The sequence below is a fragment of the Artemia sp. Qi Xiang Cuo genome, chromosome 18 (assembly GCF_049724085.1).
Source record: "Artemia sp. Qi Xiang Cuo chromosome 18, ASM4972408v1, whole genome shotgun sequence".
In the NCBI taxonomy this organism is placed as follows: Eukaryota; Metazoa; Arthropoda; class Branchiopoda; order Anostraca; family Artemiidae; genus Artemia; species Artemia sp. Qi Xiang Cuo.
In genome coordinates, this window is record NC_142811.1 from 24,927,725 (window position 1) to 25,046,230 (window position 118,506).

The 118,506-nt window shown below is 35.9% G+C and overlaps 3 protein-coding genes across 5 annotated transcripts; all 3 read right to left on the reverse strand.

Moving 5' to 3' along the window:
* Positions 1-39,983: 39,983 nt before the first annotated feature.
* LOC148941358 (tribbles homolog 3-like) lies at positions 39,984-101,912 on the reverse strand. 3 transcript variants are annotated; one of them, XM_089103789.1, is made up of 6 exons: positions 101,817-101,912; positions 100,462-100,743; positions 97,329-97,492; positions 78,255-78,383; positions 58,296-58,496; positions 39,984-40,910 (listed from the first exon to the last, which is right to left on the reverse strand). In XM_089103789.1, exons 2-6 carry the CDS (start codon positions 100,669-100,671, stop codon positions 40,874-40,876), a joined length of 741 nt encoding a protein of 246 aa, XP_088959915.1. In that variant the 5' UTR covers positions 100,672-100,743; positions 101,817-101,912; the 3' UTR covers positions 39,984-40,873. The 3 variants fall into 3 exon arrangements, with proteins under 3 accessions (XP_088959915.1, XP_088959916.1, XP_088959917.1); XM_089103790.1 differs by having other exon boundaries at positions 100,462-100,729; positions 101,817-101,903; XM_089103791.1 differs by lacking the exon at positions 39,984-40,910 and adding an exon at positions 42,012-42,659.
* Positions 101,913-115,540: 13,628 nt separating this feature from the next.
* LOC148941359 (uncharacterized) lies at positions 115,541-115,999 on the reverse strand. The gene has a single exon (XM_089104154.1). The coding sequence runs from the start codon at positions 115,997-115,999 to the stop codon at positions 115,541-115,543; it is 459 nt and encodes a 152-aa protein (XP_088960280.1).
* Positions 116,000-117,542: 1,543 nt separating this feature from the next.
* LOC148941360 (protein CFDP2-like) lies at positions 117,543-118,262 on the reverse strand. Its single transcript, XM_089104155.1, has one exon. The coding sequence runs from the start codon at positions 118,260-118,262 to the stop codon at positions 117,543-117,545; it is 720 nt and encodes a 239-aa protein (XP_088960281.1).
* Positions 118,263-118,506: the final 244 nt, after the last annotated feature.

Here is a 118,506-nt window from a genome sequence, read left to right on the forward strand (position 1 = left end):
GTTGGAGAAATTAGCAGTTAATGGGATGGAGGGTTCAAAGTTCCCCGTAGTAGATTTTAATTGTTCAAATGGTCAATTTCCCGTGACATTAAAAGGAATAGATATTTTTGAGCGGGCTAATGCACATTTAAAGATTGGTGTCACGGTGTTGCAGTATGAAATAGAATTTGAGGAGGGTCAGCGTTCTGATAAGAAGGGTGTATTATTTTCAGTGAGGGCTCCGTCAATTGAATCAGCGGAGCATTGGGTTTGGCTACTATACACGCCACCCACAGAGCCTGATTCAATTGGACATTTTAATCCAATTACAGATATTAGTAGGGTTTTAAGTGAGGGTAAAAATCATGAGGTACGCTATTACTGTCCAACATATCTGTCCCGATTTTGAACGGATTTAAAGTTAAAGGATCACATGAAACACTAAACGTCATGGATACCAGGCTGTGGAAACGGTAAGCGGAGATAGAGTGATCTTATGTTTTAAGAATCTCCAGAACACGCTCCTACAGAGCAATAAGATCGCTTTAGACTGTGAAGTGAAACTCACAAACGTGTACGATTCCCCAAATCCAAATCGTGTTAAAATACATGAAGCCATAGGGGTCCCTTACGCTCATGCGCAACGAGATTCCAGTAATACCATGCAAGTGCTGGATGTAGTTGAGTCTTTGGGCGGTGAACACTACATGCGCTCGGCATTGGCCAGTCTAATCAAAACAGCGAACGGTGCAATTTCGCGCCTTCGTAACACAAGCTATCCTATGCTCCTAGATGACAGATTGGCCATTAAAAATCGTAAAATATGTTGGGTTTTCAAGGGAGAATGTGATGATGGTGATGGGAATAGGGGGAAGAGAAAGGTGATCAACCATGATCATTTGTGGCAGTAAATTACATCGGGGGGTAGTAACTTTAAAGGGGTTGCACATCAGTCGTGCAATTTAAACGTTAGTCAGAAATATTTCGTACCGGTTTTTATACACAATTCCAATTACGACTTAAAGTTTGTTTTACCGGCGTTGGCCCACATTGCCAAGGTGGGAGTTGTAGATAAAGCATGGATAGGTGGTTATTTTTCATATAACATCATACCAAAATCATCGGAGAAGCTACTGCTGCTAGAATTCATGTGGAAAACAGTTGACAAGGGGAACATGTGCCTGAATAAAATCTGTTTTTTAGACTCTTTCAGCTTCTTCCCCAGATCCTTATGTCAATTGATTCAGGTACAAAAAAGCGACAATTTTGATAGTTTTCCCCTCCTTAAACAGCGCCTCCCCGATGATGAAATGTATGATTTATTAACGTGTAACGGCATATATGCATATGATTACTACAACTCTACCTCGAGGCTAGATGAATTGTCATTACCGCCCATTGAAGCATTTTACAATTCTCTTACTAAGACTGAGTGCACCACTAGCGAATATGAATTTGCTAAGAGGTTTTGGGCAAAGGGCGGGTGTAAAAATGGGTGGGATTATTGTAAACTCATCTTTGCCAGTGACGTACTCACTCTTCTGGACATTGTGTGCAAAAATACGAATAAAATCTATGGGGAATTTGGGTTGGATTTAGGGTATTATTTTTCCACTCCTCATCTGGTGATGGACTTGATACTTAAAATCAGCAAAGAAGTAATAGGTCTGATCGCCAATGTTGATCAGCATCTGTTTGTAGAGAGATCAATGAGGGTTGGGTATGTTTTTCACGGGGACCATATCATGAAAACTGATCCGACCGGACAGCACACCGATGAAAAGTCAGACGCAGTTTTTTTGGATATGAGTTCCCTTTACCCATCGGCAATGTCTCACTACTGTTTGCCGTGTGGCAATTTTAAATGGCTTAGCAATCCATGTGCTTCGAATTTTCCCAACATTGCTAGCGTTGAGAAGAATGGGGTACAGGGATGGTTTTTTTAAATTGACGGTGAAATACCCATGGAAATCCATGACTCGGTAAAAGACTTTGTTTTTCCGTGCATAAATAGACCGGTTCGAAGGGACTCTCTGAGCCCCTACAATTTATCTTTAGTAGAGGATTGGAGTAAGCACTGGGTACCTTCAAAACAAAAACTAACTGCCGATCTCAACCCGAAACAGAATATCGTTGTTCATCACGTGCTATTGAGATGGATGGTGTCCAATGGTTTCAAAGTCACAAAGGGTCATATAGCCCTCCAATTTGATCAAAAGCCATACATGAAAACGTTCATTGACACTTTTTTTAGTAAGCGTTCACAAGTGAAAACGAAGGTTGAGAATGAAATCTATAAATTATGTTAAACTCAACATTCGGTAAAATGACCGAAAGCGTACGAAACAAAAGTCGATGTGACATAATCAATCCCAAAGATTGTGCTCGAATCATTGCGGATCGAAACTTCACATCGTTGACAATCATAGACTCTGATATGGTGCTCCTACATCGCAAGAAAAGAAACATTGTTTTAAATAAAAATATTGCAGGCGAAGTGCAATAACGGAAATACCTAAGAAACTCATGTTGTCATTTTATTATAATGTATGCAAGGTACAATGGCCGATTGAGGGACAAGTTCAAGTGTATTACGGGGACACTGATTCACTCCAGTTAAAAGTTAAAACAGAAAATTTATTGAATGATTTGGAAAATGGCGAGTAAATTAGCTCACGAATAGACTACACCAACTGGAATGAATCCCTCTACCCAGAGCTAGTGAAACGCCAGGCCCCAAATAAATTGTTAATCTTAAAATCTGAAACGGGAAGCGATCTGATATCCAGTGGTGTGTTTTCTGGGCCGAAGGTTTACTTTGTGGAAATGCAAAACAAGGATATCAAACAAGTTTGCAAGGGGGTACCTACACAATTCGTAAAAAATAATTTCGACATGAGTGTGTATAAAAACTGTGTGGAACGTAGTTTAGTCCCAATGGCAAAACTCATGGAGATTCTATCTTTACAATTTAAAAACTACACAGTTAGAGTTGAGAAAAACACCTTGTCGGCCATATTAGACGAAGTTTATATACTTAAGGATGGTGTGAAGGTACTAACACACGGTCACTACCTAATCTCAGACCAAGTTGAATGTATAGAGTATAGAAAACAACTCGGTCTGAAAAACTTAACTTAAATTCTTTAATAGTACAAGGTTTTGGTGATGGCTGTTTTAAATTCTTTGTTTTCTTTTTATCAAACAATTTTCAATGTGTGCAAGGCAGAGCAATTTATTCTTCATAATTTCCACTATTTAAAACGATTTAATGCCCCCCTCCGGCCCCGGCCCGCCGCATCGACCCTCAGGACGCTTTTCGGCCGCTGCAGCGGCCCTCCTCGGCCTTCGGCTGCCGTAGCAGCCACCTTCCCGGGGGGACCCCATTTCAAATAAAAAAATGTGTTATTATTTTAAGTGTGTATATTTTAATAAATGTTGTATTTTTTATAAATAAATAAAAAAATGTGTATTTATTAAAGTGTTTTTTTTTCTAGTGCTTATGTAAAAAAAAAATTTTATTTTTGTTATAAATAAATAAAAAAAGTGTATTTTTCTTTTTAATGTGCTTTTTTCATGTTCAATTTATTATTTATAAAGTGCTGTTTTTATGCATATAATAAAGGAAAATATGATTCTATATTGATTTTGTTCTCATTATTCTTGAATGGAGTAGTACTAATAGGGAAATTATTTAGTCATTAGACATCTATAGTCTAAAATTAGTTGTAGGTTAACTGTTGAAGGGAACATTTATCAATTTAAAACACCCTTCAGATCGTTTCTGTGTGGGCCATCGATGTCAGGCAAAACGACACTCTTAACTAAAATCATTAAAAATTGCGATAAAATGTTTGTGGAAAAGCCGAAAAAAATCGACTATTATTACAGTATTTGGCAGGAGTCATACGATAAAATAAAAACAATTGCCATGTCGGGGATGGTGCAGATACAGTTCGTACAGGGACTTGATGTTTTCAACATTATTGAACCAAAATCTTGGCTGATTATTGACGATTTAGCTGAATCCATTGCACAGTGGTCCCAGGAAATGCTACAATTGTTCACTGTTTGCTCTCATCATGAACAGATTTCTGTTACTCTAGTTCTACACACCCTCTTTCATCAGAGCAAATGTATGCGGACAGTTGCACTGAACTGCACCTACTATATCATCTACAGAGTTGTTCATGATTCTAGCTCGCTAATAACTCTCAATAAGTAAATATACCCCGGTGCCCCTAAATTTCTGCTCTCAGCATACAATCAGGCAACTAATAAACCCTACGGCTACATCCTATTGGATCTTAATCAAAATACACCCGAGGATCTGCGTGTAGTCACAGATATTTTCGACAATGAAATTACAGTATAGTTTCCCGTGAACAGTAAAAAAGGCTATTAGTTGACATCATGACACTAAAGAAACTACATATAAATAGAAACTTATTTTCCATCCTAACCACTTCAAAACTACCACTTAGAAAAACCATTCTGAAACTCGGCATTGACAAAGAATTCATTAATCTAATACCTGAACTTTGTTTAAATTTAACCGAGGGCAATGTTCAATTGCAAGAAGTTGTTAAGCAAAAGCCAAAGCAACATCGTTCCATTGTACGTACATTGGCCTGTAAAAAGAAAGGAAAAAAATTTAAAAGGAAACGTCTTCTTCAGGCGGGCGGTGGCTTCTTCACACTTTTACTGCCGATAATTGCAGGACTTGTAAACAGTTTGCTCTAGATGGCTAAACCCTATAAATTTACTCCAATAGAACTCGCTCTCTCACCCGTGGAACACTTTGAGAACAATCTGAGTAAATTAACTGACAACGAGAATATTGAGGATAATAAAAAATGCTTTTACTTCAAGATTCATTTCGCCGAGTGGACAAAAATAAGCCCTATCGTGCGAAGGCCAATGGCATTGATCGCAAAAAAGATCCGTCCCCTCAGGATTCTTCTGCTATCACTGGTGGAATACAATTAAAGGAAGAGGTGGAATTGGATTCAATAGTGTCGAGCATTGGAAATCTAATGCCGCACTCTTATATTGAAAAAATTAAAGGACTCATAATATATATCATGGAAAGTTTTCAAGATCATATTCAAGTTAACACCAACGGGAAAGAGATTATAAATCAAGGTAAAATGTACATTCTACTTGATCTAATATACTATATCGAACAAAATCACGAAGGATTATTATCATCCAACACTCATCCATGCAATTTTCTAAAAACACTAAACTTCCCCAAAAGCCCTAATAGCAGTGACCCAGTTCTAAAAAAAAATTAAATGAACAAGCGACCTCAACACCATTAAAATATGAACATGAAGAAGAAGAAGATTTTAAGTCAATTTTGGAAAATACTAGCACACCTATTGGAAACATTGATTTGAAAATGAGGAGGAGGAGCACACGACTGATAGCTAGACAAAAGCGTAGACGTATCAAGTCAACGTCACCACCACCATCATCAACCACTAGTATACAAAAGGGTAGCGAACGTTACACTACGTGTTTACGTACAAAATGATTGAAGTTCTGAAACGTGTTTATGAAAATATTGGTGAAGCGGGAAATTTAAGATCCCCCACCACTCTTTCCAAAGTCACTGTTGTTCACACTAAAAATGTACAAGACTATCGAAAAAATGAAACAAGTTACACTCTGCATAGAAATCATAGGCTTCGCGTTAATCATTATCGAAAACTAAAGCCTTTGCCCCCCCAGAATATAATGCAAGCAGATTTCTTAACTCTAGATGAGATTCAAAGACGTCAAAATACACTCAGAAAGTACATTATACTTGTAATCAGTGTCTTGAGTCGCTATGTATGTGCAATTCCATTGCTGACAAAAAGAGGTGTTAAAATTACCCAGGCTATTGAATGTATAATCGAAGAGGATTCGTATAGAAAAATTCAAACGGAACGCATTAGCAAAATTAGCAACCCCCATGCTAAAAAAGTACTAGGAAAATGTAATACACCGTTCTGTTACAGTCCTAGTCCTTTAAAGGCTGCATTGGCCGAACGATTGATAAAAACTATTCGACTTTTAATTTCAAGATATTGTACATTGAAAATTACATCTGCTTTTATTCATGATTTAGATAAAATCATGTTGATTTATAATCAACGACCTCATCGATCATTGTCCAACTCAACCCCAACGGAAGTTCATCATTCTGATCATGATACAATTTATACTTTTCTTAAACAATATTCCAAAGAGAAGATGATCAAGAAGAAGAAAAAATTTAATGATGGTGATACTGTTCGAATTAATAAAACAACTAATGTTTTTGAAAAGGGTAATTACTTGTGGTCCACTGAACTTTTTAAAGTGGCAAAAATCCTAGACACCAGACCAATAACTTATCATCTGCGAAATACCAAAGATGAAGAGATTCTCTGCGGCTTTTATGACTATGAACTACAAAAAGTTAAAAATAATAGTGAAATCTATCAAATTGAAAAGACATTAAAGACTCGTACTCGCAGGGGTAAGAAACCGTTACTTGTTTGGTGGCTAGGATAAAACTCTGATTTTGATTGTTGGATCAGTGTTGAAGATATAGACAATGCCCAATGATGTTTATGTAACATTTATGTCCAACGTTTCCGATCCTCTCTACAATGACTTTAATAAAACAAGTGATTTTTGGACGAAAATCTCCCCCTCCATTAAATTCGAAGACGGGAAGTATGACGTGGCTCTTGTCGACTGTATTCTCAAAAATACCCACGATATACTGAGAAAGGATCGGGTGTATGAAATAACAGTTATACCACTCGATTGGTCACTCTTTGTTGAGTATGAATGGGCTGAAGCACTTAAATCTAGTGAATATCCCCATGTCAAACTGAAATACAAAGAATATGGTACTATGGCAGATTTGTGTCGTAAAATCAATAGGAAAGTCTCATATCGTAGGAATGGTACATTCGATTTTAATTATTCGATGGAACACGATAGGATTTACTTTACCTCACCTGTTGACACTGAAACGATTCATCTCAATGATAATCTGAGAGATGTTCTTGGCTTTAAACAGAATATGATCATTGGGAAAAACGCAGGTACTGTTAACGGGATGGATCAAGTTATTTTTGCTGATTATCCGCCTGGCTTCACCTTGGACTCTTGTATATTTCTTTATGCATCCTTTGTGGAAACATCGAGATTTGTTAATTCAAATGTCCCGCTCCTACGTGTTCTTGAACGAAAAACATCTCGTGAACTTGTTCATCACTATAATATAAAGCATCTTCAGTATGTTCCTGTAAACAATTCATATTTGGAACTCTGTCAGTTAACACTAAGAAGTGAATTGGGTGATCCTCTAGCGAAAGCAAAATGTTTAGCTGTAATTACATATCATTTTCGACCAATCGTCGTCGACACCACCTAAAATGAACAATAGAAGAATTCCATTTGTCTGTCCTGATATCAATTGCTATGTTGGTGCTCTGAGTCCACGTCAAATAGGTCATGAATTGGACTACTACAAGGGTCGTACTATAATGTCTGGCTATGGTCTTGGTAGCTGGTTTGCTAGGCTATTTCGTTCTGCACTACCACTTGTCAGAAAATATCTTGTACCTGCTGCATCGAATTTTGCTACCTCAACACTACAGGACTGGGGGTCGGGTAAAAATTTCAAAGAGCGTTAAAGAAAATATTAGATCTTCAGCAAGAGCCGTTGGTGAGCAATTAAAATTTCAGCGAAATGGAAAGGGATTAAAAAGGATGCGTGGGAGTCATTCACTCATCTCTCCCAGGCGGGAAGCGAAGGATATCAACAAGGACTTTGAGGAATAAAACGAAAAAGACCAATAAGCAGAAAAAGAAAAATATTTTTAGATCAAAGAAGGATTTCTTCTCTTAAGATGACTTATCTCCCTCACAAGGAATCACATCCATCAATCAGCTCCTCGTTGAATCTGTTCAATACTAAAAATATTGATGTCAGAGTCAAGTATGGTTACTAAGAACCATTTCACCCCAGCAACCCCTCTCGGAAAATATACACTTTCAGGTATTTTCCAATGAAGACTATTTCATTGATTTTTCATCAACATTTATTGATTTAAATGTTGCGGTTTGGAAAAAACTCAGATAATACCATTCCAACTGCTGCCGATGGTCTATCCTATGAAAACTGTATTCTACACAACCTGTTCAAACAAATTAATGTGTTTATTAATGGAACACTGGTGAGCACTAGCAATAATTTATCCAACTGTGCAAGCTACAAACAATTTATGATGATGATACCAAAGGCATATAAGGTGTTGAGAGGACAGTCATTGAGAGGACTATGAATATCGATCAGGTGTTGATACTGACGGTGAGTTGACTACTACAGTGACCCAGGAGTACCATTTAGTTGTAAAATTAAATAATGAGATATTCAATATATCCCAATGGTTACCATCCAATGTCAAGATTGTCATAAAGTTGCAATTAGTCCCATCGAATTTCATTTTGAGAAAAACACTTCCTGCAGCACCCGATGCAAATGTCATTATCACATCGGCAATTCTTCATTTCCGAAAACGACAGGTTATGAGCTCTGTTGCATTGGCAGTGGAAAAGCTAAGAGCCAATGGCAAAAACATTAAAGTTCTTGTCCCCCATATGGTCACCAATAAACGTCACATTGCCTCTGATTCTCGTAGTTATACCGATTCATCATTTATCAATGGAGAAATACCATCAAAACTTGCTTTGTCCTTGTGAAGAGTGGGAGTGCCGTTGGATCCTGGACTGCATCCCCCAATTAATTTTTTCGGTATATCTAGCCTTGTGTGCAAAGTGAATGGTATTCCACTGTACACTCTATCATTTGACAAAAAATCCTATAGAACTCCGTATGAGTTGACCATACAGTTCCTAGATCATGACTCCCAACTATTTGAAAATGGAATAACCGATTCAATGTTTTCAAAAAATCCTGGTGTAATTGTTTTGGACCTGTCGGGGACCCAGAATATGAGTATAGTAATAACAGAGAATGTACGTTTGAAGTGCACATTTTCTGTTGCTTTGACTTAGAGTATCATACTAATAGCTCTGAGTCGAATTGAACCTATTAGGAAATTACACCCAATGGCAGTGTTTTACTAGACCTAGCACTGTGAACAGAAACCAAATAATCAGCGTATTTAATATGGATCCATACATGTCCCAGTTTATGTCCTATTTCATACCATCGGACTTCATTAAAAAAATTCCAAGTGTTAACAATACCCTAATCATTGTTAATAGCAGCCCATCGACTTTGAAGACATGCCATTGGCTATGCATCTTTCAAACAGTGAAGAATATTGAGTTTTTTGATCCTCTTGGCCTATCATATAAATTCTACACTCCACACATCAACAACTTTATTGAGAGCAGTGGGAAAACTATTACTCAAAATCAAAGGAGAGTACAGGATTTAACGACTAAGACATGCGGCTTTCATGCACTATTCTTGTTCATGTTCAGATGCCGTGGTTATACCTACAAGCAGTTTCTCAACATTTACGTTGACTTTCCACTATTGAACGAATTTCTAGTGGAAAATGTATCTTAAAGCGTTTTTGATATTTATTTTAGTACCTTATGAATAAAATGTTCTATAATTGTATGAAACTTTGTTTATTAATAAAGATAATTTATATACATGATAAAAAACAACTATTTTATTCTTTAGTTTTCCTCTTCTAGTAGGTATAGGTACTTGTCGAGAACAACAAATGCAGGTAGATTATCTGAATTCACGGTATACTGATCCTGATGTGCTGCAATGTCAGGGTCACATTTTCTACAGTAGAGTGTAAATTCACTCTTATCATATCTCTTTGTGTAGTCAATGATACTATTCTCATTCATTTTGTAGAATTCCTATATATCAATTTGCTTATTTGAAGCAGTGTCACAAACAGTGTCCTCAAGTGGCGAATCACATTCCGTCACAGCCAAACAAAAATCAGTGGGCTTATAATCATAGTAGCCATTATCTTCACAACGATGACGTAGAAACCAAATTCTTTTGTTGCACCAACAGTTGAATCGCTGACCTGGCTCTCCTCCCAGAACAATTTGAAGCCACTACGACACCGATTTTTTAGCAATAAACTAAAATTACGCAAACGATTCTTTCCAATCATACCAGGATATGAATTCTCCCACTGAATTCATTTGTAATAATTACAATTCGAGCACATGTGCCCTCTAGGATGAGAGTCACACGTCCCTTCAAGACAGGAATTACAACCTTTAATTTGTATAGCATATACTCTATGCAATTTACACGGGTTGCATAATCTACACTTTTCATCATACTCATCAATCATTGAGAAATTCTCAGATGATGACCAGCTGCCCAGTGTGTACATGCATAGTGGACATTTATGAAACATTTTTTTCATGTGTTGACACTCTCACCGCCAAAATGAAACTGAGTTACTATCAACAAATTGAGTGGGATAGAGAGAGAGAGAGAGAGAGAGAGAGAGAGAGAGAGAGAGAGAGTAGATCATCCTTGAACAGCATTTTACTCAGGAAAAAAGTCTTAAATTTCTAAGCTAGTGTTTTAAAGCATATCCACAATATTATTTTGCTGTGTCGTGATTAAAATGTCAATAAATTGTGTAAATGCCTTTGGACAACAACGTAAAAGCCTCATGCAATAGTCTAATGATGGAGAATCGGTTTTCATTATATAACAAGTATTCTCTGAGAAAATATCTTTCTTTAAAGAGATAGCTGCAGAGAATTATTCGTTAGAATCCTACGTTTTTCAATTAACACAAGATTGTGTCTGATTCTTTGCTTCTCATATCGATCTATTTTTTAGAGTCCTTACCCTCTCACAACTAACTTCAGACTGACCAGGATTCTTTTTTTACTCTAAAAAATATACGCTAGCCTACTATGGAAATAAAAATATCTTCGATTTAGAAACAGTTTTATTGAGCATGATTACAACAATAATAATCACTGATTCAATTTGGTTTCATCAATATATTTCACTAGTGCATCTAATGCTGTCTGAAGTCTATTTATATGCACAATGTTCAGTTTCGCAGCAAAGCATAATTGCTCCTCCATTTTAAGTTTGCTCAATGATATCACATATCTAGCATACATATCATCCCATTCAAGGCTTAGTCTACATCCTCGTGTTATTTCAACAGCCATGTTTGGTAATCTTGTATCATTTCTGCTGATACTTGCTCCACCATCAAGCTCCAATAGTGCAAATGTTCCACTCATTTTCTTTACTAATATCGTCTCAAATAAACTATTCTCTGAATTCAATTCTCTTACTAATATGAACTACAATAAAAATCACTCCTTTTGTTTGGGTCCAATTACTAATCAAGTTATCGCATATGGAGTAGCCACCGCTCTCTCTGATTGGTCGTAAAAATAGGTGTTGCCTCAGAAACCCGTCTGGTAAGCCATATACCGTCTGTAGTAATAGCCCGTGGTAAGGCATATTACGCAATCACTTGTCAAATATATAGATGCATGCCCGTGGTAAGACATATTACACAATCACTCGTGAAACCAGTATATAAGTTACTACTAATTTTATCGTAGAAACTTCAAAAAACACTCATTCGATTGGAAATTGAGAGGGCTATTGCTCTTTTTAATAGTCAAAAGTAATCGGAGGGAGAATCACCCCCCCGCCCACGCCCATTTTCCCCTAAACATTTCCGATCAACATTTTGATATGGCCATTTTGTTCAACGTATTTGAAAGGTCTTGAAATTATGTCGTTGAAGATGACAACCCTCCCACCATAGCCCTCAGAACAAGGCTCGTAAGTTATGCCCTTGTGGCATACAAAGTTTTTATAGAAAGTTTTGTCGTAAAAGCTTCAAAAAGGGCTCATTCGATTCGAAATTGAGAGGACTAGTGCCTTTTTGGTTAGTCGAAAGTGATCAGAGGGCAAATGCCCCCACGCCCATCATTTCCCCAAATGCTTCCTATCAAAATTTTGAGATAGCCATTTTGTTCAACGTATTTTAAAGGTCCGGAAATTATGTCTTTGAGGATAACAAATCCCCCCGGCCCTCAGGGTAAGGGCTCTAAGTTATGCCCTGGGGGTATATAAGGTTTTCATAGAAAGCATGGTCATATAACTTCGTAGGGGGCTCATTGGATTGGTAATCAGACGCTCTAGTACTCTTTTTAAGAGTCAAAGTTATTGGAGGGCATCTAAACCCTCTCCCCACATACACGCACGTCGTATTGTCCCAAAATGCATCTAATAGAAATTTTAGATAGCCATTCTGTTGAAGATAATCTAAATATCATATGACAAGGCTTTTGGGCTCAAACAAACCCCTGAGATTAGGGACAAGGGTTGTAAGTTATGCCCAGGGGGTATTTAAGGTTTTTACGGAAGGGATGGTTGTTTAAATTTAGAAGAGGCTCAGTCTTTTTCCCTGAACAAGACTATGTCAATATAAAACGAAAAGAAATTAATTTAAAAACTTTTTCCACAAAATAAGTTTTTCAAAACAAGTAAAGAACTCCATTAAACTAAAAATGAAAAAAAAAGTAGAATCAAATAATCGACCAAGCATACAACTACCACAAATCAGTACCAATAAATAGCTAAAACCCAAAACAAGCAGAAGTTAAAAATAAATAACAGAGTCAAACTCAAAACGAGAAGAAATTAATATGGTAGAGTTCTAAGCCCCTATGCTTTCTAAAAGAAAGCATAGTAAGCAAAGATCATTCGATCATTCGCGGATTGTGCTTAGATGTGTCTTTTTTATTTTTAATTTTTTTTGTGCATGTATATTTTATGATTTAATGCCATATCTAAAATCTATTACCTTTTTTTTTATTGGCAATTTAGAAACGCCCCCAGTTGTAGGACGACTTTTTGAGCTTGAAAATAACCCGTTAGATGTTTTATGCATAATCAATAATTCTATCAGACATTTCAATAGTGATTTGACCACAATGAACCACGCTGTAATGAGTAAATATGTTTTTAGCCCTAGGAAGGCTATCAAGTGGGATGGATATTTTTCAGTGTTCCAGTTGAATATTAAGGGTCTTTGATATTTAATTAGCCATCTGAAAAAGATTGTTACTGATAAACTACCTGACATTGTTGGCTTATGTGTGACTTTTTTAGATTCTAAGAATGATATGCTTTTGGATTTGCAAGGTTAGAGAATGGAACGACTGAATCGACAAAAGATGGCCAAGGGTGGTCTTGCTTTGTATATTTCTAATAATCTCCCATAGTCTCTTAGAATGGATTTATCCAGAAATATCGAAGGTGTTTTTAGGTCACCGTTTGTCAATACTAAATGTGGAGGAAAGGATTTAATTGTTGATATTATTTATCAATATCCTAGTGGCTCTATTCCGCTGTTTCTACACACCCTTAATGATATATTGGATACCATCCTAAAACAGTCGACTGACTTAATTATTATGGGAGATTTTAATATAAACTTGATCTTCTGTATCTTTGGATTTTCTGTCTTCCATGCTTGCCGCAGGTGCTTTACCTTCTGTATGTATCCCATCTCGCATAACAGAGAGTACGTCATCTCTGATTGACAATATTTTTTGTACGGCCACCTTGATCCAAAATTATGTTTTAATGAGCGACATTTCCGATCATTTCCCTGTTTACTCTAGATACTGTTTTGATAAACTGACTATTGAGAGGACTAGTGAGTCTGGTAACAGGCCTTTTTGGTTTGGTGAAGTGGAATTGATGCTTCTTAGGTCAAGATTGGCAGAAATTTCTTGGGGGGGTTTTGAGAGTGATTCTGATTTTTGTAATTTATTTGATACTTTTTATGAGTCTATTAAAGACGCTGTTCTTGATATTTGTTCTGTTTCACCTTCTTATCGCAAGCCTAAGAATGCTTTTCCTCTAAATCCTTGGATGGCCCCCGGTCTCCTTAGGAGTTGTAGGAGAAAAAATAATCTCTGGAGGGCCTTTAAGTCTGCTAGCCCTTCAATGAAAGCTATTTGCTTCCAGCGATTTAAAATTTACAGTAATATTTATAATTCTGTGTATCGAAAGGCCAAGTCCCAGTATTATTTTAATTGTTTTTCAGATTGTGGTAAAGATATACGAAAAACTTGGCAGGTTATAAATTCTGTGCTTAGGCCCTCTTTTCAGTCTCCATCAGCCCCTTCTTTTTTGGATCTCGATGGCAAAATCATCGAAGGTGAACTGAATGTTCAAGATGCATTTACTTCATATTTAGCGAATATTGGTAAAAAGGACCGCTTCGGCTGTTGGTTCTTCTCCTTCAGGATCCAACTTCAGGTCTTATCTTGGGCCACCCTGTATGAAGTCAATGTTTTTGGAACCAGCGACGGAGAAAGAACTTGCTAAAATTGCTATAGGATTGAAAAATTGTTCGTCGTCTGGCCCTGATAACATTCCTACTAAAGTAATTAAGTTCATACTTCCTTCCATTATTTATCCCTTAACAATACTTATTAACCTCTCCTTTCAGCATGGTATTTTCCCGAGTAGTCTCAAGCTTGCTCGAGTCATCATATTATATAAGGGGGGGGGGGGGCACGAAATGATCCAGCCAACAATCGGCCAATTTCTTTGTTGTCTGTGTTTATCAAAAAATTTGAGAAGGTGAAACTTTCTCGTCTTAATAATTTTCTTATTTCTAAAGATGTTTTTTCACGATTTCCAATTTGGTTTTAGAGCAAATCATTCTACTGAGCATGCTTGTGAAGTTTTACTGAATTATCTTCACTCTGCCATAGACTCCCTTTTGATTCCTGTTGCTTTGTTTCTGGATATTCGTAGAGCCTTTGATTCTATAACCCAGATTGTTCTTCTATTTAAACTTTCTCATTTTGGCGTAAGAGGTAGTGCGTTTTATTGGTTCAAGTCTTTCTTGTCTGGTAGAATAATTTCTGTTGATTCACTTTTTCGCTCACCATCAAGTGTTGACCAGGGGTCAGTCAGTTTTAGGGCCGGCACTGTTTTTAATTTATATAAATGGCCTAATTTTTGCAGTTAGAAATAAAAATCCTCTTTATTGCTGTCGTCTATGTCATCCAACAGTCTCCCTTACCCATAACTATAGTTTGCATACCTCGGATTCTCTTGTTGCTTTTGCCGATGATACCACCCTTATTACTTCTGGGAGAACAGAGGATGAGGTTCGTACAAAGTTAGTGGACCTCTTTGAGAGAGTTTCAATTTGGTTTGATGCTAACTCTCTTGCCTTAAATGTTTCCAAAACTAGTTTTTTTAGTTTTTCCTCGTATATCCCATGCTTGTCCTCAATTATCTGAAATTCATATATCCAAAGGCTTTATTGGTAGACCAAAGGATGGCCATGTCCGTTTCCTAGGTATCCTCCTAGATAAAAATTTATCTTTTAAATACCATATTGATTTGATTAAAATGAAGGTATGCAGAAACCTCGGTATTCTAAGAAAACTAAAACATATCTTTCCAGGACCAATTCTAAGAATCCTATTTCATAGCTTAATTCATTCTTATTTTTCCTATTGTTCAGTCATATGGATGTCTACTTTCCCTTCTTTTCTCAAACCGCTTTCGAATACTTATGATAAAGCTATAAATCTTATCCAGGATGTAAATCGTTCGGCAACTAAACCGTTACTTGGTATTAAAAAACTATTGGGACCTTTGGCCCCTTTTGTTTCAGAAAAATGTCCTTTTTATCAATTTAACTTCATTTATATTAAATATCTAAATCCCGGGAAAGCTTTTATTACGATGTTTGAAGAATCCACTAATTAGTGAGCGTCTGAAAAAGCCAGTTGAGCGATGACTCATACAGCTTAAATTTACAGCTTGAAAAGCTTCAAAGGATGCTGGGAGTCTAATTTGATTCGGCCATTCATTGCCTTTGATCAGAGGTGCGCGCGCAAGCGCACGTCTTAAAGTGTATTCGTTAATTGTAAGATTTTTGTCTTTAGTTCCATTTAAGTTCCATTTGAGTTCCGTTTAGAGTTCCTTTTGTAGCGTGTCTTGAATACAGTAAGATTTCTTATACTTTATACTCATTTAACTTTTCAGCCGAGGTCGGGTCTAAAGAGATAGTTAGAAATATTACCAGTAACCCTTGGCCTTAAAATTGGCCCCTGAGACCATTCGATCACGCAAGTAGACACGGAACCGTTAGATTAAGCGCGGGAATCCCACTACTTTGGGACGACAAGGGGTTCTCCTTCTCGAGTAAGTGGCATAGCAACCTTTTTGCGCCATTTTTGCATCAATAAGTGGTGACCCCCGTACGTTACACATCCAATAAGTAGCTAGAAAAGGAGCTATCAACAGCACTGATAGCAAAAGAATTTTGCGTTTTCGAAGAGACGGGTTAATTTGGCCTAGAAAGTAGCCTATTGTGGTAACATATAAAAAGACAAAAATACGCAATCAATTAATAGAATTATGAAGGTCTATAATGGGCTGTGTGCCTTGTTAGACAAACATAAAAAAAAACAATGTGAAATTAATGAGTTGGGTTTACAGTGGGAAAATATCCGTATTTAAAAGTATTACAGGGTTTAAGGACAGATAAGAAAACGTTGAAAGTTGGGTTATTATTTGAGTGAATTGGCGGACTTAGATATAATCTTCAGTGACGAAGGTTATAAAAGTATTGAGGACGGCAAATTAGGAGAATTTATCAGTTTGTGCACACATTGGACAAGGAAGGTGGGAGGCACCTGTCCTATTGAGTAATCTGCCCAGGAGGAGATTATATTTGGAATACGAGTATCCAGGGAGGATACGTAATTTCTTTTACAGGGTAGTTCCTCTGTTTGAGTTTAGTCCAGCTAACTCACTAGTGGAATATTCGCGCGGTTTTTCAGTTTATTCTCTCATCCAACCCCTGTTAATTTGTTTTTCGGAGATATATTTCACTCGCGTAAAACTGCTTGTTGTGAAAGAAATCGTTATTCCCTAATTAAATCTAGACATTCTGGTTATCTAAAAAATTGTTGAATCTCATTACACGGAGCTGATAATTCACAATAGTAATTGCGTATCATAATTTTTGCGTGTGCAAATTGTTGAACTTGCCAAGATTGACTAATTGAATAAGAGATAATATAATCGAAAAAAAAAGTATACGCGGTAAAATGAGGGGTTACAAAGTAAAAAAGGAAGAAATAATATGCGAAAAAACAAGACGAACTCATCTCTCAGAGGCTGTGCCAAATGAAGGGGGGTTGCGGGATAGAGATAGTACAGATATGGAACAAATTAATTCAGAAAAGGAATTAAGAAGAAATAATGACACATGGGATTTTGAAATAATGTCGGACAGAGATAAGATTAACTCAAGACCGAGAAGGGCGAGTGAAGCCCATAGAAAAAGTAGGAAAATAGAAAGAAAGGCAAATATGGAAACCTTTGAGAGAGAGCACCGAGAATACAAGGAAAAAATGCAGGCTGAGAAAGATGAAATTAGAAAGAATAGAAAAGAGGACGGAAAGGCTAGGGTAGCCTATAAAGAAAGAGACAATACGGATATAGAACGAACAGATTCAGAAAATGAATTAAGAAGAAATAATGATAGATGAAATCAAAGTAGTCCGAGTAGAAGGAGCAGGATTGAATCGAGATCCTGCATTTGCTCGCAAAAAGTACCCAAATAGAGATGACACAACGTATATTATATTTCATGGAGAAACACAGGATAGCCAGAGAGCTTCATCAGGCCCGTATGGACAAAATTGAAAAAGATAGCCAAGCCAATGAAATACTTCATCAGGCCCGTAAGTAGAAAGGGGGGTACCAGTCCCACGATGACACCACTGCTGCCATCTACAATTTAGTCTAACGCTGACGGGGCACCATATATGGGCATAGAATACTGATATGACACCACTGCTGCCATCTACAATTTAGTCTAACGCTGACTGGCTATAATTTACTCAAGGATTATTGATCGAGTCTAATGGATGGAGTTCAAGGTCGATTTATTTGTTGTTATTCGTCCAGGTGTATGGTCTCCGGGACAAAGTTTGCACATGCGCACTAAGGGGAAGAGATATATTGATCTAGGAATAGAAGGGGAGCGAATTTCTGAGAACTTGATTTACATAATCGAAGGGAATGTATTGATTGACTCGAGGGGAATTTATTTTTTGTTTCTAAGGGGAAGTATTGATTCAAGAAAGGGGAATTTATTTGTTGTTTCTAAGGGGAATTATTGATTCAAGAAACGAGAATTTATTTGTTGTTTCTAAGGGGAATTATTGATTCACGAAAGGGAATTAGAAATGACATCACTTGTTTCCTTGGAATTATGCGGGACTCTAAAGAGATAGAAATTCTATTTTCAAATAGGGCTTCTTTGATCTTTAAGTCAGAGGGATAAATTGATATTCTATCGAAACCTTAATAGTGTAGCTAGGAACATCTATGAGATGAAGAGATTAACGCGGGGAAGGGTTTCCTAGGAATTTCAAATGTGACAGCTCAGGGATGCCAAAACAAAAGTAACACGCAGAAATTTTTTTTAGGGGATTATTTGGGCGAAACAGTTCTAGACATTTTAGAAGATGATTTGGGCGAAACAGTTTGAGGTATTTCAGAAGATGATTTAGAAGAGGATTGGAGGGTGAAACTCCGTAGTCATTATAATACGCAAGTTCCATTTCAACAGTGTTGTGAGGTCCCCATACCCCAACAACCCCCCTACCCCAACCCCAAAGGGCCCCGACCCCGCTACACCAACCCCGAAGGAACCCCCCGGCCCCAAAATACCCCCGGTCCCCCAATGGCCCCCCTAGGCCCCCAAAGGGTCCCCCGGGCTCCCAAAGGTCTCCCGGTGCCCCAAAGGCCCCCCCCCATTTTTTAATACTTTTTTATGTGCACTTGAGACATAGAAGGGCCCCACCACATTTCAACGCCGACGGGACATGATTTATTCAAGGATTATCGATCGAGTCTAATGGAAGGTGTCAAGGTTGATTTATTTATTGTTCTTCCAGGTGTATTGTCTCCGGGGCGAAGTTTGCACATGCGCCTTAACGGTGGGGATGAGTTATATTGATCTAGGACAAGAGGGGCAAGGGATTTCCGAGAAATTGATTGCGTAATCGACTAGGACAAGTGGATTTCTGAGAACTTGATTACATAATCGATGGGGGAATTTTATTGATCCGATAACGGGAAACAGGATCACGTGTCTCCTTCTAAGCCAATCAGAGGGCCGGAAATATTAGCGGGAGAGGATTGCAGAGAATATACGGAAAGGATTTTTGCTATAGTTTTTATTAGTCTGTGAATAGAATTCACTAAGGTTATAGTTAGCAGTGTGATAACATGAGTGAACAAGTTGAGTTAGAAATATCCTTTTACTGCAACTGTTCTATTTGTAAAGGACATTTTCATGATTTTGAACATTCTCATGAACATACTGCACGTTTAGACAGCATAGATGTAGAGATAGATGAGAAGAATCTAGAGAAAATGAGAAAAAAAATTATATGTGATATGGAGAGAAATTTATATCGATTGCAAGTAAACTCACATAAAACAAGATTCGATATGACAGAAAAGGAAGATCTAAAGAAGAGACTGGGAAAAGAGGGCTTTCTCTATAGAGATATCTCAAAATACAGTGTAAAAGACAGCAGTGAAAACCCAATGAAAAATGTGCATAAAGCAAGATAAAACTCTGAATATTATAATGAATATGTTTTAAGAGAAGAGAAAAAGTGGCCCTTTAAGAGACAGCATAAGAGTTCATTCTACGGAAAGGATTTTAAACAACAAAAACCGTGGTGGAAGAGTTCTCCTTTATCATTTAACGATAAATCTAATTATCGATACGTATAATGAGTTTTATATTGTAATCATACAATAATTTTGTTTGTACTATTTTAATTTTCTCATATTAGATATGCATAGAGTAAGTATATCAGCAGAGACTTCTGCATATGAATAGTTCAGTTTAATTTGATCACCCAATAGAGCACTATCAGTTCACAGCCAAGTTTTCTATCAAAGATAAAAAATAATTCATTCTTCTAATCTTTACTCATTACTTACCTCAATATTTACAATGCTTTTCAAATAAACTGTCCGGTTCTATATGAAATACATACGTATCCTCATCTAATATCACTATATCGCGTAGAGGGGGTGGGAAAAATTCAATTTCATCATCATTTATTGATATATCGATCAAAGGGATGGGTATGTCCTCAAATTAATCACCGCGTACTCTTATTGACGATAAACCTGGTGCCAACCGCTCGTCATCCTCTATGCAAAGTCGGCCCGAAGGTCCCCGCCGTACCAGATCCTCTGACGTATATGACAGACCATCCTCCGTATAATGTACTTCTAGCACATTGTCAGTAGCATCAATGGCTGTAGTAGTACAGAGAAGAACCTGAGAGCTCCCGTCAACTGAGAGCTCCCGCCCGAGCCATACATCCTAAAAAGATTGAGAACACTATGATCAAAAATTTCTCTTAGAAATAATATTTTTCGTCAGTGATAACACTTTTTCTGTTCGAACTAGCAAGTTTAGTTAGGTTAAAAATACCAAATTTTCCACTTCAGTTCAGATTTTTCTCAAAGAGATGAAAAATTTTAAATAATGTTCCAAATTTTTCATTGAAGATAGAAAAGTTCAAGTTCTCTTCTGAATTTAAACCAATTTGGAAATCACGATGAAAATTTTTAGATTTTAAGAAAGTAAGGAGACGAGAAAGCATAGCCGTTTCAATTTTTTCATAAAAGAAAGAAAAGTTCAAGTTCTCTTCGGAATTTAAACCAAATTGAAAATCATGAAGAAAATTTTTAGATTTTAAGAAAGCAAGGAGACGAGAAAGCATAGCCTTTTCAAATATTTTACTAAATACTAATAAAATTGATAGTGATCGATAATTGGCTGGTTCCTTTCCTGTGCTTTAGAAATATTTAAAAAAGATTTTAAAGTAGAATTTTAGAAAATTTGAGTTTGGGGGGAAGGGAGGGGGGATTTCAAACACATCTTCCCACGACATAACGTGTCCTCTGAAGTCAATTCTGATGTTTTTAGCGCTCTATCTATTAACGGTTTTGAAATATTTAAAAAAGCTTCTAAAGTAGAATTTTGGAAAATTTTGAGTTTGGGGGGAAGAGAGATTTCAAACACATCTTCCCACGACATAACGTGTCCTCTAAAGTTGATTCTGATGTTTTTGGCACTCTATTTATTAACGCTTTAGAAATATTTAAAAAAAGCTTCTAAAGTAGAATTTTGGAAAATTTGAGTTTGGGGGGAAGGGGGATTTCAAACACATCTTCCCACGACATAACGTGTCCTCTGAAGTCGATTCTGATGTTTTTAGCACTCTATCTATTAACGGTTTTGAAATATTTAAAAAAGCTTCTAAAGTAGAATTTTGGAAAATTTTGAGTTTGGGGGGAAGAGAGATTTCAAACACATCTTCCCACGACATAACGTGTCCTCTAAAGTTGATTCTGATGTTTGTAGCACTCTATCTATTAACGCTTTAGAAATATTTAAAAAAGCTTCTAAAGTAAAATTTTGGGATTTTTTTTTTATTTTCCGGAAATCTAAACACACTGAAATTTTCCCTGAAGATTTCCTCTGAAACATCTCCACATAAAAATCGACGGACTGCTATTAACAATAATTAAGGTATTGTTGGCACTTTGAATTTTTCCAAGAAAGTCCGAGGGTAGACAATAGGATTGGAAGTGCTGGGCAAAATGATAGATATGGAGGGGGTGGGCTTGTTGCTCTCAAATCACTTTTGACTCTTAAAAAAGGCACTATAACTTCCAATCTCAAATCAGACGAGCCCCAGATGAAGTTTATACGACCAGTCATTCCATAAAGACATTATATGCCCCCAGGGCATAACTTAAAACCTTTACCCCGGGGCTCTGGGGGTTGTGCCAACCCTCAACTCTTTAGTTAATTTTGATTGAATGCCTTTTAAATCTGGGCTGCAGTTTTAGTTTTACTTTTTATCTACAGTTGAGCCGTTTTAGTTTGATTTAGTTTACTGTCGCTTGACAATCTGACGTATTATTTTAACTTGTTAAAATAATTTTGTTGTTAAAATATTGTTTTTACTGTTTTTATTTTTTTTTTCGGTATTATAAGCGATGCATATTACCGCTCGGATTTTAGGATCTATATCGGAAATCAATGATTCCTGGAAGACAGTGCCCTTTAGTTTTGAACTGGAAACATACATAAGCACATATGTTTTAAAAATATTCGGAAAAAATTGGAATTCAGTTTTTAGTGAAAAGTACCTCCACATGTAGATGGAGATTTTTGGTCGTAAAGATCACCAAATTAAAAAAGTGAGAGACAAACAAGGTTAAAATAAGTGGCCCCAAACAACTTTAGACGATATAGCCTTCTTTGAAGGTGCAATTCTTTTTAAGAATCGAAAGATTGTTAGTGTTAAAATTTTTACGTATGACAAGAGAGAGAAATAGAGAGAGAGAGGGAGAGAGAGAGAGAGAGAGAGACAGAGAGAGACAGAGAGAGAGAGAGAGAGAGACAGAGAGAGAGGGGTATTTATCAACATGTATTATAATCTTTCCCAATGACTTGATGCTGTTGGTTGGCTAAGAATAGAAATACCCACTTAAAGCGATGAAAAACAAACGATAAACGGAGATTTTTGGTCGTAAAGAACGCCAAATTAAACAAGTGAGAGACAAACAAGGTTAAAATAATTGGCCCCGAGCGACCTTAGAAGATATAGCCTCCTTTGAAGGTGCAATTGTCTTTAAGAATAGACACAATTGTTAATGTTTAAACTTTTACGTACGACAAGAGAAAGAGAAAGAGAGAGAGAGAGATAGAGAGAGAGAGAGAGTGAGAGAGAGAGAGAGATAGAGAGAAAGAGTGTTTTTTAAATTTTGGTTACTATGGGCTGCTGTTCACTATTTACTACATTGCAGCTACTGCTGCAACCATGATAACTAGCTGATCAATTCTAATTTTAACAATTCCTTGCATAAATCTTTCAAACATAATAAACTCAGCCTTGGAGAGATTTGGGATTGAACAATTGCAAGAAAACCACTGAATAACTGAATTTATTTTCGTCATTAGACTTCTCACAAACAACGAAGGGGATTTTAACTTCAACAGATACCAATGTGTCATCTGCAAACATAAATATAATGCAGTTCATATCGAATAAACAATTATGGCGATGAGTCATATTATTAATTTGAAAAACTTTTTCCATAAAATAAGTTTTTCAAAGAAAAGTAAAGAACTTCATTAACCGAAAATGAGCAAGAATAAAAGCAAATAATCTACGAAGCGTGGAACTACCCCGAATTAGCATCGATAAATAAATGAAACCCAAAACAAACAGAAATTACAATAATTAACCGAGTCAAACTCAAAACGAGCAAAAATTAACATAAGTTGCGCGCAAAACCCCGATGCCTACCCAAGTTCGGAACAAAATAATACACGTACGCCATTTTGATTTGGTTAAGTTTTAAGAGCAGAAATGGGAGGGTTGGCGTCGGAGGGTGGGAGTGGAAGGTGGATTAATTGCCAGCCCGGGGGGCCATTAGGGGACCGGGGGCCTTTGGGGGCCGGGGGGTTCCTTCGGGGTTGGGGTAGGGGGGTCGGGTCCCTTTGGGGTTGGGGTAGGGGGTTGTTGGGGTATGGGGACCTCACAACACTGTTCAAATGGAACTTCCGTATTATAATGACCACGGAGTTTCACCGTCAAATCCTCTTCTAAATCATCTTCTAAAATCATCTTCTAAAATGCATCAAACTGTTTCGCCCAAAATAATCTTCTAAAATTTCTCGAACTGCTTCGCCCAAATAATCCCCTAAAGGTAATTTCTGCGTGTTACTTTTGTTTTGGCATCCCTGAGCTGTCACATTTGAAATTCCTAGGAAACCCTTCCCCGCGTTAATCTCTTCATCTCCTAGATGTTCCTAGCTACACTATTAAGGTTTTGATAGAATATCAATTTATCCCTCTGACTTAAAGATCAAAGAAGCCCTATTTGAAAATAGAATTTCTATCTCTTTAGAGTCCCGCATAATTCCAAGGAAACAAGTGATGTCATTTCTAATTCCCTTTCGTGAATCAATAATTCCCCTTAGAAACAACAAATAAATTCCCCCTTTCTTGAATCAATAACTCCCCTTAGAAACAACAAATAAATTCCCCTCGGGTCGATCAATACATTACCCTAGATTATGCAAATCAAGTTCTCAGAAATTCACTTCCCCTTCTTGTCCTAGATCAATACATCTCTTCCCCTCAATGCGCATGTGCAAACTTTGTACCGAAGACAATACACTTAGAAACCACAAATCAATTGACCTTGACCTCATTAGACTCGATCGATAATCCCTGAATAGATTATAGCCCGTCGGCGTTAGACTAAATTGTAGATGGCAGCAGTGGTGTCATGTCAGTATTCTATGCCCATATATGGTGCCCCGTCAGCGTTGGACTAAATTGTAGATTGCAGCAGTGGTGTCATCGTGGGACTGGTACCCCCCTTTCTACTCCCGTATGGACAAAATTGGGAAAGTTGGACAAGAAAGAGAGAAAGAGAGGATAGCTAGAAAGCAGAGAGAAGAGAATATTAGAATAGATAGAGAACAAAAGGAAGAGGCTTATAGAATAGCCAGAGAACGAAAGGAAGAGGCTGATAGAATAGCCAGAGAACGAAAAAAGGAGAATGATAAAATAGCTAGAGAGAAAGAAGAAAGATATCACGAAGAGTTTAAAAGAACCATGATAGGTCTAATAGAAGCCCGCTGGGGAATTCCAGAAAGTGAGATTTTATCACAACTAACTTCTAGGCTGTCAGATAGCCATAATAATTTGTCTAAGAATCAATCATGAGAAAATGAAAATTACCAAACTTTAAACACTTTTACGAGAAAATATACAACTTCGCTGACTATGGGGGAAGGTGGACCGGCCCATAAAACAAATTGGGAGGCTACGCCGTCCTGTCGGAAAGAAATGCTTGATATTCAAAATATTGATAATCTAGTAAAAATTTATTCCTCAGGGACTGTTCCTTAAAATTGTCATAATAAAGATGAGAAAGTAATTTACACTAGATCAAATTGAGCAGTATCCCCATACGAATGGGATATTGACGAGTTTCTGAAATCAAAAGATATAGCTGGAAAATTAAACAGAAAATTAACTGAAATATTAATTGACCTAGGAAGTGAAAAGTGTATTGTGCGAATGGACCTAATTAAAAGAACGGAGATAGGCCATAAAAATAAGATTACAACATTATTTTGGAGATAAGCACCCATGCCCGTCTGCTTGGGTAAGAATAGAAATTGCAAAGAAGGACGGTACAGTCCAGAGGACAACAATGAAAGTAGGCTAAGTACCTACTCTAGCAGTGGCTGCTTTAGTAGGAGGAAACTTTGTAGATATCGGAAATCTCCTATTGTTAAAAGCGACTTCTTTAAAAGTTGGAAAATTACAAAATTTCACTACGACGGAAAAATATAATACTCCGTCAACTGCGAAGGGAGGTGGACCGGTCCATAAAACAAATTGGGAGGCTGTGCCACTCTGTCGGAAAAGCGAAATACTTGATACGAGTGTTCGAAATATGGATAATCCACTTAAATGGGATGCAGAAGTAAACAGACAACATAATATTGAAAATAAGATGCGCGAAAATGATTTTTCAGGAAAATTTGCAGATATTAGAAAACTTGAGGACACTTTTAATGAATATGAGACGCTAACAAGTGCAGGCCAAAATGAAACACTGGTTGTGCCAAAGGAAAATGAGCCAAAATTTATTGTACGCGGTTTTCCTTGTAAAGTTCGGGAAATTTTAGTACAATACGAAAAACCAAATGTCGAAGTTCAGTTCCCATTTGATAACGAAATATTTGTTTGTGGTAAAAGTAAAGAAGAGTAAAAGAGAGAAAAAAGATGCAAGACGGAACTGCAATAAAGAAAAACAGTCAAAGATAGTGGACACTGGAGTCCAATTCAGATTTTGTGACGATTTATTTAATGCTACTACTAAAGAAAAGAAAATTAAGAGAGATAGGAGAGATATTCAACAGAGCTACAATGAAGGAATGCAGTCATAGATGGTGGACACTGGAGTCCAATTCAAATTTAATAATGATTTATTTTGCGCGATTGAAAATGTTGAGAAAATTGAAATAGAACAAATAAATGCAAAAAAGAGACAAAATTTTGAGCTTCAGCCTGCAGTGGAGAAAAATAAAAATTATCTGGGCTGTGTCTAGCTAAAATAAATAATAGGGGAGGGGGGGACAAAGAGGTCCAAGACCCACTGGGAAAATTACAAAATTACAGTAAAACAGAAAAACTTAGGAGAGAGGAGAAGACCCATGACAAATTAAGAGAAACTACAGATAATCCTGACACAGAATTGACTTGTCAACAACGGGTTACGGAAAGATTGAAAGGTACTGAATTTTGGGTTGGATCAAAGAAATTTGGGAAGGAATTTGATATTGGTCTGATAAACTCAAAAGAGGGTTTGTCCCTTTATGAGGGGGAGGAATCCCTTGGGGAAGATCCCCTGCTGGAAGACGTGAAAGATAGCCCTTTTCCTCAATGCACAACTGGCGGACAAGTAGTGATCCCTTTACTGAAGTCTTGTCATCCCAGTCTTCAATATTATCTTCATCCCTCATCGCCGAGCATTATTCATTCAATTATTTTAGGGGACAAGACCCAGAAAAAAGCGATTCAAGGTTCGCTCAGATTTTGACTTCATTTTCCTGAACTCCTATCGTTTTCACAGGTCTGTGTATTTTCGGCCTTGGATTGTTTGAAATTATGCCAAGGGGCAATTTACTTTTTATTAGATGTGGGGTTGGTTCCACAGATGGAAATTAAGAGGCTAGTGCAGCCAAATTTTTCATGATGGCTGGCATCATCGAAAGTGCCAGGAACTGATTCTTTGCCCCTCTCAAATGTAAATTCGTGAGAGCAAGAAAATATTTGTTTCTGATTGTGCTATGCACAATGAATTTTTACGAATCTTGGGGACTTCAATTTTCAAAACCAAATGCGGATGCTATACGATCTAGACCATGGTGGTTCTACGGTAGAGACGTGGGGATGACGATGAATCCTGAGCCAAGCGATGGAAGTACAGGCATTGGTGGAAGAAAGAAGAAAAGATAAGCAAGTTTGGTGATTTTGAAGTTGGTGTTATTTATTTTATGTTTCTGTTTGGTGCTCTGGCCCGTGGCGTGATGGCGGTCATTTTTCTTAGGAGGGAGGTGTTGGGACCTTTGGCCCCTTTTGTTTCAGAAAAATGTCGTTTCTATAAATTTAACTTCATCTATATTAAATACCTAAATCCCGGGAAAGCTTTTATTACGATGTTTGAAGAATCCACTAATTAGTGAGTATCTGAAAAAGCCAGTTGAGCGATGACTCATACAGCTTAAATTTACAGCTTGAAAAGCTTCAAAGGATGCTGGGAGTCTAATTTGATTCGGCCATTCATCGCCTTTGGTCAGAGGTGCGCGCGCAAGCGCGCAAATTGTAAGATTTTTGTCTTTAGTTCCATTTGAGTTCCGTTTAGAGTTCCTTTTGTAGCGTGTCTTGAATACAGTAAGATTTCTTATACTTTATAATCATTGACTTTTCAGCCGAGGTCGAGTCTAGAGAGATAGTTAGAAATATTACCGGTAACCCTTGGCCTTAAAATTGGCCCCTGGGACCATTCGATCACGCAAGTAGACACGGAACCGTTGGAGTAACCGCGGGAATCCCACTACTTTGGGCCGACAAGGGATTCTCCCTCTCCATTAAGTGGCTTAGCAACTCTTTGTACCATTTTTGCATCAATAAGTGGTGACCCCCGTACGTTACACATCCAATAAAAACTTTATATTCTTTCCTGTGCGTCTTTCGCCTTTCTTCAGCTCCATGGTGATATTCCTAGGTCCCTTAGATTTACGTCTTTTTTTGTATCTGATCGGTCAAATTATCAACTCCGTAGTTCTCTAAATATCCAAATTCCCCATACACCAACAATAAGATTCGATTTCAATCCTCTTGTTGCGTGTCATTTGACATGAAACACCCTTCCCGATTCGGCTCGAGAATGCCACTCATTTGGCACCTTCAAAAGACTAGCAAAAAAATATTTGTTTTCATGTGATTAATTTTCTTTACTTTTGCCTGCTGCCAATAGTTTTTTTTTCATTAAATTGTTTCTTTTTTTGTTCTTTTTTATAGATGTTGTGATTCACTGTAGTTTGATAAAACTTATTTAGTGAACTCTCCTTTCTTTTCGTTTTACGAAGCAAATGTTTTACATGTTAAAAGTTCAAATGCTTATGTTTATATGTTTAAATATTAATGTTATGTTTATATTGTTTAAATCTTAAGCGTTTAAATGTTTGATGTTTATTTGATCTTTTCATAATCCCCCTCCTACAGGCCATGGAGCCTTTGCGGGGATTTGTAAATTGTTATGTAATTATTTTACTGATATATGGAAAATAAATTTATCTATCTATCTATCTAAAGAAAGTACAATATAATTTGTACTTTACAGAAATTTTTTTTCATGTTTTCATTTTTATAGCCTTAATAAATCTAAAATTAATTAAGATTTTAAGCAATAAATATCTGCATATGTGTATTAAACACTTTTTCAGCAAATTCATTTGAATTTTTTTCAGTAAAGTACAAATCATATTCTGGCTTTCAGAAGATTTCATTTATTTATTGATTCTGATTAGTGGTAGTTGTATGCTTGGTAGATTATTTGATTCTATTTTTGCTCTGTTTTGGTTTAATGGGGTTCTTTACTTTTTTTGAAAAACTTATTTTGTGGAAAAGGTTTTTTTTATTAATAACTGTTACGAGACCAAATAGGAACACGAAGAAAATACTTACAAAATTTGGAAAAAACAGACCGTTTTTTGACGTTCTGATGTGGTAAAAAACTTGCATAATGGCACAAAAAAAAACACATGGGGAGTAAAAACGAGTTATAGAGCCGACCAAGCGTTTTGTTGTCAAATTGGCCTTTAACTCTAGGAAAACGTCCATAGGAATTTCTTAACTTTTCTCTCAACGCATTTATTGTTAGTGACCTTATTGCTCGAATCAAGGTCCCAAATGCAAGTCCAAGGTACTTGAGAGACGCAGTGGCAAAAACAAAACCAGGGCCAACCTGTGTTTTTGAATCGGGAGTGTGATTACAACCAAAAACGAGAACCAAAAACTGAGTCTTGTTTTGCTCTGCGATGCACAGAAATTCGGCTGGTATAAAGATTTTCGACGCGGGCACGTATAGAAGAATTTTGATACCATTGCCACAGAGAGGCACAAATGAATGGGTTTACCCCACTCCTCAAAAGTGGTAAAATAGCTTTGGAGTGCAGGATCAAATCAAATGCTTTAGAAACATATATTGCACAAACATATAAAGGTCTCTTCATTTGCTCATATCTCTCCAAAATAGACACGAAAACTGCATGTGCATTCCCAACACCAAGACCCGCAGGAAAACCAAACTGAAGATGTCCATGATCACACCTATTTGAGATTTTAAAAAGAGGAATCTTTTCAAATAATTTTGAAATAACTGAACAAACTGTAATTGGACGATAAGAGTCACAAGATTGAGGGTCCTTGTTCTTTTTTGGGACACACTTCACAATGCCCTCGCATAGTGCAGTCAGTACGAATTGCTACGCAATACGAGCTTGGAAAAGTAACGCCATATGCTCAACTAGTTTCCAGGTACCGTAAATCAAATGTTCAGGTTGGAGTTCGTCAGAACCAGGAGCTTTACTTTTTTTAAGGAGACGAATTAACGTAAGAACTGACGATGGCATGATAGAAACAAGATTTCGGCTATGATCTAGTAGAGAAAAAGGGGAAAAGAGAATCTGCCGGAAAGTTGTTTCCAGTGGTGGGAGACTGTCAGAGAATAGCGAGGAGAAGTGTTTTTCCCAGGAAGTCACATCAATAGGGTTAGAACGTGAACAAGACGATGAGTTTACTTTGATACTTTGCTCCATTGTAGCTGCGGATGATTTCAGATATCACGATACAGAATTTCCTGGTTTAGTTACTAAATTTCCTATTTGTAGTTCCAGTCTTCCCCCGTCCCTGCATTAAAAAAACTCGTACGGAATTGCACAATTGGATGCGTTTTTCACCTCTCATTTACTGTTGAGTACCTCAACTAGAAATCCGGTAGAGTATCAACAAAGGCCAATTATTAGTTATGAAACGAAAAACAATAGTCTGAAAAATGACCCCCCCCCCGTTAATTTAGATCCTTTATTTGTTCACTTATAAATTAATCAAATAAATTAAAGGTGACATGGATACTCAGTGGCAATTCAGCAAAATAACTGAAGAGTTGACAGATGATGCTATGACCCCAATATGCAACGGATGTTAAGAAAAACGTGGCTAATTTTTTGCTTGGGAAGTATCCTTTGACAAAGACGGCGCTTTTGGGTCCGCACTTTTAAAGAAGAGATTGTTTTATTAAAGCTGGATTGTTTGGAGGATATTTTTTTTTTTTTTTAAATATTGATTTTCATTCATCTTTTCATTTTTTCTTCGGTTTACTTTGACTAGATTATTAAAATCTAATTTTATTTCAAAATCCGTCTAAGGTTGCGGTCATACTCATAATTACTTAACGGCTGTTTTAACCTAACTGCATTGACAAATGATATCAAATCGTCAGCTGGTAGGTGTATGCAGTCCTTTCATATCCTAGTGGCAGCAAATGCTCTCCTAAAATATGTTCAAATATCGCTTCCCCTTGAATATTGCGAGAAGCCCTGAAAGTGCAAAGTGTTATTGCCCAAATATAAAAATATATATTGTTTAAGGTTTTACGTATTTTCTCCCTATTCCAAGAAAGAAGTCCCACCAGCATTTGTCTTTGTATGGATGTGTGTACGGAGGAAATACGAGGTTAGTAGTTCCTATGGGAAAATATTTATTCTATCTACGCTAGAAACTACTTACTTGTGTCTCATTGTTCACTAAGAGCTTTGTCTTATGAGGGCTTCGAAACTTAAAAGATACAAAATTTTGATTCTGTCATTTCATAGCTGCTGTGTCTGGGTCCACTGACCACTTATCTGTTATCTGACAGCAAATTTTACTGGTTCTTCCCCAAGAGAATTTTCTATACGTTGAAATCCTGAAGAAGAGCTTCATAGCTATCCCAACATTTCATTGTGAGCTGATGTTACCGTTAGGCATGCAAGTTTTGTACTCTGATGAAATGGGTCATACTGCTTATAATCCAAGTTGAATCGGCCCAAACTCCTACTCCGTATGACAATATCGGTATTATTACAGACTTGTACATTGTTAATTAACTGAGAATGTCAATCACCATTTCTTTTCGCGTTTTTACACTTTTATTTAGAATTGAAGAAAAACCAAAACAACAATACGATAACAGCATTGGTTATCTTCGTGGATTCAAGGACAGGAGCAGGACTTATGCAGCAAGGATGAATTCTCAATTTACTCTAATTGCTCTAAGCCATTTATTTTCTGGTATAATTATAGTTGGGTCTTTGGTGCCCGGGTCAGTTTTGTTTTATCTTAAGTTGGGGCCGTATTTTGCTAATATCGGTACCTAAGAAATTTACAAGTTTCTCAACTCGGGGATGCGGATCACTAAATTCGGTGCTTTGGGATATCCATAAGGTAGTGTATGTGGTATCATATTACCCAGTGTCAGATACAGGCGCCAGCTGGAAAATTCCTTGTCAATATCGGTGCTCACAAAGATCAATACTCTAATTTAGATGGCTTGATATATATTTTTTGTTTAGATTGCAGAGGAATATATACACACTACCTTTAATCCTCCACCCAATATTCAAAACATAAAGTCACATGAAGTGAAATAGATTGGGGGGGGGAGGGGGGAAGATGAACATAAATCTTTAGTTTGTCATTATACTATAATTATTTAAAAATAAAACGCTCTATAATCAGCACAGACGATGAACACAAAAGGTACCTTGATGACTATACGTATGGAGGAAAAACAGACTATCATCTGATTTGACACGAGCTTACAAAAATATACATTTAATAATCTGACCACAAACTATTATGCAGGAATATGGAACCGAAGCAACTATCTCTTTTCTGGGATATCGGTGTTAGCAAACTGCTCAGGGTCCCTTCCACACACCCTTCCTTCACCCTTCATCATTTATTTGTCTCGGAGTCGGAGTTAAGGATTCAAAGGAACATACTCACTTAAATTATCGTTAAAAACCATGCATTTGAAAACGAATTTTTATTTACAATCAAAAGTAAGGTAAACTAAATAGAATTGAGCAAACAAATAACTCAGAAACTGATTTCAAGAAAACGAACAAGAAGATGATAAACAATAAGCTGACTGAAATACGCCACCAAACAAGGTGTAAATACTAAATTTGCAACAAAATTCCTGTAACATATTGAATTACTCTTTCATGATTATGAAGGCCTATACTGAATGATTGTCCATTGTAGCACAAAATAAAGGTTTTTGTTTTGTTTGTCGTTTTTTCCCTTTTGGGGCGAGGGGGATCTGTCAAGAAATGTTATGACATTTTTTCGAGTGATTTGTACAAATGTAGTGTAAGGAGGCCTTAATTTTGTGTAATTTGGTAACTCAATTTTAGTAAAACTTGAGATTCCGTTTTGCTTCAATAGATCAGAAATAAAGCGGCAATTTCAAATTAGTTTGAATTTGAAAATAACTTCACTTTGCGTAACTAGTCATAAATCTTGTAATGACCCTTCTTTGTTCAAAAATCGAACGACTTTTGAACCCGTGATAAATATTTGAAGACCTAATTTAGACCAGTTTTGGGTATAAAACAAAGAGAACGAAAGGCCTTGAAATACTGGAAAAATACTTTTTAACAAAAAGTTGTTGATTGGCTAAAAGAGCAGGACGAGGAACTAAAACGGATCAAGTAAAAAAATGAATATAATTTTCGGATGAGAGACAAATCGGGGTAGTTTGCCTCGGAACCAAGGAGTATGAGTAAGTGTTTTCTTTATAAATTACGATAATAAGCTACCACTGTGTGTCTAGATTTTCCGTTGAGAATAAAATTGAAATAAGAAGTAAACTTCTGAAAGATTTCTGTCACCTGGATAGACCACAGGCCAAGTAATAAATTTAATACTTATATAGGAGGTATAAACTAGTGCTGGAGTCAAAGCACGACCTTTAATTATATTTTAGTTATTTGGGTTCAGTCAGAAAGACTTGGGGACTCTAGATGAAATGCAGCATTTTCTAAGGATTGAAATAGAAATAAGTCTAAGTCTTATAAAGTGGAACTTGTGAATAACCTAAGGTTTAAGTACAAGATAAACCCCTTAACCTTAAAGAATAAATTAAAGAGCATTTGCCCCCTCCTTCCGGCTTAGTGACCTTTGGAACTTACCTAGCGTTTATTAAAATCTTTGAATATATATATAAATATAAATATATATATATATATATATATATATATATATATATATATATATATATATATATATATATATATATATATATATATATATATATATATATATATATATATATATATATATATATATATATATATATATATATATATATATATATATATATATATATATATATATATATATATATATATATATATATATATATATATATATTATATATATATATATATATATAAAAGAAGATAAATAAGAAGATTGGAACTAGAGCACAATACAATATTCCTCCCCTAGGGAATTATCTGACGTTATACGAAAGAGGGACTCTTTTTCCTGTTTTTAGCCACTTTTGAATTTTTCAACCTGTGCTAGTATTACATAGAGGCGACCCTGATGTTCTACAGATTGGCTAGGGAAGAAAAAGGAATTGAATTGCTAGATTAAGATTTTCAATCTCTTCCGTCCCAAGATCCAATTTTCTCTTGAAAAATTGAAGTTTATCAAAGTTCCAAAGAACATTAACTTCCTTTTCAGGAAATAAACCTGAAACTTGGTTTAATTTATACAACTAATGTGAGATCTGATAAAAAGGTTATTCCTACATTACGAGAAACAATAATTTGGTGCAAAGAATTTTAATTACACTGGCACCCAAGTCTTGTCTGATTATTCAAGTGTAGCTTTTTCAATTAGAAGTATTCGATAGCCTAGAATTAACTTAATCCTTTTTTTCGGTAAACAATCGTGGATTGAACAACAGACCTAGAAGAAGTTTGGAAGTATTCAAAATAATTAGAATTAGAAAAATTTTTCCTTTTATTTCCTTTTATAATAAATATCAGTTGCCACTGGATTCTGAGTACCGATTCGTATCCAGGCCTCAGTTAAAACACGCTACCAAATTTTTAGCCCTGATAAGCAGGGGCAACTTTACAACTGGTGTCAGCGGTACTCAAGTTCGGTGCAACTTTCGTTTAAGGGGGGAGGATTAATAAAAAAAATTATAAATGTTTGTGAAATTTCGAACTCAGATCCTCCAAAAAAGATGTGTGTTTAGTTTCTGAAGATTATCGTCAAGCCTAGCAGCGACAGAAAAGTTCGAAAAAGTGTTCATTAAAGGAGAATTTTCTTTTTAAATAACTTGACTTAAAAGGAAGTTTAGACAGCTTTTTATCTTCCTGGAACTCTTTCTTTCTTCTCCTTTTCCTTCTCTTTGTTACAAGTTCCAGGGTCCGTATCGTCTTTAGTTTGCTTAAATCTTTTTTAATATTAGTGTCTTAAGTTAATCAACTTAAAAAGCGTAATCATACTATAAGCCTTGAGGGTTAATTTAAATCGAGATATTGAGCTAATTCTTATGCGATTTATAAACTAACTTATATTAGTACTTTAGAAAAATTTAAAGTTCAAAACGTTTCCCAAGTTAAGAGTTTATAAGGATAGAATCATCATGAGTTCAAATGAAAACAAAATCAAAGAGTTAGAAATTGCACTACAACAAGCACACAGTCTAGAATAAACGCTCTAGAAGGGCAATATAGAGATGCCACCGTCACAAGTAGGCTTCAAAATCTGTTAGTAGAACAGGCCCATCTCGTTATTAACATATCCAAATGAAATCCACTCGTGGATTACGACCCTTAAACAAATACAAAGGAGTTTAGAAAAAAATGACATTGCTATGATTAATCAAGCTATTTGCTATACACGGGGAGAAATCCAAAGATTTGCGACAAGCTTAGACATTTCTAAAATCAGAGATTTAAACTATTTAGAAAGACTTCTAAAAGAAGCCTTTTTACATGAAAAACCAGCCACACAAAAACTGCAAGAACTCCTCTCCGAGAAACAAAGGCCATCTGAGTTGGTACATCAATTTTACTCCCGAATTAGTAGAAACGCACTAGAGTATGCAAAATAATCTCCTGGTATAGAGGCAGATGACATAACTATTAGTATTTTTAAAAGTGGTATGCTCCCTTCAATTGGAAGGAAAGTTCATGAACAAACTAAAGCAACAGACGACAAAGATGAATTATTAGCGCTGGCAAAGAGATTTGAATCGGTTGACTTAATGTATAGGGACTTCTCAGACATGGTTTTGGGAGCAGCGGTGGTTGACTCAAGAGACAAGACTTCCCCTGGAGAACAAAGAGATAACTCCAGAGTAGAATTTCAAAACGTAGCAAATTATAAAAACAACTCAAAGAAATGTTTGAACTGTAGAGAGTCTAGCTATTTTAGAATAGATATGTCAAGACGAACTAGGGGTTATTATTCCAGGAATAATTTTAGTGGAAGAAAAAAGGGTCGCAAAAAATGCTGGAGTTGCGGGGGTCCACATCAGAATGTGAAAAACCTCCAACCTGTATCCGGTGTGGTGAAACAGGACACAAAGCAAAATATTGTTTAGCTCCAGCACCTTTAAACCAACCCCAAGAAAATTTTTAGGGCAATTTTTGACGAAAGTACTGTGGCTTCCTAGCAATAGTTAGGGATCGACTGGAAGGCACAGGCCCAGATTCCGTAGTTTTGTAGATATAGGTTAACCGTTAGGAGTAGACCTAGTGTGACTAGGAGTCACGGACATGTCATGACAGGGAGTCATGTACTTCAGAGAGAGGTTGAGAGGACACCTCTTAAGAATGCGAAAAAGGGTTGCATATACCTGTTAAGGATGCAAAAAAGGGTTGCGTCCACCTCTTTAGGAAGCAAAAAAGGTTTGCATCCATAGGGATACGAAAAAGAGTTGTATCCCAGCGTACAAAGGCTGCATATACATATACTCAGAGTATTCATGATCATGAACCTGGATTGGAGTCTCCCAGGCTAAAAATTGAGACAAAAAAAGCTACCCAGTACTGAAATGGCTTCTAAAGTAAGCAGGATACCAGAAAATTTCCAAGATTTGACATTTTGAGTAGAGCTCAGAACCAGAAATTTCGAATTTAGGAAAGAAAGGAAATCCCATTTTTTTAAGGATTTTTTTTTAAGGAATCCATTTGGTTCCCGTGAATGGCTTATTATATACACTAGATGATTCTGACCAGAAAAAAAGACGTCAATTTAAGATCATTTTATAAAAAAAAACTTGTCAATGGATTCATCCGTCTCCTGCATTCAAGTCGTTTTTTTTTTTTTGGGGGGGGGGCCCAGATGGGAGTTGTCAAAAACTTAAATAAATTAAGACAATATGATGTCTTTGTATATATGTACTGCCAGGTTGAAGAGGCAGTAAAAAATTATGAACCATGCTTGAGAAAAGATAAAGTTAGCGTTAATTACCCCACTCTTAGAGATAATATTAGATAATATTTTCCCTTATGAACTCTTTCATATTCGGTCAAGTGATACCACAGAAAAATTGCGAACTACCGCAAATGGTGACCAATACACATTTGTAAAAATACAGTAGTAGCACCATCTAAGAAAAACTGATGAGAGTAAACGCATTTCCTGGAAGATTTAGAATAATGTTTAGATTAAAACACAATACTCATAGGAGAATATCCGTAACATATAGGATCAGAATTATAGGAATTATGTAAGAGACTCCTTGTAATTTAGATCAACACTAACTTAAACTAGTAACAATTTGTGATTTTTCTGTCTCCAACAAAGGAGATGAGTTCAGAATCCTCAAAAGCTTCAGAATTTCGTAAGTCGTTTTTTTTTAGAGAACGGGTACAGATTTTTTTTTTCTTTCATCGTAGAATGTATTTGCCTTTGATTTTTCAAGTCTTCCATTGTTACTGGACCTTTTGACACCTTTAAATAATCTTTCGAGTATTCAATTATAACTTGAAAAAAATAGTGAACAAAGTTTGAAAAGACCCAAATAAGAAAATAAAATTCAGTTGTCCGTAAATTTCAATTAATATATCTTCCTTTTATTAAAGATGTGCTCAATTTTAAACTTAAAGTAATCAAATTGACGATTTATCTATGCTTAGCAGCACAAGAGCAGGGGTTTGATTTCGAATGCCGCGAAACGACATAAAATATATGCGTAAACTCATAAGGATTCTGGCTGAGAACTTCGCATAAGCTCGATAACGTTAGGAAAACAAATTTGAACTATTACTTTTTATGCACTTTCAGAATAGGTTTAGTTCAACCATTGGCCGGGATGAAGTGAGGCAAATACGATTTTTCTTGCAAGAAGAAAAGGGGAAAGATGTAACAACATATTGAACATCGACGTAGAACATTTTTACACCCTTAAGTAACTCAATTTCTCCTTATACTACTTCTAAATGGAAACCCTGAGACTTTCGTTCTCGATAACCTGTATATAAGTTTCTTAATTTTCTGAATATCAGTCCTACTGAAAGAAATCCTATTATTTATATATATATATATATATATATATATATATATATATATATATATATATATATATATATATATATATATATATATATATATATATATATATATATATATATATATATATATATATATATATATATATATATATATATATATATATATATATATATATATATATACATATATATATATATAACAGGATTTCTTTCAGTAGGATTGATATTCCGAAAATTAAAAAAATTATATACAGGTTATCGAGACCAAAGGTCTCAGGGGTTCCATTTAGAAGTAGTATAAGGAGAAATTGAGTTACAATGGATCTTAGTAAATTTGTATTTCTTTTCTTTTATCCCTTTTAAAACAAAAATTATACTAAGATTTTAAGTGGGGGAGATTGTAAGGAGGCCTTAATTTTCTGAAATTTGGTAACTCAATTTTAGTAAAACTTCGAATTCCCTTTTGCTTCAATAGATCAGAAATAAAGCGACAATTTAAAATTAGCTTGAATTTGAAAAAAACTTGACTTTGCGTAACTAGTCATAAATCTTGTAATGACACTTCTTTGTTCATGAATCGAACGACTTTTAAACCCGGGATAAATATTTGAAGACCTAATTTAGACCAGTTTTGGTATCAAAAAAAAAGAACGAAAGGCATTGAAATGTTGAAAGAAAAATAAATTTTTAATAAAAAGTTGTTGATTGGCTCAAAGAGCAGAAGGGGGCTAAAACAGATCAAGTAGCCAAATCAATATAACTTACGGATGAGAGACAGTGAGTAAGTGTTTTCATTATAAATTAGGATAAAAAGCTACCATTGTCTGTCTAGATTTCTCTTTGAGAATAAAATTAAAATGACAAGTAAACTCCTGAAGCATTTCTGTCACCTGGATAGACCAGACCAAGTAATAAATATAGTACTTATATAGGAGACGTAAACTAGTGCTGGAGTCAAAGCACGACATTTTATTATATTTTGGTGATTTAGATTCAGTTAGAAAGACTTGGGAACTCTAGATGAAATACAACAGTTCCTAAGGATTAAAATAGAATTAAAATTAGTTTCGTCTTAGAAACTGGAACTTGTGAATAGCCTAAGGTTTAAGTACAAGACAAACCCCTTAACCTTAAGGAATAAATTAGAGAGTTTTCGGCTCCTCCTTCCATCTTAGTGACCTTTGGAACTTACCTAGCGTTTATTAAAGTCTTTTATATATATATATATATATATATATATATATATATATATATATATATATATATATATATATATATATATATATATATATATATATATATATATATATATATAAGAAGATTGGAACTAGAGGACAATACAATATTCCTTCCCTAACGAATTCTCTGACGTTATACGAAAGAGGGACTCTGTTTCCTCTTTTTAGCCACTTTTACATTTTTCAACCCGTGCTAATATTATATAGAGGCGGCCCTGATGTTCTAAGATTGGCTAGGGAAGAAAGAGGAATTAAATTGCTAGATTAAGATTTTCAATTTCTTCCGTCACAAGATCCAATTCTCTCTAGAAAAATTTAAGTTCATCAAAGTTCCAAAGAACATTAACTTCCTTTTCAGGAAATAAACCTGAAACTTGGTTTAATTTATACAACTATTGTGAGATCTGATAAAAAGCTTATTCCTATATTCCGAGAAATAATAATTTGATTCAAAGAATTTTAATTACACTGGCACCCAAGCCTTGTCTGATTATTCAATGGTAGCTATTTCAATTAGAAGTATTAAATAGCCTAGAATTAACTTAATCCTTTTTTTTGGTAAACATTCGTGGATTGAACAACAGACCTAGAAGAGGTTTAGAAGTGTTCAAAATAATTAGAGTTGAAATATTTTTCCTTTTATTTCCTTTTATAATAAATTTAAGTTGTCACTGGATTCTGAGTACCGATTCTTACCCAAGCCTCAGTTAAAACACGCTACCAAATTTTTAGCCCTGATAAGCAGGGGTAACTTTACAGTAGCAAGTGAAATCAATACAACGGTAAACTGCACCAAACTGAAGGAGCAGGAGAGTGACCTAAGACTTCGATCCAACACTTGTCTCGTTTCAAAAGAATTTGCAACAAGTTTCCCGTATTTTGTCATTTGAATTTGGGAATAATTTACAAAATCACCAGCAATAAAGTCATCACGAGATACACGAGCCACAAGATATAGGTAAAAAACATTTTATGTTAAAAATATTTGGGGTAATTTTAGGGGGAAAGCTGCCCATCAGTTTGCTGGCAAGATAAAAATGGAATAAAAGAATAAGAAGAACTAAATTAGGTGTCACAGACGTAGGCTACCAATATCTAAGGATTACTTTTGTCGGCTTCATAATTATATAGATTTTTTTTCTCCTTTTTAAAACTAACAAAATAGGCACAGTTCAACATATACCTCATTTTCATTAAAGCCCAGAATGACAATTTAGCCTTCAAAGGGGTTTAAGGTGACAGCAGCCCGAATCTTATTTGTGTTAGTTTCAAAATGTTCTTTTAGTGTGACGATAAAAGTCATGAAATATATAATCAAATATTCAGTTTTAGTTTGATATGACTTTGAGTTATTCCAACGTCTTGAAAATATTATTTCCTGAAAATTGTTCTTTCTTTTCTGTAGGCTTCTTCTCAACAAAACTTGCAAATACTGTTTTTAATGTTATAATAGAAGCCCAGAAATCACAGGTTTTTCGATTGATGTGGTTTTAGGTTAACCAAAAATCTTGGAAATCGTATTCCAAGAAAATTGTTTTTTCTTCTCTATAGGCTAGATAATTTAATATCTTTCTGAAAGCACATAGAAATTTGAGCTTAAAATCAGGGCAAACGACCCTTTAAGCTATGAAGCATGTACGGCTTTGAGCATGCGTGAATTAAGGTAATGCTCCACTTTTCATGAGACCTTTCAAAATTCCTGTATTTACTATCGTCTAAAATCAGTTGTGCCATTGCATAGATATTACTTTTTTATATACTTTCGAACTAAATTACACTAAATGAAAGTAAAAACAGAAACTTTCGACAAAACATCGTTCAGGTACCGGTGTAACATCCATAGCACGCGTAGAACCTACAAAAAAATCCCTTACTAGCTTTTTAAAGACTTAACAATAAGTCAATAGAAAAAAAAAGAAACACTTTTTCTGACTGTTTGAATACCAAAACTATATATCCAAGCATACGTAAGAGTAGGCCGTAAGGACGTGTAAAACATTTGATAAAACATACTAGCTATTATAAATAGCAGTTCTGCTAACATAAATTCATCACGAGAAATACAACTTTATTTTTATCAGTATTCACACACAAAACTAAACCCGTAGCAACTTCCCATAAAAATGGTTGCTTTGTTGCTATATACTAAACATGTTCTAACTTTGTTATACTTTTTTGGTAGTAAATAAACAAGATAAAGAGTACCTAGTCTTATCTAATATTTACTTTTTTTCAAAATCAAAGCCACTCTTAAGATTGCTCCATTTTTGAGTTTATAGAGAATTTGCCCTATTTTAATTTGGCACCAAAACGGGCGGGTAACGTTTATCCCAAAATTCTCCATTTTTTTTTTTTTGCAATAGGCACTATTTGTATATTTATTTGCAACTTAAGCCCATTTTGTAAAGTACTGACTAATTTAATGAAAATACGGTAATTTTTTAAGAAAAGACCCGTTTCAAAATTATTCCGCATACAAAACCATGAACTAGCAAGAAAAAACTCCTGAAATAATATAAGTTCAAAGATAATTCACCAGATCCGAGGGCAAACCAGATTGGGATACCACTAAAATGCTCTTGTTCAGAATAGTTAAGTCTTTAGGCAGACATAGAATTTTCTTTCAGCATTATAAAAGCAAACGCATGCAAACGATATGCTTGGTTTTCTCACAAAGTGATCCAAAAGTCATAGTAAATATAACTCTAAATCCTTCTCAAGACATAAAATGTGTTTAATCAAGCCACAAAGTGCCATAATAGGTTGGGTTGCACAACCTAAATTCTCCACAATAACTCTATAAACTGTGGGCTATGCTGTAGATTCAAATTTAAGTATCTAAAAACAAGTCGCTTTTTGCAGCTTTTTTTCTGCACCAGAATCCTTCAGAATTCTGCACCAGAAAAAATATTTGAGTTTTGGGAAAAAATTTTTTATCTTGGATAAGTTAGAGTAAAAAATGCTGAAAGTGAGCTTTGACTGTAATATCGTTATAGTTCTAAAGCGGTCGTTAAATGAGGCCCTATTGAATAAATACGCAGCTTATAGCTGAAAATTTAGCTCCAGCCAGCACTTAATTTTCTTATATATAATCTATATCATTGCTGTCACACTTCTGTAAATGTTGCCAAAAACTGTTTGCAAATTTTTCTAAAAGGAGGGATCAGCAATGCAATGGGAATACAATGACACTGCTAATCTACACTACCCTACTAATCCACCCTTCAAGAATAGTTTAGAAGATAGTTTTTTTGGGCAATCATCCAAAAGGTGAGAAAAATAACAGACACAGTTTTTAGGTACAACAGCAACGATATTAAAACAAAGGAAGAATATTTAAACGTCTACACGGTCGGGAACAACTTGAATTCTCTCTTCAAACTTTTGTATTTTTAACTCAATATTTTTCAAATCTTCTGGTGAATTGAACCAAGCGTGGCTTAAAATCGTATTTGCAGAGAGACGTTCATTTGGATCTCTATTTAACATCTTACTTATCAAGCATTTGGCCTTAAAAGACATTTCAGGAGGGGTAGGCTACTATATTTTCCACCAATGATTTTTGATAACTGTCTTATTGGATTAGCATCCTGTTAAGGGGTACCTAAAAAAAGCCAGAAGATTAATTCAGGAGACCAAAGAGTGTGGAAAACACATAAAAGCAGAAAAGCAATTTCGTGTCAAAAACGAGAAACCAACAGTGTTTTGTGTTTCCTAACAAAATCACAAAGTTAAATATAAAAAAAAAACTAATGAAAAACGTTAGCCGTTTTTTAGTCTTTACGGTTTAGTTTTTTTTTGCGTTTGCTTTACGTTAAAAATCAGAGGTAACGCTGTAGCGTTGCCTATAGTAAAGGCCATACGGCTTCAAAGTTTTATTATTATTTTTTTTCCCCAGAGGCACTTCATATGGAAGGGGTCGTCGTAGAAGCTTCAAAAGGGGCTCATTCGATTGGAAATCGAGAGTTCTAGTGCCCTTTTTAATAGTCGAAAATGTTTGGTGGGCAACTCGCCCCCCCCCCCCCCCCCCCACGCCCATCATTCCCCCAAACCCATCCAATCAAAATTTTGAGATAGCCATTTTGTTCAGCGTAGTTGATTTCCAGATAGAAAATATATTTTTGAGGTAGACACTCCGCCACAACCCTCAGGGCAAGAGTTTTAAATTATGCCCTGGGGGCATATAAGGTTTTTATAGAAGGCATTGCCGTAGAAACTTCAAAACAGGGTCATTCGATTGGAAATTAAAGGGCTATTGCCCTTTTTAATAGTCCAAAATGATTGGAGGGCAACTAGCCCCCCATGCCCATCATTCCCCCAAACATCCCATCTCAGAATTTTTTGATATCCATTTGGCTAATATTAGTTAATTTCCAGAAAGAAAATACATTTTTTTGGACGATAGTTCCCAACAACCCACAAGGCACGGCTTGTATGCTATACCTTGGGGGCATAGAAGGTTCTTCTAGAAGGCGTTGTCATAGAAACTTTAAAACAGGCTCATTCAATTGGAAATTAAAGAGATAGTGCCCTTTTTAACAGTCGAAAGTGATCGGAGTGTAACTAGCACCCCTACCCCCCCCCACGCCAATCATTTCCCCAAACACATCAAATCAAAATTTTCTGATAACCATTTTGTTCAGCGTAGTTGATTTCCAGATAAAAAATATATTTTTGGGGTGGACAGTCCCCCACACCCCTCAGGGCAAGGGTTTTAAGTTATGCCCTGGGGGCATATAAGGTTTTTATAGAAGGCGTTGTCGTAGAAACTTCAAAACAGGCTCATTCGATTGGAAATTAAAGGGCTAGTGCCCTTTTTAATAGTCGAAAATGATTGGAGGGCAACTAGCACCCCCCCCCACGCCCATCATTCCTCCAAACACAGCCAATCAAAATTTTCAGATAGCCATTTTGTTCAGCGTAGTTGATTTCCAGATAGAAAATATATTTTTGAGGTGGACACTCCCCCACAACCCTCAGGGCAAGGGTTTTAATTTATGCCCTGGGGGCATATAAGGTTTTTATAGAAGGCGTTGCCGTAGAAACTTTAAAGGGCTATTGCCCTTTTTAATAGTCCAAAATGATTGGAGGGCAACTAGCCCCCAACGCCCAACATTCCCCAAAACACATCCAATCAAAATTTTGAGATAGCCATTTTGTTCAGCGTATGTGATTTCCAGAAAGAAAATATACATTTGAGGAGGATACTCCCCCACAACCCTCAGGGCAAGGGTTTTAAGTTATGCCCTGGGGGCATAGAAGGTTTTTATAGAAGGCGTTGTCTTAGAAACTTCAAAAAAGGCTCATTCAATAAGAAATTAAAGAGATAGTGCCCTTTTTAACAGTCGAAAGTGATCGGAGTGTAACTAGCCCCCCTCCCCCCCCACGCCAATCATTTCCCCAAACACATCCAATCAAAATTTTCTGATAACCATTTTGTTCAGCTTAGTTGATTTCCAGATAAAAAATATATTTTTGAGGTGGACAGTCCCCCACACCCCTCAGGGCAAGGGTTTTAAGTTATGCCCTGGGGCATATAAGGTTTTTAAACAAAGCGTTGTTGTATAAACCTAAAAACAGGCTCATTCGATTTGAAATTAAAGGGATAGTGACCTTTTTAATAGTCGAAAGTTCTTGGAAGGCAACTAGCCCTCCCCCCACGCCCATCATTCCCCCAAACCCATCCAATCAAAATTTTGAGATAGCCATTTTCTTCAGCGTAGTTGAATCCCAGACATAAAATATATTTTTGAGGAGGATACTCCCCCACAACCCTCAGGGCAAGGGTTTTAAGTTATGCCCTGGGGACATATAAGGTTTTTATAGAAGGCGTTGTCGTAGAAACTTCAAAACATGCTCACACAATTGGAAATTAAAGAGCTAGTTCCCTTTTTAACAGTCGAAAGTGATCGGTGTATAACTAGCCCCCCTCCCCCCACGCCAATCATTTCCCAAAACACATCCAATCAAAATTTTCAGATAACCATTTTGTTCAGCGTAGTTGATTTCCAGATAAAAAATATATTTTTGGGGTGGACAGTCCCCCAAAACCCTCAGGGCAAGGGGTTTAAGATATGCCCTGGGGGCATATAAGGTTTTTATAGTAGGCGTTGTCGTAGAAACTTCAGAACAGGCTCCTTCGATTGGAAATGAAAGGGCTATTGCCCTTTTTAATAGTCCAAAATGATTGGAGGGCAACTAGCCCCCCCCCAGATCCCTCAGTTCCCCCCAAATATCCCATAAAAAGCTTGAGAGACATATATTGTGCAAAATTGTGGAATTCCAGGTAGAAAATATATTTGTTAGGTGAATAATCCTCCCCCAACGTCAGGACCAGGGGTTTAAGTAATGACCTGGTGACATAAAAGGTTCTTATAGACCGTGTTGTCTTAGAAACTTTAAAACATGTTTATTCGACTGGAAATTAAAGGGCTAGTGCCCTTTTTAATAGTAGAAAGTGATTGGAGTGTAACTAGCCCCCTTCCCACCTCCCCACGCCCATCATTTCCCCAAACACGTCCAATCAAAATTTTCAGATAGCCATTTTGTTCAGCGTAGTTGATTTCCAGATAGAAAATATATTTTTGAGGAGGACACTCCCCCACAACCCTCAGGGCAAGGGTTTTAAGTTATGCCCTGGGGGCATATAAGGTTTTTATAGAAGGTTTTGTCGTAGAAAATTCAAAATAGGCTCATTCGATGGAAAATTAATGGGCTAGTTCCCTTTTAAATTGTCGAAAGTGACTGGTGGGCAAATAGCCCCCCCCCCCACGCCCATCATTTCCCCAAACACCTCCAAGTAAAATTTTGAGATAGCCATTTTGTTCAGCGTATTTGATTTCCAGATAGATAATACGTTTTTGAGGAGGAAACTCCCCCAGAACCTTCTGGGCAAGGGTTTCCAGATATGCCCTGGGGGCAAATAAGGTTTTCATAGAAGGCTTTGTCGTAGAAACTTCAAAAAAGGTTTATTCGATTGGAAATTCAAAGGGGTAGTGCCCTTTTTAATAGTCAAAAGTGATTGGAGGGCAACTAGCCCCCACCCCTACGCCCATCATTCCCCTAAACACATCCAATCAAAATTTTGAGATAGCCATTTTTATTCAGCGTAGTTGATTTCCAGATTGAAAATGTATTTTTGAGGAGGACACTCCCCCACAACCCTCAGGGCAAGGGTTTTAAGTTATGCCCTGGGGGCATTTAAGGTTTTTATAAAAGGTGTTGTCGTAGAAACTTCAAAACAGACTCATTCGATTGGAAATTAAAGGGCTAGTGCCCTTTCTAATAGTCAAAAGTGATTGGAGGGCATCTATCCCCCCCCCCTCCGCCCATCATTTCCTCAAACACATCCAATCAAACTTTTGAGATAGCCATTTTGCTCGGAGTAGCTGATTTCCAGATAGAAAAGATATTTTTGAGGATGACACTCCCCCACAACCCTCCGCAATAGTTTTAAGTGAGGCCCTGGGGGCATATAAGGTTTTTATAGAAGGCGTTGTCGTAGAAACTTCAAAACAGGCACATTCAATTGTAAATTCAAAGGGCTAGTGCCCTTTTTAATAGTTGAAAGTGATTGGAGGGCAACTGGCCCCCCCCCCCACGCCCATCATTCCCTCCAACATATCCACTCGAAAATTGGAGGTAGCCCATTTGTTAAGCGTAGTTGATTTCCAGATAGAGATTATTTTTTTTAGGAGGACAATCTCTCCCAATCCTTAGGGCAAGGGTTTTAAGTTACGTCCTTGGAGTATATAAGGTTTTTTATAAAAGGCGGTGTCGTAGAAACTTCAAAAAAGGCTCATTCGATTGGAAATTCCAAGGGCTAGTGCCCTTTGTAATAGTCGAATGTGATTTGAGGGCAACTAACCCCCTTCTCACGCCCACCTTTTCCCCAAACACATCCAATCAAAATTTTAAGACAGCCATTTTATTAAACGTAGTTTTAAGCTCTGGAAATTAGGTCTTTGAGGATTACAACTCCCCCAAAGCCCTCAGGGCAAGGGTTTGAATTTAAAGATTCTCCGAATCCTTCATATTATTTCTTATGGCAGGATGCTCGTATGAACTTTAGAGAGGGCTCGTTTGATTGGAAATTGAAAGTTCTTGTTCAACTTTTAAGAGTCAAAAGAGATTGAAGGGCAACTAGCCCCTCTCCCTCCTCCACGCCCTAAATGCATCAGATAAATATTTTTAGATAGACATTTTGTTAAAATAGTTCAAAGTTCAGATAATGAAAACTCCGGTGTCGACACAGCCCACCCGGGCCCAGGGGTAGGCGTTGTAAGTTATGCCCTGGGGCATAGCTTATTAAGGGGGGTTTATAACTTGTGGTAAGGGGTTCTGTATGGGAAGAACACATAGAAAATCTATTATAATTATCAAATTATAAGGTTAAAATACATACTCTGTGATAGATGAAAAATTGTTTTGGCACACAAATTCCTATTAAGGTCAATTCCAAACAGCCGTGATCCCTTTGTGTCAGCAAGTGAAATTGTCTAAACCCCCTTATTGGAGCTATTTTTTCAATCCATTCATTGTTGTCAATCGCTGTCCACAAGTTATGCAAGCTGTCTATTGTTCATATATAAGGTTTTTATTAAACAGCTAATCGTATAGACTTTGATAAAAGCCTCATTCGATTTAAATTGAAAGTTCTAGATCCGTTTTTTAAAGTCAAGAATAATTGGACAGTAAGCATAACCCCTCCCCCCCCCCATGCCAAAAAAAAACTTGAAACGTTTTGCAATCAGAAAACGAACAAAAATTAATTTAAAAAAACTTTCCGAAAAATAATTTTTTAAAAAAAAAGTAAATGCCATTTTAAACTTAAGCTCAGGAGATACAAATACATGTTAAAATTCAAAATCAAAACGACCAAAAATTACTATTAAAGAATAAATGAAACTCAAAACGAACAGACATTAAATAAACAATCATAGCAAAAAAGATACAACAAGTAATAACATAAATGAATAAACAGATCTTAAAGCGAGTAATGCTTAGATTGAATATGAAAATTTAGCTTAAAACTAAAACAAATATCTTGCTATTAAAGTATAAATAAAACTGAAAACAAACAGAAATTAAATAAACAATCAATACGAACAAACATACAAGATGTATTAATGTAAATGAATAAACAAATCTTAAAACGAGTTAACTTACAATTGAATCTGTAAATCCAGTTTGAATCGAATAAAAATCAATACAAACATGAGTTTGGGTTTCGCCTCACTGCAGAAGCCTAAGACCTACAGCGTCATTGGCGCTTTACTGAAAACAAATTATATTACAAATGTTTTCTTTTGTATTTAATATTGAAAATAAATATTAAAATTACATTAAAATTTTGAACTGATGAGCTTTTAGCAATTAATATCATTATGCATCAAATATTCAGTTTAATTTATTAGTTCTTTTCAAGATTGGTCAAGGGAAACATAGTTTCACTACAAGCAAAATTTGGATACTGCCCCCTTCTTTAACTGTAAAAAACTAAAGCCTTCTGCGTCATTGGTGCTTCACTGAAAACGAATTACTCATATATTACAAATTTGTTATTTTCCGGTTTTTACATCATTTAAAATTAAAATAGAAATTAGAGTGAAAAAAAAAACTTTAACTGATTGATCTTTCAACAATTAATGTCATTATATATCTAATAGTGGATATGATTTTGTTTATACATTCCAAGACTGTTCAAGATTCATAATGCTTTGCCATTTTTTTTTTAACTGTGCCATTTTTTTTAACTAATCGTGTTAGTTTGTTATGAAAACATTCTATGGCTTATAGGCATTTCTATTTGAGCGGAAAACTGCACCTCAAACTTTTTTGGAACATGTATTTTCTTGCATGAAACACCAAAATATAATAAAATGTCAAGTTTCGGAGTGTTCCACCACTCGCAAGCAAGTGCCATTGGTATTTTTGAATCCACATGGTCAATATAGGGGGTGGAGGGTAGGCTAATTCTCGTAGCAGCCCCATTCCGTCGTGGTATGGTTCACATTTTAAACACCTGGCGTCCTGACTATCATATAATCTACCAAGCATACAACTACCCCAAATCAGTATCAATAAATAAATGAAACCCATAACGAAAAAAAATTAAAATAGATATTAGATTAACGAGTATAACTTGATGTAAGTAGGGTTCAAAACCCCTATTCTTTCTAAAAGCCAGAATATAATTTGTACTTTACTGAAAACTAATTAAAATAAGTTTAATGAAAAAAATGTGCATTGTCAATTTAATATACATATGCTGATATTTATTCCCTAAAATCTTAATTAATTTTTGATTTCTTAAAGTTACAAAAGTGAAAATATTTCAAAGAATTGTTTTCAGTAAAGCGTCAATAACGCAGTAGGTTTTAGGCTTCTGCAGTGAGACGATACCCAAACTCTTGTTTGTAGTTTTTTTATTCGATTCCAACTTGATTTGCATATTCAATTTAAGTTTTACTCGGTTTAAGATTTATTTACTCATTTACATTAATATATATTGTATGTCTGTTCGTATTGATTGTTTATTTAATTTCTGTTCGTTTTAAGTTTCATTTATACTTTAATAGCAAAATATTTGTTTTCGTTTTAAGCTAGATTTTCCTATTCAATCTAAGCATTACTCGCTTTAAGATTTATTTATTCATTTATATTATTACTTGTTGTATGTTTTTGTTATGATTGTTTATTTAATTTCTGCTCGTTTTTGGTTTCATCTATTCTTTAATAGTAATTTTTGGTCGTTTTGAGTTGAAATTTTAACAGGTATTTGTATATGATAAGGTTAAGTTTAAAATTGCCTTTAGTTTTCTTTGAAAAAAATATTTTTAGGAATGTTTGTACTTATTAATTACAGATAAAAGAACCACTTTTGCCAAACGGGCACATAAGCATATCTGCGTATATTTTTTCGTACTAGCCTAGCTCTAACTAGCTCTATTTATTTATCAAATAAAAAAGAAAGCAAGTTTTTTTCAACTGAATGTAAGAAGCAACATTAAAACTTAAAACGAACAGAAATGATTCTGTATATGAAGAGGGTTGCCCCTTCCTCAACCCTCGCTCACTGCGCTAAGGTCTAAAAGCTCTTTAAAAATACTTCTTATTCAAAATCAAGAGCCCTTGTTTTTAAGCAGCCTTTCCTAAAGAATTAGGAAAAAAAAAGTTCAAACTTTAGCGTAAAGAGCGAGGGTTGAGGAAGAGACAGACGAAGGAAATTTCTCCCTGTGAAAAATCACCCCTCCTATCAGAAAATTACCCCGAAAAATTTCCGTATGTTTTCCCGGAAATTTCCGTAATTTTTCCGTATATTTCTCCGGGCAAATTGCGTAACTTACAGCTCTTTTCCAAGGGACTATAGAGTGTCATTTTTTCACCAAAAGCACTGTTATTGGATCTTTTGACTATGTTGAATTAAATGGCCATCTTGAAATTTTAATCGTATGTCTTTGGGGAAAAATTGGGCGTGGGAGGGATGCTAGGTACCCTCCAATCTTTTTGGTCCCCTAAAAAGGGCACTAGAAATTTTGATTTCCACTCGAATGAGCTATCTCGCGATATTCTAGGACCATCAGTTCAATACGATCACCCCTTGGAAAAGAAAGAACAAAAAATATCCGTGATCTTTCTTCTGCCAAAAATACAAATTCGCACATCTTTGTAGATAGGACCTTGAGACCTGTACATTAGGGTTCTCTGATATGCTGAATCAGTGGTACGATTTTTGCTAATATCGGTAGATTTTTGGGGTGTTTCCCACCTTTTTTTGAAAATCAGGCAAATTTTATCTGGCTCGTAGCTCTTGATGTGCTACATTAAACTTAATGAACTTTATATATTTGGAATCAGCATAAAAAGCCAATTCTTTTGCCGTATCTACTGTTATCAAAATTCCATTTTTTGGAGTTTCGGTTACTATTGGGCGGAGTTGCTTCTTACTTACAGTTCGTTACCGTTAACTATATGATTATTCAAGAGTCTGCGTACGGTAAAATTTCAGGGGAAACAAAAAAAAAATCCCCAAAAACTGCCCGTTCGTTATGCTTGTAAGTTGTCTTTGATTGAACGCAGAATACGTAACGACTGCCCTACGCTTTCCTTCTTTGTCTTACCATTAGTTCCAATATTACAGTTGGCAAGAAAACTTTTTTCTGGGTGGAGTTCACGGTAAATACTTTTATTTAAATATTTTTATAGTACTCTTTGGTAAATCTTTTTAAATTGAAAAGATGATGTTTTCCTATTTGAAGATCCGATCCTCTAAACAGAAAAAGTTAAACAAAAGCGTTTAGAAAGAGATACCAATACAAAAACAATTTGCCATAGACTGAAGAAGCTTACACTTCTCTGAAGAGCTAAGTTTCATTAGTTTCGTTTAGTTTCCACATTAAGTTTCAACTTATTGCCCTTAATGATTAGGTAGTTAAGTACCTAATGATTTTAGGATAACCTTAATTAAGCCACTTTATAAGAAAGGTGATAAAAGTGAGTGTGGTAATTATCGAGGCATTAGTCTGGTCTCTGTAGGTAGCAAATTACTTAGTAATATGATACTTTTTAAACTGAGAGATGCCGTAGACAAAGTTTTAAGAGAAGAGCAGTGCGGTTTTAGAAAAGGTAGAGGATGTATCGACCAAATTTCCACTCTTTGGTTAATAATTTAGAAGTGCCTGAGTTATCAAACACCTTTGGTCCTCAGTTTTATAGATTATGAGTAAGCGTTCGATTCTGCTGATAGAAGAGCTTGAGTGAAGGTCTTATCCTTGTATGGTATACCAGACAAATACATTAAAGTGATTAGCGCTATATACGAGAATAACACTGCTTCGGTTAAGGTAGGAAATGAGGTTAGCAGCTGGTTTTGTATTAAATCAGGAGTTAAGTAGAGTTGTGTTCTATCCCCCTTTATATGGATCATTTTGATGTACTTTGTCTTAAGGCGCACTGGAAAGGCAATGGGAGACCACGGAATCAAATGGAGAGGAAAAAGTCTCCTTGACTTAGATTATGCTGATGATTTAAGCATCCTAGATGAAAGTGTGAGCAAAACGAATGAGGTTTCAGAGGTTTTGCGAGTTAAGGGTGCTAGAATAGGTTTGGAAACTAAATGTTAAGAAGATTAAGTCGCTAAGGCTAGGAATAAGTGAAGATGAAAAGGTGAAGTTGGGTATGAAAAGATTGATCAGGTGGACAGCTTCACTTACCTTGGTAGCATTATTAGTAAAGTGGTGGGAGCAGTGAAGATGTCAAAAGTAGAATAGCCAAGGCTCAAAGTGTTTTTTCAAAGTTAAAAATACTTTGGAAGAATAGGAAGACAAGTCTGCAAACCAAGATTAGAATATTAGAAGCTACAGTGATGACAGTGGTCAAATATGGCTCTGAAGCATGGGCGCTCCGAAAAGCGGATGAAGATTTGCTAGATGTTTTCCATAGAAATTGCCTACGGAATGTTCTGGGTATCCGGCTGAGTGACCGTATTTCAAAGAAGGCTATACGAAAAATGTGGTTCAATACCGCTCTCTAGGGCTATAATGAAAGAAAGGTTGAGGTGGCTAATGCACGTTGTGCGGATGAAGGATGACAGATTGCCGAAGATTGTTCTTTTCGGCCAACCGTCTAGGGCTAAAAGGAAAGCAGGTCGTCCTTGTCTGAGGTTGGAGGACATCATAAAGAAAGATTTAAAGGGAATGGGAACTTCATGGGAGGGTGTAAAAAGGGAGGTTTTAAATAGATTGGGATGGAGGAGGAGCGTGTGTAGCTGTGTTGGCCTCAGGCGGCTTGGTGCTGCGGTGAGTTGTTAGTAGTAGTAGTAGTTAATGCCCTTAGGTGTTCGCAATATATTATAGATACACCATTTGGTAAGATGGATATACGTAGCGTCTTTTAGTTCAAAATCCCCCTCAACATACCCTGAAAATTTCAGCTTAATATCCTTAGCCATTACTCAGATCTTGGTTATATTTACTTTCTACAACCTGGGTGCACATAGTGTCTTTTGATTTAGTTCAACATACCCTCAATATTCCTGAAAGATTCAACTTCTCATAGTGTCTTTGATTAAGTTCAACATTCCCCTTTAATATTTCCTGAAAGATCCAAATAAATACCCCTATTTATTCCCACGATGTTATAGATAAGTTCTTGGCAACATCAATGCGCATAGTGTCTTTTGATTTACTCCAAAATGCTCCTCAATATGCTCCGGAAGTTTCAGTGTAATACAATACACGATCCCTTAGATATCGAAGATACGCCTTCGTGACAACCTGAGAAGGGGCGTTGTTTGGGGTGGGGGGGGGGGCAGGGGGAGTTCCCCCCCAGTAATTTGTAGAAAAATACAATTATATAGTCCATGCCTCTTGATTATCCGGATATAATTTCATTGGGGGATTATCCCCAATGAAAATTCTGGAGCTACTCCCCTGAGCCTGGATGACCATAGTGGCGGATCCAGGTGGGGGCGCTTGGGGCACCCTCTGGGGGCAAGGGGGAAACTGCCCCCCCAGTAATTTGGAGAAAAAATATTACATGTCCCACGCCCCTCGACTATCCGGATATGGACCCCTCTTGCCCCCCCCCCCAATAAAAATGCTGCAGCTACTTCCCTGAACCTAGATGGCCACAGTGGAGAATCCAGGTGGGGCACGGGGGCACCCCCCCCCCCCCCCCCCCTAACGTTGTGGCAGATTTGGGGGTTGGTACCGCTTGCTCTGGTTGGGTTGGGACGAAAGTTTTTTTTTGTAATTGGTTTTTAATAGTTGAGTTATCAACAAGTTTTTAGTTGTTACGACTGTTTCTTTTTGCAAACAAGTTTGAAACGAAGTTTCAGTTACTTTGTGTGGTCTCTGTTAGACTTTACTGGTGACGCATACTGCCTAAGAGTATTTAATTAAATGTAGATTGATCAAGGAAGTCTGTCCGTATTACTACACAAGCCAACTGGGAGGCAAAAATCTTCATTTCGCAATAATAAGGAGGGGGTATTTAACTAGCTTCTTTAGGCTGTCGATATGATATTTCAGGATTGTGCTGTTACAACGGGGCTGAAAAACTGTCAAAAATTGGTTTTCGATTTTTGCTATGGCACAGAGTCGAAGAAATTGATATCATTACTTATTTTGGCTGTCATAAAATATGGGTTTGCTTTTTTTTGCGAAGCGGGGTGGTTTTTACAACATTGTTGTTTTTTTAGGGGATTTATATAAAAGAAAGTACATGTATGAGAAGCGCAAACATATTATTAATTTACGTTTTGGATTTCGGTGAGTAACTGGTGGCTACTTTAATGCCTATTTTCATCTAATTAAAGTTCTTCATTATATGAAATATCCCTTCCTCAGTTCATTCTAAAACATTAAAATAAAAGCCTAACTCTTTAGAAATATCTGAACTTTACTAAAGGTTCGTATAAGTATACACTTAAAACTAAGTATACGAGTCGAAATACTCCTTCAAAGGTCTGAGTAATCACTTAAGAAAAATAGATTTTCGAAAAATTGTTTATAAAAGAAGGCAAATAATTACGTGTTTATTATTTTTTTTCTAACCGGTATAGATGGGTCTCTGATTTCTCAGTTTGAATGAGTGGAATGGTATTGATTTGTTTTAAACATTTACTAACGAAATGTTGAAAAAAAATGGATATTCACACCACTTGAGTTAACCACGGAAACGGAATACAACTACAATATTACTTCAGAATTTCTCACCTTCTCAATACCAACCAGTCACAAAATATATTTACGTTTTTGGTGTTGCACACAAGTTATAGTTATGTTTTGGGGTTGCACATATTTGTCCATAAAATTGAATAAACTGCTATATAAACCGCTGAGGATTTTTATGCTTGCTTTGATACATGCCATCCAATCATATTTCCACGATTGGTTGTTTATAAATCAAAATGTTTACAGGACAATCTCCTTACTCAGTGCTAAATCTGAGTCGATGTTTCAAATTTTATCTTTTTGCTCAACAGACATATTGAGATTTAAACGTTTAAACTGAATATATGAAAATCCCAAGAAAAAAAAAATTAATTCGAAATCTACCACAGTTTGAAACCCTGAGAATTTAAATCACCAATCTATATCTATCAAATACAAAAATAACAAACAAATTTTATCTTTTTGCTCAACAGACATATTGAGATTTAAACGTTTAAACTGAAGATATGAAAATCCCAAGAAAAAAAAAATTTATTCGAAATCTACCACAGTTTGAAACCCTGAGAATTTAAATCACCAGTCTATACCCATCAAATACAAAAATAACAAACACATAATTACTTTTTTTAAGGCGTATTTCGACTCGTATACTTAGTTTTAAGCACATGCCTAAATGCATCTTTATTAGAGTTCATAGTTTTCCTATGATTTGGTCTTTATTCGAATCTTTAAGATGAATAGAAGAGGAAATACTAACGAAGAGCTCTAAACTGACGGGACTGTAGACTGACAGGACTAGCCATTATAAACGTTCAATGAAATATTGAGGTAGACATTGACCGTGTAATAAATAGATATGGCAGAAGTAGAAATAAGGAAATAGATTTTTTTCGTATAAAATTGTGAACTCTGTCATTTAAGCAAAATATATCGAACTTAGAAAGTGGAAAGATAAGCTACGTTGTTATTAAAAATGAAATTCTGATTAGAAAATTTTGAGATTTCGTCAAAGTTGACACTGTTTATTAAAACACTTTTTCTAAAAAAAGAAACTAGTGATTAATTATTGCTTGATTGCCTATACTTAAAACCCTCGTTTTAAATGTCTTCTATGTATTTCTATCTCTTGGTTCAATTTTTCTTGTTATACCCCTGAAAGAGCTATTATTTAATGTTTAATACATCATTTACGAGTATAAAAGTTGTATCTTAAGCCTCATTTCCTACTCTTCATTACAATCATAATTACTAAGCGATGCCACAAAGTTAGGCGACACGTTAAGGGTTTGACCTATACAAATAGTCACAAAGAATGCGCGAACCGATAGATGGTTCAAGACCAATTTTTTTTGACAATACAAAGCTTAAATCACTTCCTATAGTGGTCAGAAGCGCAAAGGCGAAAAATCATAAAGAAAATATGAAAATCATTTTTTTTATAGATGATGAACAGTGTTTTTTTGTTGTTTTTTTTATGGCAGGGTAGTACTTATTATATTTTTTTTGTATGATATTTTTTTATACCGTTTTAATTTCAATGGATTTATTAGAACTTTAACCCTGACCAGATTTTAGATTACATTTACAACCATTTCTACTACCTACCTACGACGCATAATTGTCGAGGCTCTCTTTAAATTACTGGTATTTCTTTGTTCGCTTGTTTATCGAAGCAACCTATTATGCGCCCCCCCGGTAAAGAAAATTCTGGATCCCCCCTGGACGGCCATAGTGTTTTTTGATTTAGTTTAATATGCCCCTTAATATTTTCGGAAAGTTTCAACTTAACACCCTGGGCTGTTTCTGAGATTTTGCATATACGCCATTTTGACAGCTTGGATCATATGTCTTTTAATTCAGTTCAGCATCACCCTCAGTATTCCTCGAACATTTCTACTTAATACCCTTAGCCGTTCCCAAGACTTGCGGATGCGCCCTTTTGACCGACTGGATACATATAGTATTTTATGATTTAGTGCAATACCTCCTGAACATTCTATGAAAGTTTTAGCTTAATACCCTTAGCCGTTCAAGAGATATTGCAGGTACGCTCTTTTGACAACCAATGCATATAGTGTCTTTGATTTAACTCAACATTCCCTGCAAGTTTCAACTTAATACCCTTAGCAATTTCTGAGATATTGCACATACGCCCCTTTGACAACTTGGATGCACATAGTGTCTTCTGGTTTAGTTCAAATAAACAAGAGGGGGTGTTCGACTCCGCTCAACGTTCTCTTATGTTTCAACTCAATAGCCTTAGCCATTCCTGTTTTTTGCAGACATGCCGTTTTAACATCCTGGATGCATACTGGGTGTTTTAATTTAGTTTAATATCCCTCTCAGCATTCTCCAAAAGTTTCAACTTAATACCCTTAGCTGTTCCTGAGATATTGCTGGTACGGCCTTTTGAAAACGTGGATACACGTACTGCCTTTTTATTTAGTTCATCCCGCCCTCCCCCTAAGACATGACCTAAAGTTTAAACTTACTACTCTAAGCTGTTCCTGAGGTATTGCAGATACGCCCTTTTGACAATCTGGATGCACGTAGTGTCTTTCGGTTTTCTTCAACATCCCCCTCAACATTCCCTGAAAGTTATACCTCGATACCCCTTGTCTTTTTGGAAACGTGCGATCAAACATGCCCCCCCCCACCTTTTCCTGTAATAAAACCTATGTTTAAACAATAGGAAACTTGCATAATTTATACTCTTTGTCCCAGGGGTTGAGAGGGGTCCTGTAATATCCAGAAGAAGGGTAATAGGAACTTTCGACTATTTTGAACAAAATGAAAATCTCAAATTTTTGATCAGGGTTTGGGGGAAGCAATTAAGACGGATTTTGGAGGAGGGTTGATTGCCCTCCAATTAATTTTGACTCTAAAAAGGGCACTAGAATTTTCAGCTTCCAACCCAATGGTCCCTCTCCTACGTTTCTAGGACAAATCCTTCCAAACGAAGTGTCATGGGGAAAATATATAACTAATATGTGGAAGCCACTTTCCTCTCTAACTACGCAGCGCTATTGCACTGCCTAAAGAGGGGTTTTAAAACAAAAATGTAAGATCTTGACAAAGCTTTCTTATCTACAATCCCTATATCATAGCAGCTTACACTCAAGGTATGCGATTACTTGGCATTAAATAGTTTGAAGCTCGATAAAAAGTAAAACAATCTGGGTTTTTACTTCTTTTTTTTGTTATCTTCTCCTTCTTCTTTTCAAAGAAGAAAAGAAGGAATCAGGATTCATACCAAACTTTTAGTCACTTTACAGATTCCATAAAATTTATTATTACCTGTTCATGATAAATCACGTTTTACAGAACCAAGTAAAAAACACTAACTCCAAAACATTGTCGCGATGATAACAATTATAATTATTTCCATAAGAACTAAATTAAATGTTTGTTTACATCGAACTAATTAAAGCTAGTATACTCTTTCTGTAAAAAGAAGAAAAAGGGCTAAAAAAAAACGGTGGCTGCTTTTGTTATTGTTAACTTAAGGTTTTAAAAACCACACTAATACCTTCAGTACGGAAAAATCAATAGCTATATCTTACTTTCCACAAAGCATTGTATACATCATAATGCCAAGGCTCCAAACATCGGAAGGTCTCCCCTTATAATGACCAGCTTTTCCACCTCTTATGGCTTCAGGTGAGATATAAAAGGGGTTTGATTTCTTTGAATATCTCTTATCATCGCTCTCTCCAGGTTGCAAAAGCACACATCCATTGAGGCTCTCAATGGACAGATTCGTCCTAGAATTTAATTAAATAAAAAAAACAAGTTTTTTAAACTGAAAGTAAGGAGCGACATTAATACTTAAAACGAACAGAAATTATTCCGTATATGAAAGGGGCTGTCCCCTCCTAAACGCCTCGCTCTTTATACTAAAGTTTTTTATTGTTTTAAAAAATAAAGTTGTGAGACAGAGTCAAACTTTAGCGCAAAGAGCGAGGTGTTGAGGAGGGGACAGCCCCTTTCATATACGGAATAATTTCTGTTCGTTTTAAGTTTTAATGTCACTCCTTACTTTCAGTCTAAAAAACTTGTTTTTTTTCATTGATCGTTTTTTAGTTAATGCAGCTTTTATTTTGGCTCACCGTCATTGAATAAGTAAACAAAATTTGTATAAAAATTTTACTTTTCTTTTGCTAAATGGCTGTCTCTAAATTTGGTTTTGACGTAATTTACAAGTTACTTACGTAACGATCTTCTATATTCGTATATTTTTCTTCTGGCAAAAAATACAAAGTTGCAGATTTTTGCAGAAATGAGCTTGAAACCTATGTAATAGGGATTTTTGATACGCTGAATCTGACGGTGTGATTTTCAATAAAATCCTTTCACTTGTAGGGGATGTTTCCCCCCTCTTTAAAAAATCAGGTAAATTTTCTCAGGCTCGTAGCCTTTGATAAGTAATACTAAACTTAATAAAATTTATATATTTAGAATCAGCATTATAAGCCCATTCTTTTGATACATTTAATGAATTAATTATTCCGTTTTTAACATAAAGTTCCGTTTTTAAAAGTTTCGATTACTATTGAGCCCTATCGCTTGTTTTTTTTTATTGTTTTTTTTTATTACGTATATGTTATTACGTATATGAGGGGGTTCTCCCCTTAGTCATTACCACGCTGTTTACGTTAAAAGTTAAAAAAAATTTATTCACAAACCCCTGAATCATAAAGGCCGTTTAATTAGAATAGATAGCTCTCTTGAAAGCACTAAAAAAAAAAACTGTAGCGTAAAGAGCGAGGTATTGACTTGGTGTAGAACGCCCTAATATACGTAATAATTTCTGTTCGTTTTAAGTTCTAATGTTGCTTCTTACTTTCAGTTTAAAAAACTTGTTTTTTTTAATTTAATTTCTGATCGTTTTTTAAATAATGCTTGGAAATCCGGCACCCCCTTCATAGAAACGCCCCTTACCCCAAAGAAACATCCACCACGGAAAGATTCTCCCAAGTAACCCACTCCTCGAGCCCCCCCCCCCTCACCAGAAAAAAAATCCTTCCTGAAAATGTCTGTATACTTCCCAATAACCAATACAATATGTAAGCAAAGGGCAAAGTTCATTACTTGCAGCCCTTCCCCTGGGAACTGTGGGGGATTAAGTCATCCTAAAAGACATATTTATTAAATTTTCGACTATGCTGAACAAAATGGCTATCTCAAAATTTTAATTGTGTGACTTTAAAAAAAAAAAGCGTGGGAGGGGGCCTAGTTGCCCTCCATTTTTTGTCACTTAAAAAGAGCACCAGAACTTTTAATTTCCGTTCTAACGAGCCCTCCTACGATATTCTAGGACCACTGGGTCAATACGATTACCCCTGGGAAAAAAAAAATAATAAACACGCATCCGTGATCTTTCTTCTGGCAAAAAATTGTAAATTCCACATTTTTGTAGATATGAGCTTAAAACCTCTACAGTAGGGTTCTCTGATACGCTGAATATGATGGTGTGATTTTCATTAAGGTTCTATAACTTTTACAGGGTCTTTCCCCCTTTTTTCGAAAATCAGCCAAATTTTCTCAGGAGCGTAACTTTTTATGGGTAAAATTAAACTTGATGAAAGTTATATTTTTGTAATCAAAATTAAAATCTGATTCTTTTGATGTATCTATTGGTATCAAAATTCCGTTTTTTAGAGTTTCGGTTACCATTGAGCCGGGTCGCTCCTTACTTACAGTTCGTTACCACGAACTGTTTGAAAAGTAGTGAGAACAGGAGATGCACCCATTCTTAACAACCCAGCAGCCTTAAAGTAAATATTTCAAATTTTACTTTAATCCTTCAGATAAAATTTAATTGAACAAGATTCACGTAGCACTCACGACTATTCTTAACAATCCAGCAGCCTTAAAATAAATATTTCAGAATTTACTTTCATCCTTCAGATAAAATTCAATTGACCAGCATTCACGTATCATTCACGACTATTCTTAACAACCCAGCAGCCTTAAAAAAAATATTAGTAGTAATCAACCTTATACTTTGCTTACGCCCCTGTACCAAACAGGTTTCTGGTAGGTATAATCTGGTTTGGTGGGTATAATCTGGTTTGGTGGGATATAGTCTGGTTTGGTGGGTATAATCTGGTTTGGTGGGTACAGTCTGGTTTGCCGGGTATAGTCTGGTTTGATGGGTATAGTCTGGTTTGATGGGTATAGTCTGGTTTGGTTTTTCAAAGAGAGTGAGTATGTTATTTGCTTGCGTGTATAGGAATTCCCATGTTATTTGCTTGAATGTATAGGAATTCCTATGTTATTTGCTTGCGTGTATAGGATTTCCCATGTTATTTGCTTGCGTGTATAGGAATTCCCATGTTATTTGCTTGCATGTATAGGAATTCAAATGTTATTTGCTTGCGTGCATAGGAATTCCCATGCTATTTTAAGGGCTTATGTCACCTCCCATCCTATTATAAGAGTTTATGTCCCCTTCCTATGCTATTCCAGGAGCTTATGTTCCTTCCTATGCTATAATAAGGGCTTTTCCGTGTGGTTTTTCTTTACTTGGTACCCATTAAAAACAAAATTTTTGTTCTAAATAAGTAGTTCTTATATCTTTTAAAAGAGCTTTAAGGGGTTTGAGAGACTCGATTGACTGATTCCGTGTGGTTTTTCTTTAATTGGTGCCCATTAAAAACACAATTTTTGTGTTAAATAAGTAGTTCTTGTATCTTTTAAAAGAGCTTTAAGGGGTTTGAGACACTCTGTTGCCTGATTCCGTTTGGTTTTTCTTTACTTAGTGCTCATTAAAAACGAAATTTTTGTGTTAAATAAGTAGTTCTTGTATCTTTTAAAAGAGCTTTACGGGGTTTGAGAGACTCGGTTTTCTGATTCCGTGTGATTTTTCTTTACTTGGTACCCATTAAAAACGAAATTTTTGTGTTAAATAAGTAGTTTTTGTATCTTTTAAAATAGCTTTAAGGGGTTTGACAGACTCAGTTGCCTGATTCCGTGTGGTTTTTCTTTACTTAGTGCTCATTAAAAACGTAGTTTTCGTGTTAAATAAGCAGTTTTTGTATCATTTATAAGAACTTTAAGAGGTTTTAGGGATTCGGTTGCTTGATTACGTGTGGTTTTTCTCTACTTAGTGCTCATTAAAAATGAAGTGTTACTTTTAAATAAGTATTTCTTGTATCTTTTAAAATAGCTTTAAGGGGTTTGAGAGACTCGGTTGCCTGGTTCCATGTGGTTTTTCTTTACTTGTTGCCCATTAAAAACAAAATTTTATTAACACATTGTACACTGTGAGCAGTGTAAAAACAAATCCTCTTGATATTATTTGAAGAAATCATTCCATAAAATTTTTTTTTATTTTTTTGTGTATGTATCTTAAAATGACAAAATATGCTTACGGCTTGAACAATTGGACTCTATGATAGGTCAGAGACACGATGTTGCTTACCCACTGGTATTCTATGTCAGATTATCGACACTACCTAGTTTGTTGCATGTATTAAATCAGTATTTTTTACTCAGAGGAATACCAAACACATAAGTCACATCTTAAAAAAAAGTGAAGATGGAGCATTTTAATAAAGTGTGTTCACATAACAAGGTTATTGTAGCATTGAATGCCGAAAACGAGAAGTATTTGAACTATTAAACAAGTATAAGTGGTAGCACTATTGGAAATGTATGCATGCATTGTCATGACAGTAAGGAATTAAATTTCTTTGGAATACCGAAAAAATTCAACTCTTATGTTGGTGGTTATGCGAGATTGAGATCTCCCGAGATGATTGTACTCAAAGAGAATGCCAACATAAAAATAATCGTTGATGATAGACGACAACTCCTTGCTACTGTTGCAGGTAACACATTACCTACTGATATATCCAATCGTCAGCTTTCGGGTATTAGCATTCAATGGAAGGTCAATAAAAGAAAGGCCTACTTCTCTACTAATATCTTAAACCATATCTTGTCTACGTGCCGAAACTGTTACCTGTGTAAAAATAATGTGATAATAGACAGTGAAATTGCCAGAAAAATAAAAAGGGTATTGTCAGAAAATATCACTATGGAATATAAAGATGAATCGATGAAAAAAAAGCACCAACAAACGTTACTGCCATTGATCAAACAGTCAATGAACCAAATAATATCAAAGACGAAAAGCATATTGAGCCTGTTGATGAGACACCAGTAAAAACTGTGTATGACTCAAAATGGAATAATGGTTATTCTACTGATTACGAGCTAAAAGAAGACAATAGCTACAATATCAAGAGAGAACATGATGAACTACCTTATTGAACAGATTCAAAGTGTACAAAGTTGATCATTAATATTACTAATGTATCATCATATATTTTTATTTTAATATTCTACATAGCATTATTTCATTAAAAATATTACATTGTTATGTTTTCATTATTTTTAGAGTAAGCTAAGCTAGCATATCAAACGTTTAGAATCTCTATTAAAACATTGGAGATGTAAGAAAAGGAATTTGCATACATCTATTGTCAGACACATGGGATAACATTGACAAAATCTAGGTATCAGAATGAATACATTCATTATCAACATCCTTTATTGGATATGTCGGATAAAATTGATAAAATATAAATGTCAGAGTGAATAATTTTTTTTATCAACATCCATTGTCAGATACATCAAAGAAAATTAACAAAATCTAAATTTCAGAATAAATAAATGCTTTAACAACATCCTTTATCGGATATGTCAGATAAAATTGATATAATCTAAGTTTCAGAGTGACTAAATTCTATATCAACATTCTTTTCTCAAATACATAGGATAAAATTGACAAATTCTAAGTATTAGAGTGAATAAATTTTTTTTATCAACATCCTTTGGCAGATACGTCGGATAAAATTGACAAAATCTAAATTTCAGAAAGAATAAATTCATTATCATCATCCTTTTGTCGGATATGTCGGATAAAATTGACAAAATCTAAGTATCGGAGTGAATATTTTTTTTTTAACAACATCCCTTGTCAGATACATCGAATAAAATTGATAAAATATAAGTGCCAGAGTGAATATTTTTTTTACTATCAACATCTTTTGTCAGATACATCAAATAAAATTGACAAAATCTAAATTTTAGAATAAATAAATGCTTTAACAACATCCTTTATCTGATATGTTGGATAAAATTGACAAAAACCTAAGTGTCAGAGTGAATAAATTCTATATCAACATCCTTTTCTCGGATACATAGGATAAAATTGACAAAATCTGAATTTCAGAATTAATAAATTCATTATCAACATCCTTTGTCGGATATGTAAGATAAAATTGACAAAATCTAAATTTCAGAATGCATAAATTCTATAACAATATCCTTAATCGGATATGACGGATAAAATTGACAAAATCTAACTATCAAAGTGACTAAATTCTATATCAACATCCTTGTCTCAGACACTTACGATAAAATTGACAAATTATAGGTATTAGTTTAAGTACATTTTTTTTTTATCAACATCCTTTGTCATATAAATGAATTAAAATTTAAAAAATCAAAATTTCAGAACGAATAAATTCATTATCAACATCTTTTATCGGATATGTCGGATAAAATTGACAAAATATAAGTGTCAGAGTGAATAATTTTTTTATCAACATCCTTTGTCAGATACATCAAGTAAAATTGACAAAATCTAAATTTCAGAATGAATAAATGCTTTAACAACATCCTTTATCGGATATGTCGGATAAAGTTGACAAAATCTATGTATCAGAGTGACTAAATTCTATATCAACATCCTTTTCTCAGATACATAGGATAAAATTGACAAAATCTAAATTTCAGAATGAATAAATTCATTATCAACATCCTTTGTCGGATATGTCGGATAAAATTGACATAATCTAAATTTCAGAATAAATAAATGCTTTAACATTATCCTTTATCGGATATGTCTGATAAAATTGACAAAATCAAAGTGTCAGAGTGAATAAATTTTTTTTTATCAACATCCTTTGACAGATACATCGGACAAAATTGACAAAATCTAAATTTCAGAATGAATAAATTCATTACCAACATCCTTTGTCGGATATGTCGGATAAAATTGACAAAATCTAAATTTCAGAATGAATAAATGTTATAACAATATCCTTTGCCAGATATATCGAATAAAATTGATAAAATATAAATGCCAGAGTGAATAATTTTGTTTTATTATCAACATCCTTTGTCAGATACATCAAATAAAATTGACAAAATCTAAATTTCAATATAAATAAATGCTTTAACAACATACTTTATCGGATATGTCGGATAAAATAGACAAAATCTAAGTGACAGAGTGAATAAATTTTTTTTATCAACATCCTTTTCTCGGATACTTATCGGATATGTCGGATAAAATTGACAAATTCTAAGTGTTAGAGTGAATAATTTTTTTCGAGGTTGCGCGCTCGTAACCTCGTCTAAATGAACCTTAAAAAATGAAATAAAGCTATGTCGACTTTGCATGTTGATATAAAATATATCCCTAAAATAACTTATGGAGTTACCATACGAAGGTCAAAACTATGGCTCGTGAGGGGATCGAACCCTCGACCTTCGCGTTATTAGCATGAAGCTCTAACCAACTGAGCTAACAAGCCATTAAGAATATTATCACTCTAACACTTAGATTTTGTTAATTTTAATCTATGTATCCGAGAAAAGGATGTTGATATAGAATTTAATCTCACTGATACTTAGATTTTGTCAATTTTAACCAACGAATCCGATGAAGGATGTTGTTAAAGCATTTATTCATTCTGATATTTAAATTTTGTCAATTTTTATTCGATGCATCTGACAATGGACGTTGATAAAAAAAATTTATTCACTCTGACACTTAGATTCTGTCAATTTTTTTCAATGTATCTGGCATAGGATTTTGATAAAAAAAATTATTCACTCTGATGCTTAGATTTTGTCAATATTATCTGACATATTTGACAAAGGATGTTGATAATTAATTTATTCACTCTGATACTTAGATTTTGTAAATTTTGTACTATGTATCTGGCAAAGGATGTTGATAAAAAAAAATTTATTCACTCTAAGACTTAGAATTTGTCAATTATATCCTATGTATTTCAGAAAAGGATGTTGATATGGAATATAGTCACTTTAATACTTAGATTTTGTCTATTTTATCCGACATATCCGATATAGGATATTGTTATAGCATTTATTCATTCTGAAATTTAGATTTTGTCTATTTTATCCGACATATCCGACAAAGGATGTTGATAATGAATTTATTCATTCTGAAATTCAGATTTTGTCAATTTTATCCTATGTATCTGATGTATAATTTAATCTCACTGATACTTAGATTTTGTCAGTTTTAACCAGTGAATCCGGTGAAGGATGTTGTTAAAGCATTTTTTAATTCTGATATTTAAATTTTGTCAATTTTTATTCGATGCATCTGACAAAGGATGTTGATAAAAAAAAAATTATTCACTCTGACACTTAGATTCTGTCAATTTTTTTCGATGTATCTGACAAAGGATGTTGATAAAAAAAAAATGTTTTCGATGTATCTGGCAAAGGATGTTGATAAAAAAAAAATATTCACTCTGATGCTTAGATTTTGTCAATTTTATCCGACATATTCGACAAAGGATGTTGATAATGAATTTATTCACTCTGATACTTAGATCATGTCAATTTTATCCTATGTATCTGCCAATGGATGTTGATAAAAAAATTTATTCACTCTAACACTTAGAATTTGTCAATTTTATTCTACGTATCCCAGAAAAGGATGTTGATATAGAATTTAGTCATTCTGATACTTAAGATTTTGTCAATTTTATCCAACATATCCGATATGGGTTATTGTTATAGCTTTTATTCATTCTGAAATTTAGATTCTGTCTATTTTATCTGACAAATGCGACAAAGGATGATGATTTTGAATTAATTCATTATTAAATGTATATTTTGTCCATTTTATCATGTATCTCCGAGAAAAGGATGTTTATAAAAAAAAAATTATTAACTCTGACACTTAGATTCTGTCAAGTTTATCCTATGTATCCGAGAAAAGGATGTTGATATAGAATTTAGTCAGTTTGATAGTTAGATTTTGTCAATATTATCCGACAAATCCGATGAAGGATGTTGTTAAAGCATTTATTCATTCTGATATTTAAATTTTGTCAATTTCTTTCCGAGATATCCGATAAAGGATATTGTTATAGCATTTATTCATTCTGAAAATTAGATTTTGTCAATTTTATCCGACATATCCGACAAAGGATGTTGATAAAAAAATTTATTCACTCTAACATTGAGAATTTGTCATTGAGAATTTATTCACTCTAACATTGAGAAACTATTCACTCTAGAATTTGTCAGTTTTATCCAATGTATCTGGCAAAGGATGTTGAAAAAAAATTATTCACTTTAACACTTAGAATTTGTCAATTTTATCCTATGTATCCGAGAAAAGGATGTGGATATATAATTGAGTCACTCTGATACTTATATTTTGCCAATTTTATCCGACATATACCGATAATGGATATTGTTATAGCATTTATTCATTCTGAAATTTAGATTTTGTCAATTTTATCCGACATGTCCGACAAAGGATGTTAATAATGAATTTATTCATTCTGAAATTCAGATTTCGTCAATTTTTTCCTATGTATCCGAGAAAAGGATGTTGATAAAAAAAATTTATTCCCTATAACACTTAGATTCTGTCAATTTTATCCTATGTATCCGAGAAAAAGTTGTTGATATAGAATTTAGTCACTCTGATATTTAGATTTTGTCAATTTTATCTGACATATCCGATAAAGGATGTTGTTAAAGCATTTATTTATTCTGAAATTTAGATTTTTTCAATTTTATTTGATGTATCTGACAAAGGATGTTGATAATGAATTTATTCATTCTGAAATTTATATTTTGTCAATTTTATCCGATGTATCTGCCAAAGGATGTTGATAAAAAAAATTATTCACTCTAACACTTAGAATTTGTCAATTTTATCCGACATATCCGATAAGTATCCGAGAAAAGGATGTTGATAAAAAAATTTATTCACTCTGTCACTTAGATTTTGTCTATTTTATCCGACATATCCGATAAAGGATGTTGTTAAAGCATTTATTTATATTAAAATTTAGATTTTGTCAATTTTATTTTATGTATCTGCCAAATGATGTCGATAATAAAAAAAAATTATTTACTCTGTTCCTTGTATTGTTTAACTTTTATTCGGATCATGTGGCAAAGTATATTGTTATAACAATTATTTATTCTGACTTTAGAATTTCGTCAATTTTATACGTTACATCAAACAAACGAGTCTGATTATTAATATATTCTTTCTGACAGTTATATTTTGTCAATTTTGTCTGATGCATCTGTCAAAGGATGTTGATAAAAAAAAATATATTCACTCTGATACTTATATTTTGTCAATTTTATCAGACATATCCGATAATGGATGTTGTTAAAGCATTTATTTATTCTGAAATTTAGATTATGTCAATTTTATCCGACATATCCGACAAAGGATGTTGATAATGAATTTATTCATTCTGAAATTTAGATTTTGTCAATTTTATCCTATGTATCTGAGAAAAGGATGTTTATATAAAATTTAGTCACTCTGATACGTAGATTGTGTAAATTTTATCCATCATATCCGATAAAGGATGTTTTTAAAGCAGGTATTCATTCTGAAATTTAGATTTTGTCAATTTTACTTGATGTATCTGACAAAGGATGTTGATAAAAAAAATTATTCAATCTGACACTTATATTTTTTCAATTTTATCAGACAAATCCAATAAAGGATGTTGATATTGAATTTATTCGCTCTGAAATTTAGATTTTCTTATTTTTATTTGATGTATCTGACAAAGGATGTTGATAAAAAAAATGTATTCACACTGACACTTAGAATTTGTCAATTTTATCCTATGTGTCTGAGAAAAGGATGTTGATATAGAATTTAGTCACTTTTATAGTTAGATTTTGTCAATTTTAAACCGACATATCCTATTAAGGATATTGTTATAGCATTTATTCATTCTGAAATTTAGATTTTGTCAATTTTATCCGACATATCCGACAAAGGATGTTGATAATGAATTTATTCATTCTGAAATTAAGATTTTGTCAATTTTATCATATGTATCCGAGAAAAGGATGTTGATATAAAATTTATTCACTCCGACACTTATATTTTGTCAATTTTATCCGACATATTCGATAAAGGATGTTGTTAGAGCATTTATTTATTCTGAAATTTAGATTTTGTCAATCTTATTTGATGTATTTCAAAAAGGACGTTGATAGTAAAAAAAAATTTTCACTCTGGCACTTATATTTTATAAATTTTATTTGATGTATCTGACAAGGGATGTTGTTAAAAAAAAAATATTCACTCCGATACTTAGATTTTGTCAATTTTATCCGACATATCCGACAAAAGGATGTTGATAATGAATTTATTCATTCTGAAATTTAGATTTTGTCAATTTTATCCGACGTATCTGACAAAGGATGTTTATAAAAAAAAATTATTCACTCTAAGATATAGATTATGACAATTTTATCCTATGTATCTGAGAAAAGGATGTTGATAAAGAATTTAGTCACTCTGATGCTTAGATTATGTCAATTTTATCTGTCATATCCGATAAAGGATGTTGTTAAAGCATTTATTTATTCTGAAATTTAGATTTTGTCAATTTTATTTGATGTATCTGACAATGGATATTGATAAAAAAATTATTCACTGAGAAATTTATATTTTGCAAATTTTATCTGACATATCTAACGAGAGGTGTTGATGATGAATTTATTCATTGTATTACATAGAGTTTTTCAATTTCATTCCATGTGCCTGACAATAGCTGTTTGCATATTTCCTTTTTTATATCTCCAATGTTTTAACAGATATTCTAAACGTTTGATGTGCTAGCTTAAGTTACTCTAAAAATAATGAACACATAACAATGTAATATTTTTAATGAAATAATGCTACGTAGAATATTAATACAAAAATATATTATGATACATTATTAATATCAATGATTAAATTTGGACATTTTGAATCTGTTCCATTAAATAGTACACTCTGTTCTCTCTTGATATTGTTGCTATTGTTTTCTCTTATTTCATAATCAGTAGAATAATCATTGTTTCGTTTTGAGTCATAAACAGTTTTTACTGTTGTCTCATCAACAGGCTGAATATGCTTTTCGTCTTTGATATTATTTGGTTCATTGACTGTTTGACCAATGGCAGTAACGTTTGTTGGTGCTTTGTTTTTCATCGATTCATGTTTATATTCCATAGTGATATTTTTTGACAATGCCCTTTTTATTTTTCTGGCAATTTCACTGTCTATTATCACATTATTTTTACACAGGTACCAGTTTCGGCACGTAGACAAGATATGGTTTACGATATTAGTAGAAGAGTAGGCCTTTCTTTTATTGATCTTCCGTTGAATGCTAATACCCGAAAGCTGACGATTGGATGTATCAGTAGGTAATGTGTTACTTGCAACAGTAGCAAGGAGTTGTCTTCTATCATCAACGATTATTTTTATGTTGGCATTCTCTTTGAGTACAATCATCTCTGAAGATCTCAATCTCGCATATCCACCAACATAAGAGTTGAATTTTTTCGGTATTCCAAAGAAATTTAATTCCTTACTGTCATGACAATGCATGCATACATTTCCAATAGTGCTACCACTTGTACTTGTTTCATAGTTCAAATACTTCTCCTTGTCGGCATTCAATGCTACAAAAACCTTGTTATGTGAACACACTTTATTAAAATGCTCCATCTTCACTTTTTTTTTTAAGATATGACTTATGTGTTTATAGTTCCTCTGCGTAAAAAATACTTATTTAATACATACAACAAACTAGGTAGTGTCAATATACGGAGATAGAATACAAGTGGGAAAGCCACATCGTGTCTCTGACTAATCATAGAGCACAATTGTTAGAGCCGTAAGCATATTTTGTCATTTTAAGATACGTACAAAAAAAAAAAAATTTATGTAATGATTTTTTCAAATAATATCAAGAGGACTTGTTTTTACACTGCTCAAAGTTTAGAATTTGTTAAAAAAATTTTGTTTTTAATGGTACACAAGTAGAGAAAAACCACATGGAATCAGGCAACCGAGTCTTTCAAACTCCTAAAAGGTCTTTTAAAACATACAATAACTAATTATATAACACAAAAACTTCGTTTTTAATGAGCACTAAGTAGAGAAAAACCACACGGAATCAAGCAACTGAGTCTCTCAAACCCCTTAAAGCTATTTTAAAAATTACAAAAACTACTTATTTAACACAAAAACTTCGTTTTTAATGAGCACTAAGTAAAGAAAAACCACACGGAATCAGGCAACTGAGTCTGTCAAACCCCTTAAAGCTCTTTTAAAAGATCCAACCACTACTTATTTAACACAAAAATTTCGTTTTTAATGGGCATCACGTAAAGAAAAATCACACGGAATCAGACAACCGAGTCTCTCAAACCCCGTAAAGCTCTTTTAAAAGATACAATAATTACTTATTTAACACAAAAATTTCGTTTTTAATGAGCACTAAGTAAAGAAAAACCAAACGGAATCAGGCAACAGAGTGTCTCAAACCCCGTAAAGCTCTTTTAAAAGATACAAGAACTACTTATTTAACACAAAAATTGTGTTTTTAACGGGCACCAAGTAAAGAAAAACCACACGGAATCCGGCAATCGAGTCTCTCAAACCCCGTAAAGCTCTTTTAAAAGATATAAGAACTACTTATTTAACACAAAAATTTTGTTTTTAATGGGTACAAAGTAAAGAAAAACCACACAGAAAAGCCCTTATAATAGCATAGGAAGGAACATAAGCTCCTGGAATAGCATAGGAAGGGGACATAAACTCTTATAATGGCATGGGAGGTGACATAAGCCCTTAAAATAGCATGGGAATTCCTATACACGCAAGCAAATAACATGGGAATTCCTAGACATGCAAGCAAATAACATGGGAATTCCTATACACGCAAGCAAATAACTTGGGAATTACTATAAATGAAAGCAAATAACAAGGGAATTCCTATACATGCAAGCAAATAACTTGGGAATTCCTATACACGCAAACAAATAACATGGGAATTCCTATACATGCAAGCAAATAACATGGGAATTCCTATACACGCAAGCAAATAACATAGTCACTCTCTTTGAAAAACCAAACCAGACTATACCCATCAAACCAGACTATACCCATCAAACCAGATTATACCCGCAAAACCAGACTGTACCCACCAAACCAGATTATACCCACCAAACCAGACTGTACCCACCAAACCAGATTATACCCACCAAACCAGATTATACCCACCAGAAACCTGTTTGGTACAGGGGCGTAAGAAAAGTATAAGGTTGATTACTACTAATATTTCAGATTTTACTTCAATCCTTCAGATAAAACTCAATTGAACAGCATTCACGACTATTCTTAACAACCCAGCAGCCTTAAAATAAATATTTCAGATTTTGCTTTAATCCTTCAGATAAAATTCAACTGAACAGCACTCACGACTATTCTTAACAACCCAGCAGCCTTAAAATAAATATTTCAGATTTTGCTTTAATCCTTCAGATAAAATTCAACTGAACAACATTCACGACTATTCTTAACAACCTATCAGCCTTAAAATAAATATTTCAGATTTTACTTTATCCTTCAGATAAAATTCAATTGAACAACATTCAGCTGACACTAGTGAAATCTACGCAGGTAGATACATTAAAAGAAATTATTCTGTAGCGTTAAAAACTTTTTAAATTGATATAGTAGGATGGTCTGTTAAGATAAATAATTGTCAACGGAATAAAGAGTTAAAACATAAGCTTTTAATAGTAAATAAAGTTTAATTTCTGCACAGCACTGAAACAATGTAAAACGATACAAAATTTATATTTTCTTTATTTGCATCTTTTCTTAAGATTCTTGTGAAATAAGCTTCTTTAGGATTCCTTCGTGGCATAATTGGACCTTAGAAGGTCTATAGGAAATTGTTTTGAACTTGGATAACGAAAGCCAGTTGGACAAAAGCTTTTATTGGAACTTGAATTTTTCTTTTCGTAGCAATTTTGAAACAATCTTTTCAGGATTTCCAGGATTTCCAGGCTTTTTCCTTGAAAAGCCTGGAACTTTCTTTGGCCAGTAATAAAATCAAATAATTAATACTGTTACATACCCCCTCGTGGGGTCGAGGGAGGGGGTCGTGTCTGTTAACACATGGTGTTTATTACAAATTACCTGTTAAAAGTTCGGAGAACTTTAATTTTTTTAAATAAAATATTTTTATTGAGAAAAGGTTAGGTGAAAATAGATAAATATTGAGATATTTTTAAAGAAAATTTGAAGGTCACCGAGAGGAGAGGAGGCGGGATTTAATTAAAAAAAAAAAAAAAGTTCGGAGAATGCAATCTTTTGAGATTAGTGTTTGACTGCTGGTATCATGGCCGTCAGCATGTTATTTTTTCAAAACCTATTTTTTACGAAAGGTACGTAATTGTAAATTAATGTCAGGAAGTGTCCTTGACATTCAACATTAACATTATTTCTAATTCTACTGACAACAATGTTTTGCCAAATCATTCACCCAATGCTTGAAAAGACAAATTAAACCTGCTAAACTAAATTCGCCGATATTTTTACACAAAAGCGATTACTCACATTAAGGCAAAATTTAACTTTGAAGACCTCCAACGTGAATTTACAAGGCTAAAACCCTCCAGAGTTGCCAGATAGCTAAGCTTGACACCCCAAGTACCTCATCCGAGGAAATTATGACTTGGACGATAAAGGAAAGATAGATTAGATAGGCTACCGCCCTTTGACACGAGGACACCAGACCCCAGGCCATTGTTGATCTACCATCTTGACGCTACGACAGGATAAACACACGAACAAGGGGCATTGAGTATTTAATGAAGGGCACGAGGTGAGTTTGTGTTTTGCTCTAAAACCTTTGGTTTACCAGTGTTTTGGCTGAGAAACTTTTTATTGGTACAAAACCTTTGAGGGCGTATCACAAAAAAGAGCCTTCTTTTGAAGAGTGAATAATACTGAGGGGAGATGTTAAACACATCGGGCTTTATTAGGTAGACTAAACACCAGGACTTGGGTGGCCTCTTCAGATCTTGTCAGAAGTGAGGCACATGACGTCAAAAAGAAGTTCAGCATTTGATGGGGGAACAGATTACTATTAAAATTAAGGCACACAAGAACGTGAAACTACCCTTAATTCTGCAGAGACTAATCGCACAATTTGGGGAACATGCTATCACGGCCATTTGTATTTGCTTGGAATAAAAAGTTCATCTAATGTAGCGAATTGACCAAAACGTGAAAGTCAAGACGCAACTGGTAAGGTTCTTATGGCTGTTTTTGGAACCAGCACGGGCCTTTTTAACATTGAGTTTGCACGATCGTTAAACCTTCAATGAGTCGTTCCTACTACTAACTTCGAGTAAGGTCAGATAAACCTATCGCCATAGAAGTTAAGCTCAGCTGATTACAGAGTGTATGTTTTTCCATTAGAAAGACCCCAAATTGTATCTGTTATACAGGAAGAACAGGAAGGAATGCGATGGTCACCACTAGAGCAAGCTTCATATCGTTCGAATTTGTAACCTTGTGAACCTCATCTGATCGAGCTCTCCAAAGAAACTCTGTTAGGCAAACAATTCAAGGACAACATTAAATGGAATTGTTTGCAGTTGGCTATTGACAGATTGCGTGTTATTTGTAATTACAAAATGAAAAAGCTTCCGATTCACCGAGCAAAAAGTGTGTATAAATTAGCAGATTATTGTGAAAAAAAGATATGCACTTGGCTTTGTTTTTACTTTTGTATAAAAAGATCAGTTTTTTTTCTTTTGTTTTTACAGCCGTGACCTTTTACTGACATATCAATAAAATAAACAAACAAAGTATTTGCCCTGCGATTATTATTTTCATCGTAACTACCCGACAGTTACAACGAAGAGCTGAAATTTTTTACGCAGACCTACAAGGTGTGCACGCCATGATAGTGTCATCTGAAAAACTGGAAATATATCTTTCAAACTGATAGACGATACATCTTCAATCAATTTTGAAATTGGTCAAACAGGTTCTCAATAGTTGCACCTCTATTGCAATCAATAAAACACGAGTCTAGCCAAAACTCTGATATTTTAAGTATAACTATCACAAGTTTTTCTTAAAGTACGCAATGAATCGCTCTCACACCTAAAACAAAATTTTCCAAGACTATTACTTAATTCTTTAATTAATTAATTATAATTTAATCAAGTAATTGGTTTAATATAAATTCTAAGCGAGTAGTTCTAATCATACTAAACCTTAATGTTACATATCGTCGGTGTCACTTCCTAAAAGTCAGATCTGACATTTTCAAATTTCTGACATTATTGTCCAAAATTGTTTGTGAAGCTGCTCTTAAATGTAGGGTCCGCACGGTAATTCATTTTCAATCACGCTCTGATCCTCCTAATGGACTACTCTGCTGTTTTTCCCTTGGAGAACAGCTTATCAAACAGCTTTGGCAGTTATCCAAGAAGTGTAAAATATCAACGACCTTCAAGATTGACAGTGACATCATTTACCAGAATGACCCCACATCATCCAAGTACACATTATGGTGTTATAGTTACCGTAACTCCTAAATATAGATTTCAAAGAACTTTACGTGAAGATTCTTAACTAAAAACTTAATCAATAAAAATTAACGTAACTTTATGCTTATGGAAAAAAATATTATAAATTACAATCGCTTGTAATTTACGTTAAATGAATCGTTAAATCATTCGATAACAACAACATGTTTTATTTCCATGTTAGTATTATAATATTATAATACGAGGGCTATTCAGAAACTAGGGACCGTTTTGTAATAAAACAAAAACTAGGTACAGGAAAAATATTCTATTATATTCATCTGAAAGAGTGACTGAAATACTACTTTTCTATATAGTCACCAAACAAATTAAGGCACATATCGTAGCGGTGGACAAGCTTCGAAATTCCTTCGTCACAGAAATCCACCGCCTGTGAACTCAGCCACTCAATGATGCACGCCCGGAGCTCGTCGTCGTTATCAAAACGCTGTGTCGCTAGCCTATTCTTCATCTTCGGGAACAAGTGAAAATCACTCGGTGCTAGGTCAGGGCTGTAGGGTGGATGTGGGAAAATCTCCCATTTGAATGAGTCAAGAAGTTCTGCAGTTCGATTTGCCGTATGAGGTCGGACATTGTCATGAAAAAAACAAAATCTTTGACGATAACGTTCCACGGTGCTTGTTTTGCACTGCTCTTCTAAGCTTGCGCAATGTTTGGCAGTACCAGTCAGAGTTGATTGTTGCACCACGCTCGAGAAAGTCAATAAGGAGCACACTATGCCTATCCCAAAAAACAGTAGCCGTAATCTTTCTTACTGACAAGATTTGCTAAAATTTGTTTGTTTTTTTGGGGGGAATTCTTGTGCCCCCATTCCATAGACTGCAATTTTGTCTCGCAATTGACGTGCTTCACCCACGTCTAGTTAACCGTTACGATTATATCCAGTAAAGAATCACCATGTGTGTGGTAGGCGTCAAGAAATGTTAAGGCTGCTCCCATTCGCTAACTTTTATGGAGGTCTGTAAGCATTTTTGGCACCCATCTTGCACAAAATTTATGGTAGCCAAGCTTGTGAGTCACAATTTCAAGCAACAAAGTCCGTGAAACTTGTGGGGAGCAAAGCGAAAGCTCCGCTATTGTGAAGCGACGGTTTTCACGAATCTTCTCATCAGTTTTGGCGAGAAGATCGTCTGTCACAATGCTCAGGCGTCCACTCCTCTCTTCATAATGCACGTTGGTTCGGCCATTTTTAAACGGGATACACCATTTTCGCACTGAGTTTTCATTCATTACGTCGTTGCCATACACTCCGTACAGTTGCCGATGAATTTCTATCGATTTTTGCTAACAAAACCGTATTACAGACCGCACTTCACAACTGGCGGAATTTGAAATTGCAGCGCACATTTTAAATTGGAATATTGGGCAAACGGGCAGCGCGAAGATGTTCTCGTTCTCACGGCTGGATGCCGACTGAAGCTACGAGCATGCGCACACCAAAACATACGTGATCGCCGCGCGCCTAGCGGCGTCAGACAGAAACGTTCCTTAGTTTCTGAATAGCCCTCGTAGTATTTACATCATATAAAAAAGTAAATATATTATTTGAGTTATATTACTTGTATTACATGTAAATATTTTATTTACATGTTATTATTACAATAGCATGTTATAAAAATAACATGTTTTTTGTATTATATATTATTATGTATTTTAATTGTATTACATGTAAATATATTATTTGCGGATAATTTGCGGATGATTTGACATTACTGAACCTTTGTTAAACATCTAATACTTTGAATGTTACACTCGATTCACTAATTAACAATTTAAAGAATGATCTTGATAATGTTAAACTCAACTTAAGCATACCCAAAAGCAGTTTCATGTTATTTTCTTTCTTAAAAAATATACCCCCTATCAATAATTACCTTTGCATACCAAATTTAAATACTGTTAAACTTCTTGGTGTGCAGTTGGACAATGACCTTAAATGGAACTCCCACATTTCCCACTTATTGAAGTCAGGTTGTTTTCTCCTTAAATCTTTCTCCCTTCTAAAACAGTTCTCCGTATCAATCCAAAACCTTAAAATAATTTATTTTTCATATGCAAGACCATGTCCAGAATACGCTGGTTCTGTCTGGAACCTAGGGTTGACCAAACACCAATGTTTTAAAATTTAACATATTCAAAAAAGGGTAATCAAAATTATTCTGGGGACGACCAGTGCTGGACACGATTAAGGTTTGACTAACTTTGAATTTACTACAGTTGAATCATGACGTCACATGCGTATTCTGGCATTCCGTCACAAGTGCTTTCGTTCTGATGATTCTCGACGTTTTCTTCCTCCTTTTAAACAAAACGCCTCAACCGTTTCTAATACAAGATTCAATGGTCATAGAGCTCCAAATACCCAATTTAACCTGAATCTCCAAATGGCGACCGTGAGGTGCCAAAACTCTTTTGTCCCCTATTTTGTTTCCCATTTTAATAATTGATATAACTTTTGCTTTTTGTTTATCCCCTGACATCTGTTTTATTATTGATTCAATTTTTTGTTTTATATTTATCCCATAACATTTGTTTGGTTATGGTAATTCTGACGTGCTTATGCTAGCTTTTGTGCTATTTTAGCCAATAAATCATATTCTATTATATTCTATTATTTATATGCTATTATTATAATAACGTGCTATAAAAATAACATGTTTTTTTTAAAATTCACATGTTATTTTTATAAATTCACTAATATGGATCGATCATATTCATAAAACTCATTTCATAAGGATCATATTCATAAGGATTGATTCATAAAACTAGAGGCTTACTTTAGGGAGTTTGAGAAGATAAAACGTCTCAGCTTCATATCATTAAGAACAATCCCTGCAGAGTGGCAATCGGCAACAGCTTTAACCATTTGGAGGAAAAGAGCTTTGGCGACATCTTCAGGCAAAAATCTAAGCAATGGAAAAATAATTAACACATTAAGAATAAACTGCCTAGAGATCTAAAGGAAGCAACACTTCAACCCTATGTGTCAATTTACTTTATTATTTCTTGTAAAATCTTCTCTCCTTTGTTTAAAAAAAAATCAATATGCTTCAAAGGATTTTACAAGGGATTAAATATATAGCCTACACTGAAAAACAAAAAGCAATTCAGGGTTCAAAAAGGGATTCAGGATTCAGAAATTCTAAAAATCAAGAAAAAAACCTAAAGTAAACTTAAGTCAAAATAAAAAAATATTTTAACAAAATAAAATAGAAAACCTAAAAACATTTTAACTTACCACAAATAAAGGTTGTGCACGGTCCCCTAATACCCACTGAAATCTTAGAGATTCGATTTCCGTTACTGGACAATAAGTAGAATGATTAAATGAAACCTTTGTTTGGAAATTTGGATTTAAAAGGAATAAAACAAGCACAAAAGAAGATATAAAAAAAACTACACGAGTTGTTACCAGTTTCCAATTTTTCGGTTAAATACCGAGAAATTTAACCAAAAAAAAATGGGTCGTACTTAATATTGGCTTTAATGCCCATCGTAATTTCTTTTCGTTTAGGTTTTATTCCTTCATTTATAATAATTTCTGCTCGGTTTTGCTTTGACTTTTTAAATCAGTTTATTCTTGCTTGTTCCAAGTGTCAAATTCGCTTTTTTACTTTTCTTGGGAAAAACCTGTTTTTTCTGATAACTTCTACTCCTTTTTTAATTAATAGTTTTTGCACCTATTGGTAGTAGTTTTGGCTTATCAGTTTTATCAACGGTAGCAATTAATGTTTACTATTATTAATACCCTGCTAGTAGTAATCGTGGGAGGAACAGTTAAGAAGAAGAAGTAGACCAATGATTTTTAATATTCTCATTCGTTATTAGTCTAATATTTCAAATCAACAGTCTCAGAAATTCTTCATTGTCAGAAAAAAAATTAAAAAACTACTTTCAAATCCAAAATGTATTTAATTATTTTTATATTGGACAGTTCAGAAAAACCAGTATAGGTGAGAATCATACTCTGTTTGTGAAATGTGTAGTTAGTGTACGGTACTTTGAATTTGTAAAAATCAAACTACAATTATAATGACTATTGATGATTTACAATTAGTCCCATTTCGGGCCATGAAATCTCACAAATATAAATATAATGAGATTGCGAGTGGATTTGTGCGTTGGACTTAGCATTCTTTGTCCGAGAGGGCTAGGGTTCGAAACCTAGAGTATCCAAATATTTGGTTTGGGACGGGGGTCAGTGGTGTGACTCTGTAAGCTCAACCAGAGTGACCCAGCTCTTAATGGGTACCTGGAGAAATCTGGGAAAGGTACACAGGAAGGGTGTGCGAAAGCACAGGATGGTTGTCCCTCAATCCCCCACTATATCTCCTGGCTGAAGGGTGAGGAAACGGAGATCAGCACCGCCGGTAGAGACTGTAAAGTGCAATGCCGTACTCTTTACCTTTTTTTTTTTTTTTTTACCTTGCATACCTCTAATTTAGATTAGATTTTAAAATGCCAGTTATTTAGGAAAAATCTAGCTATTATGTTTTGAGTTAGTTCTTCTGCATTGCAACATATGCCTCAGATTTGTAATCAGTAACAGTATTAATGCTTCAATACTGCCTCTGGTGGAAATAAACACAATTTTGAAACCTGTCGTTAATGTATTTGAATTTGAAGTTTCTATATTGCAATATTGGGTCCAAATTTGTAATAAAAAGAATCTCAGAAAAACCCAAGATGACAATTTTTTTGGGGGAAACCGGTATTAGTGCTATTTAAACTTAATGAATGTAGTTTTAGACGTCTATATTTTCAATGTTTGGCCTTAGAACAGTCACACCGCCATCTTAAGGACTTTTAATGATTAATACTATGTCAGGAAGGACCATACTGTAGGGAGACCAGCTCACCTTCATCAAGGCCCAGGTTCGTCATTTCAAAATTACACGAACACATAGCGTTCGAAACCCAGGAAACTTTCCCAATGGAAGAGCCATCTACTAGCGATACTTTATTAGTGCAGAGAATTTGCCTTCAGTTGTAAGTAACTTTTTTAATAATTGGTATATTTTTTCCTGCAGAATGCTTTATTTTATGTCTTAGAAAAAGAGCTATTCCAGAGCTATTTTAAAAGACTTAGTAATTGTCTGTTACCAAGCATATCTCTCAGTTTATGCTACCACTCTCCTCAAAAGCATTTGGCACCATCTATCAAGAAATACAGATTAGATCAAAACTTCATGTAGATGACCTTCTGCCCACGTTCGCCAAAAATTTCTTGCTCAGGTTCACCAGGTTAGGGTATGGCGAACCTGGGCTGGTGAGCTTTCATTTTGTTTTCATTGTAGTATTTTGTTATCTGTTGTTGAACTATTCTGTATTTTACTAGTTCTGTATTTTTTAGAAATATTGTGTATTTTACTAGTAATATTCTGTATTTTACTAGCCCATCTAAATGAAGAGTTGTTACTGGCAATAATAACAGGATAAAAACAATTGGATCAAGTCGATTTGCATGCCCAGAATTTGCGACATTGATTCGAAATTTAAGAGTTTTTTATGTTGATGTAACATTTGACAAAGAATATTCAGACAAAACGTATTACCTTAAGGTTACTACGTAAAAAAAAGCTCTTTAAATTTTTTTTGATCTTTCAAGTTCAGAACACATCATATTTATGATAAAAACAAACTGGGCAATCCAACTAAAATATTCTAAGAGTTTGAAGCAGTTAATGTTGTTTCATTGCCAAAATAAGTAGGTTATACATCATGACAAAAGACGAGGCTTGAAAGTTTGAAAAATTTAAGAGTGGACATGTAAACTTCTTCTGCAAAAGTCTTCAATGTTACGTCCAGCATATTGGTACACTATTCTGTATTTTACTAATAGTATATTCTCTTTTGTTTTCAGACATCATGCGAACGCCAAAGCCTGCTACAGAAAGGAAAAAAAGTATGACTGAACCAGAACTGCTTCGTGAAGCTGTGCTAGAAGTCATTGAGAAGCAAGTTCCAAAGGCAACAGCTTCAAGAAAATACCAGATTTCTCCTGCAACCTTACGAGATTATGTGGAAAGAATCAGCAAGAACGGCCTGGAGGTTAGAATTTTGCTTCTCTCTCTTTTTAGCACCACGATACGCCACTCGTTGAATTTTTACCGACGAACAAGAACGGGCTCTTGTCAAATACCTGCAAATAATATGCCATATCCATTATGGACTATCACCATTCGAGCTACGTCAACTTTGTTACAAATACGCCACGTCAAAGCAGCTTAAAATTCCAGATGCATGGACTTGTGGTGAGAAAAATCAAGCTGCGGGAGAAGATTGGTATCGGGGGTTAATGCAGCGGCACCCCGAGCTTACAATCCGACAGGCAGAAGCTACTAGTCTGGGAAGGGCTACTGCCTTCAACCACTTAACAGTTCAGCAGTTCTTTAAGAATCTTCGGATTCTATACGATCGTCACTGCTTTAGCCCAGAAAATATTTGGAACGTCAATGAGACAGGATTATCGACTGTTCACAAGCCAGGCACTGTCATTGCTGAGAAGGGCCAAAGGCAAGTTGGAAAGGTAACGCCTGGCGAAAGAGGGCAGAATATCACGCTTTGTATCTGTGTTAGCGCTATTGGAAATACAGTTCCTCCAATGATGATTTTTCCCAGAAAAACGTGCCCTGATATCCTACTAAAGGGAGCTCCACCAGGGACCATTGGGTTCGGAAATGAAAAAGATTCTGGATGGATGACGACCGAGCTCTTTTTCATTTGGCTGAACCACTTTATTAGTCATGTAAAACCAACACAATCAAAACCTGTTCTTCTTATTTTGGACAATCATATTTCCAGATATTCTAGCTATCTGCTTTAGCTGGATAAGGAGAAGGTGTTAATCTTTTAACCGTGCCCCCACATACGACTCATAAACTGCAGTCTCTGGATCGCTCCGCTATGTTTCCGATTTAAGGCATACTACAATCGAGAAGCCGCAGCTTTTATGAGCAGAAACAAATGCAAAACCATAGCCATTGCTAATGTTGCAGAAATCCTTGGCTCATCTTACTTCAAGGCTGTTACTCATGAAAGCATAATCAGCGGGTTCCGCTGCACAGGAATTCATCCATTCAACCCGGAAATTTTTCAAGACCACGAATACCTAAGTTCATCCGTTTCCGATAGACCTTAAGTACCGTCACTGGCCCCTTTCAGCTCAGAAGCTAACTCTGCCCGATATTCAGAAGCACCATGTACAAGTGAACCACCCATGAGAGACTCGAGTCCAGAACAGCTGCCTGTTACAATATCTGGTTCTATTAACGATTTACTGGTTCTATTTAATCCAGTAAAAGAAAGAATTCAGCAAGAGATGGAAAAGGAAAACAAGAAACAAAAAGTGCTAGAAATGAAGAAACTAAACAAGACAGTTGCGAAGCAATATAAATCTCCAAAAAGGAAGCTGTTTCGCGAAGCAGTTGAGTATGAAAGCAGCTCTGAAGATTTTGTAGTTGATTCTGATTGTTGCAGTGACGAGAGTCTGAATGTTGGCGATGTCACGGCTGAAACTAAAATATCTGGAGAGATTACAGTCGGTGATTTCATTCTCACTGAAATCGATGGGAAAAGAAGTGGGAAAACATACTATGTTGCGTCGGTGTTAGAAATCAATGGTGATGATCTTGATGTCAAATTTCTCAAAAAGGTTGAACCAAACAAGATTTTTTATGCAGATGAACAGGCTTTTGTAGAGAGACAATCAGTGGAAATTAAACTAGATCAACCCGTCGCATGCGGAGGGACTAAAAGGCAATCAGAAAAGCTGACATTCGGTGTCGATCTTTCCACATACAATATAAAATGATCAGACAAATTTAATATGAGTCACCTGTTTTAAATTTTCTTATACCAATAGCTAATGAGTATTAAACATATTCTTAAATAAGAATGGCTCTTCTGATATTTTTAAAAGCGGTTTTCAATGATTGGCGAACCAGAATCGGGGGATGGCGAAGCTGTACCGGGGTCGTACAGGTTCGCCCTATCTGACCAAGGTTATTGTTCTTTGAATTATGGCTATAACTGATAGGCTAAATAAATATCAAAATTTCGCTTCATGTCTTGAATGCGTAGGTACATTTTGGTGGGAAAAAGTTGACTGTAGGTTGACAAGCATAGAAGAAAAAAAAAATTCTAAAAAAGTGATGAACGTGGGCGGGTCTCCCCTAAATGGACCCCCTAAAAAGTTCCCTTAGCGTGTTTTGATGTTGGAAGACTGTATTTCAATAGTAGCCTGAGATGTCCAGTCTGCATGTTCAGATTTAAAATCTTTAATATTTCAAAAGAATTTTTTTTTTCAAGCACTATTTTTGCTTTTTATCCTATTTCATGTAAAAGTGTAGAGAGTTTTCAGTGAAAATAGATTGAACTGAACTGTAAATAATATGTTTTTATAACATATAAATTCCTTTGTCCCAGGGCTGTGGAGTCGATTAACATTATAACTGACTCCGACTCCAACTCCGACTCCGCACATTTTCGATTTACCGACTCCAACTCTGACTCCATTCAGCAAAAAATTACTAAGACTCCAAGGTTCCGACTCCACAGCCCTGTTTCAAACCTTCATTTTACTTTATCATTGATTTTATAAGTTATAACCGATCCAACTCAAGACATTTTAAATATACCGACTCCGACTTCATTCAGCGAAAATTTGCTAAAACTCCATGGCTCCAAATCCGACTACACAGTCCTTGTTACAACCATACAAAAAGTAAAATACAAATCAAACTTACAGAAAACAGCATATAAGTTTAGTAGAACAAAACATATTTATTTTAGGCTTAATATTCTAAAAGGCTATTTTTCGGCACTCTTTTTTACTTTTATTTCTTGAAAATTGAATCATAAATATAAAGCTGAAACATCAGTTGGTAATTTTATCATTTTTACATCAGTTGGTATTAATAGCGCTCACGCCTTTATGAGGTTCGAGGGAAGTGGCAGCCACCATCTAGTTTTAAATAATCTCTGTTCATTTTCGATCCCATCTCTTCATTTGCAGTAATTTGAGTTCGTTTTAAGTTAGACTTATAATGCGCCTTTATTTATTTTTGTTTTAGGTTTTAATATTTTTGTTTTCTTTACTTTTAGAAACTTCCGAAGCTTAGTACGCATAAAGATGATCAGCTATTTTAATTCATATGAGTTCTGGTCATGAGAAAGTATTCAGTTATTAATCAGAGGCAACGCTATAGCGTTGCCTATAGTAAAGGCCATATGGCTCCAATGTTTTATTATTTATTATTATTTTTTTTCTAGAGCCGCTTCATATGGAAGGGGTCGTCGTATAAGCTTCAAAGGGGAATCATTTGATTGGAAATCGAGAGTTTTAGTGCCCTGTTTAAGAGTTAAAAGTGATCAGAGGGAAACAAGCCCCCCACGCCCTTTTCCCCCCAAATATATCCGATAAAAATTTTGAGGTAGCCATTTTGTTAAAAATAGTTCAAAGAGCATATAACAAAACTCTGGGGGCGACATAAGCCCCCAGGCCCTGGGGGTAAATATGGTTCTTATAGAGGCGATGCTCGTAAAAACTTCAGAGAGGGCTCATTTGATTGAAAATTAAAAATTCTAGTTCACTTTTTTTTATAGTCAAAAGGGATTAAAGGGCAACTCGCCCCCCCCCCTCACGCCCTTTTGCCCCCAATTGCATTAGATAAAAGTTTGGAGATAGCCATTTAGTTAAAAATAGTTCAAAGGTCAGATAAAGACACTCTGATCTCGACAAAACGCTCCCGGGCACAGGAGCAGGCGTTGGAAGTTATGCCCTGGGGGCATTTAATGTTATTATGGAATGGATACTCGCATAAACTTCAAAGAGGGCTCATTTGATTGTAAATTGAAAGTTCCAATTCACTTTTTATAAGTCATAAGTGTTCTGAAGGCAGCTAACCCCCCCCCCCCCCCGTCCTTGTTTCCCCAAATGTATCATATGCAAATTTTGAGATAGACATTTTGTTAAAAATAGTTCAAAGTTCAGATAACAAAGACTCCGGTGTCGACACAACCCCACAGGTTCCGGGGGCAGGCGTTGTAAGTTATGGCCTTGGGGCATTTATGGTTCTTATAGAAGGGATACTCGTATAAACTTCAGAGAGGGCTCATTGGATTGGAAATTGAAAGTTGTAGATCACTTTTTAAGTCAAAAGTAATCGGAGGGCAGATAGCCCCCCCCACGCTTTTTTCCCCCAAAATGCATCAGATAAAAATTTTGAGATAACCATTTTGTTAAAAATAGTTCAAGGATCAGATAACAAAATTTTCTGTGTCGATACAACCCCCCAGGGCCTAGAGGCAGACGTTGTAAGTTATACCCTGGGGGGATATGGTTCTTATGGAAGGGATTCTAGTTCATTTTTTAAGAGTCAAACGAGAGCGGACGGCAACTAGCCCCCCCCCCCGCCACGCCCTTTTTTCCCAAAATGCATCAAATAAAAAATTTTTGATAGCCATTTTTTTAAAATAGTTAAAACGTTAGACAACAAAACTCTGGTGTCGACAAAATCCCCCAGGGCCCGGGGCAGGTGTTGTAAGTTACGCCTTGGAAAGGGATGGAAGGGATTTTATACTTCAGAGAGGGCTAATTTGTGTGAGAGTTCTTGTTCACTCTTTAAGAGTCATAAGATATCGGAAGACAACTAGCCCCCCCCACACTCTTTTTTCTTAAATACATCAGGTAAAATTTTCTTAAAATGCATTAGGTAAAAAACTGTTTTTCAAAAACAGTTCAAACATCTAATAACAAAAACTCCGGTGTCAACACAAACCCCAGGGCCCGGGAGCAGTTGTTGTAAGTTATGCCCTGGAGGCAAATATGTTTCCCATGGAAGGGATGCTCGCATAAACTTCAGAGAGTACGCATTTGATTGGAAATTGAAAGTTCTAATTCACTTTTTATCAGAGGCAGTGCTATAGCGTTGCCTATAGTAAAGGCCATATGGGTCCAATCTCTTATTATTATTTTTTTTTTCCCACATGCACTTCATATTGAAAGAGTCGTCAAATAAACTTCAAAGGGGGCTCGTTCAATTCGGAATCGAGAGTTCTAGTGCCCTTTTTAAGAGTCAAAAGTGATCGGAGGGTAACCAGCCCACCACGCCCTTTTTTACCCAAATACATCTGATAAAAATTTTGAGATAACCATTTTGTTAAAAATAGTTCAAAAATCATATAAAAAAACTCCGTGTTGACAAAGCCCCTCAGGGCGCGGGGAAAGGCATTGTAAGTTATGCCCTGGGTGTATATATGGTTCTTATGGAAAGGATGCTCGGATAAACTTCAAAGAGGGCTCATTTGATTGGATACTGAACAATCTAGTTCACTTTTTTAAAAGTCAAAAGAGATTGGAAAGCAAATAGCCCCCACCCCCCTACACGCCCTTTGTCCTCGAACCCATCCGATAAGAAGTTTGAGATTGAAGTTTGAGCGCCAATGTCGCAGTAGGTTTTAGGCTCTTGCAGTGACACGATACCCAAACTCTTGTTTGTAGTTATTTTTATTCGATTCAAATTTGATTTGCATATTCAATTTAAGTTTCACTCGTTTTAAGATTTATTTATTCATTTGCATTAATATATATTCTATGTTTCTTCGCATTGATTGATTATTCAATTCCTGTTCGTTTTAAGTTTCATTTATACTTTAATAGCAAAATATTTGTTTTCGTTTTAAGCTTGATTTTCATATTCAATCTAAGCATTACTCACTTTAAGATCTATTTATTCATTACTTTACTATTATTATTCATTTATTACTTGTTGTACGTTTTTTGCTATGATTGTTTATTTTATTTCTGTTCGTTTTGGGTTTCATTTATTCTTTAATAGTAATTTCTGGTCGTTTTGAGTTTGAATTTTAACAGGTATTTGTATCTCCTGAGCTTAAGTTTAAAATGGACTTTACTTTTCTTTGAAAAACCTATTTATCGGAAATTTTTTTTTAAATTAATTTTTTTTCTTTTTTTATTGCAAAAAGTTTCAAGTTTTTTTTTGGCATGGGGAGGAGATGCGTACTGTCCGGTTAATTTTTACTTTAAAAACGGATTGAGAACTTTCGCGTTAAACCAAATGGGGCTTTTTTCATATTCTCTACAATTACTTATTTAACACAATAATTGAACATAAACACAACACATCTCGCGTAACATATGAACAGCAATCGGCAGAAAGGAATGGATTAAAAAAAAATATACCAGATAGGGGGGGTGTAGACCACTTCAATTACTGACACAAAGGGATCATGACTGTTAAGAATTAACCATATTAGAATTTTGTATGTCAAAACAATTTTCCATCTATCACAGAGTATGTATTTTAACCTTATAATTGGATAATTATAATAGATTTCCTATGTGTTCTTCCCTTATAAAACCGCTTCCCATAAGTTATAAACCCCCCAGAATAAGTTATGCCCCAGGGCATAACTTACAACGCCTACCCCTGGGCCCTGGGGGACTGTGTCGACACCGGAGGTTGTTTTGTTATCAGAACTTTGAACTATTTTGAAAAAATGTGAATATCATAATTGTTATCTGAAGCATTAAGGGCGTGAATGAGAGACAGGGACATGTTGGCTTCAATCTCTCTTCACTCTTAAAAAGTCAACAAGAACTTTCAATTTTCAATCAAACGAGCCTTCTCTAAAGTTTGTACGAGCATTCTTCCATAAGAAATAATATGAAGGATTCGGAGAATCGTTAAATTACAACCTTTGCCCTGAGGGCTTTAGGGGAGTTGTAATCCTCAAATACCTAATTTCCAGAACTTAAAACTACGTTTAATAAAATGGCTGTCTTTAAATTTTGATTGGATGTGTTTGGGGAAAAGGTGGGCGTGAGAGGGGGTTAGTTGCCCTCAAATCACTTTCGACTATTACAAAGGGCACAAGCCCTCGGAATTTCCAATCGAATGAGCCTTTTTTGAAGTTTCTACGACCCCCTTCTATAAAAACCTTATATGCCCCCAGGGCATAACTTAAAACCCTTGCCCTGAGGGTTGTGGGGGATTATCCTCCTCAAAAACATATTTTCTATCTGGAAACCAACTACGCTGAACAAAATGGCTATCTCAAAATAATGATTGGATGTATTTGGGGGAATGATGGGCGTGGGGTGGCTAGTTGCCCTCCAATCACTTTCGACTATTAAAAAGGGCACTAGCCCCTTGAATTTCCAATTGAATGTTCCTGTTTTGAAGTTTCTACGACAACACCTTCTATAAAAACCTTATATGCCCCAGGGTATAACTTAAAACTCTTGCCCTGAGGGTTGTGGGGGAGTGTCCTCCTCAAAAACATATTTTCTATCTGGAAATCAGCTACACCGAACAAAATGGCTATCTAAAAAGTTTGATTGGGTGTGTTTGGGGAAATGATGGGCGTAGGAGGGGGGGCTAGTTGCCATCCAATCACTTTCGACTATTAAAAAGGGCACTAGCCCTTTAATTTCCAATTGAATGATCCTGTTTTGAAGTTTCTAAGAAAACACCTTCTATAAAAACCTTAAATGCCCCCAGGACATAATTTAAAACCCTTGCCCTGAGGGTTGTGGGGGAGTGTCCTCCTAAAAAATATATTTTCAATCTTGAAATCAACTACGCTGAACAAAATGGCTATCTCAAAATTTTTATTGGATGTGTTTGGGGAAATTATGGGCGTAGGGGGGGGCGAGCGGCCCTCCAATCACTTTCGACTATTAAAAAGGGCACGAGCCCATTTAATTTCCAATTGAATATGCCTGATTTGAAGTTTCTACGACAATGCCTCCTATAAAAACCTTATATGCCCCCATGGCATATGTGAAAACTCTCTCCGAAGGTTGTAGGGGAGTGTCCTCCTTAAAAACATATTTTATATCTGGAAATTAACTACGCTGAACAAAACGGCTATCTGGAAATTTTGATTGGATGTGTTTGGGAAAATGATGGGCGTGGGGGGGGGGCTAGTTACACTCCAATCACTTTCAACTATTAAAAAGGGCACTAGCCCTTTAATTTCCAATCGAATGAGTATGTTTTGAAGTTTCTACGACAACGCCTTCTATAAAAACCTTATATGCCCCCAGGACATAACAAAACCCTTGCCCTGAGGGTTGTGGGGGAGTATCCTCCTCAAAATATATTTTCTATCTGGAAATCAACTACGGTGAACAAAATGGCTATCTCAAAATTTTGATTGGATGTGCTTGGGGAGTGATGGGCGTAGATGGAAGGCTAGTTGCCCTCCAATCACTTTTGACTATTAAAAAGGGCACTCTCCCTTTGAATTTCCAATCGAATGAGCCTTTGTTGAAGTTTCTATGACAACGCCTTCAATATAAACCTTATATGCCCCCAGGTCATAACTTAAAAGCCATGCCCTGAGGGTTGTGTGGGATTGTCCTCCTCAAAAACAGGTTTTCTATCTGTAAATCAACTACGCTGAACGAAATGGCTATCTCAAAATTTTGATTGAATGTGTATGGGGGAATGATGGGCGTGGGGGGGGGCGAGTTGCCCTCCAATCACTTTCGACTATCAAAAAGGGCACTATCCTTTTGAATTTCCAATCGAATGAGCCTTTTTTGAAGTTTCTACGACAACGCCTTCTATAAAAACCTTATATCCCCCCAGGGCATATCTTAAAACCCTTGCCCTGAAGGTTGTGGGGGAGTGTCCTCCTAAAAAACATATTTTCTATCTGGAAATAAACTCCGCTGAACAAAATGGCTATCTAAAAATTTTTAGTGGTTGTGTTGGGGGGAAGGATGGGCGGGGGGCTAGTTACTCTCCAAACACTTTTGACCATTAAAAAGGGCACTAGCCCCTTTAATTTCCAAACGGATGTACCTTTTTTGAAGTCTCTAGGACACCGCCTTCTATTATATTCTTATATACCCCCAGGGCATAACTTAAAACCCTTGCTATAAAGATTGTGGGGGAGTGTCCTCCTCAAAGAAAAATTTTATAGCTGGACATCAACTACCATGAAAAAAATGACTTTCTGGAAATTTTGATGGGATGTGTTTGGGAAAATGATGGGCGTGGGGGGGGGGCTAGTTACACTGCAATTACTTTCGACTATTAAAAAGGGCACTAGCCCTTTAATTTCCAATCGAATGTGTATGTTTTGAAGTTTCTACGACAACGCCTTCTATAAAAACCTTATATGCCCCCAGGACATAACAAAACCCTTGCCCTGAGGGTTGTGGGGGAGTATCCTCCTCAAAATATATTTTCTATCTGGAAATCAACTACGGTGAACAAAATGGCTATCTCAAAATTTTGATTGGATGTGCTTGGGGGAGTGATGGGCGTAGATGGAAGGCTAGTTGCCCTCCAATCACTTTTGACTATAAAAAAGGGCACTCTCCCTTTGAATTTCCAATCGAATGAGCCTTTGTTGAAGTTTCTATGACAACGCCTTCAATAAAAACCTTATATGCCCCCAGGTCATAACTTAAAACCCTTGCCCTGAGGGTTGTGGGGGATTGTCCTCCTTAAAAACGCGTTTTCTATGTGAAAATCAACTACGCAGAACAAAAGAACTATCTAAAAGTTTCGTGTGATGGTGTATGGGGTACTGATGGGCGTGGGGGGGGGGCGAGGTGCCCTTCACTAACATTTGACTATTAAATAGGGCACTATCCTTTGGAATTTCCAATCGAATGAGCCTTTTTTGAAGTTTCTACGACAACGCCTTCTTTAAAAACCTTCTATGCCCCCAGGGCATAACTTAAAACCCTTGCCCTGAAGGTTCTGGGGGAGTGTCCTCCTCAAAAACATATTTTCTATTTGTAAATCAACTCCGCTGAACAAAATGGCTATCTCAAAATTTTGATTCGATGTGTTTGGGGGAATGATAGGCGTGGGGGGGGGCTACTTGCCATCCAATCACTTTCGACCATTAAAAAGGGCACCAGCCCTTTAAATTCCAATGGAATTATCATTTTCTGAAGTTTATATGACAACGCCCTTCTATAAAATCCTTATCTGCCCCCAGGGCATAACGTAAAACCCTTGCCCAGAGAGTGGTGGGGGAGTGACCTCCTCCAAAATATATTTTATCTCTCGAAATCAACTACGATGAACAAAATGGCTATCTGGAAATTTTGATTGGATGTGTTTGGGAAAATGATGGGCGGGGGGGGGGGGAGAAGGGGGCTAGTTACACTCCAATTACTTTCGACTATTAAAAAGGGCACGAGCCCTTTAATTTCCAATCGAATGAGTATGTTTTGAAGTTTCTACAACAATGCCTTCTATAAAAACCTTATATGCCCCCAGGACACAACTTAAAACCCTTGCCCTGAGGGTTTTGGGGGAGTATCCTCCTCAAAATATATTTTCTATCTGGAAATCAACTATGCTGAACAAAATGGTTATCTCAAAATTTTGATTGGATGTGTTTGAGGGAATGATGGGCGTGGGGGGGGGGGGGGGGGCAAGTTGCCCTCCAATCATTTTTGACTATTAAAAAGGGTACTAGCCCTTTAATTTCCAATCCAATGAGCCTGTTTTAAAGTTTCTACGACAACACCTTCTATAAAAACCTTATATGCCCCCAGGTCATAACTTAAAACCCTTGCCCTGAGGTTTGTGGGGGGGTGTCCTCCTCAAAAATATATTTTATATCTGGAAATCAACTATGCTGAACAAAATTGCTATCTGAAAAGTTTGATTATATGTATTTGGGAAATTTATGGGCGTGGGGGGGGAGGGAATCGAGTTGCATATAAATTACTTTCGACAATAAAACAAGACAATAGTTCTGGAAAATCAGATCAATATATGTGTGTTTGTAGTTTCTACGACAAAACATTCTCTTAAAACCTGACATGCCCCCGAGGCATAACTTAGAACCCTTGCCCTGAGGGTTGTGGGGGAGTATCCACCTCAAAAATATATTTTCTATCTGGAAATCAACTACGCTGCACAAAATGGCTATCTCAAATTTTGATTGGATGTGTTTGGGGGAATGATGGGCGTGGGGGCCTAATTGCCCTCCAATCATTTTGGACTATGAAAAAGTGGAATAGCCCTTTAATTTCCAATCGAATGAGCCTGTTTTGAAGTTTCTACGACAACGCCATCTATAAAAACCTTATATGCCCCCAGGGCACAACTTATAACCCTTGTCCTGAGGCCTGTGGGGGAGAATCCTCCTCAAAAATATATTTTCTATCTGGAAATCAACTACGCTGACCAAAAGGGTTATCAGAAAATTTTGATTGGATGTGTTTAGGGAACGGATGGGCATGGGGGGGATGGGGGATAGTAACACTCCAATCAATTTAGACTATCAAAAAAGGCACTAGTCTTTTATTTTCCAATCGAATGATCCGGTTTTGAATTTTTTGCGACGGCGCCTTCTATAAAAACCTTATATGCCCCCAGGGCATAACTTAAAACCGTTGCCCTGAGGGTTGTGGGTGAGTATGTTCCTCAAAAATATATTTTCTGTCTGAAAATCAACTACGCTGAACAAAATGGCTATCTCAAAATTTTGATTGGATGTGTTTGGGGGAATGATGGGCGGGGGGGGGGGCGGTGTTGCCCTCCAATCACTTCCGACTATTAAAAAGAGCACTAGAACTCTCGATTTCCAATCGAATGAGCCCCGTTTGAAGATTTTACGACCACCCCTTTTATATGAAGTGCCTCTGGAAAAACAAAAATAGAAATAACAATACTAAAACATTGGAGCCGTATGGCCTTTACTATAGGCAATGTTACAGCGTTGCCTCTGATAGTTCAAAGATCATATAACAAAAATTGGGTGGATACAACCCCCCAGGCCCGAGAGCAGGCGTTGTAAGTTATGCCCTAGGGGAATTGGTTCTTATGGAAGGGATGCTCGTACAAAATTCAAAGAGGGTTCATTTGAATAGAAATTGAAAGTTCTAGTTCAGTTTCTGAGAATCAAAAGAGATTGAAGGGCAACTAGCCCCCCCCCTCCGACAACCATTTTCCCAAAATGCATTTGATAAAAATTTTGAGATAGCCATTTTTTTTTAAATAGTTCAAAAGTCTAATAACAAAACTCAGGTGTCGAAACAGCCCCCCAGGGCACGGGAGCAGGCGTTATAAGTTATGCCCTGGGATTATATATGGTTCTTATGAAAGGGGTGCTCGTATAAATTTCAGAATGGGCTCATTTTATTGGACATTTAAAGTTCGAGTCCAATTTTAAAGAGTCAAAAGATATCCGAGAGCAACTAGCCCCCCCCCCCCCCTAAGCCTTTTTTCCCAAACCCATCCGATGAAAATTTTTAGATAGTATTTTTTTTTTAATTGTTCAAAGATCGGAAAAGAAAAACTTCTGTGTCAATACAACCCCCAGGACCCGGGGCAGGCGTTCTAAGTTATGCCCTGAGGGCATTCTTGGTTCTTATGAAAGGGATACTCGTATAAACTTCAGAGAGGGCTCATTTGATTGGAAATTAAAAGTTCTCGTTCACTTTTTAAGGGTCAGAGAGGGCAAATAGTCTCCCACACCCTTTTTTCCCCAAACCCGTCCATTACAGATTTTGAGATAGCCATTTTTTTTTTTTTATGATTCAAACACTAGATAACAAAAACTCCGATGTCGACACAATCCCCCAGGGCCCGGGGGATAGGCGTTGTGAATGTTGTCCTGTGGGCGTATTTGGTTCTTATGAGTCAAAAGAGATCAAAAGAGATCGGAGGGCGACTATCCCCCCGACACCCTATTTTCCTCAAACCCATCCGATAAGAACTTTGAGAGAGCTATTTTTTCAAAAGGGTTCAAAGATCATACAACGAAAACTCCAGGGTCAACGCAATCCTTCAGGGCCCGGGGTTGGAATTGTAGGTTATGCCTGGGGGGAATATATAGCTATTATGAAAGGGTTGCTCGTGTAAACTTCAGAGAGGGTTTATTTGATTGGAAATTGAAAGTTCTAGTTCAGCTTTTAAGCCTTAAAAGAGATCAGAGGGAAACTACCCCCCACGCCCCTTTTCCCCCAAATGCATCCAATAAAAATTTTGAGATAGCCATTTTATTAAAAGTACTTCAAAGGTCAGGTAAAAAAAACTACGGTGACCATACAGCCCTTCAGGGCCCGGGGGCAGATGGTGCGAGTTATGCCCTGGGGTCATATATGGTTCTTACGGAAGGGATGCTCGTATAAAGTTCAGAGAGGGCTTATTTGAAGGGAAATTGAAAGTTCTAATTCAATTTTTGAATTAGAAGAGATCAGAGTCAAAAGAAGCAAAAGAGATCAGAGGGCCCCTAGCCCCAACAAAGCCCAAGCTCTTTTTTCAATGCCCATCCGATGGAAATTTTGATATAGCCATTTGTTAAAAATAGTTCAAAGGTCAGATAACAAAAACTCCAGTGTCAAAACAACCCCCCAGGGCCCGGGGGACAGGCATTGTAAGTTATATCCTGAGGCCGTATATGGTTCTTATGAAAAGGATGCTCGTATAAACTTCAGAGAGGGCTCATTTGATCGGAAATTAAAAGTTCTAGTTTAGTTTCCCAGGGTCAAAAGAGATCGGAGGGCAACTATCCCCTGCCCCCTCCACGCCTTTTCTTCCTCAAACCCATACTATACAAATTTTGAGGTGACTATTTTGTTAAAAATAGTTCGAACGTCTATATTAAAACTCCGGGGTTGACACAACACCACAGGAATCGGGGACAGGTGCTGTAAGTTATGCCCTGGGGGCATATATGGCTCTTATAGAAGGGATGCCCGTAAATACTTCAGAGACGGCTCATTTGATTGAAAATGGAAATTTCTAGTTCACTTTTGATGAATCAAAAAAGATCGAAGGACAATTAGCCCCCCCCCCACCCCACGCCCTTTTTTCCCCAAACCCATACGAGAAAAATTTTGTGATAGCCATTTTGTTAAAAATAGGTCAAACATCAGATAATAAAAACTCCGAGGTTGACACACCCATTTTTTTTTTACTTTGATACTGTTACTTTGATACCAGTTTTATATTTGATGAACATTTGATTTTGAAAAAAAAGTTTGATTTTGAAATAAGGAACTTTTAAAAACTTGGAACTTTTTGCAGTCAAAAACGAACAAAAATTAATTAAAAAAAAAAATTCCAAAAAGGAAGTTTTTCAAAGAAAAGTAAAGGCCATTTTAAAATTAGATCATCAGATAAAAATACCGGTTAAAATTCAAACTCAAAACGACCAGAAATTACTACTAAAGAATAAATAAAACCCAAAACGAAGAGAAATTAAATAAACAACCATAGCAAAAAACATACAACAAGTAATAATATTAATGAATAAATAGATTTCAAAGCGAGTAATGCTTAAATTGAATATGCAAATCAAGCTAAAAACGAAAAAAATTGCTATTGAAGTATAAATTAAACTCCAAACGAACAGAAACTAAATAAACAATAAATGCAAACAAACATACAATAGATGTTAATGTAAATTAATAAATAAATCTTAAAACAAGTGAAACTTAAACTGAATATACAAATCTAGCTTGAAACGAACAAAAATCACAAACAAGAGTTTGGGTATCGCCTCCTTCTCTCACTGTAAAAGTATAAAATCTACTGCATCATTGACACTTTACTGAAAACTATATTTGTCTTAAACAGTGTTGGAAACTATAAACAGAATCAAATTAAATAACTGATCTATAGGCCTAATCGTGTAAATTATCTGATAATCTGCCAGTTCGAGATTGCATTTCACTGTAATATTTGTTAACATTTTCAATGCTTTAAGAACTGGAAAAGAAAATATTTTTAATATAATTTATTTTTAAGGAAGCGCCAATAACGCAGTAGGCGTTTGGTTTTTACAGTTAAGGATGGGGGCAGTATCCAAACTCTTGTTTGTAGTCAAACTATATTCGTCTTGAACAATTTTAGAAGGAACTAACAAATTAAACTCAATATTTGATGTACAAAGATATTAATTGCTGAAAGCTAATCAGTTCAAAATTTTACTGTAATTTAATGTTTATTTTCAACATTAACTGCAAAAGTAAATATTTTTTTTATATAATTCGTTTTCAGTAAATCGTCAATGACGCAGTAAGTTTTAGACTTTTACAGTGAGAGAAGGACGCGATACGCAAACTCTTGTTTGTAGTGATTTTTGTTCGTTTCAAGCTTTATTTGCATATTCAATTTAAGTTTCCCTCGTTATAAGATTTGTTTATTCATTTACGTTAATATCTAATGTATGTTTGTTTGCATTGATTGTTTATTTAATTTCTGTTCGTTTTGAGTTTCATTTATACTTCAATAGCAAAATATTTTTTTTCGTTTTAGGCTTGATTTGCATATTCAATTTAAGCATTACTTGCTTTAAGATCTATTTATTCATTTATATTATTACTTATTGTATGTTTTTTTGCTTTGATTGTTTGTTTAATTTCTGTTCGTTTTGGGTTTCATTTATTCTTTAATAATAATTTCTGGTCGTTTTGAGTTTGAATTTTAACCGGTATTTGTATCTGCTGATTTAAGTATAAAATGACCTTTATTTTTCTTTAAAAAACTTCTTTTTCGGAAAGTCTTTCTTCATTAATTTAAATCAAAAGGTGGTTTATAAAAACGTAAAATAATGGTAGAAAACTAGGCAAAATTTTATCATTATTACTATTAGACTTAATTTTAAAATTTATAAAAAGTGTTCACTTCACATGGAACAGTAAGTACAAAGAGAATCGAAGACGTAGTCAAAATCGTTATTTAACCAGAAAAAAGCTTTCCTTACTATATGTAATTATATACAAATATGCACTAGATATATCTAGTAACGTAACTTAAAACGTTACAAAACGTTTACAAAAAAATCTTACAAAACGTAAATTAGAAAATTATAACATGAACAAAAGCTCAACTCACTTTAGATCCTTAATCTGAGTGTGTATATTTCCATGACCTTCTTCAAAAACAAGGTATTGGCTATCGGCTTCAAAAAACAAGTCGACAGGGAAAGCAACGTGAACTGATTTGGTCATTCTCATATGCGCCTCTAATTGTCCCACGCCTTTTGAGGAAGGTAAAACCTTTTAAAAGTAAATAAAATAATTAAGAAAAGATATTAAAAGTAAATAATATAACTAAGAAATGATCAGAATCCTAACTAACTTCTACATGCCTGTATTTCTCGTTTTCCTATTACTATGTGGCATCTAAAAAATTGTTTTTAAGTTTTTCCTTGGGATCAGTTTATTTCTAAAGACTTCAATATCAAAGAAAGTTTAAACAAGATTCCAATTATAGAAATAAAATGATAAGATAAATAGTGCAGATAAAGACACAAGGGCTAAAATGCGTGCATAAATATGTGAAACAAAAATCTCCGTCTGCTAAAAATTTACAATAATACTTTTAGGAACACAATGACTCATTTTTTTATTACAACTAATGTCCTTTGATCTTACTGGCAGGGCCGTCATATAGGGGGGAGGGGGGACGCCCCCAATTTCTTTGGTCACTCGGTAAAAAAAAAGTCGATACAATCGTCGGGCTTCGTGCAACGATTTTTCGACGCCGCTAAAATTCTTCGTTTGGTACAATGTTAAAGACAACGAAAATATTGACTTGTCATCTACAGAAGTATCGAACTTGGTCGGTAAACACAGCAGTTTTACCATAACACACACACCATAAACACAGCTTACCATAAACATGTTTACCATAAACGTGTTTACCATACCATAAACACACCAGTTCTGCCATAATTTTAGAGATTTTGCCACAACTTTCCTTTTGATGAAACAATCAGTATTAAAATATTGGCATTGATATGTACAGAAATCTGAATCTCGGTTGGTAAATACAGCGGTTTTACCGACTCGTGTAGTGATTTTACGTATTGTATTCGAAACGGACATTATCCTATTTTTTTTTACAAAAACAGTCCGTAAAAATGACCAGCCAGTCGGTAAAATCTCCCACCCCCCCTAAGATTTTGGCTAGTGATGAGTCTGCTTACTGGTGAACTTTCTGCATGACCTTTAAAGCGCAGGCATCATTTTGTTTTGAGCCATTGTCTTGACCCTCTGCAATCCTTCACTAAGTCTCTCTATGTTTTTTTTTTAATTTCTCTCTCTCTCTCTCTCTCTCTCTTTCACACACACGCACACTCCAAAAAGGAGCTAAAAAGCAAATGCATTGTTGAACAATCTCTGAGTAACACTAAATTTAAAATCGAACAAATAAAAGTTCAAATGGGGATAAGTCTTTTTATTAGACAGTGAAAATAGATGCACAAAATCTGGATATTTCGACCACAAACACCAGTAGTCGTCCTCAGCAGAAAAATTTAAGCATTAAAATTAAAACAAACGTATTTAAACAGAACGAAATAATTACTTTCGGGTCACAAATAGTTTCCAGTTCATTCACTAGATCTCTCTGAGAAAGTTCATTAACAGGGTTCATTCGAAGTTTTGAGTTGTAAATTTTCTTCTTTAATATTGCCTAAATATAAGTTGAATTTCTAATAAAGGTGGCACAAACTTTTTCTTCCAATTGCAAAGAAAACTTTGTTGACTTTAAAGTTATATACTTGATTGGTCAAATCTCCCCATATATTAGGTACATTGATTAGGTATTGTGTCACCTTCATCAGAAATTCAATTTACATCACCTATGATTAAAAATCACAAGGATAAGATTACTTGAACTATATAGGCAATCTATATTTCAATATATACATAAGTTTTGGGTTTGTAATATATAAACCTAGGGTTTATGTAAATTCTTTTAAATAAATATGGTATTTCATTTTGGCTAGATTTCATTGCCAAACTGAAATTATACAAGAGACAATCTTTTGCCATTTCTGTGTGCTTATACAGAGTATTTACAGTGATGCAGTATTCTGGAATCTGGGGGCTGTTAAGATGTGAGTTTTATTTATTTGTTTGTTTTGTTTTTGATGTTTTTTTGATGTTTTTTTGTTCGTGTTTTTTCGTCTTTTCCTTTATATGTTGCGTTTAACTTAATTTAACTTTTTTCGCGCTGATAAAGGCTCTCGAACGTTGAGTCGAAATATTCAGATTTTTATTATTTAAAGTTTGTCGTTCTTTTTTTTGTTCAACTGTTTATTTAAATTAAACTCGTTTTTGCTCTCTTAGATTCTGTATTTATAAATACGTTGGTTTGATCTTTTTATTTCAGGTTTTTTTTTTCTAGATACAGGTAAAATATTCGTTGTAATTTCTTATTTTTTTACTTCCTTCTGGCCATAGAATCGTTGTTTTTTCTCGAGATTTCAAATCTTTTATTTGATAATGTTCAAGTTAAACTGTTTGTAACTAACACTATAGAGCTTGCTTTAAAATATCAACTCACGTATAGGGTATATGAATTTACATCTGGACATGACTTGGGCAAAATCACAAACATCTGGACATTTATTAGGAGTAGATAAAAAAAAGAAAAACTCCTAAACCAACGCAAGTGCCTAGCTGCACCTCTACAATAACAAAATGTAAACAAAATTACTTATGTCCTGTTTATAGACATAGCTAAGATATAATTGATGATGCCTAGATAATGACCAATTTAAACTATTTATAACAGGCATTGTAAATATATGGTACAATAAAAAACAAGAAACTGGCAAAGAAATCGGTCCTGGAATCCATAAAAGGTTTGATCCAGACAAACTCAGATTTAGACAATATGAGTTCCTAGACTTCAGGAGATAAAAATATGCGAGTAAGAGCACTATTTTACAGTGCCGAAGGATGAGGTAAAATAAGCAGAGGGGGGAGGAAGAGGATTAAAAATTTGCCACTCGATTTGTTTTTCACTAAGGGAAAGGCAAAGATAGAGTAATACTGAGTGTTTCTCCGCCAGAAATTTCAGCAACATAGTAAAAACTATCAATTGTCGTTGCAGCAAAAATTAAACTTGAAAACATTTACCGTTATCATTTTTTTTTTCTACATCTTCGTAAAAAAAAATTGTAAAGCTAAGTTCGCCAGGTTACCTTTTCAGAAATTCTTCTACAAAAATTTACCTGACATTTGAAGTCTCTTCCTGAAAATTTTTCGTGGCACTCAGAAAGAGCTGTGCCTTCAATATCCATTCCAACGATATATCTCTTGGAATCCTGATGTAGAATAAGCGGTGCGCATTTTTTTCTTTTATCTTTGCTCTTGCTTTGTGTTGGTTTCAAGGTCTTTTGAAGAGCATAATTTTTCAAAGTATTAATGGCGATTTTTTCCATGGATTGCACAAGCGAGGTTAAAATTTCTGTGACATATATAGCATCAACAGCAGTGCTTCTGAAAATTAAAAACTGAAAAAGAAAGAATAAACTCAGTAAAACAAATTCAAACTGACGAAAAAATTTTGCAAGAATTCATTTTTCGAATTTCAAATATTGAGAAACATGTCAAACATAACCCGATTGGGGATGAGAAACGGCAAATTGAGTAGCTATGTTTCCTCCTTTGTTCACGACAGCTGAATTACAGCCATAGATAAACCCAGTTTCAAGCTACAGCTTACCCTTTAACCTACCCCCCCCCCCTGTTTACTTAAGGTATATAGAAATAACCTCTCAGCTAGAATCACGTCAATTGACAAATAATTTTGACGGCAACAGACGATTTAGTCTCTTAATAGTACAATTTTCAATTATAATAAAAAGGATTACCTTAAAAAAAAAAAAAAAAAAAAAAAAAAAAAAAAAAAAAAAAAACACTATATAGTCCGGCATTCTAATGTCTGACTAAGCGTACAAGACGTACCTCAAGAAACCAGGACATTTATGAGGGTAAAAAAAATCTAAAGGACAGGAACTATTAGCGACCAAGAAAAACTATCCTTTTGCCCCCTATTCCAAATTTTTCTTTCAAAATGATCATAAATAAGCCAATTTCCATGTTTTCTTGAAGAGACCAAAATTAAAGAAGAGACCAAACATGATTCTATATATAGTATATGTATATGTATATATGTATATATATATATATATATATATATATATATATATATATATATATATATATATATATATATATATATATATATATATATATATATATATATATATATATATATATATATATATATATATATATATATATAAGTTCAAATTTTTTACAATTGCGATGATAAAAAAAATTAAATAAATGTACAAATTCCTGGCTACTAGAATTATTTGTACTAATAAGTTAACGCTATCGCAATTTTGAAATGGAATATCCTAGAAAAAGATTATCATAACGGACTCAGGGGAAAATATTTAGGATACAGCCTCAAGGTATGTCAAGACATCTAGAATTCGACAATAGTCACTAAAGAACTACAAACTATTGTTCGTTTTCAAGCCTGACACATAATACTTCGTATAATTGAATAGCTTACATTTTAATTTTTCTTTCTATCCAAGAACACTTATTAGCTAACCAACTATGTTGACTGGACGAAGGAAACAACTCAACTTAAAGATCTGAAAAGAATAAAAATTATATGTAGCTATAAGCCACATCTATGCAACCGATCGAGGTTTTAAAAATGTCATAACTAATTTCGTAATATGGCAAAACAAATGGTTAGGTTTTAGACCTTGTTTTTACCCTACAGAAGAACAAAACAAGATCTTATCGAGAAAAGAATAAGGACAGAAAAACAAATAACATCTGACTTTTTTATCATTTGCATCTGTAAGTATCCCTTGTTAAACCAAAGATTTTAATGAAACCTTTTTCTATTCGGAAAACCTAGACTTAATTTTTTTTAAGTAAATTGTGGCAACTTTATTTCTTTAACTGAATAGTTATTAAACTTTGGCCAAAATGTAAAACCAAAAATCGGCCAAATCTTGTTTTTTACTACTATGTTACTTCAAATAAGGTTATAGTCCTTTCTCTGATGATTTTTAGGCCTGTCAAAGTTCATGCGGTTAAAAAGGGAGAAAAGAATAACCCTGGGTTCCCACTGAGGTGAGTCTCGGATCCGTTTTTTAAAGTCAACAATAATCGGACAGTAAGCATCCCCCCCCATGCCAAAAAAAAACTTGAAACTTTTTGCAATAAAAAACGAACAAAAATTAATTTCAAAAAAACTTTCCGATAAATAGGTTTCTCAAAGAAAAGTAAATTCCATTTTAAACTTAAGCTCAGGAGATACAATTACCTGTTAAAATTCAAACTCAAAACGACCAGAAATTACTACTAAAGAATAAATAAAACCCAAAACGAAGAGATAATAAATAAACAACCATAGCAAAAAACATACAACAAGTAATAATATTAATGAATAAATAGATCTTAAAGCGAGTAATGCTTAAATTGAATATAAAAATCAAGCTAAAAACGAAAAAAATTGCTATTGAAGTATAAATTAAACTCCAAACGAACAGAAACTAAATAAACAATAAATGCAAACAAACATACAATAGATGTTAATGTAAATTAATAAATAAATCTTAAAACAAGTGAAACTTAAACTGAATATACAAATCTAGCTTGAAACGAACAAAAATCACAAACAAGAGTTTGGGTATCGCCTCCTTCTCTCACTGTAAAAGTATAAAATCTACTGCATCATTGACGCTTTACTGAAAACTATATGTGCCCTGAACAGTCTTGGACAGTATAAACAAAATCAAATTGAATATTTCATATATAATGATACTAATTGTTAAAAGATCCATCAGATTAGTATTTTATTTCACTTTAATTTTATTTACATTTTCAATACTGTAATAACTATAAAATGAAATAATTTTAATATAATTCATTTTGAATGAAGCGCCAGTAGGCTCTTGGTTTTTACAGTTAAGGATGGGGGCAGAATCAAAACTCTTGTTTGTAGTTAAACTATATTCGTCTTGAACAATTTTAGAAGGAACTAATAAATTAAACTGAATATTTGATGCACAATGATATTTCCATGTTTTCTTGAAGAGACCAAAATTAAAGAAGAGACCAAAAATGATTCTATATATAGTATATGTATATATGTGTATATATATATATATATATATATATATATATATATATATATATATATATATATATATATATATATATATATATATATATATATATATATATATATATATATATATATACATAAGTTCAAATATATACATAAGTTCAAATTTTTTACCATTGCGATGATAAAAAAAATTAAATAAATGTACAAATTCCTGGGTACTAGAATTATTCGTACTAATAAGTTAACGCTATCGCAATTTTGAAATGGAATATCCTAGAAAAAGATTATCATAACGGACTCAGGGGAAAATATTTAGGATACAACCTCAAGGTATGTCAAGACATCTAGAATTCGACAATAGTCGCTAAAGAACTACAAACTATTGTTCGTTTTCAAGCCTGACACATAATACTTCGTATAATTGAATAGCTCACATTTTAATTTTTCTTTCTATCCAAGAACACTTATTAGCTAACCAACTATGTTGACTGGACGAAGGAAAAAACTCAACTTAAAGATCTGAAAAGAATAAAAATTATATGTAGCTACAAGCCACATCTATGCAACCGATCGAGGTTTTAAAAATGTCATAACTAATTTCGTAATATGGCAAAACAAATGGTTAAGTTTTAGACCTTGTTTTTACCCTAAAGAAGAACAAAACAAGATCTTATCGAGAAAAGAATAAGGACAGAAAAACAAATAACATCTGACTTTTTTATCATTTGCATCTGTAAGTATCCCTTGTTAAACCAAAGATCTTAATGAAACCTTTTTCTATTCAGAAAACCTAGACTTATTTTTTTTTAAGTAAATTGTGGCAACTTTATTTCTTTAACTGAATAGTTATTAAACTTTGGCCAAAATATAAAACCAAAAATCGGCCAAATCTTGTTTTTTACTATTATGTTACTTCAAATAAGGTTATAGTCCTTTCTCTGATAATTTTTAGGCCTGTCAAAGTTCATGCGGTTAAAAAGGGAGAAAAGAATAACCCTGGGTTCCCACTGAGTCGCAAGTAGCTGCAGTTGCAAGTAGAAGTGGGTTCAAGCAGTAGTTGCAAGTAGCTGTAGTAGGAAGAAGTCACATTCGCAGTCACGAGTGGTTGCAGTTATAGGTAGTTACAGTCAATGTCACAGTTAGTCGCAGTTAAAGTTGCAAACAGTCTTATTTACATTCGAATTTGCAGTTGCTATAATAGAAGCCTTGAAAGCTTCAATTTCATACCCTTAGCAATTTTTACGATAGTGCAAATATGCCCTTTGATAACCTAGATGCACATAATGTCTTTTGATTTAGTTAAACATTCCCTGAGCTTTTATTTTAATACCTTTAGTCTTTTCAGTCCCAACCAGGATCATACGCTCCCCCGTTTCCCAATAATAAATCCTACATGTAGGCAATGGACAAATTCCATAAATTGAAACACTTGCCCCAGGGGCAGTGGAAGGTCATATCATTTCCGAAGGCATAGTTACTGGACCCTAAAACTATTCTTTACAAAATGGCTGTCACAAAATTTTGACCAGTGTTGAGAAGGCGTGTCTTAAAATGACAAAGGACGCAGGGTTGGTTACCCTACGATCACTTTTTAATATCTTTCTCAACATACCCTGGAAGTTCCAAAATAATTACCCTCGGCCGTCCCTGAAATATTGCACATACGTCCTTTTAATAATCCTGGACACAGACAGTGACACAGACACAGACATTTTGATTAGCTTTAACATCGCCCTCAATATTCCTCGAACTTTCCCCTTGATAAACTTAGTGTTTTTAGCCCATGCGGGATTATACATTCCACCCTTTACTACTACTACAACTAAAAACTAACCGCAGCACCAAGCCACCTAAGGCCAGCAGAGCTACGCAAATTCCTCCTCCATCCCAATCTATTCAAAGCCTCCCTTTTCACACCCTCCCAGGAAGTTCACATCTCCTTTAAATCTTTCTTTATGGCGTCTTCCTACCCCAGACGAGGACGGCCTGTTTTCCGTTTAGCCCTAGACGGTTGGCCGAAAAGGACAATCTCAGGCAATATGTCATCCTTCATCCGCAGAACGTGCCCTAGCCATATCGACCTTTCTTTCATTATAGCCCTAGACAGCGGGATTGAACCACAGTTTTCGTACAGCCTACTGTTCGAAATACAGTCAGCCGGGTACCCAGAACAACCAGGAGGAAATTTCTCTGGAAAAATTCTAGCAAATCTTCATCCGCTTTTCGAAGCACCCATGCATCAGAGCCATATTTGACGACTGTCATCACTGTAGCTCCTAATATTCTAATCTTGGTTAGCAGACTTATCTTCCTATTCTTCCAAACTTTTCTTTAACTGTAAAAAAACACCCTGAGCCTTGGCTATTCTACTTTTAACATCTGCACTGCTCACACGGTCTTTACTAATACCACTACCAAAGTAAGTGATGTTGCCCACCTGATCAATCTTTTCGTTACCCAACGTCACATTTTCATCATCACTTATTCCTAGCCTTAGCGACTTAGTCTTCTTAACATTAATTTCCAAACCTATTCAAGTACCCGGAACTCGCAAAACCTCTAAAAGTTCATTCATTTTGCTCACACTTTTATCTAGGATGCTTAAATCATCAGCATAATTTAAGTCCAGGAGACTTTTTCCTCCCCATTTGATTCCGTGGTCTCCCATCGCCTTTCCTGTGCTCCTTAAGACAAAGTCCATCAAAATAACCCATATAAAGGGAGATAGAACACAACTCTGCTTAACTCCTGATTTAATACGAAACCAGCTGCTAACCTCGTTTCTTACCTTAACTGCAGCAGTGTTATTCTCGTACATAGCCCCAATCCCTTTAATGTATTTGTCTGGTATGCCATACAAGGATAAGACCCTTGCTAAAGCTCTTTTATCAACAGAATCGAACGCTTGCTCATAATCTATAAAACTGAGGATCCAAGGTGTTTGGAAACTCAGGGACTTTTCAATTATTAACCTAAGAGTGAAAATTTGGTATACACATCCTCTACCTTTTCTAAAACCGCACTGCTATTTTCTTAAAACTTTGTCTACAGTATCTCTCAGTCCAAAAAGCATCATATAACTAAGTAATGTCCTGCCTACAGACACCAGACTAATGCCTCGATAACTACCACACTCACTCTTATCACTTTTCTTATAAAGTGGCTTTTATAACTAGATTTTTATACCTACAAAATTGCAAAAGTCTGTATCCATTACTGTTTTCTTTTCCTAAACCAAATTTACCTAGGCTAGGATACCATCTATCCCTAATTCTACATACCTGGGCTTGGCGTTAAAATCTGCTAGTAAAAACATCATATTTCTACCTGGGACCCTGTCTATTTGCTCCTGTAACTGTAAGTAAAATTCATATGAGTCACTAGTATCTCCGTCAGTCGGTTCTGCAGGGGCATATACTACTATAATTGATACCCTGAACTTTTTAGTCATAAAATGAGCAATTAGTTAATACCTTAATACTACTACTACTACTACTACTAACAACTCACCGCAGCAGCAGGCCACCCGAGGCTAACACCGCTACGCACGCTCCTCTGCCACCCCATTATATTCGAAGTTTGCCTTTTTACACCCGCCCACGAAGTTCCCATTTCCTTTAAATCTTTCTTTATGACGTCCTCCCACCCCAGACGGGGAAGACTTGCTTTCCGTTTAGCCCTAAATGGTTGCCCGAAAAAAACAATCTTCGGCAATCTGTCATCCTTCATCCGCACAACTTTCCCTAACCACCTCAACCTTTCTTTCATTATGGCCCTAGAGAGCGGTATTGAACCACATTTTTCGTATAGCCTATTGTTTAAAATACGGTCAGTCAGCCGGGTACCCAGAACAATCCTTAAGCAATTTCTCTGGAAAACATCTAGCAAATCTTCATCCGCTTTTCGGAGCGTCCTTGCTTCAGAGCCATATTTGACCGCTGTCATCACTGTAGCTTCTAATACTCTAATCTTGGTTTGCAAACTTATCTTCCTATTCTTCCAGACTTTTTTTAACATTAAAAAAACACCCTGAGCCTTGGCTATTCTACTTTTAACATCTTCACTGCTCACACCATCTTTACTAATAATGCTACCAAGGTAACTGAAGCTGCCCACCTGATCAATCTTTTCATTACCCAACATGACCTTTTCTTTTTCACTTATTCCTAGCCTTAGTGACTTAGTCTTCCTAATATTAATTTTCAAACCAATTCTAGCACCCTGAACTCGCAAAACCTCTAAAACTTCATTCATTTTGGTCACACTTTCATCTGAAATGATTGAATCACTAGTATAACCTGAGTCAAGGAGGCTCTTTCTTTCACGTCTGGTTCTGCTGTTATTTGTTGCCTTCCCTGTGTTCCTTAAGGCCAAGTCTATCAAAATGATCCGTATAAAGGGGGATGAAACACAACCCTATATCACACGTAGTTCGATGCGGAACAAGCAGCCAGCTACGTTTCCTACCTTTAATACAGAGGCATTAGTTTCGTCCATAGCATTGACAACTTAAATTTGTTTTTCTGGTATACCATACCAGGATAAAACTTTTGCTAAGGCTCTTCTATCAACAGAACCGAACGCTTGCTCATCATCTACAAAACTGAGGACCAAAGGTGTTTGGAAACTCAGGCACTTCTCAATTATTAGCCTAAGAGTGAATATTTGCTCGACACATCCTCTACCTTTTCTAAAGCCGCACTGTTCTTCTCTTTAGATTTTGTCTACAGCATATTTAACTTTAAAAATTATCATATTACTAAGCAATTTGCTACCCACTGAGACCAGACTAATGCCTCGATAATTACCACACTCACTCTTATCACCTTTTTTATAAAGTGGCTTAATTAATCTTTTCCTAAAATGGTTAGGTACTTCACCTTTTTCAAAAATAATATTAATAATCTTCAATAAATTATTTCTAACATCAGAGCCACCATATTTAAGAAACTCATTTACCACCCTATCAGCACCTGGAGCCTTATTATTTTTTAATCCTTTCAGTACTGTTGCTAATTCCTCCTCACAAAAGAAATCTTCCTTCACATCCAAGGTATCACAAACTTTTTCATTTTCCTCTATATTTTTTCCTGCAACTCTATCTCGGTTAAGCAGGTTCTCAAAATGTTCGACCCATCTCTCTTTACTTTTTTCCTTATTGCTAATTGCGACACCGCTCCTATCTTTAACTGGGACAAGTCCAGATTGACTACTCCCTCTCAATTTGTTAAAGTGCCAGTACAAAGTTTTACTATTATACCGTCTAGCTGCATCTTCAAGATCCTCGGCAATTTTATCCATGGCCTTCATTTCACATCTCTTTAGTTCATATTTTAATGCTTTCTCCACTTTCTTTACACTTCTTTTGTTTTCATACGATTTATCACTCATATAATTTTTGTACAAGTCCTTTCTCCTTTCTATTAAACATAAAGCTTTTTCACTAATATTCTTAGCTGCAGTTCTAGCTTTCTTCCCTAATACACCTTCAGCAAGTTCACAAATCATTTTTCTAAAATTATTCCAACCATCAAATTATTCCACATTATCAAATTTTAAACTCTCAAATTTAGTATTCAACTGTTCCTGGAAAGTTTCTCTCAAATTCTCATCCTGGAGTCTAACAGCATCATAACTTCCCCGGGAGGTAGTCACCCTTCCGATATTTCAGTTTTAAATTAACCCTTGACACTACTAGATGGTGATCTTTACTTTTAACATCAATAGCAGCACTCCTATATACCCTAGCATCTTGTATTGATCCTGCCAGTCTTTGGTTTATTATAACATAATCAATAAGGTTTCCTGTCTTACCATCACGTGAATACCATGTTAACTTATGAGCCATTTTATGACCAAACACTGTATTGGTTATAACTAGATTGTTATACCTACAAAATTGCAAAAGTCTTTATCCATTACTGTTTTCTTTTCCTACACCAAATTTAACTAGGCTGTGATACCATCTATCCCTGTTTGTACCAACCTGGGCGTTAAAATCTCCCAGTAATAACATCATATTTCTACCTGGGACCTTGTCTATTTGCTCCTGTGACTGTAAGTAAAATTCATCTGAGTCCCTAGTATCTCCGTCAGTCGGTTCTACAGGGGCGTATACTACTATAACTGATACCCTGAACTTTCTAGTCATAAAATGAGCAATTAGTATTCTACGTATTATTAAGACCTTCCCAGCCTAAATAAGACTTACCAGCTTCCTTATTCATCATGAGCCCTACTCCCTGTCTATGTACCCCATCCTTCCTGCCTGAGTAAACAAATACTATATGACCTAATTTCATGATTCCTATCCCTGTGATATGAGTTTCTGAAACTCCTAATAAGTCCAGTTCGAATCGTCTGAATTCATCAGTCAAAATCTCGATACGATAGTCATTTTTTAGCGTCGTAACATTCCAAGTTCCAATTTTCATGATCTTTAAATCATTTAAATTATTTTTGCCTCAGGAAAAGCAAGATCCCGGATGCCAGTGCTGGATGGGGATCACATATCCTCTCAAGTCAACAATGAAACGCTTAAGCCGGCTTAGAACCGGACACAAAGAAGTCTCTCTGACCTCCAGTATAAATGAAAGCGTTGTGCAATCATGGGTCCACCTTGGTCACAACATGGTTTTCAGCACTTGACGATGCTTTTCTATCAACAAGAGTCATAATCCTGCACAAACAGTCCAAAGCCTATTACCTCCGACTCATAATATGTTCATGCCTACAAATATTATGCTACTACGGGGAGGCAGTCCATAGTAGATAAATCAGCTAGGACGAGGTTTTTCAGCCCGAAAATGCCCGTCAAAACGTACCAAGCTCAGAAGAATTATCCATTAATCAGAATCCCGTGCGAGTGCTGCGTCGTTTACTAGGCTATAATTTCCTCGAGGGGCGCCACTCCTCAAGTGGGAATAGACACTGACCGCAAGGTCTACAGTCTTGCAGGTATTCAGAAAGTGTCGAGGCAGCCCTTTGCATAGGCCGTTGTCCATAGATCTGGATCTTACGCCCTGTCGCAGTTGTCCTCCTATAGAGGATCCTCCCGCGATGGTTTTCTGCGTCACCATGCAATTTAACGCATTACTGGGAGAACGTTCGTAACTCATCGGACGTGTGGACACGCCAGTGGGCCCTGTTGAGTTTAAATTTGAGGGGCCTTCTTCCTCCTCCACCTGTATTTATGGCCCCTGGCGAGGGTGCCCCAGTTTCTATTATGGGCCCGCAGGGACAAGGCCCCCCTTGGTCCATGCCTCCTATGGAGGTACCCTAAATATCTGTAGGGCGTTCCCCTATCGCCATCAGGGGGCACGCTGAATTATCATGATATACAATGATATTGATTGCTGAAAGATTACTTGTACTTGTATTTGGATCAGGACACAAGATATGTATCTCTCCCTGGCGACAAGATCTGGCAGACTGTTGAATTCCACAGGTTACGGTCTTGGGTTAGTGGGGAGATAATTTCAAGCCATGAAGGGTCCCATCTGCAACCATGTCTCCGGAATCTGCCAATCGGCTCAAGGTCAGATTTGACGTTGTTAAGCCAAGTTTTGGCTTACCTAGTCTAGGATACCATCTATCCCTAATTCTACATACCTGGGCTGGGCGTTAAAATCTGCTAGTAAAAACATCATATTTCTACCTGGGACCCTGTCTATTTGCTCCTGTAACTGTAAGTAAAATTCATATGAGTCACTAGTATCTCCGTCAGTCGGTTCTACAGGGGCATATACTACTATATGATACCCTGAACTTTTTAGTCATAAAATGAGCAATTAGTTAATACCTTAATACTACTACTACTACTACTACTAACAACTCACCGCAGCACCAAGCCGCCTGAGGCCAACACAGCTACGCACGCTCCTCCGCCACCCCAATCTATTCAAAGCCTCCCTTTTTACACCCGCCCACGAAGTTCCCATTTCCTTTAAATCTTTCTTTATAACGTCCTCCCACCCCAGACGGGGAAGACTTGCTTTCCGTTTAGCCCTAAATGGTTGGCCGAAAAAAACAACCTTCGGCAATCTGTCATCCTTCATCCGCACAACGTGCCCTAGCCACCTCAACCTTTCTTTCATTATGGCCCTAGAGAGCGGTATTGAACCACATTTTTCGTATAGCCTATTGTTTGAAAGACGGTCAGTCAGTCGGGTACCCAGAACAATCCTTAAGCAATTTCTCTGGAAAACATCTAGCAAATCTTCATCCGCTTTTTGGAGCGCCCATGCTTCAAAGCCATATTTGACTACTGTCATCACTGGAGTTTCTAATATTCTAATCTTGGTTTGCAGACTTATCTTCCTATTTTTGCAAACTTTTTTTAACTGTGAAAAAACACCCTGAGCCTTGGCTATTCTATTTTTAACATCTTCACTGCTCCCACCATCTTTACTAATAATACTACCAAGGTAAGTGAAGCTGTCCACCTGATCAATCTTTTCATTACCCAACATGACCTTTTCATCTTCACTTATTTCTAGACTTAGTGACTTAGTCTTCCTAACATTAATTTTCAAACCAATTCTAGCACCCTGAACTCGCAAAACCTCTAAAACTTCATTCATTTTGCTCAAACTTTCATCTAGGATGCTTAAATCATCAGCAAAATCCAAGTCCAGGAGACTTTTTCCTCCCCATTTGATTCCGTGGTCTCCCATTGCCTTTCCTGTGCTCCTAAAAACAAAGTCCATCAAAATAATCCATATAAAGGGGGATAGAACACAACCCTGTTTAACTCTAGATTTAATACAAAACAAGATATTAACCTCATTTCCAGCCTTTGCAGCAACAGTGTTATTCTCGCACAGAGGATTAGTCCATTTGATGTATTTTTCGGACATGCCATGCAAGAATAAAACATTTGTCAAATCTTTTTTATCAGCAGACTCGATCAATTGTTCATAATTTATAAAAATATGGACTAAAGTTGTTTGACAACTCATGCACTTCTCAATTTTTAGCCTAAGAGTGAAAATTTGGTCGATACATCCTATACCTTTTCTAAAACCGCACTGTTCTTCTCTTAAAACTTTGTCTACAGCATCTCTCAGTTTTAAAAGTATCATATTACTAAGTAATTTGCTACCTACAGAGACCAGACTAATGCCTCGATAATTACCACACTCACATTTATCACCTTTCTTATAAAGTAGCTTAATTAAGGTTTTCCTAAAATCGTTAGGTACTTCCCCTTTTTCAAAAATCATATTCATAATCTTCAACAACTTATTTATAACCTCAGAGCCACCATATTTAAGAAACTCATTTACCACCCTATCAGCACCTTGTGCCTTATTATTCTTTAATCCTTTTAGTACTGTTGCTAATTCCTCCTCACAAAACACATCTTCCTTCACATCCCAAGTATCACAAACTTTTTCATTTTACTCTATATTTTTTACAGGAAATCTATCTCGGTTAAGCAAATTCTCAAAATGTTCGGCCCATCTCCCTTTAGTTTTTTCCTTATTGCTAATTGCGACCCCATTCCTATTTTTAACTGAGACATGTCCGGATTGACTGCTCCCTCTCAATTTGTTAACGTGCCAGTACAAAATTTTACTATTATGCCGTCTAGCTGCATCTTTCAGATCCTCGGCAATATCCATGGCCTCCACTTCACACCTCCTTAGTTCATATTTTAATGCTTTCTCCACTTTCTTTACACTTCTTTTGTTTTCATATGATTTATCACTCATATAATTTTTGTACAAGTCCTTTCTCCTTTCTATTAAACATAAAGCTTTTTCACTAATATTCTTAGCTGCAGTTCTAGCTTTCTTCCCTAATACACCTTCAGCAAGTTCACAAATCATTTTTCTAAAATTATTCCAACAATCTTCCACATTATCAAAGTTTAAATTCTCAAGTTTAGAATTCAACTGTTCCTGGAAAGTTTCTCTTAAATTCTCATTCTGGATTCTAACAGCATCTTAACTTCCCCGGGAGGTAGTCAACCTCCTGATATTTCAGTTTTAAATTAACCCCTGACACTACTAGATGGTGATCTTTACTTTTTAACATCAATAGAAGTACTACTATATACCCTAGTATCTTGTAATGATCCTGCCAGTCTTCGGTTTACTATAACATAATCAATAAGGTTAGCTGGCTTACCATCACGTGAATACCATGTTAACTTATGAGCCATTTTATGACCAAATACTGTATTGTTTATAATTAGATTGTTATACCTATAAATTTGCAAAAATCAGTAGCCATTGCTGTTTTCTTTTCCTACACCAAATTTAACTAGGCTGTGATACCATCTATCCCTGTTTGTACCAACCTGGGCGTTAAAATCTCCCAGTAATAACATCATATTTCTACCTGGGACCTTGTCTATTTGCTCCTGTAACTGTAAGTAAAATTCATCTGAGTCTCTAGTATCTCCATCAGTCGGTTCTACAGGGTCGTATACTACTATAACTGATACCCTGAACTTTCTAGTCATAAAATGAACAATTAGTATTCTATTATTAATACTTTCTCAGTCTTAACAAGACTTAGCAGCTTCCTTATACATCATGAGCCCTACTCCCTGTCTATGTACCCCATCCTTCCTGCCTGAGTAAACCAATTCTATTCACCTAATTTCATGCTTCCTACCCCTGGGATATGAGTTTCTGAAACTCCTAATAAGTCCAGTTCGTATCGTCTGAATTCGTCAGTCAAAATCTCGATACGATAGTCATTTTTTAACGTCGTAACATTCCAAGTTCCAATTTTCATTATCTTTAAATCATTTAAATTATTTTGGCCTCAGGAAAAGCAAGATCCCGGATGCCAGTGCTGGATGGGGATCACATATCCTCTCAAGTCAACAATGAAACGCTTAAGCCGGCTTAGAACCGGACACAAAGAAGTCTCTCTGACCTCCAGTATAAATGAAAGCGTTGTGCAATCCTGGGTCCACCTTGGTCACAACATGGTTTTCAGCACTTGACGATGCTTTTCTATCAACAAGAGTCATAATCCTGCACAGACAGTCCAAAGCCTATTACCTCCGACTCATAATATGTTCATGCCTACAAATATTATGCTACTACGGGGAGGCAGTCCATAGTAGATAAATCAGCTAGGACGAGGTTTTTCAGCCCGAAAATGCCCGTCAAAACATACCAAGCTCAGAAGAATTATCCATTAATCAGAATCCCGTGCGAGTGCTGCGTCGTTTACTAGGCTATAATTTCCTCGAGGGGCGCCACTCCTCAAGTGGGAATAGAGACTGACCGCAAGGTCTACAGTCTTGCAGGTATTCAGAAAGTGTCGAGGCAGCCCTTTGCATAGGCCGTTGTCCATAGATCTGGATCTTACGCCCTGTCGCAGTTGTCCTCCTATAGAGGATCCTCCCGCGATGGTTTTCTGCGTCACCATGCAATTTAACCCATTACTGGGAGAACGTTCGTAACTCATCGGACGTGTGGACACGCCAGTGGGCCCTGTTGAGTTTAAATTTGAGGGGCCTTCTTCCTCCTCCACCTGTATTTATGGCCCCTGGCGAAGGTGCCCCAGTTTCTATTATGGACCTCCAGGGACATGGTCCCCCTGTCCCTGCCTCCTATGGAGGTACCCTAAATATCTGTAGGGCGTTCCCCTATCGCCATCAGGGGGCACGCTGAATGATCATGATATACAATGATATTGATTGCTGAAAGATTACTTGTACATGTATTTGGATCAGGACACAAGATATGTATCTCTCCCTGGCGACAAGATCTGGCAGACTGTTGAATTCCACAGGTTACGGTCTTGGGTTAGTGGGGAGATAATTTCAAGCCATGAAGGGTCCCATCTGCAACCATGTCTCCGGAATCTGCCAATCGGCTCAAGGTCAGATTTGACGTTGTTAAGCCAAGTTTTGGCTTGTTCTCCATGTCGTTTCCTCCAATCGGGTGCTGGTTTGCAGCATAAGCTTCAATTTATGAAAGTCTCGGCTGGTCTTCGGCAAACATGGCGAAACCAGGACAGGCGGCGGCGTCGAATGATAGATGTGATGACGTACTTCTGGTCACATCGTTGGCGGATGATCGTATTTGGGATTTGGTTGCTGAGGGGTACCCCAATATGCTCCTCAGGCATCTGTCTTCAAAAGTGTTGAGGGCGTGTGCCTCGGTGACTTTTAAGGGTCATGTCTCGTAGCCGTACAGTAAGACAGATCGGACTAGGGCATCGTATATAAGAATTTTTGTTTTTCGGTGGATTTTCTTCCTTTTCCATAGCGACTTCAACAGCTGTGCAAAGACAGCGCAAGCTGATGTAATGCGGCATTGGGTTTCTTCGCTACACCCCCCGTTGATATTAATGTATGATCCAAGATACTTGGATTTATTGAAAGCTTCAATCTGCCTATGGTTAAGGGTTATAGGGGTAGAGTTTATATCCGAGGCATTAGATATAGCTTTAGTCTTGTCAATATTAATCTTGAACCCCACTGGAACAGCAACTTCGGAGACTCTCAGAAGTATTTTCTGGGCTTCGCCAACGGATTTACAAAGAAGAGCAACATCATCAACATAATCAAGGTCGATGGTACTGGAATCAGGACTAACCTCGACTCCTTCGAAGTTTAGCATTGCTTTTTTCATTACCCAGTCGACGACAAAATTGAATAATATGGGAAAGAGTACACACCCTTACCTCACACCGAAGTCGATATTGAATAGCGGAGAAAGTTCTCTGTTCACCTTGATGCAGGCTCGTTTGTGTTGATGGTAAACCTGAATGAGTCGTATGGTCTTAGGTGGGACACAGTCCTCTTCCATTGCTATTCAAATTCCTCCCCGGATGACTGAATCGAAGGCCGTAATAAAGTCAATAAAGACAGCAACGGTAACTTGTTAATGTTTGGTTCTATATTCAAAACTTTGTCTCAAGGTGAAGAGTTGGTCAATACAGCCCATGCCGGCTCGGAAACCAGATTGGTTGGGGTGGGTTCTTTCGTTGTGGACTTTGCGGAATCGGTTAAGCAGAATCACTGCAAAAATATTTGCCGCAAAGCTCATAAGTGAAATCCCACTGTATTTTTTGCATTCAGTGCGGTCGCCTTTCTCGAAGACAGGCAGTAGAACTGAGTCTTGCCATTCCTGGGGAAACCGTCCCTGAGACCAGATTGAGCAGAAGAGCTTCTATAGTTTCTCAGCAAGAATATGAGCAGATTTGTAGACTTATGCCGGGATATAATCTATGCCTGGCGCCTTGTGGTTCCTCAGCTTCTTGATTGCCTCTTTGATATCTTGTATTGAAGGATGGTGAACATTGACATTGCTGCATGGGGCTTGTTGACTCGGTGGTCCTGAGTTAAGGTTATGGTTGCGTGACTGGAGTGCAGTGGCTCTATTATTTGAGAGGGGGGCGTTTGAGTGGAAGAGATGTTGTGACTGGGGTTCAGCAGATGCTGCAAGTGGTACTGCCATTTTTCGATTACGTCATCTTTTCTTGACAGAAGCGTTCCATCTTCATCTCTCACTCCAGTTGAGATCTTTTTACTTTTCCTAGTTGCTTCTTTTCGTAGTTGGTAAAGCTTTCTGGTATCTGAATGACTAGCAACCTTTTGCATATCTGCTGCCACGTGGTCCCAGTAGCGTTGTCTGTCACGGCGGGCAGATTTATGGCATTCTTTCCTCAGTGTTTTGAACACTGTTGACTTGGTATTTCCGATCTGTTGTTTCTGGTTTTACAGCTTGGTGGTGACTTATAAGATCCACTTTTCCCATTTCCGATTTAGCCTGCCAACGGTTTTTTAGAGGCGTCTGTTACAGTGTCTCTGGTTTTCCTCGAACCGTCTTCTAACTTTATGGTGGTTGGTTCGTTATCGTAGTCTGCGGACAAGATGTCAAAACGGTTAGATAATTCCAAGCGGGACTCTTCTGAAACTGCTTTATCATGAAGACATGCTACATCGTATCTCGGAGGAGGTTGTGTTAGTTTCCTGGATGCAAGCTTTATGGTCAGGGAAGCTTTTAGCAGCATATATTCCGGTTCCACGTTCTTTGCTCCTGTGTCGGCTCCACGGTAGGCTCTACAGCTCTGTATAGAGCTTCGCCATCGGGAAGATATTAGCAAGTAATCCACCTGGGATTGGGCTCTTCCATCTCGAGAGCACCAGGTGATCCTCTGGGATGGTTTGTGTTAGAACAACGTATTCGCCAATACAAGATTATGCTGCTGGTCAAATTCTACGAGTCTCCGTCCACGCTCGCACCTGTCGCCACATCCAAATCTTCCAGCAGCTCTTTCGCGCTCTGCCTCGCGGCTTCCAACATGGGCGTTAAGATCACCTCCTAGGATGAGTAGATCATAGTTTGGGACTGTTCTCAATGACTGGGTCAGAGCATCGTAGAACTCATCAACTGTACTTTCGTCCTCGGCTCTGGTTGGTGCATAGGCGGAGATGACAGTAATGTTGAACAGGTGACCCTTAAGACGGGCCTTAGCCAAACGAGATGAGATGGGCTGCCATTCAACTAGGGATTTTACCGCCTTAGATCTGAGGAGGAGACCAGCCCCCGCGTTACCAGAGCCATCACTAGGTCCGGAGTTGAAAAAGTGGAATTCGGATTTTCCACCAGGGGTGGAGACGGGCTCATCTTCCAAATTCCCAATTAGTCGGGTTTCGGATACACACAGAATGTCAATACAGTATCTTTCGCATTCTCCAGCAATGAAGGTCCGTGTCCCAGGGCATTTCAATGAACATACGTAGCAGCACCCAACACTGAGGGATTGTCGATGTTTCAACCGGTGGCCGGCTAGTTCAATTTTCGTCGGGGTTGCCATAACCTCTGACGCATTGCTTGCTGGGAATGGCGTAGCCAAAGTTGGTTTTTTAATTCTTTCTGCCATTTCCATCGTATCGTGGGAATATATTTAACCGACGGGTTCCCAATCCGATGGCACCCCTTCTGCATGTTAGCGGGCGTCCGCCAAGGTTAAGTTGGCAGGGCCATTGCGACGGCGAGGCCACGCAGCTGGATTTCTCCCTGAAGAGCTAGGGACGGAGAACGTGCCTGTGGTGCACCCCAGAGACCCACAACCCTCCCTAGAGGCAGAAAAGCAACCTTTATCTACCCAACCTAGTCTACAGGAGAGCTTA

Bases quoted from the DNA above. Each gene is read 5' to 3' on its own strand.
- LOC148941358 (XM_089103789.1), bottom strand. From the start codon at position 100,671: ATGGAAAAAATCGCCATTAATACTTTGAAAAATTATGCTCTTCAAAAG. The intron at 58,497-78,254 runs GTAAGCCTCTAG...ATTAAATTCTAG, and splicing joins ATCTTCTCAAACTCCCTAAA to GACGAATCTGTCCATTGAGA. The intron at 40,911-58,295 runs GTAAGATATAGC...ATTTTTTTGTAG, and splicing joins TATACAATGCTTTGTGGAAA to GTTCTACGCGTGCTATGGAT.
- LOC148941359 (XM_089104154.1), bottom strand. From the start codon at position 115,999: ATGAAAAAAGCAATGCTAAACTTCGAAGGAGTCGAGGTTAGTCCTGAT.
- LOC148941360 (XM_089104155.1), bottom strand. From the start codon at position 118,262: ATGGAAATGGCAGAAAGAATTAAAAAACCAACTTTGGCTACGCCATTC.